The 144,179-nt window shown below is 35.9% G+C and overlaps 4 protein-coding genes and 1 long non-coding RNA gene across 18 annotated transcripts in view; all 5 read right to left on the bottom strand.

Annotated features, from left to right (window-relative positions):
* The window catches only part of ppfibp2b (PPFIA binding protein 2b), a 51,126-nt gene extending 20,579 nt beyond the window's left edge, over positions 1-30,547 (bottom strand). For 10 of the 13 annotated variants that reach the window (XM_043227545.1, XM_043227548.1, XM_043227551.1 and 7 more), the window contains exons 1-6: positions 30,438-30,547; positions 18,570-18,677; positions 15,119-15,324; positions 5,756-5,842; positions 4,312-4,425; positions 1,763-1,900 (exon numbers count right to left, since the gene is read on the bottom strand). In XM_043227545.1, the coding sequence (XP_043083480.1) occupies positions 1,763-1,900; positions 4,312-4,425; positions 5,756-5,842; positions 15,119-15,324; positions 18,570-18,633 (609 nt within the window). In that variant the 5' untranslated portion in view covers positions 18,634-18,677; positions 30,438-30,547. Of the gene's footprint in view, positions 1-1,762; positions 1,901-4,311; positions 4,426-5,755; positions 5,843-9,630; positions 9,761-15,118; positions 15,325-18,569; positions 18,678-30,437 lie in introns of those variants that run through there. The other 3 variants (XM_043227555.1, XM_043227556.1, XM_043227558.1) reach the window with 3 other exon arrangements.
* Positions 30,548-31,500: 953 nt separating this feature from the next.
* Positions 31,501-34,704, bottom strand: olfml1 (olfactomedin-like 1). The gene is made up of 3 exons (XM_043227559.1): positions 34,187-34,704; positions 33,491-33,776; positions 31,501-32,648 (listed from the first exon to the last, which is right to left on the bottom strand). Exons 1-3 carry the CDS (start codon positions 34,310-34,312, stop codon positions 31,873-31,875), a joined length of 1,188 nt encoding a protein of 395 aa, XP_043083494.1. The 5' UTR covers positions 34,313-34,704; the 3' UTR covers positions 31,501-31,872.
* A 10,136-nt stretch (positions 34,705-44,840) lies between these two features.
* On the bottom strand, positions 44,841-67,559 carry syt9b (synaptotagmin IXb). Its single transcript, XM_043227263.1, has 7 exons — positions 67,078-67,559; positions 61,205-61,568; positions 60,455-61,001; positions 49,120-49,240; positions 47,768-47,939; positions 46,955-47,084; positions 44,841-45,351 (listed from the first exon to the last, which is right to left on the bottom strand). Exons 1-7 carry the CDS (start codon positions 67,223-67,225, stop codon positions 45,280-45,282), a joined length of 1,554 nt encoding a protein of 517 aa, XP_043083198.1. The 5' UTR covers positions 67,226-67,559; the 3' UTR covers positions 44,841-45,279.
* A 13,523-nt stretch (positions 67,560-81,082) lies between these two features.
* spon1b (spondin 1b) lies at positions 81,083-138,452 on the bottom strand. 2 transcript variants are annotated; one of them, XM_043228363.1, is made up of 16 exons: positions 137,745-138,452; positions 136,287-136,393; positions 131,671-131,804; positions 127,372-127,445; positions 126,867-126,983; positions 125,987-126,135; positions 96,753-96,817; positions 94,889-95,090; positions 93,283-93,423; positions 91,474-91,549; positions 89,874-90,059; positions 86,410-86,580; positions 86,163-86,330; positions 84,908-85,072; positions 84,465-84,728; positions 81,083-82,273 (listed from the first exon to the last, which is right to left on the bottom strand). In XM_043228363.1, the coding sequence occupies exons 1-16, from the start codon at positions 137,971-137,973 to the stop codon at positions 82,110-82,112; spliced, it is 2,412 nt and encodes an 803-aa protein (XP_043084298.1). In that variant the 5' UTR covers positions 137,974-138,452; the 3' UTR covers positions 81,083-82,109. The 2 variants fall into 2 exon arrangements, with proteins under 2 accessions (XP_043084298.1, XP_043084299.1); XM_043228364.1 differs by lacking the exon at positions 89,874-90,059.
* LOC122330972 lies at positions 114,189-123,140 on the bottom strand. Its single transcript, XR_006248105.1, has 3 exons — positions 123,125-123,140; positions 114,791-115,023; positions 114,189-114,550 (listed from the first exon to the last, which is right to left on the bottom strand). It is a non-coding gene; the product is annotated as an uncharacterized LOC122330972 (long non-coding RNA).
* Positions 138,453-144,179: the final 5,727 nt, after the last annotated feature.

Genomic DNA, 144,179 nt, shown 5'->3' with positions numbered 1-144,179 from the left:
ACATATCTGTAAATCATGTTTCTGTAAGCACACTGTCAGTGTGGAAAGACTGAGTCTGTGTGATAGCCCGGCTCAAACGAATGACAAAGACAAAGAGAAATCTATCAGCTCACAGACAAACCTGTGTCCTTGGTATACCTACCTGAAATCAAAAAACTAGGAGAACCTTTTCATGAGAACTGAAAATACAGTGTTTTCTAATGACCGTTGGCTTTTTCAATGTAGACTGCACTCATAAAGACCAATTTTAAGCAGATGAAGGATTTTAAGCCGAGACAAAATTTCTATTAATATCCATGGCTTTAAATTCTCGGATTTTCCAGGTTTTCCCATGGCTCTAGGAAACCCGTCCACCTTCTGTTTTGGAAAATGCTTTGAAAAAGGAACCATTCCATTTTTAGACTGAAAACCGGAGATATAGTAATTTCAAGGAAAATAAAGCTCAAAACAGATGCTCCTTTAAAGTTTTATGGTGTCTTTCTTAGTCTCTGTTTAGTCTGTTGGCTCTGCACAGTGTGTAACACTGTGAGTCTGATAAGTAATTAGGTGTTAAGAGGCGATAAATCTACAGGATCTACATATACACACCACAACATAAACATGCCACCATGACTTCCCTGTTTCCTAGCTATGTTTCCATGCGCCGTATGGAAACATCAGATTAAATGTCAGCTCAGCTTTTGAGCCTGTTTACTGATCTTGTATTTCAATGTGATTATCTTGGTAACCACAATGTTGTGTCCAAAATCAGTTTCTCTTCTATAGAACCATATACTTTTTTTTTTTTTGCACATTTTTATTAATGTACCTCTAAATGTATTATAACAACTGCCTCTGTGTGTGTGTTTCAGTTGAATTAGAGCCAACAGGTGGACAACAAAGATACAGACACACTCAATTAAAAAGACTTAAATATCCAGTCAACAGAAATCATATAGTAAACAAATCTAAACCAATATTACTGGTAATCGGTACCAAATTGATTTAATACAATATAAAAAAGATAAATAAATAATACTCTGTACAAGCAGACACAACTTGAACATTAATTTACACACGTATTAAATAATGTATATACTGTATTGCTTAACATTTATGTAATGTTTTGTTACTAAAATAAATTTTTATTTACTTTAAATAATCTGAAAATAATTAAGAAAATGTATTAGGTGCTTAAATGCTAAAATGTAAATAAATGATAGCCACCTATATTAAAAAAAAAGATACATAATACTCTGTACAAGCACACACAACTTGAACAAGCATATACTGTATAACTTAATATTTATATAGTTTATATAATAAGTGTTTATAAGTTAATAAATTATAAAATAAGTTTTGTTGCTAAAATAAAACTTAAATTAAATTTAAATTAAAAAAATAGGAAAATTTCAATGAAGCTGAAATTAAATAAAACAATTATTAGACAAAAACTACATTCTTAAAAAAAAAAAAAAAAAAAAAAAAATGCAAAATGCAATAAATTCATTCTCCTAGACAAAAAAAAACCTTCTCGAAGTTCAAACAAAAATAACAATGAAAAATATATAAAAAATATTAAATGTATTTATTAATCATGAAAACATTGTATTGGTATTGTGTACTAGTATTGTGACATCCCTACAAGAATAGAGGAAGTAAACAGCCATAGGCTTAAATCAGTATCTTTTAGGAAACTACAATAATATGATATTAATCAAATACCGTCTCCTAACAGATGAACCCACTGCCCTGTATATGAGCTGACAGACTGATACAGTACCTCGGCTTTATGATGTTTCTGCTGTTCATCTATGTGGTTGTGTTCCTCCTCCATGCCGACTAGCTTGAGTTTCAGATAGGAAACTTCATCCATGAGTTCCAGTTTCTGTGTCTCCAGTGAGGTTCTGCTGAAGAGCTCCTAAAGCACACGCACACACGTTAGCGAACACATGGTGACACACAAACACACCCACACAGTTGTACTGTATACAGTAACAATCGCACGGCACACAGACGCTCCTCGCTGCTCCACTGGACAACTTCTCTCACAGTAACGCTTAGGCCAAAGCTAAGCGCCGCTAAATATACTCAAGCAATGAACGCTATTTTTACTTCCTGTGACTCTCTGGTGCCTGTATGTGAGAAAGTCAGGAGGGCCAAAAGAGGGAAACTTCGTTTCTCAGCATTCCTGATACTATGGGCTAAATTCAGCAGGACTCTGAGAACCTTTGCTAACAATTGTTCAAAAAAGGGTATAAATTGATAAAAAGCTGATAAAAAGCCTAAAGTTATTTTTATGATAGTATCATATGGTAAAAATGTGGTATTTCGATATTTACTATTGTGCTGAATAATTACAATATCCTAAATCAGACAAAACTACACAGCATTACAATATAGCTTCATGTAAAAAATGGTTCACCTCATGCACATTTGTTTATTAAATCAAATGCGTTCAAATTTCCCTACTAACTAAAAAGGTCAGCAGATTTCTGGTCCTATTTATGCCTCATACTTTGTCGAGAATCGCCCTCAAACACTCAGCGGATTTCAAATAACTGCACTTCCTCTTTCACCTTATGACTTCCTCTTTGCAGTTTCTGAAGCAGAGCACAAAAGACCCAATGTTTAGAAAGCTCAGATTGTGTGCTCATGTCTCTATTTTGTTTAATCTAATATTCATAATAATAATGTTCATAATAAAGATAACACATTAAAATAATGTGGTAAGACACAACAGTTGTCAATAACAAGCAGCAAAACAAGCTGTTTTGTATAGCTGAAAATAGCTAGACGCGGAAGAGATGGGACGCTAGATCCAGAGACCTGACAAAAGGCTGCGTCCGCTTTCACGGCAGGAAAAAATGTGGATATAATGTATATGGTGGCAGTGGATGAAAACCAATGAATACAACACAAAGTTTCCTAGTAGACTGATTATCTCTCGCTTTTGTGAAACACAGTGTACATGAGTCACGATCAGCCACCAACGTCACAGTCTAGAACAGACCATCAAATAGTTTTTCGGTTTCCGACCATTTTGACTCCAAGAATACTCCTTTTAGAAGACAGCTGAGGCCCCGGACCCCACCTTGAGAACCACTGAAATACATTAAGGATCACAAACATTTTCTTGAACCCCTATTAGTCCCCATTTCAAACAAAATCTCTTAAATCTCCTGCAGCTCCTTCAGAAAACCTCTAGGGGTTTGCAAACGTCCACTTAGGGGAAACCCTGGTTTAAACTATCCATAATCATAATAAATAAACGATAAAGCAGCTCTTTGCGCTGTTGGTAAGCAATACTGCACGTTTAAACATCAAGCTTCAACAAAGAACTGTGTCCACGTCTAAGCTGTGAGTTTACTTGTCCCATCAAACGGGGAGAACATGGGGGCTCTCTCTATCTCTCCATCTCTCGATATGATTGTTGGCGCAGTCGTCCTGTTTTGGAATCCTGAACACGATCCCAGGCAAAGTGGGCAGTTCTAACTAAAATAACCTTAAACTGGTATGAAACTCCAGTGGTATGTCAAGCAATTATATGATCAGACTAAATCATTTCTTAAATAAGTTTTTATTATTCTTTATGCATCTAAATAACATAACAAATATCATTATTGTGTTATAATTTGATCAGAAACTTCAAGAATTAATAAATTATTTATCAGCAGAATTCCACGAAAAAAAATGTGACGTGCAAAACACATTAATCATTTAACCTTTGGTACACATTGACTCAAATCCTTTCCGTCTCAGTAAGTCTGTATTTGTTTCAGCAGATACTAAAAAAACATTAAAATCCTCCCCACAAATAAGCATTTATTTCTGTGGTTTCACTTGGCAATGCTAAGGGAACATAGCACAAAAACAGTGCTTTAGAAATGATACTAAAGCGTTTCTCTATGCAAATCAAAGCATACAGCTACTAACATGGTTTCATTACAAATCCACCCGCTTAAGCCAGTTAATCACACAGAGAACATCCACACAAACAAACAACTAACTTTGCAGAGACATACATGGATATGAAGGTCTGAAGGTATAATTATGCAAGTAGTGGTAACCCACATTCATAAATCAAATAGACTGAAAAAATGTATCAAGTCTGAACATTTAATCTGACTCAAGTCCACACAATTAAATCTGAAAAAACACAGATTGCTCAAGTTTCAGGTGGCAAACACAAGTTTTAGAACGTGTTCACAATTCTCCAACCAAAACCATCAGGTAGAAGGTTTTTTGTTATTATTATTTTTTTTTAAATATCTCTCTTTTCTGATATCTTCCTAAAACTTGACGTAAATGACAGCAAGTATGTGATCTTACCTGTTGGAGCATTTCCTCAGTAGAAATGAGTTTGTGATGATGTTCTTCCAGGGAACTTTCCAGATCTCTGATCTTTTCTCCTTGAGCTTCCACCTGGTCAGTGAGAACACTCACCTAAAACCAACAGACAGCAGACAACGTTCACTCAGGCTAACCTGAAACCTGGCCAGTTTTTCTCTGTCGTTTCCTCCTACAGATATGCTAATGACGATTGCAACACACATGCAACTCCAAAGTCTAAACAGCAGAGGAATGTAGTCCTTCAAATGTGTACATTTGGGTTAAAAATGGCCATTCTTTAGCCCTGACACACTTCCATGCTAACATGTGAGCCTGCTTGAGTTTCAATTGTTTTGAAAGTGTCCTTTTGTTCAGCACCAACTGAAGGACTGCCAACCAGCAGGACAGGTAAAAGGAGAAGAACAACACCTTGAGGGCATTAGGAGCCAATCATATTCATTGGTGTTTTAGAGCGGAAAAAACAATCCACCAATCAGAGTGCAGGAGGGGCGGGACTTTGAAAAAGGCAACTTTTTTTGACACTTGTTGCAGATTTAGACAACCTAACTTCTTAAAGGTGAAGTGTCTAACATTTTTACTCTATAATTTCTTTCACCCTTGTTTAATGTGCATATACACCTACAAGTAAGCCTTTAATACTTGGTGAATACAAAACATTGCTAGATTTGTGTGCCAACTAATAATAATTCATACTTGTTCTTACCACAGTAATAAATGATTAAATTGTGCTGAGGAGAGGTTTCTAGTATTTTCCTAATGGTTTGTTCAATATTCGCATTGCATTATATTCACTCTAGATTACTCAAAGGATGTATTTTTCATTACTTGAGTGAATAAAAACATTAAATTCTATCATCATTTTCTATAATTGTGTCGACTATCATCCATCAAATTGTTATGTGAATTTCCCACTAAATCATCCAACATTAAATTTTATAGAGACTTGGAGATGGGTTATTTTTACCTGGGCTATAAACTGCATAGTAGCCACTCAGTAGACCACCAAGAACACACTAGCAACATTAGAAACCACCAAGCAACCATCAAGAATAACCAAGTGACCAAATAGATGCCCTGGAAACCACCTAGCAACCATCTGTAAGGCCTTAAAAATAGTTAATGGCTTTTTTCCATCATCATGGCTTTGTAAAATGTAGAGTAACATCAATCCCTAACCTGTCCACAGATTGTCCCATATATGTGATATACGACTGTCCCATAGTGCATTAGACAGGCAGTTGTGTCACCCAGGGCTGCAGCACAGCCGTGTCACGTGTCTCTCCGTTCACAGAGACACCACAGTCCCCCGGTTTGACCCTGTGAGGTTTTACAGGCATGTTGGCTAGTTGTCTTCTCATTGTGTTGACATTCTGACTATTATGCTGAGTTGAAATGCCTTGGAGGCCTGAGTGAAATATCTCACCTGGAGAACCAGAGACTCTTTGTCCCCTTCTAATCTCACCAGCCGCTCTTGATAGGTCTCATTGTTGCTTGGGCACTGGAGGTTAACCTGCGGAGACACACACGTGTGTTTTAACACAGAGAATTCTTCTGGATTGTAATTGAACTTTAACCTGCAGTGTGATCACTTGAAGTGCTTGTTTTTCCTCACAGTGATCCAAATATCCCCTTAGCGTAAGCTGTTTCAGGTTATAATCGCATTGTGGGGACATTCAGCTCAGATAGCAAAACCCGAACCACACACACGTTTTCTGGGAACAAGGTTTTTAAGCAGTACAAACTGTATTTTCTATCCCCTTTCCTACCCCTCCCCTAAATATATCCCTCACACAAAACTTTCTGCTATTTTAGATTTTAAATAAGATAATTCCTCATGTTTTTAAAGCGGTTTTCCTAACTAGCACCTAAAAAATGTCCACACAAGGTAAAATAGTACTGGTATTACTATCCTTGTGGGAATTTATTCTCAATAATGTAGGATTAATGTATAATGTAATACCAGGTACAAGCATACTCCATAACGTAATACCAGGTATGAGCACACACACACACACACACACACACAGAAACTGAAAGTCAACAGAGAGGTGTGCAAGAGGAGAAGCTAACCTGCTTGTCAACTTTTTTGAGAACTAATGGCTTGCCGCCAAAGACAAAATAAACTTTAACAAAGAGGAATATGCTTAAACCACATACGTTAAATGACATGCTGGCGCCAGACATTAACTGGCAGCTTTGACATCCCTTCAATAGAAACACAATAAAGGAGCTCATTACAAATGAATGAGGTAATTTGCATAAGGTTTAAGGGTCACAATAACAATGGGAAAAGAAACAACAGCATGTTGTGCCTCAGGGTTGAGACAGACAGACAGACAGACAGATAGACAGATAGATAGATAGATAGATAGATAGATAGATAGATAGATAGATAGATAGATAGATAGATAGATAGATAGATAGATAGATAGATAGACACAGCAACTGAGGGGGGCGGGTCTTTGCGGAAGGTCAAGGTCAAGGTTGTTTTTCAGCAAAACACAGTGTACACAGTTCAAATGAATGTATGGACAGACAAATAGTACATTTACCAATTCAGCATAACAAATTATCTGAAAAAAGATTAATGATCAAATAAATCTTTTGTCCAGTCTTCAGACTATATCAGCAGCAAGCACGTCAGTAAATACAGCATGTCGGAGTTAGCGAGATAAGACACTGTCACTTGTCAGCGCTAAGCTAGCAGAGCCACACGGATAATCTCTGCCTTTTAAAAGCTTTTGCTGTGTCCAGGGCTGTCAATTCTCACAATAAAGCTGTCTACTCAGGGTTTACAGGGCCGGCTGTCTGGAGGAGTTACAGGGTTAAGCCTGTCTAAAGGCAGCGCTCAGTCCTCACACATGAGGCTTTCACTGCATAGTAATTGCAGTCCACAGCAAGTTTTAACTCTACTTCAGCTTACTTATGTTTGGGCAAACAGGTAATGAGAAGAAAGTTTGATATCAGAAGAAAATGTGAGGAACTCAAAAGAACAGTTCAATAGTTCATTCTTCAAGTGAGTAAATATGAACATATCGTGACAAACTGTATATATCACTTCATAAATGTTATATTTCAGATTTCAATTGCCAACAAATCTTTCAAGTTCTTTAACAAGTAAACTGTGTACTTAACAGCTTTAATGAGAAACAGAACTACAATCCCATAATGCATTGCTATTGACATCATCTTATTAAAAAACTATGGATAAATATAAAACTTAATTTTTAGATGTTGATCATGTATATATTTACGTACTGGTGTTTCATGGGTGTGGTGCTATACAGTTCTTTGGATGTTGGGGACAATATACTGATTGGTGGGGATTCTCTGCAGAATTATGGGTAATGTAGTTTTTCACTGAGAATGCTACTGTTCAACATGATTATTTAGAAATATAAATAATGTGTAGTTATGCTTTTAACAAATTCATATATCCCCCAGCTTAATGGTTTCTAACTTATCATTATGCCTTTCAGTGGCACTAGCTTTAACCTGGAAACCATGTAAACATCAACTGGAACATGAATTGACACTGAACTAAAAATAACTAAACCCACAGAAAGCATGTTTGTCTCCTTATTTCAGACGTCCACCAGATGTCCTGATCTACAGCTAATTTAACCTTTATAGCAGAGTTCAAACAGTAAGATTCATGAGCACCAATTCAATTTATTACCTCACCAGAGAGATGTTTATAAGCAAGACAACCCACAGGCCCTGGAATTTCCCCCTTTTCATGTCCCACTGCCTGCTCGCAGAACTGTAAAAGCCTGAAACAACTTCAGGAGAAACTACAGTAATCATTATCACCCCACTGTCCAAGAATGTATGACAATATTAATAGTTTTACCCGTACAACTCCTCCTGAAATACGGTAATGCATTCCAGTCCTCTTCCAACCCAGCATTTTATACTGTTACACCTTGTGAAGTATAATTACTGTAATTTCTTTCTTACTTTGGAATGCAATGGCCGGTTGAGTTTTACATGCCTTCCTGAAACATTACACATTCAGCCCATCTCCGGCTTACCGCAATCCCACAATGCCTTGTAAACCACATCAACTGTGGCAAGCAAGCTTTTTAACGCCTCTTGCACTTTAAGAACAGGTGTGCACATTGATGTTTGTTCCCCCACCTTTAAATTGAATTTTACTGCCTGATTTACTACTCCAAGTATCAAGTGTTAGTCAGTGAAAGCGTTTTTTTGTTTGTGTTCAAGAGCATGAGCTCAGAATCATTGAAGCTGGACAGGATAAAAAGCGCTTTTGTACTATTGCAAATCACAAGCTCCCAGCACACATCCACACCAGCACAATACTGCTTGTCGGTTTGAACAACAACAACCAGTTTCAAACTATATCGGTCTGCTCAACCGGGTAAAAGAAACCGGGACTACTTTCACAACGCAGAATCGTCTTTCACCATCTAGGGTTATTATATGTAACTAAAACTAAACTTTAAACTAACAACAAAAATGTACATGTTCATGTAAGTTTATGCCAAACGATTTGTTGCATCCAAAATAAAGTTTTTTGTTTGCATAATATAAGTGTGTGTTCTGTATATATATTTTGAAAATACTATAATTATATTCACATAATTAATAATTTAAATAAATAAATTTAATATATAAACATAACCTATTTTATGAAGTATGTACATGCATGTGTATGTATTTATACATAGACTCAATAAACATACACTGCACTCATATATATGTAAACTGAAACATTAATTTTGGATGCAATTGTTTGCAATTAATCATTTGATGGCACTATTTTTTTTTATTAATTTTCACTTAGTTGGCAGAGATGTATTAAATAACTAAATATTAAAAACGAAATTAACATAAACATTACAAAACGAATAAAAATGCTAAAAGCTATTTAAAAAAGAAATTATACAGGATTAAAATAAACATTAAAAACTAATTCCTAATGTTAAAAGAAACTATTATAGTAACAGTAAATAATAAAATAAAACAGCACCATTTTGTGTGAAAATCTTGTCTTCATAATATTGTAATGTGGTGTAGTATATCATGGTGCTCTTTTGTTGATAGGCCAATTGTTTTGTATTTTTTTCCTAGTGGAAAACACACAGCTAAAGACCGTAAAATGATTTTAACTCAAATCCATATTCCATAATAAATTTTGCAGTATGACTGGTTGACTGTGCATGGTTCCCTTCTTACTATATACTACTCAAATGAAAGCAAAAACAAAAAAAAAGCTGAATAGAAATATCCCTGAAGTGGATAACTTACAGTAGAAAAGCAGACATTTCAGCTTACCTTTTTAAGCCAAGTGAAGTGCTTATAAATGTCAATTTCCTCCTCCATGCTGAAGGCCCATCTCGAGCCACTATAATAAAGGAGCGACTGCAGCGGCTGGCTGAGATCTGAGCTCTGGGTTTCAGTGACTCTGTCTGTCTGTTTTACAGAGTCGCCTCCTCCTTCTCCTCCTCCTTATATTGGCTGCTCAAGTCAGGAGCTCTTAACATGCTGAAGCAACTGCACAAACCTCATTTCTAAAGCCAGACGTCTGTCCAAGACCCCCTGCATCTGCCGTCCAGCCAGACACTTAGAAGTTCAATTTGTTTGTGTGTGTGTTTCACACACACATCAATCCACAACACACACTCCCTAATGTTACTTGCTGCTAAACACCATTCAACTCCTTCTTTCACGTGTGAAAGGCTCTATATTTGTAATTTCCCCCTCCCTTGCTTTCAACCTTTTTCTTTTCTCTGTGTGAGACAGCGGCTCTAATTAAGTTCCAGTGCAAGTCTGAACCGAAACACGCCAGTGTCTCTGTTTAAACACAACTAGAGACAGAGAGGGGGACATTTACAGTGACGCTGCCTTCCAGCGCTCCCCCATCTGTTTTTACTCAAGACTGCAACCCATTAGACCAAAGACCCTGTTTCCTGTGGAAGACATCCATCCATTTTAAGTGTCTTTTTACCTTTACAAGCAATCCTGCTGTCCGGTTGTCTCTTTCATGGACAAACCCAGCTGAGCGAAAGACTGTGAAGAGACTTACAAGCACAAACTGGCCTGCTTAATACTAGATAACAACTTAATAACCTTGCGATCTTGTCAGGCCTGTAGGTTAACATGCCACTATATAAGCTGCTGTAAACTATCATATAATTAACTTATTATATAGATTTCACATAAGTGAACTGGAAGTAAACTTGAAAACTGCAAAAGGACATTCCCAGAAGTCCCTTGTACATCAAAAATGATAATAATGTCAATATGTCAAAACTGTACATTAGGATGTGTTAATTTACATTTTATGATATTTAGTAAATGTTTATTGCATTTTTAAGCGCAATATAACTTAATTAAATATATGGTTAAGAATTTATATGCACCAAAATGTCTCCTCTAATACCTGAAACACTGACATATTTTTCAACCACAATTGCTTTTTACTTTTTCTTATTCCTTTACAATGATAATAATATTAGCCTATTTAGTCTACCAGGTCATACTAGTGAGCTTTAAAACGAGTACTAGTCTAAATCACAGGAAATTCCTTCAGACAGGTTTTGTAACATTTTAAATCAAAACACGATTCATTCACAAATCAGATACAGTCCGGAAGAGCTAGTGTGGACCTTTCAGTGAATGAAGAAAGTCATACAGACCACTTTTAGGTTGTGATATTTTTGTCATTTAGGAGCTTCACAGCCCCACTGAAAACAGCATCCACGCTATTCTTTATAAAAAAAATCACTTTTGTGTCTCAGAAAAAAAAATTCTACAGGTTTGTAATGACATGAGGGTGAGTACATGGTTAACTATCCACATTTTCCTTCGAAAGAGTGCAAAAAAAAATACAAAATGCATTCAGTATGGGCCTCGTGATGGTTTCCAGGCCTGCGTTTCAGCCAATACATCACACCATCCCCATTACAACCACTTCTATAGTATTCCCTCACTTTTCCTGTTTGCGTCACAGGGAGGTTTTGTGTACTACGCAGAGCAGTGAGGATACGGTCGCCATGGGGACTGTCATCAGACGCAGTCAACAATTAACACTTTGGCTATTTTCCACTGTCTTTTGGTGTATACAAATGAACTTCTACAATTCTAAGACTTGAAGAACACATATTCTTCTGAGCGAGGCTGGCTGCGTTTATGTCAGCTATCGAGCATTATTAAAGGTTCCACCCTGAGATCAAGCGCAGTCGATTGTGCCTTAACAGCGTAGCGTGCAACTTCTCCAGAGCTTTGAGAGTTCAGCTGCACCTGGCAGAGTCTCTGATCCTGACAGCTGCGGAGCTGGAGACACACCAGACACACGTGCACGCGCATACACAAACAAGAGCGGACATATTTAAATACTATCAAACAGACAAGCTTTACCCACAGACAGTTCTCAGGTCAGGTCATGAGACGAACAACCTCTCTTATCTCGTTTCTGCAGCTGTCACAAATATTCTTCACGTGCATGTAAACACGGGCCAGATACGGCATGTAAGAACAAAGCGTGGAGCGGCTCTTTAATGTGAATGGCTCACTATCGGGACTTGATCGCATTTCCTGCAATGTTTTTTACCGGCTGTAATTAGGAAGCATGAGTGTTTTTGATCCCACTGGCTGTGTTGTAGAAGAACCCTGTGGATTTTCGAGAGGCCCTTTTAAGATGCGATCACTTTAGCGAAATATCTGAGAAATTTCACATACCAAAAAAGTCCATTGCGAGTTTCTTTTACACGAAAAAGAAAATTAAAAAATGATTAATTCATCTTTTACTTATTATAATCTTTGATTTGTCTTTATTTCTTTATTCTGTTGAACACAAAAGGGGATATTTTGGAAACTGTTGGTAAACCAAACAGTTTATGGTAAGTTTGTTCAAGTCACTGGATACCAGGAACTGTTTGGTCACCAACATTTTTCTAAATATCTTCTTTTGTGAAATTTACTTGGGTTTGGAGCAACTTCATGGTGAATACATGACATTTTTGAGTTTAATAGAATAGCCACATTAAAAAATGCAGCACACAAGTCACTTTTAAATGTAGCAGCTTTCTGTTGATAAATCTCAAATTGCGTGGATTTATATTAATATGACTGGATTTTGTCCTAATAAATGAGAGAACCGAACAACAAACTATTTTTCATCCTTCGCGTCAAAAGAAGTTTGAATGTCCATTTACATGTAAATATATATAACCAAATAAACACATCAAAAACGACAGCTGTGAGTAATTAACAGAAACTGATCATATCGATGCATAAACCAGCTTTGCACTTTAGTACTCTATTCAAGTTACATTAAGTTTAACCTTTAACTTTTAGGGCCTTTAATGGTGAGCTTAGCTTTAAGTCAGATCCCTGCAAAAACATGGCCCTAGATTGATCCTTGAGCTCCGCCAACAGGTTGCTGGTGATCTCTCAAAGATTTTCTATGTTCATTGACCAAGAAATCACCACAGGCTAGTGATGAGAATCATGTGCAAGCATTTTCCATCCGGATACACAAATAAATGTCTAAATGAACCTTGTGACCGTTTTTGCCAATAACAAATACCAGCAAAACAAGAAAAGCCTATTCTGAGAGAGCAAGTATGCATGGACTGTCTGGTTACAGATCGCAAAAATAATCTAGCAGTATAAGCTGTGAGCGGAGCTGTCAGCCGCAGACTTACCCTAGAGGAGATGAAGCCGAGCTAAGGGTGACCAGATCGTTTTTAATGCAGAGCAAAACAGCAAAGAGAAAGGAGAGAGCGACTGCGTGGAGAGAGGGATATGAGGGAAGAGAGGGAGAGAGGCAGGAAGCACAGCCCTATCAATGTCTCAGAGGGGATCCAGACTCTTTTAAAAACATCCAAGCAACATACACGCATACGCACACAAACCCTGGGCCAGAAACTGCCTCTGGGACACATAAGACAAGACCCCGTATTAGGCAAGGGTCTGTACTTAAAGGTATAGTTCCCTCAAAACTGAAAATTATCCTAATCATCATTATGTGCTCATGTTGTTTCAACCCTACAAGCTGTCATTTTTTCTTTGGAATGCAAAAGGAACATTTTTTAAATAGATCTGCTTAAAAAAACAAAACCAAAAAAAACTAATTTTTAAAAAATAAAATTCAAGGTTCTTAAGTAAAAGGCTCAACTGGACGGGAAGTGAATATTAACTTATATAATGATTTCAATGTATTCTTTACACAAGAGGTAAAAATTCCTGGACTGGGAATAAGGTGCACAAGTCATTTGTTATTGTTAACTAAAACTAGCAAAATTGTTTGCCAAGACTTTTTGGTTATTACAAATTATTTGTGTACATTTATTAATGTTTTATATTATTTACTATGCATATTGATGTTATTATATTGTATTATATATATTATATATATATATATATATATATATATATATATATATATATATATATATATATATATATATATATATATATATATATATATATATATATATTATATTGTATATATATTATATATATATATATTATATGTAAAAAAAAAAAAAAAAAAAAACTAAAAAGAGAAATGTTGCCTCAGCTGCTGACTGAAATAAAGCTGAAGCACTAAAATTCTTAAGACTAAACCTGAAATAAAAATAAATTAAAGCTATATAGACATATAAAAGACAAATAAAAATATACAAATAAAAGATAACTAAAAAATATGAATGAATGCTATAACAGTAAATAATATTAAATAATATAATTTAATTTAACTTAAATTATGTTAAAATAATAACACTATATATGGAGCACTTTGTCATTTTTATTCTACTTTTGTGTTCCACTGAAGAAATAAAGTCATACAGGTTTTGTAACAAAAAAGGAGGGTGATAAAGCAATGCAGGAATTTTCACTGATGACTGAACTTTGTCTTTAAGACTCTGCACAGCTGCCTGTTGAATAATCTAACACAGGCTCTATTTGCTGCTTATAATCATGTCACCACATTGACATTAAAAAGATTTTGTTTCCAAAACATGACAAACACTGTATAAAAAAATGTTCATTTATCATCTGAGAAGCATGTTAACATCTGTATCACTGCGCGGTGTGTAAATATTTATATAAGAAAAACACAATCCAAATGCTGACTGAAAACTTAAAGATGAACCAGCTTAAACAGAGAAGCTCCAGAAACATTAAACATCAAACCTCCGTATATAATGATCGCTCACAAGTCAGTTAAAGGACACTCCACCAGTTTTGAAAGTAGGCTCAACAGTTGAGTTTTACAGTTTTTGAATCCATTCAGCCTAACTCCGGGCCTGGAGATAACACTTTTACCTGCTGCTTAACATAGATCACTGAATCTGATCGGGTCGATATGTCTAGGAATTATATTCTGGTGTAAAAATTAAGGAACTTTACTGAAATACAATGGGATATCATTATCACCTGCTGCACCCATGCTGTAAACCTTAATTATTACGCTGGAATGAAAATATAGTTCCTAGCCACATCCGCTTAGAATATCCCAGCTTTTTTCCTTCGGTCTTAGTACACGATGTAACTACAGAAGAGTCAAGACTTAAATAAAAATATCTGAACTCTTTGGTCATTTTTGAGTGAGATGTTAACGGTCTAATCAGATTCAATGATCTATGCTAAGCTACAGCTAAAAGCGCTACCGTCAGGCTCAACTCTTAAACTCTAGGAGAGGTGGAAAAAGAGTGCTCCTTTAAGAGTGAATGAGCTAAACCTGTATATTAATGGTACTATTCTATCACAAGTTCACAATGGCTTTATAGGCTTTCACTTTCGAGTGCCTCACCGATCCTTTCTCCAGCCACTCCATGAGAGCCTGCGCGGTGGTGCAGGGCAGCTGGGAGCGCAGTGAGTTTCGTCCCTCGTCCCCGGCCTGCAGCTCCAGAGCCAGCCTCAGCTCCTCAGCCAGCTGGAGAACCGGCAGCGGCCCGACGCTCACAGGAGAGCCCAGATCATACAGCCCGTTACTGAACTCCACCGCAGCCTTGGAACCTGCGCACAGAAGCATAAAACAGACAGAAGAGGTAAGACTTTGGCTTAGCGGTCATACTCTCGTATGGGCGAGACGGGTTCGAATCTGGTTCATGCATCACAGTAGCAAAAAAGGATGAGAAAAGACGCGATTTATGGAACAGCTAGGGCAAAAAGTGACTCGAGAGGAAAAGCAAACAGAAAGAGAGCAGGGGAGATGCACCATCACGCCATGTCATACATCATCACATCATATTAACCATCAGCACCCACACCACTGCAGCCACGTGTCGCCTACATCATCTGGAAGAACAGTTCCAACCGTCCCCATCTGGATGCTATGGAATCAGATGTAACAATATTACAGGAACATCTGGAACCCATTAGGATTCTATAACACTTTAAAAGTGTATGATGACATTGTTCCATTTTTAAATGCCAGAGTCAACGGGCAGAACAAAGAGACACACAGTTGACACTGGATTTGGGATTTGTAACCTTGGTTTCAGTTTTTTCTTATGCAATTGTAAGAACGTTACACGTTTTTCCATTAGTTTACTTGTCTCATATGATTTGTATCGTTTCCATATGGCCTTTCAAAGAAGACATCTGGTGTTAAGAGTAATGAGGACAATGCAAAAAAGTGTGTCTTGTGTGCATGCAAAGAATGCACGACTAATGTACATAACTGTTTATACAAATGCATAATTTGTGCATTCGGGCGCAAGTGTTTTGCTTGACTGAAGGCATGAAATGACCTCATTGGTTGCTTTAATGAAGGGGTGGGGGTGTCGTGCCAGTTACTGAGAGAAGCTGCGCATGGAAGGATACCCTAACAAAAAAAAAAAAAAAAACTAAAAGTGGAATATTTACTCTTGTTGTGCTACTTATCCCTAATCCATTAGGTTCTGAAAACTAAAATAAATAATATCAGAAATGATCTGAATAAAACAAAATCAACTAACATAGTAATGTTTATTCTAACACTGCTACTTAGCACAAAAATCCATTAGGTTTTGATCAGTCAAAATAAAAGTAAATAAAATCAAATAAATACTAAATGAAAATTATATGAAAAAAACTAACATAGTAGAATTTTTACTCTTGCTCTGCTACTTATCACAGATATCCATTATGTAAATAATAAAATAAAATACAATAAAACAGGAAATGATATAAAAGTCAAACTAACACAGTAGAATGTTTAGTCTAGCATGGCTACATATCACAAAAATCTATTAGGTTTTAATAATCCAAAACAAAATTAACTGAATAAATACTAAAAAAATTCCCCCTAACATAGTTAGTTACTCTTTCTCTGCTACTTACAAATATGTATTATGTTTAGGATAAAATAAAATAGATAAAACTGCAAATAAAAACAAACGTACAGAGTGGTATTAAAGTCTATTAATCACATATAAGGCTAAAATGAGACTGGATCATCTGGATCATCAAGATAATTGAGATGTTCCAACTCTCACCAGCAGATGGAGGCATTTCAAGAACCTTGAGCAACTTTTGTGACAACACTTCTTCATTGTCACGAGTCAGTTCACACAGCAGAACCAACACAACATGCCTGTGGTCAGCTCTCATCACACCCTCCTATTCTTAAGACACACAGACAGACACTCATTTAGAGTCTAGATCCAGGATTAGCCGCATGGTATGACATCTGATTACTAAACATAAATGGTTAATTCATAAGCAATTAATTTATAAGCCTGTGTTATATTTGAAGTCCTGAATGTGTAATATTTGGCACATGCAGCCTTCATTCGGGACAATTATAACTCATGACTTGCAGGACTACTCAGCTATTAGATCATGTGCGGTATGCAACTCAAAATGTCATATCACAGTACAAATGAATAACATCATCTTAACATATCTTAATATGTTTTAACTGTATATAATGTGATAATATTTATATATTAAATAAACATGTAGTATTTCCCTATCAAGTAGCAACTTTAAAATGTAAAAAAAAACCTGTTTGCTGTAATTAAAAAGAGATTGTTTTACACAATAAACATTTATCTTCTAATATTCAAAGAATATTTTTATTGAGAGATTTTCTAATACCTCTGAAATTCAAAGGAGTCTCTTATGCTCACCTAGGCTGCGTTTATTTGATTAGAAGTAAAAACAGTAACATTATAAAACAATTAGTACAAATTAAAATAGCTGTTTTTAATTTTAATATATTTGTACATTTTAGTGATGATTAAGTGATGAATAAGTGATGATTGTCTTCAGTGCCCTTCATAAATACGCTGAATTGGTGCTTAAGAAGCATTTCTTATTATTATAAGTGTTACAAATATTTTTCTTCAGAATTCTTTAAATGAACTGAACATTCAAAATAGCATCTATTTTAAATTAAAATATTTTGACATTAACATTATACATGTGAATTTAATGCACCTTTGTTTAATAAATGAATAATTTTTTTACCAAAAAAATTGTAACATGAGCTCTTGATTTTAGATCCCATCTTATACTGCTCTCTTGACCCCACATTAAAAGAAAGCAATTGTTTTGTTTTGCCTTAAAGATGGTAATGTGACTTTGGGTTATGTAACTGGAATAAATAGTGTTTATCACAGATTTTGTCACAGTGACTGTCTCCCTCTGGACTAGCTGAGTCCACCGTACCTTTCACTGCCTCGCTCAGACAGCAAACAGCAAGCTCCGCTCCATCCCCCAGCCTTCATTTGTTGACTGCCCACATTAAACATTTATCCTCTATTAGTTAAATCATCTTGGCAATCGCTGAGCTTGCTTAAGGGGCTACACAGCCCCCACATCCTCTCTGTTAAAAACTTCCCCTCCAAAACGGGCTGCTCTGTTACACTGTGCTGAAACAGTATTGCACACCCGGTCATTCAGTAAAGAAATCTGCAGTTATTTTAACTATTAATATATTAACGCATTCAAACTATTTGTGTGGCAAGCGCGTTTCTTTCAAAATATTCAACGCCATGTAATCCTTTTTTTTTCGGAAAAAGCTTTACACATGCAGCGTCGAGGGAATCCAATTAGTTTGCACAGATCAAGAGATACGTCGAAAAAACATTGTATAGGAGCAGAGCCTTATCTGATCGCTTCCTGAGAAGCAGCCAATCAGAAACAGACGGTCAGATTCACCTTTATGCAAGCTTTTTAACTGTTCAGCACAGAAGCAAAAAACATAATTGTGGAAGAACGCGATCCGTGCACAAGTTCACGCACAAGGCTTGAAGCAAAAACGAAAGCCTTACCCGCAATAATATCATCCATTTGTTCCAAGGCTGCTTCTAACATGTGACTTGCATCTGATGCCATGGCGCCAGCCGTCTACTGCATCTGCTGGTGAGCTTCTCGGTGACCTGCAAAAAATTACGTAATTATGCAACATAATGAATAAAAGTCACAATTACAGTTGCTGGGAAAGTGCATTTCGAAATTGAGGGTGGAGTAAAAAAAAATTAATCTTGTGTGTGAACCAATACTATGAATCTCAACTGACGGCAAGTAGCAGCTTGGCGAGTTTAAGACCGCTGCCTTCCTGTACTGTAATGTAACTTGACATTACATAAATTCCCTAACGCTAGTGTGGTTTACAGTGACAACTAAAACATGTCGTCCGCTGTGCTGTATTTAGATAATTTTGTATGTGCTTGATTGAAAGTTCTTTAAAAGGTACAGGATGAAACTGTCTTCATATTAAGAGCTAGTATTTTCCCAAGAGTTAACCCCTGACTCTCTGCTGTGACGTATCCCGAGGCGGCTTGACTTTCTCCCTGTGGAGCCTCAATGATGGAGGGAAATTTGAGAATAATTAAGCCTGTCAGGGTCAAGTTTCACCCTATTGTCGTGCCTTGTGGCATGTGTAATAGGCACATTCATACATCATATATTTAGGCGCACATAAGCTAACACAAACACATAGAGGCGGCTCTAAATTATAAAAGCCTGTTTCTGCCTCGGAGTAAATATGTGCTCGCGTTATCATTGTTCAGTAGTGAAATACAGCCATTTCCATAGGAATACACATAATGGGGAATATTACATGAGAGCGAAGTCAAGTTCGTTGCATGGATTTGCTGCGTTTTTGCACTTAATTATTTTCATGCAGGAATGTCCTAAGTGACTTAAAACGTTAGAGCACGCAAAAATGACAATTAGCCTGTTGTTTATTCACCCTCAAGCAATCCTAGGTGTATGTGACTTTCTTCTTTCAGACGATTCCAATCCGAGTTATATCAAAAACTGTTCTGTCACTTCTAAGCTCCATCATTGCAATGGGCTGCCTTTTTTTGTCCAAAATTTGTTAAGTGCACCAAAACATAACACAACACCGGTCATGAATTAGATATGCAAACCAAAGGATTTGTAAAGAAAAGAGTTAGAGGATTTCGCTAAAAGCCTGTTTAAAGACTCTTTTTCTTACAAAAAACACTACAGGAGGCCTTTATTCATGCCCCAGATCCTTGTGAGGCATGTTTTATTATGGATGCACACGCTTTATTTAATGTGTTTTAGACCGTTAAAGAGAAACACCCACATACCGCAATAAGGCTTGGAATATCAAGGATAATTTTAATATGATTCGTCATATACACCTGGCTCGAGGTGAGTAAAACATAGGCTAATTTTTATTTTTGGGCGAAATAACCAGGCGATATTGTTGTACAATTGTTGTCAATTTTAGGGCCCTATGAGACACAAGAATTCAATTTACTGTATAACAATGTGTACTGAATGTCAAAAGCAGGTCAATGCAATTTAATCAAATCACAGACTACTGACTCTGAATATAAAGCGGCAAAAATACCATTTAAACACAAATCCTGTTCTGCATGTCTCTGTGTGAATAAATGGTGCAGGCATGTGGCTTAGTTTAATACACAGATGATAAAATGATATGAAATGACACTTATTTATTCAAACCATTAAAATGAATGTAAAACAGAATTTGGTTAAAAAAATAATTTCACTGGGCTTTAAACAGCATTTTTGCTAAACTTTAAATATACTTTTGCTAAACTTTAAAGTGCCTTTTGAATATTGTAAGCGTCATAATAATAGTGGAGACTTTTACGGGTGCTTCCTCTAAAAATATAAAAATATAGTTCATTCATTTATGAATTAATCTTATAGGAGGTCAAGAATGAATGACATATTTGGGCATCACAAACACATGCCACTCGGGTGGAGGGTCACAAAAGGCAACTGTCAAGGGCTAAAGGGGGCACATCCCACAATGCTGTTCATTATGTAGCTTAATTTAGCCTCACACGACAAGAGAGCGTTGACTCTTTCCCTGCTGAAACAACAGCTCTGTAATCACAGCCCTGATAAGAGAGTGAATATAAGCCTTCAGTTAAATGACAAGAAGAGACAAGCGCAGCCTGGTGCAGTTCATTAATAGATAGCATGCTTTTTAATACAAGCAAAAATGGAAACTCCAGTACAACCTCAAGCATTGCACACACACCCAAGTTATTCGAGCAGATAAGGGTGTGTAGGCTTGTCATGTGCTATCTGCCCTAAAAAAAAAAAGAGTCACGTCTTATTTGATCACACTGATGGAGCTTTTTTATCCCTCTTCACTTATTATAAGGTGGCACAGTTTGTAGGGAACATACGCTTCTATTGTCTATCAAAGAAGTCTCACAAAACAAGCTTTGCACTCTCGCCTTACGTAGAAATTTCTGTGCAAATATACAACCCCTGAGATTAATAAGACATCACAATCATTTTTAGATGCCTGACCCACTACAGAAGACCAGGCGCTCTTATCTGACCCACAAACTCAGCAATTTCAGTGTATGCAATTAAATCAGCCTGACAAAGATAATGTTAACCACAGCATTTCTCCTGTGTCATCGGTTTCAACCTGACAAATCACTTCAAGAGTTTGCTCCCATGCATTATAACTTCTGCGGTTGGCCTGTTATTGCTCTACTGTGGACAATTTCCATTCAAACGCTCCACCTGTGTATGTTTTTCTCCATAGTGTGTTTCACTTGGGCTCAACTCAGTTAAAGCACATTTATATAAGAACGCCAAGCAAACAATGGATATCATTCAAAGTACTCGTTAAACAAATCGAGTAGAACTTGCTAGGAATTTTTCTGGCCTCCACAAAAATCCTGAAGACCGCATAAAAAGAAATGAACTGAAATTAGTTTGACACCCGGATCAGAATACGTAAACGCATGCATGTATGTATTTATGAAAATGTGTTAGGTTTATATGTTAAATATATTTATATTTTAATATAAATATAATAATTAGTAATATAAAACATAAGAATATATTAGGGCTGAACAATTATGACAAAAAATATTAATTGTCGATTATTTGTATACCGCATGCCATAGGTTTATTTTTTAAAAAATAAAAAAGCTAAACTTTGGATAATAAATATTAAAAAAGATTAATTGTCACTTTGAAAGACTACATAATTGTGGCAATCTTAATTGTAATTGTAATTATAAGTGGAATTTCTGCCCATCCAATAAGTGATTATTTTATAGAAATGTCTTATGAAATGCTAATGGATCTTTTTAATGGAACTCCTCGATCAAATCTTCCTACTGTTTGATTAACTGAAAAGCAAGTTTTGAAATGCTGGAGTCTGTTTTTCTTTCCCAGTGTCGACACATTCCAACACAAGCCCCCACCCCTCCAGAGTCAAGAGTTAGCGGGTGACTGAACGCCGATGCTATCTCAATAATGATTGGTGACATCACACGCAAGTCCCCTCTGCTTACATCCCCTGTATTTACAAAACCTTGATAAGCCGACACAAATAGAGAAACTTAAAAATGATGGGACCTTGAGTTACACAAAACATCTCTTTCTGCCCAAACCCAACAACTGCAGTCTGAATATTTCCGTTCACAATGTTTCTCCCAGAGATTGCAAGGCCATCCAAACCACAGGCTATTCGTGAGGAGACTTTAACAGGGGAAACATAGATTTAGAAGGAAGTGTTTGAGCCTGTTCCCATTCAACTGCAGCATCCCTCACTCACTAATATGTACTAGCAATAGACTCCAATAGACACTGAAGAGGAGACAAGAGTCTAGAAACTAGGGTTATTTTGATTTCAGATAGTAAGCATACTCTACCTTATTATGGGCCATTTTACAGAATTGGTGAAAACTGCTGTCCCTCAACAAAAACACATTTAAAACATTTAAGTAATTATATCGTAGAGTTTTATCAGGATTCTTCGATTATTTATTATGTTCAAAATGTAAAAATAAGAAATGTATCCCGCATTTTTCATGCCACTACCAAAACTGTGTATGTTTCAGTCCACTGGCAGAGAATAATTTTAACTAAACCCATACATTTACGATCATAGCTATAATTTGCGATTAGATAGGTCTCATCATTTTGAGGTAAATGTGTTCAAAAGTCTAAAAAAATCTGTGTGTAACTTTAAGGACCGTTACTACTAAACACCTTTTTTCTGCAATTGAACACACTTGATATTTGATGATATTTAGTTTTTATACGTATACCACTGTTCAGAACAGTGTTTACTAATCTTGGGTTCAAAGGTATCTAAAATCGTCACTGCCGTTATAGTTGTTATAGTGACAAAAAGAAACATACAATAAACAACATTTTAGTGCGGTTAAGTACAATTAGTACAATTTTCAAGTTAAAAATTCTGTAATGTGACCAAATTACAGTCGCTAGCGAATATACCGAATTAGTATACTGAATTATCACCTAAGATGTTATGATTCAATCAGTTCGATCAGTGTATATTATATTCAAACTACTGAATCCTTAACTTTAAAATAAGTATGAGAACATTTTGCTTTTTGCACAGAATAATTGCATTCAAAGCGTTTACACTAGAATATTGTTCAAAATGTAATTGTTATTGATTTACGTCTTATTAGGTCAATATAATCGTTATAATGAAATGATTATTATTATTATTTATTTATTATATAGTGACAAATTTTGGGAAAAAAATTCCACATTTTTCCAACACTGACACTGGACCAATTATGCAGAATGCCCCACATAATATAAATTCCAGATTATTATTATGTTTTATCTTTGTTTCAAGGTGAAATATGACCTGGATTTGTTTTCTCGAGGTTCGCCTAGTGAGAGTCATCAGTCTAGTGTTGTTTGCTTTACTTTGACATGTGGCATGTTTTGACAGTACTTGAGTATTTGCTCTAGATAACACTTACAAGCAGACCCTCAGAGAATCTATAGACCTTTTGGATCCAAAATCCTTTGATATACTGTGAAAGCAAACAAGCCAGCTAATTCTCTTATTGTGTTTTAACAAGCTACTGCTATTCATCACGAGATTCGAAAGCTGTCAGAGAGTGTGACCCCACGTCTGGTGCCAAAAAGCAAACTGTAGTGTTAGCGTTCTACTTAATTTACTCCAGGATGTTTAGATTAGCAAACAGAATCTACTGTGGAAAGTCCCTGTATTTTGGAGCTAAGGGCCAGTTAATGATGAACAGGCTCATCCAGGGTTATCCCTTAAAAACAGAGAAAAACTGTGACCATGAACATGTTTGGGGCTGCACTAATGAGTTTGACTAATTATTAGTAAACCTGAATAGTCAATGAGGCATCAAATATCTATTCTATATCTATATCCATATCTATTCTTTAACTGTAAATTTGCTGTATGTACAGCTTTTCAGTGCATTTACAGACGTGGACAAAATTGTTGGTACCCTTTGGTCAATGAAAGAAAAAGTCACAATGGTCACAGAAATAACTGTTATCTGACAAAAGTAATAATAAATAAAAATTCTATAAATGTTAACCAATGAAAGTCAGACATTGTTTTTCAACCATGCTTCAACAGAATTATTTAAAAAAATAAACTCACGAAACAGGCATGGACAAAAATGATGGTACCCTAGAAAACACTTTAAATAATGTGACCAAAGGGACATGTTAATTCAAGGTGTGTCCACTAATTAGCATCACAGGTGTCTACAACCTTGTAATCAGCCATTGGGCCTATATATATGGCTCCAGGTAATCACTGTGTTGTTTGGTGATATGGTGTGTACCACACTCGACATGGACCAGAGGAAGCAAAGGAAAGAGTTGTCTCAAGAGATCAGAAAGAAAATTATAGACAAGCATGTTAAAGGTAAAGGCTATAAGACCATCTCCAAGCAACTAGATGTTCCTGTGACTACAGTTGCACATATTATTCAGAAGTTTAAGATCCATGGGACTGTAGCCAACCTCCTGGACGTGGCAAGGAAAATTGATGACAAATCTAAGAGACGGATAATCCGAATGGTAACAAAAGAGCCTAGAAAGACTTCTAAAGAGATTCAAGGTGAACTTCATGCTCAAGGAACATCAGTGTCAGATCGCACCATCCGTCGTTGTTTGAGCCAAAGTGGACTACATGGGAGACGACCAAGGAGGACACCATTGTTGAAAACGAATCATAAAAAAGCAAGACTGGAATATGCCAAACTACATGTTGACAAGCCACAAAGCTTCTGGGAGAATGTCCTGTGGACAGATGAGACAAAAATCAAAGTTTTTGCCAAGGCACATCAGCTGTATGTTCACAGACGAAAAAATGAAGCATATCAAGAAAAGAACACTGTCCCTACTGTGAAACATGGAGGAGGCTCTGTTATGTTCTGGGGCTGCTTTGCTGCGTCTGGCACAGGGTGTCTTGAATCTGTGCAGGGTACAATGAAATCTCAAGACTATCAAGGAATTCTAGAGAGAAATGTACTAGCCAGTGTCAGAAAGCTTGGTCTCAGCTTGCAACAGGACAATGACCCAAAACACACCGCTAAAAACACCCAAGAATGGCTAAGAGGAAAAAATTGGACTATTGTAAAGTGGCCTTCTATGAGCCCTGACCTCAATCCTATTGAGCATCTTTGGAAGGAGCTGAAACATGCAGTCTGGAAAAGGCACCCTTCAAACCGGACACAACTGGAGCAGTTTGCTCATGAGGAGTGGGCCAAAATACCTGCTGAGAGGTGCAGAAGTCTCATTGACAGTTACAGGAAGCGTTTGATTGCAGTGATTGCCTCAAAAGGTTGCGCAACAAAATATTAAGTTAGGGGTACCATCATTTTTGTCCAGGTCTGTTTCATGAGTTTATTTTTTTTAAATAATTCTGTTGAAGCATGGTTGAAAAACAATGTCTGACTTTCATTGGTTAACATTTATAGAATTTTATTTATTATTACTTTTGTCAGATTAAAGTTATTTCTGTGACCATTGTGAGTTTTTCTTTCATTGACCAAAGGGTACCAACAATTTTGTCCACGTCTGTAAGTAATTACATTTGAGGAAAGTTGAATTATTATTACATAAAATATAATAAGATATTATTGTACAACACCGTCTGAAAGTTATAAAGTACAGTTTATATATTATACTGTTTTAAAAATGAAAAAAAAAGATTAATTAAATTGATCAAAAGTGACTGTGAATAATGTTACAAAAGATTCTTTAAAAAAGAAAAAAAAATCATAAAAATGATCGGTTTCCAATAAATAAATAAAATCACTCTTTACAACATTAATAACAATAAGAAATGTCATCAAATCAGCATGTTTGTTGGTGAAATACAGTCTTCGTGAGCATGAAAGACTTCTTTTAGTAACATTAAAAGTGTATATATAAAGTATATCAATTAAATAAATAATAAATCCACTGTGCTGAATATGCTCTTATTTGAAACCAATAAAACATGCTTTGTTTAAATTGTTATTTAATTGGCATGGAAGCCATTCCATAAGTATTTTCCATCCATGATTTTTAAAAAATTCCCACTATGTACAGTAAAAGCAAAAGCAACTGTAAGCGGCCTTGGGCAGAAATACTGCAGCGGGAGGAAGTGGCATCAGCATTAGGTGTCAGACCAATAAACCCAGCACGTCAACACAGCTTAATATGAGAACATCAAAGGCAGCAGTCCTCAAACAGCTTAACCGTCCCCACTCAGCATTAAACCATCCTGACGTGCTGACATATCGCGTGGGCCCCGCGCATCCCTTGGTTAAACACGCTACACTGGCAGAAAGGTGACCTGTGGCACGGTTCAAATGCAGCGGCTGACACAAGGCCTCATTGTTGTGGGATGTGTGTGATGGCAGACAACGAGACGGCTATTCGAGCCACGGTACCAGCAGGTTTAGGCTCCGCCGTGAGCTCTACCTTCTCGATACAGGTTACTTTTCATACATGTTGTTAAGTCATCCACAACAAACCCGGTTCAAATAACAAGGAGATAGAGTTGCAGCAACCATATGACTACACAAAAAAAAAAAGGGCGTAGATTTGTCTTGAAACAATTTTCACTTACAGTATAAATGTTTAGAAAATGTAAAAGCTTGTAGAAAAACTTTATTTTATTTTACATATATTTATGTGTTCATTTATTTTTATTTTTAGATTTATTTATTCAGTCTCTATTTAAAAAAATAGGGTTTTATATACGTTTTTTTTGTATTTATTCTTACATTTCTGTAATTAATTGCATCCAAGATAAAATCTTTGTTTACATAATATGTGCGTATACTGTGTATTTATCTATCTATCTATATATATATGTGGATGTGATTTATCACAATTTACCATTTGACAACACACACACATATACTATATATATATATATAATTTTAAACATTGTTTGACGCTTTGTATATTTACTGTGTGAAACACAATTTTTTTAATATTGAAATATTTATTTATTAAATTAAATACATTTTTGAACAATTATTTTCTTGCATTGAGTATTCCAATAATCTTCCAGAAATCATTTTTTCAGTGAACACTACAGGCGGAGTTGTGTTATCAACAAGCGGAAAACTGAGAGGAAGCTTCATCGCATTAATAAAGAAGTTTCCACATAACACTTCTACACGTATTACCATCACAGTGTCCAACGGCTCTGATGTTACACGCACGGACCGCTGTACTCAGAATGATTCATGGCTAGGTGTAGGCGGATGTAAGTTCGATTCGGGCTCAACCCCTGGCCGATCGTGAGCTCTACTCACCGGAGCGGATGCGTTGTGGCAGCTGGCTTGAATGCTGCACTCGTCCGCAGTAACAAGAGAAATGTCAGTCCTGAGCAGGTGCATTCGACTGTGGTACCAAGGCCTGCGAAAATGTCAGCGAGCCGCTCGGCACAGGAAAGCCCTGCTCGTGGGGCAAAACGTCACGGCTCTGTCCTGCAGGTCCCTGACATCAATACCGCCCAATGCATATTGCATGGGATCTCCACTGCTCTCTATCTTAGTCTGCAGAACGGCGTTCACTCAAAGTCAGATGCCAACTGCGGGCGTTCAAGAACTAGAATGGAATGGGGTTTGGTTCCTGTGTTTTGTACAAAATGTAACTTGGGTTTATCTCAACTCCTAAACCTAGAGGATGGACACATCGAAATGACGAAGAGAATTCACGTAAATGACTCAAAGAGTGACAGCTGAAGTTTAGATGCTTATTAAACTGTATTTAACTTTACGAGCCTCCAAAGGCCCTTATAATAAGAAAGCACACAGAGGATTGCAAAACATTAAAGGGATAGTTAAGATATTTTTGATTCTGAGAGCTCTATGACCCTCTATAGACAGCAAGGATCCTTACAAAGACGTTGTTAAAAGAATGTTGCTACGAGAATGCTTTTTATGAGCAAAGAAAACAAAAATAACTACTTTATTCGACAGTTCATCCTCCTATAGCAGCATTTTGGAGATGTAAACAACGTATGCTTTGGAGATGCAACGCATGTAAAGCAAAACAGTAAATATACGATGCATATGTTATTTACTTTCCAAAATGGTGCTATAAGGTGATGTGGAGACTATTGTTTTCTTTGCGCATAAGTATTGTAGCTTAGAGCGTAGAATTTTCATTTTTGGGTGAACTATCCCTTTAAACGGCATATTTGATTAAATGACAACTCATTATTTATTCATATTCATGTCATTCCAAACCTGTATGACGTTCATAATTCTGTAGAACACAACAAAAGATATTCGAAATGTACATTCTGGGTGTATTTTTATCCGTAAAATAAAGTCATTCGGGTTCAGAATTGTTTTGGTCCCTATTGACTTTCATTATATGGAAAATATGTTCTTTAAAATATCTTACTTTGCAAGTTCATACACGAAGGTCACACCGGGTGAACTATCTCTTTTGATAACAATAATAAAAAATACATTTTAAGAATGTTTTGAGAACTTTCTATTAACACTACTGAAAGAACGATTTGTTCCCCCGTTCAGTTGTGTTGATCTCAGTGAGAAAATAGCCACAATTTTCGAATTATCGTTCTGGGAATGAAACGGTTGTGGTAAAACTGGTCAGTCAGGACATGTATGTGCACCTCTACGGAAATAAGCTCACGGTAATCACACAGTAAAAGAGCCTGAGGGCTCTGTGTCTGTTCACAGCAACCCAATGCTCTCCTTCACCTGTTCTCGTAAACTACTACTCATGTTCAACCTTGCCACAACTAACGAAAATGACCAGAAATCAACTTCCCGTTTTTAATTCGCTCTGACAGGAAAACATTGAAGTGCAAAAATTCAAAGAACTGTTAATCTGTAAGCGATATTCCCTGTTCTTCCTCTTTAAATAAGTGAAGATCAGAGGGATGGAGAACAAAGTCAAAGGTCACGAAGACTGTAAAGACTTGTACATTATTTAACCTTAAAGAGCTACACATTACAACATGATCCAAACACCGTAACATCTAAAATTTCATCCGTAAGATATTAAACTCATTTCCAAATGCTTTAATCTGGCGACCGTTCTACGGTGGTGTCATCAAAGAGCAATACAATTGTTTGCTGTTTTCACAAACCAGGGGAAGCGGACAAATAAAAAAGCCTTTATCTTTTTTTTTTCTAAGCACATGATCTTCACAGACAGCTTTGTTGAACCCCACAGTCATTACCAAGTGAAATCTCCACTGCAGCACATAGTGCGGCTGCTCGCTGAGCCTACTGGGGTCAGGACCGAAGGAAGAGGCTTTACGCACTATAATAAAAAGTGGCAGTAAAACAAACGCGGACAATGAATAGTAACAGGCAGAGACAAGAACTGTAATAGGCTTCATTGCAAAACAAATAGCAGAATACTTTGAGAATATGCAGTCAGATAATGGCTCATCTGAGACAGTTCATCCTACACTGTATGACCCAGTTATCTACTGTAGATCCTTCAGGATTTGACAGAGCGATTGCATCCGAGTTTAAGTTTCTGGTCAGTGATTATTGTTCTTGGGTCATCATAGTGTAGCGTAGTGGTGTACAAAATAATAAATACAAGAAAATGTGAAATGGAAATGAATATACATGTTCACCATATTATATATTTTTACATTAGATATTAAACTTCAGCTTATTAGTATGCTATATATATATATATATATATATATATATATATATATATATATATATATATATATATTTTTTTTTTTTTTTTTTTTTTTTTGCATTAGATATTAAACTTCAGCTTATCAGTTGCTAATATATATATATATATACACACACACACACACACACACACACACACACACACACACACACACACACACGTGTGTAGGCTCCTATTTTTAAGTTCAGCAATTTTACTCTCATGGCAATATAGGCTATTTTCTATACAATTAAAGGGAAATAATTGAACAAAAATAACAGGCTGAAAAAAACTTTCTGAAGAAAATTTCAGATGCCACTTAGAGGCTTTTGCATCTTAACTCTTCACATATTCATTATCTTCCTTATGCCTATATTGTAGATTTAGCATTTAGCTATAGGCCTAATGCAATCTTTATTCATCTTATGCATATTACGCAAAATGTCAAGACAACTCTATATAACAGCCTAAACAGGACCACTCAAACGTATGATGATAATATTATTAATAACAATAATAATAAACAATACATTTGAATGATTTCATTTACATTTCTACTTACAATTATGTGTTACTACAACTAAACTTTCTTGATAGCCTTTTTCTGTATGACACTACACACGGGAAAGAGAATTTAGCAGGCTGCTGCTTCAAATTGAGAAAAAAGTTGTTGTGCACCAAGAAAGGAATGTTAACAAGACGTGTTTTTAAATTCAACTTACCTGTAGGCTAATGTAAGTAATCCCTGACTGATTTGAAACCCTCCTGTTGTCAGCCGTGGTCCCGCTCATCTGTTATCATCGAACTGCTCTGCTCCATATAATAAAGCAAAATGAGGTACGTTCGCTCTGACCAATCACCTGTCATGTGCTGCAAGAGGCGGGTCTTATCGCGCACATCTCCATAGTGTGTGCAAATAAACCCTCGTTTTAATAACGAGGAAAAAACAGTGGAACTCTTTTCATTTAGAACAAGTAGCGAGGGGTAATATTTCTAGAAGCACAAGAGCGGCAAAAGACCTTTGTTCTTTAGTTTCGCGCGTTACCGGTGAACTACAAAATAAGCGTATAAAGTAAACATTTCAAACGCGTTGTTTTGTAATGTCCCCTTTGTCTTCAAACGTGCTCTGTTATAACTAGTGACCGTATGTTCAGGTGCTGCTGGAAACGTGAGGAGAACAGCAGCGCCATCTCCTGTGCAGGTTCACAAACACAGAAAGTATGTCAGAAATATCACAATTTAAAAAAAAACATCAGGGTTACAGTTTTTTTTATATTTTTATGTTATATTTAACATTTATCAAGTACACTAATTATTTAATTCTTTCTAGAATTTAACCTAACATTATTTACCAAGTCCACCGTTTCTTTATAGCTATCAGAAATGTTCTCATTTATCTCACGATTTCATGACATATATTAATATTGCTAAAGAAGGTAACACCAGTGACAAAAATAGTACACATGGTCTTGAAATAATTGCACAAAAAACCGAAAATAAATAGTGTGTGTGTGTGTGTGTGTGTGTATATATATATATATATATATATATATATATATATATATATATATATATATATATATATATATATTGAATAAAAAATAATAATAAAAAATAAATACATTTTAAGAACTTTTCTGTCGAGTGACCCATGCACCAGTGCGCATGCGCTAAACGAGTGCGTAGCAGCGCACGTAAACTCTTACGAGCGTGTATTTTAATATAGCGTTAAATCATTTCCAAAATATGTCAGAAAAATTATTGTTACGCAAATTAAGCTTTGTATGGTATAACATTTTATTTCAAGCTACAATCCCCCTCCACTTCAGAAATACTGTAAATGTGAAAGGCAAATATGTCATGTACAATATTTCCTTTAAGGGACATATGCACTGCAGTTCGGCTATTCCTTTATTGACAGAGTAGGCCTACTGCTGTTGGACAAACATTTTTCACTGTCTCAAATCATAGAAAGAGTGCCCATATGATGCGGTTCTCTGACTGGACCGAGGAGGCCTAGAAGTCCTTTGTTTTTCAGGAAATGACTGTCTGGCACAACTACAAAGTGCCTTCCATTAAATTACAAGCAGATTATAAGTGATTGGCAAGAAGTATGAAGCACTATTCAATGTAACTACTATGTAGACCCGACCTATTCTATATCTTCTTGATTTCTAACTTATAGATGGTCTGATAACCATCATCCCAAGCATACAGCTGCTTATCCTTCGGGTGGAAACTCAAAGCGGAGTGGCTGGTGTAACGTTTCGGGAAGAAAAGCATAGGGATGCTCTCGGTGTAGATGGTGTCATGAACATCAAACAAGCATTGGATGCTGGACCTTCCACCATAGTGGGCATTGTAGACCACATATAAGGTCCCACAGATTATGAAAGCTGCTTCCGCGTCACGGCTATTGCAGCTGGTATCCCATGTGTGCTCCACTGCCAGACTACTGTGGTCCAGTTTGGTGATCACCAAATTGCCGCCAAAGTCCGGGTCCGCATGGATCGACCAGAGCCCCATTTCATCAACGGCGAGATCCAGCATAGTGTGAGGATTGAGGGAATAGGTCGGCATCCGACCGGCTCCAGGAAGCAGCAGCCGATCGGTCACCGTACGGTTGCTGAGGTGGACCTTCAGGATCTCGTTGTTGGTGTCTGCGCTGTGGTAGAACACGAAGCCGTTGTAGACCACATGGCCGGTTCCGTGCCAGGGAAAAGGAAGACGGATAACTTCAGTTTTTTTGGTGGAGTTTGGTTCGGTGAAGGTCTTCAGAGAGGGATATGCTAATACTGTACTGTTTCGGGTTCCACTGAAGAAATAAATCTTAGCAGAACCCTTCGTTGGATCCTTCATCCAGGATCCGTTGGCATCGCCTGCTTTCTTTACAATTTTTAGAGACTTGATACCCACAACTTCTGAACTGCAGTCTGGAAGAATCAAGGTCATAGAATCAAGTTTATGCAGCTAGTAATTACTGTAATTGCTTATAATGATTATACTTGTATTATTAATAATTATATATAATAAATATGTAGATTACATACGTTATGACTTCCTTATAGAGTGGCACAATAGAGTGATACCATCAATTATGAGAGAATATTATTTTGTTGTTGAATATTTATGTTGTTGTTGTTGAATTAATAATTAATACTGAATTGTATTATAATTTTAAATAGAATTTTATTATATTTAAAGATATTTATTACAATAGGAAAAATAATTTTATATTATTTAATCACTTTAATTAATTCCTGACATGGCAATGCTTTTTGTGATGGTAAACATACTTTATTATCTAATAAATAATAAATGTATAATAAATGACTATTTGAAATAATAATGTTTATTATTTAATCATTAATCAATTTAATCATAATTTAAATATATTTTAATATACCATAGTTATTCATTATAATTTAATACAGTATTTAACGTTAATATTTAATTTAATATCAAAATTAAAATTATAATGTACAATTTTTCGTAATGTACATCATAATGTTGTTATGCCTACATTTATTAAACTTGTAGCATTTAAAATATCCAATTTTGAGTTTATTAATTTATTTATACAAAAGAGCAGTAGTATACTTTCTTGTAGACATTTGAAAAATTAAACATTTAATTATTTATACAGTCTTCCTCAGGAAATTAAATCTCTTATGTAATGCACACATTAGCGCTATCACCAAAATAAGAAAAGAAAAAGACTTGAAAATGAAAGTTGCAAGGCTTAATTGAAGACAACAGACCCCTAAACATTTACCTTTGCCTTTAGGGATTACAGATTTCTTTTTTAGTTTGGCTTCTTTGACCTGGTGTTCGATCAGCGAGTCTTCAATGTCAATCTGAACGGTGTCAGGGATCTTGTTGTGCAGGTATTCCACATCTCTCTCCACTCGGTCCAAACGCATAGCAAAGGTGTCAACGTGACCTTTGACCTCGGATTTCAGCGCATTCATCTTGCTTGTTTCACCGTGTATCTCTTTGGACATGTCATACATCCTTTGACTGAAGTGCTGGAAGTCCTGCTCGCATTTGATCAGTCGTCCCTTTTCCAATAAATGCACAAAAATAATAACAAATGACTCATTAGGCATTAAAACAAAATGAACAGTAAGGTCACCGGCAAAACATCTGCTATATTAAATTTAGCTTGGAGACAAAACATGGAGAAACACGCTTTTTTGCTAACCAGCTAAACCTTGACCTCCTAATTTGGTCAAGTAGGACGCAGATCAACACCCTTGCTAGTCTTGGAGGAACGTTAGCGTTATGACGGTGTTGCATTGCTCTGATGTTATGGTTAGATTGGGGTTATGTTGTTTCAAAGAAATAAAAGAAAAAAGAAAGCATGAACAAAAACAAACACCAAAAAGAGTGGTTTAAAAAAAGTTTAGCTTTAGAACAGAACAAATGTATTTGGGCAGAAAATCTGCTATCTTAAGAAAAGTTGTCTTACCTCCAGCTGCTGAAGCTGTCTCTGAAAATATTCCATGATAAAATCAGGAGTTGTCCTTTGAGCTCGTCCCGTTCCAAGCAAAAGAAACACGGTTACCAAAGGCAAAAGCACGATGTGCATTTTCATCTTTGATCTCTTTCTGTCTGATTAGTATGCGTTTTACAATAACACTGAGAGAACTCCCTTTCTATCTAATGTCAGTCTGGTAAAATGGAGCCAGGTGGAGTCCAGAAGCAACTGGTTGTTTGTTATTCAAATCCTGGAACTGTATTCGAAGGAAGATGCTGAAAAGGCAGGTCTTCACAAGCTGTGTTTTTAGTTGTAATGAACTCCAGATGTCCTGACACGCTTTCACTCTATAAATTAACTCTGCAGATCATACGATTCGAATTACTGCATATCTACTGTATAATATACACCATACTCGTCTCTCTTCCTTTCAATTTGTCTATTAGCCTTTTTCAGAGTTCAAGTTGGAAATTTGAGAGCAGGAAACACATCAGGATACCTTCAGAAGCTTCAGGCCGTCCAAAATAACTTCAATTTTGGCACACAAACAGACATTGTCCTGCCAAACGACAATATTCTTGGAAGAATTCTCAAAGCTCAAAATACATGGACCAACTCTGTGTTTTGTCTTCAAAATACTGAATCAGTAGTATATTTAAATATATATTTTGCACCAAAACCTAAACTAATTAAAACACAGTAATTCATTAAACAAAAAATAAATATCTTAAAATATTTCTATTTTCTACCTCTCAGAGAAACTGTAATGTGATGATTCTCTTTGTCCATCAGATGGCGCCTCAATACAAAAACAATATTTTAGATTTTTTGATATTTTGATTCACTGATTTTGTTTGCAGAGACAATGAGAGCGTATTTACACACATTAGAGAGATATCCATTTACCAACATTTATAGTTTATCAGTGATTATCAGATTATTCTGCATTTTCCCTTGAATAATTCCCTTTAGACGTTTATGTGCTCCTGACACCACTGGCCCAAATTCCGCTAGTCAATTATTTAGCCTGTTATATAATAGCATAATTCAAAATTGTGTTTCATCTTAAATAGAAATCACAAAACAAGCCTTTTGCATTAACTGCAGCATCAGATCGCGTCTCCTTTACGTATGCCTCATTAATTTGCTTTGGGCGCATGTTTTTATTGTATTATTATTATTTCATTTAAACTGAAATGGGAATGAAGCAACTGTTAAAAATGAGGTTTGATTGTCGTGAGGGTACTGAGCTTGTTGTCAAAGAAAACGCGGCAAAGGGAAAGCGACAGGCTCAAATGATGTAGAAACATTTGATGTGGAAACTTTTGTGGCCTAATTCAATCACAACTTTGAAAATTCAAGGAGCTGATTTACTAAAGTAAAGCGCACTGCAAATACTTACCCCGGTTTTGTATTTACCTACACAAATTGTTATTAAAATCAGTTTAAAAATGCTTAAGCACACCTTGTCCCAAAGTACTTTCATTAATTTCAAACCAGATCCCTGAAATTATGGCAAGTAACTGACTAGGAATGAAAGTGTCTATCTCTGTAGTTGAATTTTTATGCACACATTAATGGGTAAAATTAATGCGAAAGGGTAAATCTGTTCAGAAATATCAGAAAACACACTGACAGACCCAAACATTCCTTCCACCACCAAATGAGGACAGGCCTAGTCCCCATGCAGTCTCCACAACTGAACCAACCCTCTGACACACTTCCATAATTCCCTCTCATCTTTTTTTAGGGTTTTATCCCTACCAGCTCCCAGATGTTTCAAACTACATACACAACAACACATTCACGACTTTGTCAGGAAACTTCAAAGCACTAATTTACGATTCCTGATAGATTTGCATCCTTTGTGTCAAGCGGAAAATACTGAGCAGATATAAAAAGACTGTATATATAGGGGCATGATAAAATCCCAGCTAACAAAAATATGTTCTAAAATGTTTTGTTAACATTAATGTTGTATATACTACTGTTAACATTGCTGTAATGTTTGAAATAAACTTTGAGATAAAATTGCCAGAACATTAGACAAAATTATTAGATTAAATGATTGCTTGTTAGCTGGGACATTGTATGTCATATATTGGCCACAAATAAGATGTTGTAAAATATCTATTTTTTAATAAAACCACACAACCAACGACATGCATCTGGGGGTGGGGCTTTCTGTCTTCTCAACCAATCACAGACAAGAATAGTGTTTGGAAACAGAGCCAAGCCCTACATCCCTACATACTATCCACCCTGTCTGACCTAAAAAGTACTGAACTTTTATTTTATATTAATTAATATTAATACAACACAGAATTTAGGATGAATAATATACACATTAGGACGCAGACCAAACCTCTTCGTATAGTGTGCAAAAATTACTTTAAATTGACATTTAACACCATATTCACATGACATTAAGCATCAGTTTTATGTGCACAGGTCCTTAAACAGCTTTTTTTCTTTCAGCGCTACATGTGTCTTGTCGGCTTAGTACTGTACCTTCAGGAGAAACCAGACACTGAAAATTCCTTGCTTCAATCAAGGGTTATTGCTTAGCTGGAACAACTATAACATTAGGGATCCCTCAAGGCTCTATTCTTGGACCGCTTTTATTCAGTGTTTATTGCCTTGCCACCTCCTGGGAATGTTATCAGAGCAACTCTTTGAATTTCGAAATGCTAAAAATCATATTAGAGTCATTTAGATTTCCGAACACGTGGCTGTCATTCTGTCTGAAGCTGAACACGCTATTATAAACACTGATCTCTGAGAAGGAATACGTTACTTGGCGCTAATCTGTTATTTAGCACTAATAGATTGTGCTATTGCTAGGGCTGATTTGCTTTGCTGTTTGCGTTTACTGACCTTGGCGTCAATGTCTTCTGTTTGATGTTTTCTTAGACTAGTCTAGAAAGTCTTTGTTTTGGTGATCGCACTTGTTTAGCCTTGCAGTGTTTATTAAACATGCTTCGAGAACAGAGAACCGAACGTCTTTCTTCTTGTGCTGAAGAAAAATCACCATTGAAATGTTGCACCTTGGGGCTTGGGAAAGCAAGCAGTCTATTTATTCCACTTTAATGTATACAAGGATTTGAATATTCATGTGGTTTACTAACGTGTGTTGTGTACAAATACCATATTGGGGAAAAATTCATTGGGGTCCAAAAGTCTGATGCCACTAATTTAAAATATATATATATATATATATATATATATATATATATATATATATATATATATATATATATATAAAAAATACAAAAATGCTAAATAATGTAGTATATATCTTAGTGAGTTGGATCACCCTGACATCTGGTGGTATTCCCATACTAATATATTATGCACCATCACATACTCTAAGTGCTTCGGTGGTCTCGCTGAAACTTGATCTGTGTTATGCTGATGGATATGAAAGATAGAGACACTCTTACAGACGTCTGACAGGAGGAAAAAACTGAACGCACACTGATGTTACTTGTGCTGACATATCCTGGTTGATCATCATCATTTTATTTGAATTGTTCTGACACACTTTATTTATAATCATTTGCGTGCGTTAGAACCTAGATTGGACATCAAGAGGCAACCCAAAAGCAAGGCGACCCGAAATGGAAACCAGCGATGAAAATGGAAATTCAGTGCTCAAAATAGAACAGAAAATCAACTTATTAACAATAAATAAAAAAAAAATGGGCACAATTCACTTTCATATGCTTTTATTTATTTATTATTATTGTTGGGGGTTCCATATACTATGATTATAGTTAAAATTATTACGATATCTGGGAGTTGGAGTATTGAGTAGTAACCAATGCAAATAGCAAAGACACATCCAAAGAGTGTCATAAAATAAAATAAAATAAAATTGTGACCCAATTAAAGGACATAAATAAATGTAAAAAAAAAAAATGTAAAAAAAAATATTTTCTAATTGTTATTTTCACAAGCTGTGAATAGTTAGTCATTACAACTTTTGCTGGTAATTTTCAAATGGTATTTTATGTTTGTGTCTACAGAAGTGAATCTTCAATATAATTGTTGTGCATTTTATGCTCATTTTACTGCAAATGTAATTGCGTTTAGTTGATTATGGGAAAAGCTGGTCACCTTACCCGATAATTTACTCCATGAAGGCACATCATGAAACTTCTACCATCTACGTTTGCAACAATATATTTAGAGAGAATCCTTTTCATATCCCTGTAACGTGCATGATTATATTAAACATCTGCGCAAACCCATTTTTGAGACATGGCCCGCCAATTAAAAACCACTCGTGTAGAGATTGCGCCTGATGTAAGTGCTTAAAAGTGAGCTGTAATCCTAAAGTATCTCATTAGGGTTCAGTTATGTTCACCTGTGGGTTTTTATGTGCATTAAAGTGTGTTAGCATAAATGTTTGTGCATGTGAAATAAAGTGATACAGCGATACAGCGGTATAGGACAGAGGCTTAATTGTTTTGTGCAGAAATTGTGTGCTTAGCTGCCAATAACAACCCATTATTGGGCAACTGCGAGAGCATGGAATCCCCTTGATGATTACACTTGATAGATGATCAGTCCTTCGCAGGGCTTTTCAAATAAGTGATGCGTGCTAACCGTGCAGCCCTAATATTCCACAATCCCCCTGGGTTGCATATCAGGGACATGTAAGCATAGCATGGCTCACCTAATTGGCTTCCATTTAAGGCTGGAGGTGCACAATTCACCTTTGAACTGTAATGAGAGAGGAGATATAGATTTTGAGGATCATAAAGAGGATGAGATTTCAGATAACATTGCAGATTGACTGCATTGACTACGATTAATGTAGTAGTGATGCAGTTGATGTAGTTAATACCGTGGTTTCTGTTTTGCAGCTAAATATGCCCGTGGTCACATACTGTACAGAATAGACTGCTCGGCTAAACGAAGCGTTAATAACAGTTCCAATGGACCACTGTAACGTGCACCTGATGTCACTGATGTTTAAATGGAAAACCCAATAAACTAGCTTACTGGCTTCTACATATGTTTGTGTAACCTATAATCTGATTCAGACAGCACTTCGGCAAGCGCTCTCTTTAGTATGCACATATTAGCCGAGAAAATCACACATTGCCATATCCTATTCTGCTTAATTGAACGTGACCCTCGTTATCACTCCCACTCTCAAGTTTAATTTAAAGGTCTAAAAGGAAGGATTGAGGTGATTAACCAAATCATCCACGGATATGTCATGCAGGTGTGTGGGGGTTGTAATAGCGTGGCAATCGTGACATTACGCCATGCCTGAAGAATTTCACAGAAAACAGCACCAGTCGTCTTTTTAAACTACGATCGAGTATGAACAATTGATCCCAAATACAAAATCCAGGCTCTTATTTTAAGGGGATACTTTTCAGTCAATGGTACACTGTCAGAAATAAAGGTACCAAAGCTGTCATTGGGGCTGTGCCTTTTTCACTTTTGTACCTATTAGGTTCAAATATGTACACTTTAAATACTAATATGTACCTTTAACAAACCAAAATGAATCCTTTTGGTACAAACATGCATCTTTTCAAAAGGTACCATCCCGGGTGACAGCTTTTGTATCTTTATTTTCTGAGAGCGTACTGTATGATATTGTTAAAGCCTACATTATATAACTTTTTACTTCTTCTAATAATCATGTTAATCAGTAATCAGAAAAACTACATCAGGCCTGCCCATGATTCTAAACAAATCTGCACCAATCAAAGAACTGCAACAAGCTAAATCTGTCAAATGTAAACCATTTCTATAGACAGCCTTTCTGTTTCACTGAAAATCTAAGCAAAAATAAGTGTGACATTGTCAAATAAATATCTCAATATCATCATTTTTTAAATCTTCAGATACCTCTATATCCTGTAGCAGATGTTGTTGCAAAAGAAAAGTCATTAGTTACTGAGCACACTGGCGTTATATAACACTGCTCTGAATAAAACCAGTGACAGATGAATGCAAATATAGAACGACTCCCCAAATTGTATTTGAACAGCTGTGTAGGTGGAGAATAATCAGAAAATATGAATGTTTCTCTCCCACTCAATATTGTTCGGTATAGTTCATTGGTTTATTATAGATGCTAATTTAACCGATTTACCACTTAGCAACAGAGGCTAAGAACAGTGTGAATCACCTCGGTGAAAAGTTTTTTCAGTGTGTGATTAATGCTTGCGTAGATTATAAGCGAATGTCTCATCAATGGTTTTACTCTGCTGATGAATGAACAGCGTTGTTCTCAATAGGAATTCACTTTTTTCATGTACCATGGTACCGTACCAGAGAAAAAAAACATTTAAAGGTATAGGGGTCACTAGGGTCAATTAAAAAAAAACGAAAAAAGAATTATTACTTTTATTCAGCAAGGATGCATTAAAATGTTTAGTAAATGCATTTATAATGTTACAAAATATTTGTATTTCAAATAAATGCAATTCTTTTAAACTCGAGCAATTCTCACAAAAATAGCAACAATGTTTTCAGCACTGATGTCATGATGTCAACATTTCTTATTTTTATAGAAAGCAATAAAACATTTTGAGCAGCAAATCAGAATGATTTCTGAAGGATCATGTGACACTGAAGACTGGAGGAATGACGCTGAAATTTTAGCTTTGCATCAAATTATTACATTTTACTTTAATATATATTCAAATTAAAAACATTTTTATTATACTTGTTTTTGCTGCATTTTAGATTAAATAAATACAACCTATAAGAGCAAACCTTTTTCAAATAAATAAAAATGTATGTGTATTAGTGCTACAAATTTATAACAATACTTTAAACATAATATACTAGTAATATATAACATAAAATATAAATTATATAAATATCCAAAATATTTACTGTATGTCAATGTCTCTTTATATATACATAAATATACACAGTACACACGTGGATGCACAAAATAAATATATTTGTTTGACAGCACGAATAAATCTAATAGTTTTTATTTATATTTGAAATAACTTATTTAGATTATAGGTTTTTTTTATATATATATTCGTGCTTTTTTTTATTGCAGCTTTATTTGATTTATTTATTTTGTGGTTGTAGTAAATAAAACCAACTCTGAGTAAAACTTACAGCATCTTACTACTCTTCAGATCCACCTTACTAAGGCCCTAAAGGGCTCTCCATTAACACTCCATCAATCGGATATCATTGATTAAGGTAGTCTGATTACAGCCCCATTACCGGAACCAGTAAATGAGCATAATTAGATTTTAAGACTTAAGCGAATTAAGAGAAAAGGTGCAGCGAGATAGGAGACGGAGCTGGACAGGACCATAATTCCCATGATGCCTGCGCTACTAAAGCTCCCTGCCGTCTGGTGACAGATCGGCCGCACTGAATGATCTGAGAGCGCGGAGCTCGCCTCAGTTTTGCACATCACAGAGATCAGTCTGTTAAATAATTCATAACGCAGGCAGTAATTAGGAAGCGGTGGGGCCCACAGAACACAGCGGTTACTGGAAACACTTCCCTCTTCACCCTTGACACTTCCTCTATCCCTGAGTGCCAGCTCCTTGATTAGCAACGTGAGCCATTAGCACGTCTTGCCATCGTACGATTTCAGGTCGCATTAGGTAAACATCGATGGGTCTAACGGTGGAGGAGGTCTAGCTGCGGTCAATTTACAAAACTAATGCTCCTAATAACATCTTAAACACCCTGCTGCTGGTGAGAGCGGGCAATGGGACAAAACTGGAATCAAAGATAGCCTGCTAGAAGATGCATTTCTTTCATAATCGACATAGTTTTGTGGTCATGACGTGAGTTTTTTTTGCTACTTTTAGACCAAAGATATTATTAGCTGTGCTTGCTAAGCTAATACGCTAATGCTTTATAACCTAAGTGTTACCTAAGTTAGATTTGTGTGTGCATTTGTGTGTGTGAGTGAGAGAGAGAGAGAGAAAATGAAGCATTAATAATCCAAATATCAATGTATATTTAAGCTATGCTTGTTTAACTGATATACTTGAAGGCTAAATATAAAATAATTTATGTTACTTGGCTAATAATGATATTATATTAACATATATATAAAAAAAATAAGTTTGCCTAGCTGATAAATAATTAGGCCAAGTATCATTTCATTATTTATTTAAATATAAACACTAATGTAAATATGTACAAACAATTACAAATACGTAAAGGGCCAAATAAAATTTACTTTGTTAATCTTAATATAAATATGAACAAATATTTAACAATTATGTTGTTTCAATGTAAGAATTTAACTTAATTTTTGCTGCAAAACATTTACTGATATTGGAATAAAAATTATATTTTGATATTGCGACAACCCTATGTTTTTTCAAACTCAATTTCAAGTAAATTATTCATATTTCTCCTAGATAAAAATGCATTTTGTGTTTTGAACAGATTATTTAAATATGCCCAGTACAGTACAATTTTCCTGGTAATTGGTATTTGCTGAAATTTTGATATTGTGACAAAATTCAGTGTTCAGGTTTAAGTAAATGACTTATATTTTCGTCATAATAATCATTTTACTTCATAGGTTTTATAACTGCATTTCAGACACCAGTATGCACTTCATTCTTATCAGTTACCGCTGGAAGCCTTCTTGAATCTTCCTGAATGAAGTTCTACGTGTGTCTTTGGCAATCAGCTCTCACTACCAGCTGTCAGTAATTGTGATCTCCACCTGCCAACTGGCAGGAGCATCTTTTCTATCATCAGTCCTCGCCCGCTGACTCCGGTAAAAAGCACAGTATGACAAGCATCATTTTAAAAGTTTAGACCCCTCGCACCGATGCGAACCCAGGTCTCTCCACACGACAGGAAGCCTTAGTGCAGCAGGACACTGATTAAAGAACCATCAATCATCTTTTCTTGCAGATTGCAATTTCTTTCGCTTTTGTCAGAGACCTCAGTATAGGATCTTTCACCCTCGACTGATTTCAGGACAGATGGGCATCAGTCATGTGTGGTCAGGGCCTGATGACACCATCTAAAAAGAGCGATGGCGAGAAGGTGAATCATGAGAGCAAGAATTACAGTAAAAGCCCAGCTTCATATCTGTGATTGCTTTCATTGCTTTGCTCGTTCAAGAAAGAAAAACATTAGTTTCGAAATGTGAAATTTTACTCCATTTTTACAGTAAGGCTGATGATACACTGGCCTACTTTAGGAAATGTTGCCGTAAACGGGGCCAGACACAGGGCTGATTGAAATTATCTACATTTTTTACCCATTCTTAATTGTGAAGTGCCCAAACAACATTGCTCAACAGCTGTCACTGGGGCTGTACCTTTTCAAAAGGTATACTTTTGTATTAGATTCAAATGTGTACACTTTAAGTACTAATAAGTACCTTTAAGGGTACCAAAATGGTCCCTTAAGGTACAATCATGTACCTTCTTAAAAGGTACCTCCCGAGCTTTTGTACCTTTATTTCTGTGTGCAGCGTATGGCTTTTTTAGCAATACTCTGCATACACACATTAGATAAATTGGACAATTTGATAATGTTCTGATGCATCAGGTTGTTTTATTGTAATGGTCTCAAAAATAAAGGTACAAAAGCTGTCACTGGGGGGTACCTTAAAGGTACATATTACTGCTTAAAGTGTACATGTTTACAGAAGTAACAGCAGTGACAGCTTTTGTACCTTTATTTCTGGGTATTCTCTGTAAAACCAGATTCAATGGGACAAACTTAAAGAAAATTTAAATGTAAAAAATGAAAGTAAATTGAATAAATATCCTAAAGAATGCAAAAAGCACATTTAAACATCTGGAGAAAAAAAAATAAATAAAAAAAAGTTTTGGGTCAGTACTATTTTTTCTTTTTAAGAAATGTATATATTTTTTATTGAGTTTATTTTTAGTCAAAAGTAACAGTAAAGACATTCATAATGTTACAAAAGACTATTTCAAACAAATACTTCCGTGTTAATTATTTGAACAGGTAAAACTAAACAAACTTTTCAATGTTAATAATTATAACAAATGTTTCTTGAACACCAACTCAAAAAATTCAGCCTTGCCATTGTTAGGGGTGGGCGATGTTAACAAAATCTTACACCACGATATGAGAAATTTAATTTCACGGTTGCAATATATATTACAATATAGCTATTTTTTAAAATAAGAAATGCTACATACAGTGTACAAAGTAATCAAATATATAAAAACACTGCATATTCTTCACCGTGTAAATTAAATACACATTTCTTATTAAAGTTACAAACGTGATTTAGTCAAGAGCAGTGAGAGATCTTCTCTCTTGTTTGATTAACATAACTGACAGACAGCAGGAATATTAGACTACTGTCTCTTGCCAGGATCCAATTTACATACAAGTGTGTGCATTTATCTGCCAAAGGCCTATAAATTGGCAAAAATAGCTTGATGGTTCAATACTTTGCGTTCTACGAGCCCCGTCTTTACCCCCCTCTAAAATAAGTTTTCTTTTGTTACCATGTGTCCATCCCAAAATGAGTTTTTCTGTATTTCCGAATAAATGCAGCTCTGATCAAAAATCGCGATCTCAAACTTCTGAACGCTTATTATTTTTTGAATGATCAAGGTTTCTGTTTCTTTCCGGTATTCGGTTAGGTCAGAAATCACGACTCGAGTCTTGTCACGCATTTCTTGTATATTTTTTTATACAGTAAGACTTTACAATAAAATACCACAAAATAGACCCCATGCACTACACCTCAAACAATATTAGTGTATTACAATGTGTTACACAGATACGTAAAACATGACACTGTCAAAAATACTTACCTCTCAACTAAAGTTTTCAACGAAAGCGGAACAATGTTCAAGGCTCGTTTTATAATAACCAAATACTGCTCACACACGCTCACTTCACATGCAGTGGACCTGACACTCTTCTTCTATCCAGGAAACCTTACGGCTAAGGAGTCCTGGGTGTTTACTGCATTGAGTGTGTGTGCACACATTTAAAGTGACCTTTAACAGAACCCAGTTATTTTTCTCTCTCTCGCTCCTTGCTTTTCATTAAAGTTGTGAATTGGACCATGCCAGGGTGTCTCCATGACTGAAATTTGACGGCATCCATTACGGGGAAGGAGGTGTCCTCAGGGAATTGCAGGAGCCTTGGCTCCCGCCGGCCGTGCTCTGACCAACCCACTGCCAGAGAGAAACATCAGGGTTAGCTGAGATCAGACGCTGAAAATCATATTTAAAGCGCACACGTAATACACATCGTGGGAGGAAGCCAAATTGAATTTCGTGACACCGAAGGGCCCGAGCGCTGCAATGTCATCGCGAGTGTACGGTCCTCTTAGCGCCCGTTTTTGCCTCCGAATCTCTGATTTTGCTAAAATGCCATATATATGCTGACCCGCGTCTTCCGAGATGCGATTTTCGTACTTGTTTATGCGAGTTGTGCCGAGGATATAGAGGTTTTGGCTTCCCGTTTTGTTTAATGTTATGGCGGCTCGGGGAGCTTAACATGGTTGAGGAGGACAGGGATTGTGAATTATTGAAGATGTGTAGTCTGTGCTCCGGAGAGGTCAAAGATTTGCAAACAAGATTTCAGAGCAGTAATGTGTGAAAAGCCTTTAAAAAAAATGGAAAGGAGATGATGAAAATGAGTGTTAGGCTAAAAAAGAGCCTTTATGGGGCTCCTCAAAGGGACTGGAGGTAAACACAAACTAACCATTGCACTGGACTTTTCTACAAAAAATTATTATCTGAAAGAACTTTTGTTTCCTCAGCGAACTTTCATAGGTTTGGCTCTAATATCTTCTGCAATGCCGTTTTGCATGATGTAATAAAGGCAGCATATGATGTGAAATCAAATTTTATGTAAACATACTGAACCTTTAAGAACTAAACATCTTAAAAATAAAACAAAACAAAAATATCTGAAATAAAGCTGCAAGATGGCAGTAAGTCAAATGCAGTAGAGCACAGTGTTATTATAGTACATAATTGTAAAGGTAAATATGAAACTAAACTAAAATAAGAATACAATAATAAATGATGTTTTAATTACAAGGTTTGGGAGGAGCACGATTAGAAAATCTGATTATATATACGGGTGAATACCTATTTGTTGTTTAACTCTTTCCAAACAGACTAAATATATAATAAAATACTATTATTAAAAAGGTAAATGTATTAATAAATTGATCATAATAAATAAATAATAAAAGCAAATAAAATAATAAAGATAAAAAGAAATTAAATAAAATAGCAAATAAATGAAAATAAAATATAAACAAATAAAATGGTAGTTAAAACAATATCAAAATATTTCATACAAAATAATGAATATATAATAAAAATGATTATTATTTAATAAATAAACTGATAATTAGTAATAATAAAAATAGTAAATAGTAAATAAAATATAAACAAATGAAACAAATAATAAATAAACACAAAAATAAAATAAGCAAATGTAATATCACCAACAGACATTTTATGTCTTTCCAGCTCTATCTTTCCCATTGCTATGCATGAGGACATTTCATCACATTGTGGCTTTTTTCCCAAAAGATGGCATTGTGCCTTTTAGCTTGCAAAATGGATGTGTCTATTAACATTTGAATACGCCTTTTATTATTTATATTATCTGGAAAAATACACAAAACAAACATCCCTGGATGCAAGAGTAAACTTAAACCCCGATTCAGAAGATCTCAAAACATCAGCAAATGTAATGAACAGGCTGTTAGAAAAAAAACTAGATTCTTGTTCTGTTCAACGTTAATCTCGACATTACCTCCACAAGCGGATGCCAGCGGGCGATGGGTTTGCGTGGGTACGTGAGCATCTCGTTCCAGTGATCCCGTCCCAAACTCTGAGCTCGGTTTCCCACGTGACACACGCCAATAACCTCATTGTGACCTACGCTGTGAACGAGGAGAGCATATCCAAGCTTAACATGCGGCGGCTGAAGCGTGTCACACCTCTTTTCCAACTTTAAAGTGAAAAATATGATGACTTTTTGCGATATATTTTTATACCCCTTTCCCTCTATGCGTCTAGGCCTCTCTATCTCCATGCGTTCTCTATTCATTTGTTTGTGCAGCGGCGACGACACACTCGGCTCGTACTTCTCAAACAGGACAGTGATCTAAATCTGATATGAATCTCTGGCTGCATTGGGAATATACAGCTCAGGCTGTTCCTCAGATCACCCACCAGCACTAAGAATAAACTTCTATAGTCTCTGAGCACTGTGCTTGGCAAAAATTAAAAGCATATTTAATTGAAATGAGACTCTTTTTCAGTTCAAATTTGACAGCGAGCGCTCACTAGCTCCCTCCATGCTGCTAGCTGTACGTTTGGATTAGCTCTGCTAAAACTGAAGGGCTAGCAATAGCGTTGAGGTAGCGACTTTGAAAAGACAGCCTTATCTAGCAAGACCAAGCTGGTTTATGCTGGTTTGGACGCCTGCTGCTTCTACATGTCGGTCTTTTCATCAAGCTAGTGCAATATAGCTAGCTATGTTAGCAGATGTACAGTAAACGTGACCATGATATTATACTACGACGTGAGTGATGTCGCTAGTTTTAAGTTGAAAGCTACTTACCGGTCATAGTCCATTACTGCTATTAAAAGACTAATTTGGTCGATGTTCTCAGGAGGAACATCAAAAACAATGGCTTCATTGTAGACAGGATTGAGAGTGTTCCTTTTTGTTGATGTTTTCCTTTTCTTCAGCCTCCGGCCGTCACACATTAGAGAAACCTTTACATAAGGATCTTGAAGACAGAAAAACACATAAATAGCACATTAAGAACGAAATAAAAAAATGGCTTTTTTTATCTATATTTTTTTCTGCTATGAAATTACTCAAAAATAAATAATTACACAATTGTTCAAATCTATAAATAATTAAACAAATAAAGAAAAATGTATGCATTTAATTATTTAATATACTTTTTTCAGGGATACAGATGTCAACATGTAAATAAATAATAAAAAAATAAATCACAAGTATGATTCCATTGTTACTGGAAGAGAGAAATTAATAATTCATAAATTAATTAATTAATGATAATACATTTATTTATGTATTTAACCATTTTTTTAAATATATTCCAACATTTATTTAATTACTTATTAATTACTTTTTATTAATTTGGCCCTCCATATGAAACCGGGTTCAAAAACGATGCTGAATTACAGAATCTGAACATAATAAAGGGTATAAAAACTGACAGATATGTATGAAGTTATATAGATAGATTTTATACAATGTTATATTTAATAAAAATACATGTAAATATAATATTGCAAAATCTTAAATTATATGGTATTTAAGTTATTATCTTAATTATTTAATTTAAATATTTATATAAAAACTATATATATATATATATATATATATATATATATGTATATTACATTATGTACATTATTATGCACGTTATATATAAATTTATATCTTTTATAGTGTTTCTGAATGTAAAAAATCCTTGTAATCTTATCTTTCAATGTACTTTCTGCTATAATTAAAATTATTTCAAAACAGAAAAGTAACTTCATCTTCAAACTTATTTATACATATTTATTCTATATTTATTTTACTATTATATACATTTTTTTATATTCATTTTATTTTATTTTGATGCACCAGGGCCGCTGTAAATGCTCTTAACAGCTCTTCCTTTCAGCCTGATCTGACTGTACTCCTAATGTGTTACTTGCGGTCAGATGAACTGCACAAGAAATTCTGGATTTTGCCCAACCCCACTTAGCAACTACTTGCGTATGTAAAAATCTCCTGCCACATTCTCAAGTGTTTGGTCGATTAAATCGATGCTCTTTTAGAGAGCCCAGGGCGCCCTATGTTTTAACATGTCATGATGACACCAAAAAAAAATCATTACCGCTGAGACAATAAGTCATTTAGAGGTGAGGACGACGGGGGGAGCCTACCAGAAGCTCCTGTGATGTCCATGGCTTTGAGATTTCTGGCTTTAATTATCGTTATAGTCAGTCGGCCGGCAGTTGGCAAGTAACAAAGAGAAAACATCAGATCTCCCAGATCCACATTATCCTAGAAGAGAAACACAAAAACAGGATACATTAACTTAAAGAGTCATATCGTAAAAGCTGATTTACCAAGCCTTCCCTGAGCTTCTTCTCATTATAACAATATCTTCAATACATTTATTCCTTCATTCATAACAGTGTGCAGTATCATATAAACAAATGCGTTCAAATTGTTCATTTAAAGTGTTAAACCGCAGCGTTTTATATTTATGTTTCGAAATGTCTTCATACAGAAAACTGATGTATTGCTATATGAATGTGTCACACTGTAATTCAGGTTGGCTATTGAAGAGTTTGACCCCTCAGCAAACACTGCAGCTCATTACACATGCAACGACAGCCCGTTCTTATTTAAAGGTCAGAAAAAGGGAAGAAAACAGTCACGTACTGCTAAATTGCCAGAAATATTATAAATTGATAAGAAAAGGGGAAACGGCTGCTCGTTTACCAAATTAAACGCATTATTGCGGTTGTCTAACGTATCGTAAGCACTCAATGCAGATTTATGGGAAGAGAAAAGAGTTTCACCTCAAGGGAATCCTGTTTTTGCACTTTGCTATCCACTTCTAACAGCGAGCAGAAACCTGATGTCTAATTATCACTTCTGAAAATAGATGCAATTTGCACTTTTTTTTTTTTTGGAAACGTTCGTACAGCAAACTAAAAATGCAATCCATAATTAACATCTCATCATAATGAGCCTCAGTGTATTGGGAGCCAACAAAGCATTAGCTATCGCTTTAATGGTGATCTTGTCACATACACACCATTTCAATTTATGATAATGACTGCTTTTTTCGAATACGATAGAAGTATAACAGCGCTAACTAGCTGATGGCACCAGAGGAACACACACATTTCAAGTCTTTTACAAAATGATGCACTGCTTTATGGTTTTGAAAAAAATCTCTAATGCGCACCAAGGCTGAATTTATTTGATAAAAATATAGTAATATTCAGAAATATTATCACCATATAAAATAAAAGTTTTCTATTTTAATATACTTCCTTATGTAATTTATTCCTCTGATGCAAAGCTGAATTTTCAGCATCAGTACTGCCGTCTTGCAATTGCTGCTCAATTATTAATAATAGTTTTGATTTTGATCAGTGTTTTTCCGTTTAATATTTTTGTGGAAAATAACTGTACATTTTTAGAATTCTTTAAATAGAACAGCAATTGAAACAGAAATATTTTGTAACATCATAAATGTCTTTACTGTCCCTTTTTAAAAACAATTGTTCCTTGTGTTTATTTTATTACTTGTTGCTGTTTTTATAAAAATATTTTCAACATTGATAGTAATAAGATAAAAAGGCAAGCTTTTCCATCACAAGGTTAAAAACACTGTAAATATATTCAAATAGAAAAAGGTATTTTAAAATATACATATTTTATAATATTATTGTTTAGCTGTATTTTTATCAAATAAATTAAGACTTGATGAGCATAAGAGACTTCTTTAAAAAACACAAAGCATTTAATTTAATCCTTTCAAATGATTAATTGTATATATATATATATATATATATATATATATATATATATATATATATATATATATATATATATATATATAATATATATATATAAACATAATATTTTAAATGTATACATGTGTGTTATTATATATACATAATAACATATTCACAGTCCGCACATATATATTATGTAAAAAATATATATTATGTAAACTTAAAAAAAAAAAAAAAATTATAAAGCAGTAATTACACACTTTTTTGCCAGCAGTAGGCCTACTTTAAAAAAAACAAAAAACTATATATATAAAATTGACGATATAGACTAACAGACTGTTTGGACAATCCCTCTAAAGCAGTGGTTCCCAACCGGTGTGCCGCGGCACTAAGGGGTGCCGTGAGATCTTTTAAAGGGTGCCGCCAAAATTTCGGGGAAAAAATTCCAAGGGTGCCTCAAACAAGAAAAGGTTGGGAACCACTGCTCTAAAGCACGGAGGGTTAAATGCATCAACCCCGATGTGATCTTGGTAACTATGTAGTTTGTGGGTCACCCGTAGTCAACTGTTATGCATACACACAGCTCTGTGGTTCATCTTGGAGCATTAATGCAATGACACAACAGAATGGAAGAGAAGATGATGGCCATACATTAGTAATGAATCAAAGTGTGTGCTGAACCCAAATGGGCCTTTAATGCATGGCAGCCGAGCACTGGCCGATCCCACAGATGCCAGAACTTTCACGTGCTGTCAATTATTAACTGATCTATGTTAATGGACACGCTCTGCACCGGGATCAGAGGACTGTGTAGTGTTGCTGAGAGCATGTTAGAACTTTTAGCATTACTTAGCCTCCCATATCTTTCTCCCCCCGCGGACATTAGATCTGGAAACTGCACGAGGCCCATCAGTTGGCATTACAGAAAAAAGTATTACACACATTATCAAAAGCTTGGGGTAAATAAGTTTTTATATACTTTTATTACGTAAGGATGCATTAAGCTGATCAAAACTTTCTATTCATCAAAGAATCCCAGAAAAAGGCATCACTTTTCCACTGAAAAATTAAGCAGAACAACTGTTTTCAACATTTATTACAATTTTAAATGTTTTTTATATATTCTAATTATTTCTGGAAAGTCATGTAAGACTGAAAATTCAGCTTTGCATCCCAAGAATTAAATTACTTTTAAAATATTTTAGAATAGAAAAAAGTTATTTGGAATGTTAGCAATATTTCCCATTACTGTTATTACTGTATTCAATAAATGCAGCCTTGGTGAGTGTCTTGAATCCGGTTCATCACCCTTCTATCGACTCTTACACCACACAAACTGTTACACATCACCCTGTACTACATATCCCATGTTTCATTGCACTGGTTGCACACAGCTGTAACCACTCTCTCACCTGAAAGAATTCACACACAGTATTTAACATGCACAACCTAACATAAATGAACTATCTTTTAAAGTTTTTTTCTGGTGCCAGACAGCCTTAAAGGCCCCGATACACTTCAAACAAACTTCTTTTTCATTCTTTGTTTGAGGGCAAAAAGACGTTTCCGAACACTGCAATGGTAGCTCAAATGTGTTCAGGAGTCAAAATGAACTCCCCAAAAAGTTTTACATTTTGTTTATATTTAAGAAACAATATCAAAATCAAAAAAATGGATGTGGGAGTGAAAGCGGGTCATCGGCAGACACCAGGACTAAGGATAAGGATAAGGCAGCCTTAAAGAAACACTCCACTTTTTTTGGAAAAAGGCTCATTCTCCAACTCCCACAGAGTTTGAGTCTTTGGTCATTTTTGAACAAGACTCTGCTACTGGTCTAATTTGTTTCAATAATCTATATTAAGCTAAAAGTGTTAATGCCAGACCTACAGATCGGCTGAATGCATTCAAAAACTGCAAAACTCAGTTTATTATCTCTGGGGGAGTTAACGAGACTATTTGCACAAAAAAGGGGAGTGTTAATGTGAAGAAAATGTTTTGTGGAATATATTTATTCCATACTAAGTATACTTTTTGACATCTCACTTCAGACTTAATCTTACAACTAAATTTTATCTGGAGTATTTCTATTGCATAATGCACATTCTTTATATTATGCCTAAAATGTTTTTAATGCCACTATTTATGAACGTTGATCTGTGTATAATATCAGTCTTTAAAAGCGAGATGTTTAAGGTGTACCTGACCTATAGTTGCATTACTTCCTCCATCAAATATGCTTCAGTAGTTGGGCTTCAGCTCTTCTTCCTTACAGTTAGTTGCTCCAATTAGTGCTGAATAAAAAGTGCAATTATAGGGTATTTTTATTAAGTACATAAAAATGTAAATGTAAATATACAGTAGCAGACAACTAAACCTTGACTCTACCTAAACACCTGAGACTTGACTTGGACCTCAAAGCCTTGAAACTTAGACTTCATCTAAATAGGTCCACACTTGACTCGGATTCATCTTGAAATGCTGGAGACTTGTTTTAACGATGCTAAAAGAAGCAAATGGCTGATTTAGTGAATGTGTGTGCATACCAGTCATGGACTTCCTGTCTTTCTCGAAGCGATTGTAAAGGAAACTGCATGAGTGGTCAGCACACCTCATTGGGCTTCTAAGGCTTCCTGACACATCTAATCATCTGTGATTGTGTGTATTTGAGGAGCTCAGAGGGCCTGTTAAGATAGATCAGTCCCATCCTGAGCAGTTCAGAGCCCTCGGGCTCCTCGCACAGTGGGAGGCTCCATCTATTACGGAGAAGCAGAAAGGTCAAAGAAACAAGAGGCAGAGATAGGCTCATTATCTGGCCAGGTCGCAGCGCTGCGTCCGCTCCTGAAGGCTGTGCTGAGAGTCGTGTTCATTAATGCTCTACGGGGATGAACTGGAAATGCTCTGTGTTTTCTTGCCTCACAGAACTCAAATCCACTTTCCCCAGTTCTCCATCACCTTTAATTGCCGTTTCAATGCAGGAGAAATGATTCAAAAACCCCGTTCAAACCCAGTTTAGCATTGAGTAAAAAGTCCAGATGTACTTCTTTGTTTCCAAATGTTCCAATACAGTTTTAAACACTTTCCTAACACCATTGGCATATTTAAAGGGAACATTTTTAAATGAAACTTGTGCCATTATTTACTCAATCTCACGTTATTCCAAACACATTATTACATATTCGCAAAAAATAGGTTCTTTATTAGCATCCAAGGTTCCACAAAGAACCCTTTCATTCTACAAAAGGTTCTTTAGATTAAAATTTTCTTCACCACTTTCTTTTGGAAAAAAGGCTCATTCTCCTATTCCCTCAGAGACAATAAATTGAGTTTTACAGTTTCTGAATCCATTCAGTCGATCTCCTGGTCTGGCGATATCACTTTTAGCATAGCTTAGCATAGATCATTGAATCCAATTAGACCAGTAGCATTGCAGTCAAAAATGACCAAAGAGTTGCAATATTTTTCCAATTTAAAACTGGACACTTTTGTAGTTATATCGTTGCGGTTTTCTAGGGTGATATGACTCGGAACTATATTCTCATTTCGGCATAATAACGAAGGCGGTTTAATGCTGTAACATGACCGCAACAGGAGCAGTGATTATTATGCCGGAATGAGAGTATAGTTCCTAGTCATATTAGCCTAGAAAATCACAACTTTTCATATATATATATATATATATATATATATATATATATATATATATATATATATATATTTTTATTTATTTGGTTCCTACTTTTTTTATAAAATGTATTATTTTGTTTTCCTCAGAAAAAAAATACACTACTCAAAAGGTTTGGGTCGGTAATTAAAAAAATATATATTTTCATTTAATTCTAATTCAGCAAGAACACAATTAGTATTTTCAATGGAATGAAACTGAAGAATTTTGCATTTTAGCAATACTGATCTGCAGTTCTGCTTTTAAAAATGGCAAATTTATTTGAATTATATTTCTTCTCATATTGGATGGCATCCTAGTAACATCAAAGTATGCAGAAAGATCAATAAATGTAATGGCCTGTGGGCTTGATGTAATGTAGGCAGTTTGTGTTTGTTGTTCTTTGCACATAATAATTAGCATCTAGGAAAGGGAGTGTGGGTAAGGGAGCAAGGTAATGTTTCCTCTTGTTGCCTGTGTCTCATCTATAAGAAGCACAACATTTATTAACAGAGAGGTAAGAGAGGTTGACTCTTGTTGCAAATTAAATCCTAAATTGGATTCTTCTCATCAAGCCAAATCCTGGTTGCTTCATTATAATGACGAATGCTTTGTGTTTTAAAGCAAGCAGCTCACAAAATGAAGAAATAAAAAGCTAGAGGCTTTTGTTTAAAGGATTAATTCACTAAAAAGCCATCATTTACCCACTCCCATGTTCTTTTTAAACCTGCGTCTTTGTTGAAGACATGAAACATGAAAATTTGAAATGTTTATGCTGCTATTTTTCCTTATGAGATTAAAAGTATCATAACAGAGATAAACTATAGTACTTTGTGTAGCAAAAAGGACGGAGGTCTTTACAGAAAATTCTTGAGATTTCATGTGCAATTTGTACTTATGTTCAAAACATGTTCATACAACCATTCTAACTTATATGTAAATCAAGTGGGGAAAAAAATCGACTTATATAATATATACTCATATTGAATATGCACCCATCTTAACATTTTATGCAATGTTGCTTCTCAATTAATTATTACTATCATTATATCATTGTATCATTATATAAGCTACACGAATATATATATATATATATATATATATATATATATATATATATATATATATATATATATATATATATATATATAACTAATGTAAAACATCTTCTCTAAAAAAAAAACGACACTTCTCAAGACTAGGATTTTTAGATATTTTAAATGGACAGTAGACTTTAAAATTGAAGTTGAAATTGGTTACAGTAGAGTTATTGCCGTGAAATGATGATATCTTATTTTGAAGCACAAAATAAACAGACAACAACAAAAACCCTCTGAATAAGGTGAGTAAATAAAATGTTCATTTATATGCAGTCCATATAATGAAATAGAAACTCATTGATTTGTTGTAGCCAAACAATAAAAGTATCTCTCAATTAAATACCCAAATATGACTGTGAATCAAATTTCATCTTTGTATGATTTCTTTCCTTGACCTCCGTTATTAAGGGCATGGTGAAGTGGGAGGGATTTGGTGGGAAGAGGCGGATCAAAGCATCCAAACAGCTCTTGATGCGCTGACCACACCCTCTTTTTGTCTGCGAGAGACATTAAGTGTTGGACCTCGTGAATCCAATTCCTCTCAGGCGAAGTAATTGAATTATGCCCTTCCATCTGTAGACTATAGGATAACAGACGCCTCTGCTCTCATAAGCACTTAAATCAAGTCAGCGGTAGAATTATGGTCACTTGCGCACTGTGAATGAAATTATAGTGCAGTTGTAAAGAGGGTGAATATGGTCCGGAGAAAGTCTATCTAGTGTGATTGTCCATCTCCAGTCCCACCCACCCCCATTCGTTCAAGGGCCTATTAGCAGGCAGAAGAAAGACAGAGAGCGTAATGAAAACATTGATGAAAATCTGGCCAGTGTAAAGAGGCGTGTGAGCATTTGCTTTCTATTTTGTGACCAGACCACAGATAGCCTTGTATTCATAGCACTGGCACAAAACATTAATTTGGTAACACTTTATTTTGCGGTTATACCTATTTGTTGCTTATTAGCATGCACACTACAGATATTAGCTATTTATTAGTGCTAATTGAGCATATAATAATGCATTATTCTACACGATATTATTCTACATGCCTAATCCGACCCAATACCTAAACTTTACAACTACCTTACTTAATATTAATAAGCAGCAAACTAAGAATTTATTGAGGGAAAAGTCATAGTTAATAGTTTACAAGTGTTACCTATTCTTAAGTGTTACCATTAGTTTTATTTATAAATTAAACTATAAAGTCTTTTCACAACTTGTTTCTTGTAATTGTGTCTCTACATCTGACATTTCAAAACGTCTGCTGAAAGACTCCTGTCTTTCATGTCTAGGTATTAAAAAAAAAAATGACACACGTGAAAATTAAAGCTTTGCTTTGCAATAAATCCCTCCACCTGGGTATGGGATTATGAAGAGTACAATTGCATTACATTTACTTTAAAGGCTTTTTTTTTTTTTTTTTTTTTTTTTTTAAGTTTCCATGGGTTCGGTACTATTCATTCTTTTTTTTTTTTTACATTCAGCAAGGATGCAATAAATGTTAAAAAACTAAAAAAATCTATTTCAAATGACTTTTGGTCTTTTGAAATTTCTATAAGGATAGTTCACTTAAAATTTTAATTACCCCATGATTTACTTACCCTCAAACTATCCTTCAGTATTCTTTAAGATGAATCCAATCAGAGTTAGGAAACAGGGTTTTCCAAGCTTTATAATGCCAGTAAATGGGGGTTAAGTTTTCGAAGTCCAAAAAAGTGCATCCATTCATCATAGAAATGGCTCTGGGAGATTGATCAAGGCCTTTAGAAGCCATACTTCAGGTTGAGTAAATTATGGGGTAATTTTAATTTTTGGGTGAACTAACCCTAAAAAAAGAAGCAGACTGTTTTAAACATTGTAACTAATAAGAAATGTTTCTTGGGCAACAAATCAGTACATCTGAATGATTTCTGAATAAGCCACTTTTTAAAATATATCAAAGTATTACCGTATTCTACTGTGCTTTTATCAAATAAAAACAAAAAACTATGCCACTCGAGCCTCACCATGTGACACTAGGACACACATGTACACAGTGTGAAATGTCACAATCGTTCCCGCTCTCACCTCAGTGAGTGAATGCCAAGAAAAAAGCTGGATTAAAGCCTGCATACCTCTGTTTCAAGTTTACAAAAAGTGTCATTCCAGTCATAATACAAGGTAAATGTCTCATGGTTAGAGGTGAATCCTGACAGGAGATTCAATAGCACTAAATCCTGCTGATCGACCTTTTACTCTTCCGGATTAGAGACGCCTCAATCTTTCTCTCTCCAGCTGGGTGGAATGGATTGGCCTTTTCGTACATTAACTAGCTTGTGTTTTATTTATAGGCTGAGCCAAATTACACCTTGAACAGATCTGAGCAAACATAATCATTCATTCAGATTGGAATGCAAATTACACAAGCTCAAAAAAACAGAAAGGTTAAGGTTGCTTTTTTTTTTTTTTTTTGATATTTGGAAAGTTGTATTCGTATGTCATGATCGTGTATGGTGGATTGTATTTCATTTCAATCTAAGACCGGCTGTGCTGCTGGAACTCTCATGCATTTTTAACAAGTTGCTCAGAAAGTAATACAGAGAGTTAGTATGAAGGTAGAGAGCACTCTGACATCTGTGCTTCCCTGATCAATGCTCATCGACTGCCAATTATATCCTGATACAATCACATCAAGATGGCAGAAGATACAGATATATAATAATCCATATGACTCCAGACCATCAAATGATGTCTTGTGTATTGCAGAAACAAAACCATCGTTGATGTGTTTTATCTTTAAACTGTCGCTTCAGGCCAAAAAAGTTTATAATCAATAATGACGCTCTGCTAGTTTTTTGCTGGTAAAAATGGTTTGAAGTTGCCTTAAAGATGCAGACCCACAATCGCTTCACAATTTGTTAATTAATAGACTGGAGTTGTGTTGTGGATTATTGTGGCGTTTTTATGAACTGTTTGGGCTCTCATTCTGACGGCACCCGTTTGCTGTAAAGAATCCCCTGGTGAGCAAGTGATGTAATGCTACATTTCTGCAAATCTGTTCTGATAAAGAACTCACCAACCATGTTTTTTTTTCTTCGAAAAATATACTCACAGTATAGTATCACATTAGTTATGATATATAATCAAGCCTCCAAAAATGATTAATGCATGGATGGCACGCGTGGATTGTGCTTCTCCAAGCTGGTGATCCCTAGAGGTATGGCCCACTTATATGCACCGAAACAGCCTGTGACGCTTGCTACTACTTCAAGCTAACCTCTAGATCCAGTGAAATTTGCCGGTTTGAGCTTTTTCCAGGAAAAAAACCCACTGCATTAAAATAATATACACAAACTTGTCAATGTTTAATGGCATGGAAAATGTTCGATACTGTATACGCTCAATTGCTAACCGTCCCATATACTAACATTTTTTGCCAAATTGAAAGATGCAGCTTGTCATGCATTTTAGCGTCTTACACCCAAACAATGCATACACATCATCTTTAAACGACAGATTCGGTTTCAAAACTAATTGTAAAAAGAAAATAATTATGTGAATTTCATTAGAGTCACCGGCCAAACAGGAGTCAAATGGCTTTCAAATAATCATGAGAGTGAGCAAATGACATGTTTAATTTTAGCTTGAGCACTGCATGTCATGAATGGAAAGCCTGCACACAAAACCCTCCCGTGTTTCATTCTTGGCTGAGGGCATTTACTCCCAGACAGCTGGCACAAGTCCACCTGTGAGACGGATCAATTTCCCCCATCAGACATCTATCCTGCGCTCTCCCGTTTAAAACAATAAACCTAAAACCGCCGTATTTTCATGTCAGAGCAAGCTCTCCAGCTATTTCAAATATAGGTCACCCCTACTTGGGCCATGTGTGATTATGAAATATTCACGCTTCTCAAAGTATATTTTTATGTTGCTACCTCTGAAGCATGAAAGTGATCGGAGGAGAGAAAAAAAACATGCTCAAATATTTTCACTTGTTCTTTCTTTAACTGCTTTTACTTTACAGAGCGGGCACATGGGTCTAATAATCATTTGTAGTGTTAAAAAGAACTGTTAACACCACCGTAATCTAGCCAAAGTACAGAGTAGTGTTCGAACTGGAGAATCTGTTAGGATGGATGTCAGGGATATTAACACATTCTGACACATTTGTGTGAAGCGCAATCTGATCTCTGAGAAATAAACTTGAAAAAGTATGTACTATACAGGTAACAAAAATATTAGACCTGTCAATTGAATATTACCTGAAACTACTTTATTATGCAATTATGCAAGCCCTTAAAGATATAGTTCACCCAAATATTATAATTGCCATTAATTACTCACCCTTAAGTCATTCAAAACCCCAAGACCTTTGTTCATCGTCGAAAGACAAATTAGGATACTTTTGATGAAACACAAGAGTATTTGTCCAAGTGGCATCAGTGGTGCAACAGTAATGTTTTAAAGCTATTAATGGATTAAACAAAGAGAAAGTTCAAGGAACAGCATTTATTGCATCCTTGATTAATATCTAAATGATCAAAATGATAGATCCCCCCATTGATTTCACTAATTACAAACATTTTCCAAAAAAGCTAATAAATACAAACAGAATATATATATATATAACAATTATTTTAATGATCGAAAATAAAGAGAAACACATACAGTTCTTGTGTTGGCTTTAATATATACTGACACTATCATCAGTGTACAGATTCCCCACATAGATTTCCAATAGCAGTCTCCTGTACCTAGATAAAACCATCTTGAGCCATGCTCTCAAAGCCCCCACAGTGTTGCAACACTTCACGCAGCAGCTAATACAACCTACACCTAAATCAAACCTGAAATCCTTATGGTCATGAATTTGCCTTGCTTTCCTCTCATGAATTTAGCTATCTGAAGATTCTGCTATTGTCAACATTGTTTGAGAGGACTGAGCCCATAAAATGTTACGCTGAAAAAACAAGTTCAGCAAATACCAGAGCAGACTTACCGCACTAACATAAAGGATATCCCTGCAGAGCTTGGTTTCCTGCGGAAAGTCGGGTAGATCCAAGAAGTTGTCCACCACCACTTGACCGATAACGTCATGGCGCGAGAAGCGGTCGAAGTCGTAGACGCTAAAATGGAGCTTGCGCGTGGGAAGCTCAGCGTATGCCACAGGAAAAAGGAAAACCTCATCAAAGATGGGGTTCAAAGTCTTGCGATGCACCTTGGTCTGATGCTTGGTTTTGCGGTCTGGCAACAGGTAGATCTTCACGTAGGGGTCGGACGTTCCCGTAAAGTCCTTGGCAGGTAGATCTTGGGCTTTGTGGATCTTCACGATGAGCTGCTCCAAGTCACAGTCGTATTTGATGATGAAGTGCAAGCGGCCGCAGCTGTCTGCTCGTCTGCAGTCGTCCGCGTCCACCGACCGCTGTTTGTAGAGCTCAGGCTTGATGCGGCCCAAACCTGGACCCGTTAAAGACTCCTGTCTCTGGAACTGGGCCAAGTTGAAATCAGGGTTGGAGACGTTCATCTGTCTCCGGATGGAGTTGTGCCTGCAACGAGAACAAAGGGGGCGGACGTCTGTTGGTTTCATATGCTAGACATCATCTGAATAACGAGACTGAGAAGAACTTTAATTAAAGCTGAAGGTCACCGAGGCCCACACTGTCTGACAAATGCCAGCTGAGAATTGCTAAATGAATATCAATGGTGGGTGAGTGATTACGCCTGATGAAGTCAGGAAAACATGACTCACCTGACAGATGAGGTCGGTTCGGTGACTTGTCGCTGTACCCGAGCTATGTGGATGTGGTTGAGCTCCTTGGCTTTAGTTTGGGCCTCCAGGTGGATGTCCGGGGATGTGTGGCTGATCTTCATGGCCGACTCCTGCAGCACCGTTGGCGCATTGGGATCCTTCTCGAAGTCTTCGCTGTATTCCCGCTCCAGGCCCTCCACCTCTGTCAGGACCGGCTGCTGCTCGCCCTGCTGGTCCTTTAGGCCGGGCAAGAAGCGATCTCGCCATGGCACCCAAAATATCTTCCATGACACGAACAGGGAAACGGCAAACAGCGCCAGGCCACATGTGGTCACCAAGAGGGACAGCAGGCTCACAGACACATCTGGAGCAATAACCAAGAGAGAAAGTCGGTCACTGGATGGCGTTCAAAACTGTGAAGATATTTATAGAATAAAAGGGCTGTAAACAGCATTTTTTTTAAATATCACACTTAAAATAACCCTCCTGGTTGCAGCTGAAAAAACCTAAATGTTAATAAAGTTAGCAAAGCAGATCAAGAGATGGAGAACGGTTATCAGAAAATTAGCCAATCAGAAACCATTCCAATTATATGAAAATTGAGGCAAGACTAAGAAATAATTTGATTAATGATTCTTTCTAGCCACTTAATGATATAAACATTATTTATGTCTCATTTTATTGGATGCACACATTGGAGCTCCAATTTGTTGGCTGCACATGTCATTGAGGTTGGCAAATAACTACAAAAATGTATAAAAAATTATAAAAAATATTTATTCCTGGTAAAGTTTATATTTTAATTTTGAAGAATTCTGAAGAATCAAACAGTCCCCACTAAACTCCATAGTAGGGGGAAAAAAATACTATGGAAGTCAATGAGGATCATTCAACTTTTCGAATTCCAGCATTCTTCAAAATATCTTCTTGTGCGTTCAACATAAGAAAAAAAAACTCATACAGGTTTGGAATGACATAAGAGTCAGTAAATGATGACAGAATTTTCATTTTTAAGGTGAGCTATTTTCTTTAATGGAAAAGATGTCATCACTGCAGTGTGCAATTATATTAAACGGATAATTGTGCTATGGTGTGGCTAATATAGTTATCATTCTTGGTGTGAATGAGCCTATACTTTTACACTAATTAACATAAATGTAATTAAAAGAATCATTAGGAGAAATTGAATGAATGGATTAGTCTGCAAAGTTAGCCAATATACTGTATATATTCTATGCAGTTTATAAGTTTTTGTTTGGTCAGGCATTACAAATGGCAACCCCTGGGATTCTAGGTGGACTTAATTCAACAAGCCTCCTATAATTAACGCTTTAAAGACATCCGTTACAAGACATTTAATAATTTCTATTCCTTCAAAAATGAAATCTGAAAACTTATATACTAAACACTATATTTTACGATCCAGATATTGAGATATTTTAAAGAGGACATCTCTAATATCTGGGTTGGATGCACAGTAGATGCTACATTTAAGATTCACTCAGACTTTCTATGTATCTTTCTTTCCTCTTTCTTTTTCTCTCTCTCTCTCAAACCCTTGAGACGGTTTCTCTGAATTAGGACACCCAGGAAGAGATGCTTTTAGTGTGGACTGAATGAATCCCTGTCAGACTGCCCTGCCTTTTGCTTGCTTTTCTGTCCACTCTGATCTTTTCTCCCTACACAGGGGAAAGAAAATGCATACATTCGGACTGCAGGTTATCTATCGCACCTGAGGCAGACATAGGGTGTCTTTAAAGCGATAGTTCAGTTAAAAAAATTGATGCAATTTTCTCATAATTTACTCGCACATATGCTATTCTGAACCTGTGTGACTTTCTTCCTGTCTAGAGCACAGAAGGAGATGTTAGGTGGGATATTAATGCAGCTTTTGCATGTAACAAAGCAATCAGGGCCAACAACTTCCAAAATGACAAAAAAATAAAAGCATTATAAAACCTGTGGTTACTATTCACTTTCATAAGAGCAGTGTAAACATTCTACTAAACATCTCATTTGTGTCTTTCATAAGAAAATTATTAAATAATGAAGTGGAGGGAATATTATTTTAAAACATCAGTAGCCCAAGCTTTAAAATGAACTCAACCTAAATTATTTGAGGTTTTCTATTAAACATCTTGGGTCTTTGTGTTTTTATAATAATGATGAAATATACTTCCCAGTAAATCATGAGAGGATGGCATTGCACTATGTATTAATATATATTAAGTGCTGGCCTCTTCTGAAATTTCTGTCTTATAAAAGCTAGAGTCATTTGACAAAAGGCTTCTCTCTCTCTCTCTCCTGCAGGTTTCATACTGAGAAATCATAAATTGAGTTGATTAATAATTTCTTCCTTTTTGTAATGCTGTCAAGGTGTAATCAGTATTGTTAGCATTCAACACTGTTCCATAGACTTTAATAGACTGAGTGGGATTTCAATGAGACAGTAAATTAACCATGGGCTGCGAAACTATGTGCATGACATCCAGCACACGTTGAATTAAACAATATTCCTTCTGTGTTAAACATTTTATGAAAAGTAATTGTAAAATGTTAAAAAAAGTACAAAGTTTTACCCCAAGTCCAGATAAATAAAAGATAATAAAATAAGATGTGCGCTTTAAAAAAAAGACATTCTCTACAGTCCTTAAGGTTAAGGTACGGACATACAATATGAATAAATGATGCAACAGGGAACATGCTCTGCTTAGCAGCCTCACTGGGACACATATTCGGTCCAATGATATTTCATGCATATTGTTTCAGTGTAGACTCAATAGGTAAACTAAATAGGACACCAAGCTTAACTCTGAACTAACATAATGATGATCATGCAATGTAGATTTCCAAGCATCATAAATATTAGGGTAAGAGTTACTGGCTGAGATGATGAAACGGTAAAGGGCAAGTTATATCGTGTCAAAAGTGATAATAAAATTTACTTGAATAAGATAAAGAAACTTTTGTGGAAAAAAAGTATGTGACTAGCAGGTGAGCAGCTAATAGCTAATTTGAAATGAATCAAGTGTGGGAGACTGGGACTAATTGACTAATTGTTTTGATAGCTTTTCATATATTTGATAGCTGCTCATATATAAAAAAAATTTATAAAAAAAAGAAATCGTAGCATTTAAGCTAACAACTGTAGCCCCACCTTACAGTTAAAAGAGCCAATAATACTTTTATTAACATTTATTAGTCAAGTTAAAGTTCCAATTAAAATTAAAAGGTACACAGGCATCTTGTGTTTGTTTACTACTGAATGCGCATTAGCCTGACTAGCTTGAGAAATGTGTTTTTATGTGTAATGTGAGCTAAAGAAACAGTTAGTATTTATGACAGTTATCAGACATCATTCCCGATTTCAATATCTATTAAAACGCAAGAAACATTCCTTTCAGCTCTTTCTCCTTTCAAAGAGTTGCACTTGTGTAACTGGAATGTCCAAAATGGCCGCCGAGTGAACTAGACTGAACTAAGGAAGTTTGCTTTAAAAGGAGTTAAATACAATTACGCTTGTTCACTCAATGTGGATATTTCTTTGTTTGAAACCATTAACAGCAAGCATTCAGAAAGATCAGTGCATCTCTATGGAAACATCTTCATGTTGCATCTGTGTTGGTTACAAATATGGAAACTAAAGATTGCGTCTCATGGTTTCAAAACGATTCTACAATCCCACAAGACACTAAACTCATTTCTAAGCTCCGACATCACATTATTCACTTATCCAGCACAAGATTAATGACACTGGCTTAAAGCGAATTTGTTTACCATCACTCTCCAAAAAAGAAAAACAGATTGCATTCTCTTTACTCCTAGTCTTTTTTGTCCTTTGAGCGAAGATGAACTCACTTTTACATTTGAAACAGAGAAACATGAGCCCTCCAGCTGAGGTGAGCACACCCGAATGCCTCCAAGAAAGGTCGGGAGAAGGCCAGAGAAGTCAAGACATTGGATTGAAGGTGTCAAGTGGATTAGAGCCAGATCTTCCTGACAAATTGCCTCTCCTATTCTAATTTGCATGTTCATTTTATGCTACATTCCCACATTGTTATGCATCTTTTTAAGCAGGTATCTGTTCGAGCATCAGCAGGTGTGACATAAATCTGGACACGTGTGGGTATTTGTTCACATGTGAACACAAAACACATTTAATCACGCACCATACTTATTATGTAGGTAGTTCGAAAGACCGTATTTACCCGGCTCAACCTCTCATGACGTCTATTTTTGTTTCTGCTTCTGTAATTCCAGGTGGCAGACCGCAGACGCTAGCAGCTCTTAGCCAATCAGAACGAAGCCGGGAGGTTTGCGAATTTGACGGCAAGACAGAAAGTTTTTTCCTCCGCAGGGAAGAAAAGTGCTTATAGGTCGACCAATCGATGACTTCTATGACAGTCCAGACGTCAAAGACGGCAGAAACTATAGCTATGTATAAATATGACTCGCATAATAGTACACAACCTTCACAGTCAATAGCCCTTCACCGGCACATATTACCTGCAAAGCTCATGGACGTGTCACAAACTTGCCCGTGTGAGAATGAAATGCTGTCTGAACCACGAGTTACACAAATACATGTCAATATGTGTCCACACCATGTTGTCTGAACTGTCTATCCATTACAGTGATGTGTTATTAACCTCTCAAAGTGCCGGGTTCCCTTGGGTTCCATTACAGAAGACTTTCCTCCATACAGGCACTTTACAGCGACGCATGTGAATTCCCATCAGGTTAAGAGTATATTTACCGGGTTCCTCTGAACTCTGCTATTCCCTTTCATTAAATTCTTGTACAATCCATCTTGAGGGACCGAATTACTAGTATGAATCATTCTCCCATGGGGACTGAAGGCCTCGTGTTAACGGATGTCAATGCTGGGTAATCGCAAAGGAGAAAGTGTACAGAGTAACAGGGTGGGGTGGAATCCTAATGGCTTCCTTTCGACTGCTCTGTGTCTCCGAGGATGAAGACGACAGCGTCTGAAGGGAGGCTATGATCTATGAATGAAGGTTCAGTGAAGCTAATGTTTAGTTAAGACCGTATACTTCATACTGAATCAAGCAATGCTCTATTTCTGTCATCGTTGACAGGTTGTTTTGGGGATTCACAAGTTTCCTGTGAAGCCTTCTAGGAACGTTGAACGTCTGTATTATCATTTTATGCTTAATTTAACTTCTGAATGCATAAATCAACAAAAAATGGTTATTAATGTTCCTGCGAGAATATCAGTGCTAAAATTACACTCCTTCTGATATGCTGCAGAATCAAATCTAAATGAATGTAGGCTGCATTTTCAAATGCTAAAATTCAGGACAGCTCTAAATAGGTCATTAATATTGGACTGTGGATCGATCTATCTATCTATCTATCTATCATCTTTTTTTCCAGAATTCACAGCATACCATATTTATTTAAAAATAGCTTTATTTACTTTGAATGTGCATTCAAGAAAAAAAATAACTGAATATAATAAAATATTTAGGGTGGAAAATCTAGTAACTGCTAACCTGAATAAAACGTGGACAGCAGTAGTTTAACGTCAGCGTTAATATTAATAAATAGGCTAACGTTACTGTTTGTTTTAGATAATTTATTGGGTGTGGTTACTTTAATAACAACAAACTCCATCAGTGCTAGCTGCTAATTAGCCGAACGCATAAATAAAATAGCTTATTTTATATAATGAAATTTGCTTCTGATAACTTTTTAGCGAGTAAAAAATAGTTGAAAGTGCCACGACAACAAGTTTAAGGCTCGTACAGTTTAAGAGCAGCTAAACGCGACCGTTCGAATGCGATCTGATCAGTCATACACAAAACACGAACAAAGCTTCATTTGAAGACAGGAGTGAAACAGTTTCTCACCGGAGTCCGAATATCTCGGTCTCCCGAGATCGCGAAAATAGTAGGTGAAATCCAGGCAGTTTTTATCTTGCACCTCTCCTCTCGAGCACAGATCGGACAGAAGCTCCAGCGCCTTTCCACAAATCTCATCCTCTCTGTCTGCAGGCATTTCCCACCAGCATCCTTCTGAATGAAGACTCCTATAACGCCTATCGAGACACTGCTGACCGCCACTTCCAGCTTCTGACAGCGCTCTTCATGCTCGCCCAGCGCAATCCCATAAGGAAAGTTGAATTGAACAGAGTCCAGCGGTGTTCAGATCAAGCCCACAAGTTTGCACGCACGTGAACGGCTCCACTGGTTGAATTCACTCAGCTGGGCTACACCCGAATAAAACACCGAGTGTCGGTGCTGAATTGCATCTTCATGAATGAAAAGCTGCTGGCTGGCTCGCATCTCCCTCAGTACAAGCCTTCTGGGATCCCTTGTCTTCTGCCAATCTAAACCTGCTCCTCCCACACCAGCTTTGCTCTTCTCCACACCAGACTTCTATTACAGGATCATTTGGCTACTAAATCCCACTTGTGCTCCATAAATCCATAATAATTCAAGTTGGAGAGGAATCGCAGCATGAGAAAACAGAAATTACAAATCTGCCAAGATGGTTTCAGAGAGCAACTTTTTGTTAAACAGAATCAGCAGCTGCAAATATAGCCTGGGCTACAAAAAACACAAACAGGAGGTTTTTGTGCTAGACATTGGGTTGTCCTTGTGGACAATTTATGATTAAAGATAAATAATTGTACAGCTTGATGTAAAAAAAAAAATAATAAAAAAAAATTATATATATATATATATATATATATATATATATATATATATATATATATATATATATATAGCTATTTTAATTTGTGAAAAATGTAGCATTTTAACTTATTGAGTTAATATTACGAACGTTTTAAATTTAATTTAGATAAATAGATAGATAGATAGATAGATAGATAGACATGTGACTAGGCCTAATTCTTTTGACTGAAAAGAACCGGTTCAAAGGAGTCATTTTGTTCAGGCATCAGATTGTGCATTAAATGAACCCAACCAATATTAATACTATAATATTAATACATAAACTCAATATAGATAAAAATATTAGTAATCTATTAATGTCAACCCTTCTTTATATAACTATAATAAAAAACAACAACTGTGAATAGAACAAAAAAATAATTGAATAGGTTTTGAGAAGGATGAATGAACTGTTATAACATTTTCTGTTATGTAAACCACCATTGTTCGGCTTAAACACGTTCAACGCACTTTGTGTTGTCTGCGCATTAACTACAAGAGACGTCTGACAAAGATAATCCCAGTTTCTTGATGGATTATATAACGGTATCGTCAGCAGAACGTATCCGATATCATTTTCCAATACCAACAGTCCTGTAATGGAATAAAAGGGGCTTCTCTCGCTCCAAGTACAAAGACTCTGGCATCCAGAGCTCTATCACGCTCCAAGACAACATCAGAAGACTTAAGTGGATTCTGTCCTCGCCCTTCCCTTCCTCCGGACCCATCCGTAGCGGCTAATAGACTCAAACTCCACACAGTCTCTCCTTGTGTTCTGACATAAACAATTAACCAATGTGACGAGACATCATACAAAGACTGAAGTCAAAGCTAAGACAAGCGCAGACTGTCCCACATTCAAAGATAAAGGGCTAATGAGATGTAAAGATTCCTCACCCCGGCTTTCCCTTTTGCCCCCCTCTCTCTCTCTCTCTCTCTCTCTCTCTCTCTCTCTCTCTTCTTGCTCCTATCTATGGCGGTGTTGTGCCACATCTTGTGTTTTAATTAGCTCTCACACTTTGCAAGTGCCAGCCATTCTCCACAGAGTCAACAGACAGAGCTGTTCTCTGTGATAATGTAGGTTCTGTGTTTCCTGTTGGATTATTCATACGGGACTAATCTAGAGACCGGTCGCGTCTCTCTACAGATGTTCAGTCGCTTTGAAAGAAAGCAGTCAGTTTTGAGGCGAGGCTAAGTACGGCTGGCCTTCTTTTACCTTTATGGCTAGTTTATGGGCTCTGTTTTGTCTTTATAGAAGAAAATGGGATCGTTTGCTTGGTAGAGCTGATGTTTAAAGAAATTTAAAATGTCTTTAGGGATGGATTTTATGAGATACGAATCTCAGGGCACCAGACTGAAAACGTGAGCCATCTAGGAGCCAAATGACATTTTGTTCAATAAAAGAAGATTGTTCGGAAGCACTTTAGCTCACTGAGTGCAGTTTATTTACCTTTTAACTACGGTCACTGCTGTGCCCTGTAATAAAAGGATGTTTTAGTATATGTACTATGACAATTTGCGCTATAAAAACTAGGATGTCGATCTTCTGTAGCTTATTTAGAAGAAACTGTCACTTCTGATTTTGATTATATTGTGCCCTATCAGTGCCACTCCGTCATGTCAACCTTACAAGTCCAAAAGCCTCTATTCCATTCAGCATAGTGATGAAAAAATAATCCCGTTTTAAATACTTTGATGTTTTTAGAATAGATTTTTTAATTTGTATATGGTTTCATTTTAAACAAATAGTCAAATGAAATAGACTAATTTGATTGTCTGAAACACCGCGGTTCATCGGATGTAATTAAAAAGATGACTTGCTTAATGGCTGATGGGTTTAAGATGTTCATTAACAGACTGAATCATTAGGGACAAAATGGCGTAAAAGAGTCATTTCTTTGCGATTCAGACATCAGAGATTTTTGAAGAAGAAAAAGTCATAGAAATTTTGAGAAATGCACTGCGATTATGGTCTATGTACTCAGCCATAGAGTGTATCATTATATTTTCTCATTAGTAATTAGATTCTGATAGCCCCGCCCCCTTCACAACGTAATTAAAGCTGTGACTGCTGAGTGTATGAAGTTTTTATTTTTTTCAGTTATTTAAGTGTACTTTTTCTTTTTGAAATTTTTAGTGTGAATGCACTGCTTGCCCTACCAAACATCATAGGATAGCGTAGAAGTGCACGGGACAAACCTAAAAAGTTGCTATTATTTTAATTCTGTCAAAAGAATCTGAGAGTCAAAACTGCGAAATGTAAATGGAAAATTCAGACAAAAGGTCTGAATCGCATGACGTAAAAAGTCAGAAATGCAAGATAAAACTCAGAATTGTAAGATTTATAACTCAGAATTGCAATCTCGCAAATGCAGTTTTTTCACACAATTGTGTGAAAACCATTGATGAAATTCCATGTAAACTGGATATTTACACAAACACACACACACAGAATTAGTATTTGTTCTGTATGGGGACTCTGTATAGGTGTAATGGTTTTTATACGGTACAAACTGTATTTTCTAAAGGAAATTACTGGCATTTTTAGATAAAAACCAAAAAACACCATTTAGTATTCAAATTGTAATACCTCTGTCATACCCATGTCATTAAACAAATTTCTGTCCCCATAAACCACACACAAACACACACACACACACACACACACACACACACACACACACACACACACACAGACAATGTTCCCTACACTCTAGATTTTAAATTAGAGATGCAAAAATATTATTGCGTTTCATTTGTGACCATTTTAATCACAGTTCTGAGCCCGTCTGATGGTGTTTTTTCCAGACGGTAATATTAAAAACCAGCGCACACTGCCTGGATTTGTTAACGAGCAGTTTTGGAAGCGCCGTCTGGAGACATGCTTAAAAAGCTTGTAAAGATCAAGTCGATTTCTTCAGCCTGAGTCAGAACTACAAACACTACTTAACACATTTAGATCTGACAAAAACTATTCTGAGCTGTGAGCTTAAACAGCAGCAGGCTCCTCCCTTAACCGTCAACAGCACGAAGCAATACCAGACGCGGGGTCCTGGGAGGTTCAAAGTCTCTAATGTTGGACATGTTGATGCCAGCGGCCATCACGTATTTTTCAAGTGTGTTATATGCTGGCTGAAGCAAAAAGAAAGCTCACAGCCATGCCGTATCTGTATATTATACTGCGGCTCGATCAGATTGGCTTTCATTGAAGAACGTTCAGAAAGAGCTTTGACAGAGCACACTTACGTAACCAGGAACACTCTACTTGTTTGAAGAGTGTTCTGACAGCTACACAGAACATCACCTTGACCATTACATGGATAAATCTTGATACGCTGATGAGCACAATGAAATGCTGTCACATCCTTTTTTTTGTTGCGCTGTATGATTTCATATTTCAATCTAACATTCATAAAGTTGTCAAAATGGATTGTTACAATGGTGATGGATTTTGTTTGCAATTTGTTTAGCACAATAAGCTTTAAAAATTCATGTCTGGGTGTATGATCGTATATGATCGTGCGTAATTCATGTTATGTAACAAAACAGCACTCTGAACAGCATTATATTAGAATTATTTATATACTGTGCTAATGTTTTGCATTTGCTTTATTTTACTGTTTGCCTTATTTATATTTAATGTTTATATATATATATATATATATATATATATATATATATTTTTTTTTTTTTTTTTTTTTTTTCTTTAAACACTACTACTAATTTTTGTTTCAAGTTAATTATTTCAGTGCTTTAAACTTAGTATATCAACTTAATTGTTTAGTAAATATTCTAAACTTTTTTTAAATTCATATTATAATATTTGCATCAATTTCTGAGAAGGTTGAGTTAAAGGAATAGTTCACTTAAAAATAAAAATGATTGTATAATTTACTCGCACCCAAGCCATCCCAGGTGTATATGACTTTCTTCTTTTAGATGAACAGTTCTCTTCTAAGCTTGGTAATGGATAGTGGCCATTGCTTTAAAGCTCTATAAATCACATGTATCCATTGTAGAACTAACCAAATGCCTCTGGGGGGTTAAGACATGTCTTCTAGAGCAGTTTGATGGGTTTTTGCAACAAAAAAAATCTATTTTTAAAACTGTAAACTCAAATTCATTTATATTTATATAAAAACCTATCTATCTATCTATCTATCTATCTATCTATCTATCTATCTATCTCCCAAACATCTATTATCTATCTATCTACAGTGCAAGTTGAAGCGTTTATGTTTATGTAATCAGACAGCAATCCAATCAAAATGCATGAAGTGACTGAGTGTAAACACCCACTTAAAGTTCAATCAAAGCCAGTCATTAGTACTGTCCATTCCCACACTCCCCGTCAGCAAATCTCTGTATTGGACAATGTCCTGTGAACTCCGAGCTGCTGCTTTCTCACACACAGAGCACTGTGGGATATATCTGATGAAGTCTGCAGTGTTTGCTGTGTGCTACAGTCACATTCATTCCTTTGGTATAGCATTCAGTCACTGGCAAATAGTGAGAGAGATCTTGCTCTACATATAAATAACCTATAGTTCTGAGTTTAGCATGCGCATGGCAATGTTGTGTGTTTTTCTTGGAGGAGGCTTGCAACTGCTAATACATCCACTGCATTAAGATGTTTTTACAGTATTTGTGGTTACTGTTCCAACTACTACATACTGGCCATATATGCTTATTTATTTTGTATTCAACCCAAAACATTTCTTTTTTTTAAAAAAAAAACGACATTTTACTTCTTTCACAAAGTTCTACAACAACTCTTGATTTGTATTTTCAGGTAGAAAAGCTTTGACATATATGACTCTGATTGAGTCAAAGCACTGAGTGGTGCTGCTTTGATCTCCATGCACTTGATCATCTTTCATAACCCAGTATGTCCAAATGGAATTTATGATGTAATTCAGATTTCTTTGAGATTGCATTTGCCCCTCTCTCAGCAGCGCCACGAGCACAAGCGCAGCAGGCTTAAGAACAATGTGTGAATTTACCACACCGTATCCCATCAATCCACTGCAATAAATAATATGCTTAGTCTGTCATATCAGTACTCAAGTGAGCCATTGCACAACAATTACAGGAGTATCAGCTCAGCTGGAATTGTAGTTTTTTTTTTAAGATATAGTTCACTCAAAAATGAAAAAGCTGTCCAAACCTGCCTGAAACACCAAAGTAGTTTAGCAGAAAAATGTCCAACTGCATTCCTACAGCGAGATGAATGGCCAAAATGTGTTAATTTTAGATTATTTTATAGCTTATATGTTTATATTTTTAGTTTTTGATTAAAGTTGTAAACATTTTGCGCTTTTATCATTTTTTGATTAGCTTTAGATAGTTTTAAAAATGTTTGGCTTTATTTTTATTTCAGCTATTTATTCAGGTTTTTATTTAATCTTTATTTTAGTCGACAAAACATTTGAAACAGCTTTAGCTAACAATAAGAACACCGTCAAACTTCAAAAATTACATTGAAGTGTCAAACGCTAAAAATAATAGAAAATAAAAAAAAGACACAATTACAATTTAAAAAGTATTTGACTCATATCTTTACAGTCCGGTTCTTCTGAAATCATATAACGTTCTGAGAGAAGAAAGACATTCTATTCTGATTTATGGTGTTATTCATTGAAAAATCACCATTCACTTTAAGTAGTAAATTATCAAACCTCCCTTTATTTTGTGTGAACTGTGCCTTTAAGGTTCTTCCAGGGGGGCACAGTTATCAGATTCAAAGCAGGTACAAATCAATCTTTATCTTGGTCAAAAGTACTTTTAAATGAACAACAGGAGCCGTACTTTTCCCCAGAATGCCAGCGGGCTCCTTGTTTATCATCACTAAAATCCAAGGTGCCTGACTGTCACATGATTATGGCCTTTGGCTTGAAACTCGCCACACTGTTTCTCATTACAGTCCAGCCCCCCTAAGAACAAATAAAGACGGTAACAAAGAGTCTGTATATTCCGCCTCTCGATAAATCACACGTCAAACAAGGCATCTGCCCTTCTAACAGCGACTCGATCGGGTCAGGTTGGCTCTTTCTGCTATCACCGACCGATATCATCATGTCGCAGAGACGCTGACACATTACATCATGTAGGGCGCATGTCCACGATGATCGCTTGACCATGTGTACAACAGAATAAAAACTTTGAAAGGCCATGTCCCATAAGAGGTCAATGTGGCGCTTTTGCACTCTGTTACTATGGCAACAGCCCCTCTGCCGAAGGAGCCGTTAGTGTCATCCGTAATGAGGTTAAAAAATAAATAATGGCTGCTGAAGTCTGTCAGAGCAGCTGGGTTCGCTCAGGTGGGAGGCTGTGTCCACTGCAATATGACATAATACGAGCTTTCGTGAGAGTGCATTTGTTAATGGTTTATTTTCAAAATAAAAAAATGCTAAAACAGTCCGGCACGCATCGCTGTGGCGTTTTAATATTTCCAGGAATATTTATAAGGAATAAACGATCTAACGTTCACGAAATGTTACCGTTTCTAAAAATGGCGTGACTATTAAAAGATGCATTCACGATGTACCTGTGGCTGCAGTTCTTTACAGGAGATTTCTATGGCAACTCATTAAATGTGCTGCCTTGATTCCTCGAAAACACCCCCTCTTTAATTGTGTGCCCTAAAATATCAAGTCAAGTCATTTTTCAAACTGATGCTGTTACCTTTTAAAATGTCACCTCAGCATCAGTACTGTGGCATATGTTGGCATTTGCGAAATCTCTCAAGGATGCGAAATACAATGCATGCTATTTTTGGTTATTCTGTTACGGCTTAGTCAACAAAAGTGAGTGAAGACAGAATAATTGACAAAGCTACTGGGTGATGATTCCGCTCATTTAAAAATCACGTTTGATAATGCGGTCTGAACAAAAATGTGGCTCCAAGAAGAAAATAGGCAGATGGACTGGGTCATTTCATCTCCAAATATTCCCAAACAAATCCATCTTGTTGCATTTGTGCTGCGGACTGAAGCGCATTATTATTAAAGTTCAGCCTTGAGTTCACCTTACTCTAAATTCTCTCGGTCCATCACGGAACTTCCACAAAAACCCTAAAGTGGGAGTTTTGTGGCATTTCATCCATTTCTATTATAGCTTTGCAGGGTTTCTGCGAAGACATTTTGGGACAAAGTTAAGAAAATGGAAGGGAATACAAATCTCCGAAAGGAAATGTCTAGGGAGCAAACAATGAGCAAACTTAAACATCTGAAAAAGCTGTTTCCTACGGAACTCCATTAATTAATTAATTTCTCAAAAACAACGAATAAAAAATAGCTGAAGGCTCAAACAGCTCTATATGGAGATAACTTTTAATGTATCTTCTGATCACACAAAAAAAAAAAAAAAATGGGATAGGCCTATTCAGTATTTTCATATTAGTTTCCAGTGCAAATGTCAAGAAACGCTTGAGAAGCAAAATAATGTAAGTTAAAGTGATAGTTTAGTGCTCACTCTCACATAGTTACGAAGACCCTTGTTTAACACAAATTAAGATATTTTTGACCGGACCAAGGCAGCTACTATGTTCAAGGCCCAGAAAGGTAGAAAGGACATCGTTAAAATAGTCCACGTGACATCAGTGGTTTAACCGTAATGTTACAAAACTACAGGAATACTTTTTTGTGTGAAAAAATGTGCTAGCATTCACCTGAATGTTGACAAAATTCACATTCAGCAGATAAATTCAAATATAGAGTTTTAGAGGCTATTTGTATCATTCTCCAAGCGCTTTTTTGGAAACACTTAATGCAAGGCAGTGAAACACAGGCTGTGTTGTATGCGATGGAAACAATGCAAATGAAATGAAATGCACCACAGTGGTACGCAAAAAAAAAAGACACTTCATCTTCTGGGAAAATATATGAAAACGACTCATTCTGCACAAGATACATTTTGTCCAATCAAATTCACAACATGTTTTCTAGCTAAAGGGACCGGATCCTGTATATACTGTATGTCTGACTCCAGTCCAAACTAAAGTCCTGTGTTTTTAAACAATGACATGTATATGACAGCTTAGCAGTAAATGTGAATCTTGAGTGACTGGTGGTGGCGACGCTCAGTGGGATTTGATATAATGGAGTACAAAGACATGCTAGAAAAAGTCAACACATGAATAAAAGATGCCTTAACTATGGTGGCATTCACAAGGAAGAGCAGCAGGAAGACTTGACTGTCCCCCGCCTCCCCGAACACTTACTTATTAAACTTTAATAGAGGTCAATACCATACAGTGACCTGTAAAAACACAAAGAAGTGCCACTGTTAGAAATGCATGCATATACATGCACAGTTAAACACGGGCTCGGTGTGTATGCTGTACATGGACATATACAGATACACAAACAAACCTCCAGGATAGTTTTTTTTTTGACACCGAACACTACGGTGTAAAAAATGTATTTAATCTTTAAAGGGTAAAAGCTTGTAAAAACAGACAAACTGATATTTACAGAATTCTTGCATTATTATGGTGGTTGTCGGTACGTTAAAGATAAAAACAGATTTTAATAGCAGTGTCCGTTGTTGATTTTACTGGTTTGCATTCAACTTTTCTTGTTCATAAATTACAGTTTTATACTGTAAAAGTTACAGTTTTGAACTGTAAATGTATATATTTTTTTACTAAATTACTCTAGCAGCTGCCAAATGTTTTAACAGTTTACAGAAATCTAGAGAAAAAAAAACCACTTAATAATAAACACGATGAGAACTGAACAGGACTAAAATGAATAGAACAGAACAAAGAATGCTAATATTGAGAAATGCTCAATGCTCAGATGTGTTTCATTCATTGTATAGCTCTTACCTGTACAGTGTGCATTAAGGCTCGGTTTGAAGCAATTATTCACAGCAATAAAGACATTATAGCCGTTCTCTTTTGAGCCGTGTGTAATAATTATTCAGGCCTTGATGTTCTGTGCTCCTCTGTACTGTGCGTCTATGATCAAGGATGCAATTGAAGCCACTGCAATCCTACTGAGAATCATAAAAACGTAAAAATCACCAGCCATGTGGGAGGCACATTATAAGCGTATGCATTTGAATAAACAAATAAACACAAAGAGTTACGGTCCTCCTGAAGTGAGAATATCTCCCTCTGCTTCCTTGTTCCAAAAATAAATGTTCTCCTCTGTGCTCGACTCAAAGGCCAGCAGCTGCTTGAGTGAAAAAACAGCTGAGTCCTGCACCAGCAAACATGTCTCGCCATGTCTGGACATGACATCGATTTTTCTGCATTTCTTATCAGATTTGTAAAGACTGAAACCTTCAAGAGCACCAGCGAGAGTTCTAAGGACAAGATACAACAATGAAGGTTAACTGACTTATAAATCGAACAGAAGAACTCAGGAGACCACAGAATTCATACTGTATAAAAATGTTAGATGCGGCTGGATCAGGTTCGGATCTTTTTAATGAACGACTCAATATGATTAACAAAGAACAATAAAAGAAGTTGTAATTAGTGACATTACGTTAGACTAAAATTGTATTTAGGAGTTAAAATGTGACATCTGAAGCGTTTGCGCAATTTAGTGAAATTTTGCCAACAAAAAGGTCCATTGCTGTATGTATGGACATGCATGAAGCACTGCTCATACAGAAATCACTTTCAAACCAAGTAGTTTTGTAGGTGAATTTGTTTGGGAATTCGTGTCAAATAGTTTTCATTGAAATTACCCAAACACAAGTATTCCTAAAACTATGCAAATCTGCCATTCATAAATGTGATTACACTTTAAAGGAATAGTTGACCCAAAAATTACAATTTGCTGAAAATGCACTCAGATTCAGGCCATCTTTATCAGATTTGAAGAAATATAGCATCACTTGCTCACCACTGGATCATCTATAGTGAATGGGTGCCAGCAGAACGAGAATCCAAACATATCCATAATCCAGAAATCATCAATAAACATCTTGTGAAGGGAAAGCAGCGTGTTTGTAATGAGTCCATCATCAAGAGATGTTTTTAAATTCAAACTGTTGTTTCCAGCCAAACTCGCTCCGAGTCATCCATAATATTGCTTTATTTCTTCAAGTCTTTTTGTGAAAATCAGCAGAGACATATGCACAGCTCAAACAATGGTTATAAGTGAAAACAGTTCTAAACAAATATGTTTGATGAATAGCATCTTTTTAACTGAAAGAAGCAATATTATGGACTGTTTAAAGTTAAAACATCTTAATTAAAAAAAAATGTATACGCAAACAAACAGCTTATCAATTACTTTAGTGCCAATACTCTCAAACTATTTTCTTACTAAAAGTATTTGATTGCATTATATTTATTACTTATATATAAATACACACATACATATAGTATATATTTTGAAAACATTTACATTTATACCATCATATATATATATATATATATATATATATATATATATATATATATATATATATATAATAATTTTTTTCTTAAATATACACGTCTTTGTATTTGTATATACATAACAAATATACAGTGCACATACATATATTATGTAAACCAAAACTTTGTGATTCATCACGATTGTTTGACAGCACTACTTAAAAGTAAATAAGTAATAAACAAATAAAAATTCTTAAAGGACCATTTGCAGAATCATCAGCGGTTGCAGTGTGCTAAAGAGAAATGAATCCTGTTATGATTCATTTAAAAAAAAAGTGCTTATGTGCTTCACAATGCTTGGTTGTTACTGAGTCATCAGCTTACTGACTCACTGAACAAACAAGGACATGACTCTGAATGACGTGCTAGGTAATATTAGGAATAGAATATATATTTTTAATGAAACGTCAGTCTGCGTATGTAAGGTGTTCCAGATTATACTGGTAGCCCAGTCATCGCTCTTCATGTTCCTGTTGTAGTTCTCAAAAGAAACTAAAACCGCCTGAGCCTGAATGTTTTTCTGGCCACTTTCATCACAGGTAATGGGGCAAACATTCACTGACGGTGTGTGCAGCAAACAAAGAAAAATCAACCTGAACACGCAATATCTAAACGTATAGAAGAAGACGCAATCCATGTATTTTCCTTTCTCGCTTAGGGCTGTTTGTGGCACCATTCTGACTTGCTTATGAGAGCAGAATTGCGTTCTGTTGTTCTCAAGAGATTGAACGGCCTTCTGTCCAAAGCCTGAAAATTAACATTTCAAATGTTCTTTCTGTGAAACGCATTGTGACATTTGAAAACCCGCAATACTAATTTTGCTATTCTTCATTCCTTGCGATTGAGCATTCAATTCGCGAAAGGCTCCAGGAAACATCTTTTATGTACATATAGATGCGCATGTTTTCTAAAAATGCGTTTTGTGGATTACCAAACATCTCAACACCTTGCACCCTGCACATTACTCTCTGTTTCTCGGTCTTTCCACAGTACGACCAGCATGCTCCCATGGTTTCCATCATTTTATAATAACGTCAAGGCTCTGCCCACCTGCACCCCCCACAGACCTATATACTGTTATACTCACCCACATTTTATTCCCCCACACATCCAGGCTCCAGCAACCCGCCGACGGTAACGTGCTCTTCAAACTAAGGGTCGCGACCTCTGGAAAATCTTCAGGCAAAGCTAAACGTAGGGGAGGCATCTCTGAAAAGAAAGCAATTACACTGAACACCATGCAATAGCATTTGAACACAACAACACTGTCAGGAAGCCTGAACTAAGTGACTCACTAGAGTGTAAAAATGCATAAAGTATTCAGTTTTTAATTGTACACACGCGTACACACACCCTTATTCAGAACAGGTTACTCTTAACATGGCATTTCTATTTTGTGAACATGCAGTTTTCAATTACCGAACAAAAGAGTCACGAGTCGGTTCTTTTGAGCGGATCTTATTTATTTATTATTGCTTCGGTTGCCTTTATTTGTATGTCGCTTTGGATAAAAGCGTCTGCTAAACGACTAAAATATAAATGTATCCCACATGCAGACAGCAACAGCCCGATTCCGCATCGAATGATGAGTCGGTTCTTTTGAACGAATCTAAATTACACTACAGCATACTAGTGAAGTCCGACGTCCACGTAAATAACTCTTCAAGAGCCGATTCTTCTTGCACTGAATCAAGCACATATTACTGAAAACTCGTTGTACAGCACATTTTGACTTCAGATTAAGTTGAACGAATTGACTCATTACATTAACCAATTAATTGTACGCTGTTGTTTAACTTCTCATCAACTAAGATTTAGTTGCTGCTGTTTTCGTCCCACAATCTTGTTGAAAACAAACTATAATTTTAAAGTAGCTTACAGATGAGTCGGTCCAACTGTTGCACGTCACGTAGCCTCATTAATATTCATAAGCCAAACTTTAGGAGTCTTAAATCCACTGCCCGTGTTTCATGTGTGAGAAATATTAAGGCTTCAACGCGCGTTACCATGACTACCGAGCTGCTGCGTTTGGCCCAGTTTAATTAATTTCAGCACTAGCCGAGACATGATGCGTTCTAACAATAAACCGCTCACTTCTTGTTTAGCAAGAGAGGAAAATCTCCTGTGTTTAAAGTATAAAGCCCCCGGGCCGTTTACCCCACGCCTGTCAAGCTAAATCACCGTAGGAGTTTCATAAAATGTTTAAAAGTCACGCGGTGTAAGGTTCAAACCTAAATAAATGTATTACACCGCGTAAGAGCTCAGCACTTAAGCTCGACACTTGTGCTTTTACCAAAGTGTAACAGGCTACAGCACACCACTAGATATGACACATTCTCGCTTGATACAACTATCTCAGGCAGTCATCCGTGACTAAAATCAATTCTAGACCAATTAAAATATCAGAACGAGATATTTCTCAAAGCCAAAAGCTAAGACAATATATACAATACATGCGTTCATTCATCTACGGAACCACAAAAAAGTATTACGACAGACTCAGTCGCCTTTCGTGGCTGTATATGAAGATATAATGAAGTTGAAAGACACCGTTTTGGCTGACCTATAACACGTTTTCGTCGTGCAGCCCCATTTGTCGAGAAGTTGGATTGTAAAATAACGAACTGTGGCGCTTATAACGTGATTACGTAGTGCAACTTTAGTCTCTGTCTCCCTCTAGTGGTTAGACAGAGAAACTGTTCTAGATCAGGAGAGAATATCAAAAGCAAAACTGTGCAAATGTCATATATATATATGCGTAATAAGCAATCCAAAACGTTTAATCACACAATTTTTTATTGTAAAGATTTATTCCAAAATAGCAGAATATTGCAGAAGAAGGGATGAGTGAAAAGAAAAAAGGGAGAGAGAGAGCGACATAGAAAAAGAAAATCCACACTTGACTTTGGCAAGACTTTTTTGAAGCTAAATATATCAAAATTCCACAATAAAAGTAAGAAAAAGTCTAATTTAAATGCCTTCTTTCCCTACAGATGAGTTAATATTTCACATTAGCCTCTTATACATCTAATAACGCAATAAAAAGTCACAATCTATTTTCAACTCCAAGTTAATATATCACGATTTATAAAATAAATCCAAAAAAGAAGGTCGAATGGTTATGTTTGCCTGTGCTTTTTAGTTCGGAAATGCAATGTTAAGACTATCCATATTCCGGCCAATGCATCAAGCCTTTATTAGACTGGATTTCCTGAAAATTTCGAGGAAAAAAAGTCCTCTGTCCTCACAAAACACTTGCTGTCCGAATCAATTGGGCATTGATCGTGGGTGACCCACCTTGATATCGCTCAATAGAGGCAGCCTCGGATTAGAAACTGTCTGCGGATCCCACATCACAGCCTGCTTTCCTTCACAAACCAGTACAGGATTGCGTCTAAAATCTTTATGGGATGTTTTGCTTACAGGAAATGCTACGTATATCTGACCGCCGACCTTTACCCAAAAGGAACGTGGCTGTGCATAACAAATAAAAGAAAAAATGTCATTAAAAAAAGAAGTGCACGCTGATGTTTTAGTGAAGGTGGTACTGAAAAGTGTCGGTTATACATTGATACAGTATATACGCCCGCTAAGAAGGCATCTAAAACTAATCACGGATAACAGGCCTGGTCCACGTGTGTGTTACTCTAAAACCCTACAAGCTGGAACACACACCCCTCGCCAGTCCTGCTTCAGGAAACCTTAGGTTAAAACTACGCTGCTTTGCCCTATTCAGCCTCTTTAAGGGCTGATTCAGTGTGTGTTGGGGTGCGTGTGTGTGTATTACAGTGATAGAGAGTCACTTTTAGCACGGGTGCACATTGCACGCGCGGATCTCCTTCTTGTTTTTGCAGTTGTTGGGCTGTGAGGATTTGCCTTTCTTCTTCATGTTCATCACACGCTCCTGAACCCCCCCGCCGCACGGATTGGTACACTCCGTCCAGCTGGACCACGGGCGAATCGGACAGGCTGTTGGAAGAGAGTAAGACAAAATCAAGGGGGGTTTCTGGCTTTGAAATAGCTCCCAAATGCATCGACAACTCTTGGAGAGTTTAGCGCCAAAAAGGAGTATCACCAGTATCCTCCACAGATGATGGGGACAGTTAAAGGTGACGAGAGTGTGTGTGTTTGTGTGTGTTAGGAATAAACTGCAAGACTAGAGAGACTCCTCCACTACAATGAGTCTGGGGCGTCCTGTACATCACCATCTGTAGCCGTGCTGGATAACTTCATCATTTGCTAACAATACAGTGTGTGTGTGTGCGTGTGTGTGTGCGTGTGTGTGTGTGTGTGTGTGTGTGTATAAGAGATGCTCCGGCTCTGGCAGAGCTTTAAAAGATGGGATGTATTGATCGATTCACGTAGAGCAATACAGAAGATTTACAGGGAGCTTAGGAGAACAATTTGATCAATAACAAAAATATTAGCTCTTCCAAAACAGCAAGCTGCTTTGTTGTTTACAAGAAAGATTTTTTGCCTTGTTTGGGGTCAGTAAGATTGAAAGAGTCTAAAGCCTATATTTTTATGATTATGATCATAAGTGACTGTAAAGACATTTGATAAAGTTGAGAAATTGATGTAATGATGCTGAATTGGGATAAAGGAATTACAGGAATACACTTTTATTTATATATTTTTATAAATAAATATATATATATATATATTTTTTAAAATATAATCAAATAAATAACAGATATTTTAAATTGTAATAATATTTCACTATAGTATAGTTTTTACTGATTTTTCATTAAATAAATGCAGTCTTGGTGAGTCTTTTTCCTTTTTTTTTAAATTGTACTGACCTCAAATATTTGAACACTAATCTAGATGGCACGAATTATCAGCCTAAAAGCATTAGTAAGCCTACAAATTTTAAAATACACACACAATACATAAAACAGTACATTTTAAATTTCGTAAATTTTTTGGGGGGGGTTTTTGACCCTATTATGATACACTGAAAAAAAATATATTCATTGTTTACTATATTTTTTTAAGGTAAGCGGCTGCAATCAATTTATTTTAGCAACATTTAAATAAACACATTTTTCTTTAAAAGACAGTCAACTAAATTAGTTTATTAAAAAAAACTGATTGCAACCACTTACCTTAAAAAATGTAGTAAATTCTGCCTTTTTCTATAATTCCACAGATCATTTATTATCATGGGGACGGGATTGGCAAAGGTCCATGAACCAGGATTCATGGAGCAATGGCGTGATATATCAGCACACTGCACACAAGGCTATTGGCACTGACGTACATTTTTAATTTCACAGAACAATTTTTATAAATTTAAGACCCTGCACCAATGCATTTTGGGATTGCCTCCATAAATAATGCATTCAAATGAATGCTTTAGAATTTGATCAAAAAGTATCTAAAAAACAGCTCTGTTTGTTCTCTGATTAGATTGTGAAAAAAAACTATCGTTTCACATCATCTTTAACATAAATATATATATATATATATATATCCATCACATATTTCAACTGTACTGTACTTCACTGTAAAAACTTTTACGTTGCACAGAGAAACTTAGCGAAAGCTTTCGAGTTTTGCCAGCCACTTCGCAATCAGTTTCATCCCCGAAAGCAACATTTCTTGAGAGATCCCAGAAGTTTTGCAAATGGAAAATGAAAAGTATTAAAACTATAATTACATTTTTTTCTCATCACCATGTCTCTTTCGGAGCTCCGTACAGCTTACTCCAGTAATTATGTGCAATAATTACAAGAGCGAAGTGCTGTGCTGAAGTCTCTTTTGAGAGCAAACTTTGAAGGTTTCGCAAACACTCTCAGGAGAATGCATCACAAGACAACTTGTGAGCGAACACAACGTTTTTTCCCTCCCATTTCGTATTTTCTCCATCACCATGTCCCTTTAGGAGCTTTGCACCAAGGTGAAATCAGCTTTTAAAAAGTTTTAAAGAGACTATTAAAGTTCTTACATATTGATGATCGAAAGATTCTCTGGAATACCTGCCTCTGACAAAATCATGCAAAGTAAAACCGGTACCAGTCGACGTTAACTTCAATTTGACTTTAAAGTAAGATTTAGCTGCACAAACGATGTGCAATTAACATAAATCCTGCTTCCAGGAAGGATCTGTTGACTGAGAGCTAAACTTGCAATAAGTAAATACTAAATAATTCTGGACCTGAGCTCTCCTCTGCCACAGACTCCCTGCTCGGTTTTGCTCTCCTCCTGTCGGAAGCCTCCTGTCTCTTCCTCTTTTCGTTTGCACGGGAGCTTTTTGTGCACTTGCGGACCTTGCATTTCTTCCTCTGGACCGTCTCGGGACAGGGCACGCCTCCGAACTGAGGTTCTAGCTTGACCATTCGCGAGCGAATCATGTGACCCTTCCCACAGGACTTATTGCAGTCGGACCAGGCCGACCACTCCGACAGCATGCAGTCCGTGGCTGGAGGAGGAATGGAGGGAAAAAAAAGGGAAGCATTTCATTCATACGTGTATTTCTTTGAATTTGGGGAATTAAATATCACAAAACCTCGTCTTCAGTCGGTAAATCTCATACGAGTTAGTCTAGTATTTACACGAAAAAGTCTTTGGTATGAATAAGTGTGTGTGTGTGTTACTCACGGCATTGAGGAAACATGCACGTTTCAACCTGCTCGAGCTCATCCGGACACAGGCTGGGCTCTACGGGTGTCTTCAGCATGCGCTGACGGGAACGCATGCCCACACCGCAAGTAACGCTGCAGTCTCCCCAGTCTGACCACGGAGACAGCATACACACTACTGCGTCTACACACACACGAGTACACACCAGTTACTACCGCTCATAGACTCAAGGCGTACTAAATTAGAGGTTCACAGTATCTGGTGCATACTATATTTGTACATAATCCACATAATCTAGCGCATACTAGTTTTAGTACTTGTATTGAAAGTAGTAGTCATTTAAGTAGTCAAAAAGGCGTTAAATATTACCTATAAATATTTTATAGTCAAACAAACTATTTTTTTAATATTTTCAAAAGAAACAATATTCAGACCAAAACTTTGCATATATTCATATGCTCATATTTACTTTATAAAGCAAATAAATAAATAAATAAATGTTGCTATCATGCAAACTGGCATGGGACTTCTCATCAGTCTTCAGTCATATTTAAATGATTTAAAAATGCATCTTCCGTTGTGATGATGATGATTATTATTATTACTGATGTTATTGCTGTTGGTAAATTATAATACATTAACATCAAATGTACATTAATCCTAATTGTGCAGAATTTATTGAATATAATAAATAAGGACTCATATTTGATCTATTTATACACATGTTTATTTTATTAAATAAATAAATAAAATGCTATCATACATACTGGTTTTCCTATCCACTAGATTAAAAAAACGCCTCAATATAGATACAGTTTCTAAATATTTACATATTTTGTGATTATGTATCGTATTTGAATGGTTAACTTAATAACTGTTTAATTTAAAACATGTACAAATACATTACAAATTTGAAAGCTGTTTAGCATAAATAAAGGTGATATTATGTGACTACATACTACTTTACAAAGCATTTATAAACTGCTTTATCATCTTTAAAACAAATGCCGGGGCCAAATTAAGCACTGGCTTAGCAATGACTAGCCACACAATCCTACAAAAGTGCGAACCAGAAGGCTCGGTTTAAATAAGAGTTTACGAACGGCTGGTCCAGCCCGGGGCAAGTGACAAGCAGGTCTAATTAGAAATCGACTAGCAGCAAAGAGGAATTCTGGTAATGAATCAAGCCTGGTGAAGCAGGGCATCTCGTCTGGCCCATGAGAGGGTGTTGGATTGAACTGACTGAATTGACATTTCGTGGCGTCATACTCACTGCACTCAGGCATCATGCACTTCTCTGACTCCACCAGCTGCGCTCGACAGGGCGAGCCATCTGAGGCCTCCATCTTCATCATTCGCTCTCTCCTCCTCATCCCCACTCCACAGCTCACACTGCAGGGCTCCCACTCGGCCCACTCGGTCACCACACAGCTGCTGGGGGCTGAAACACAGACGATTATGTGTCTAATGTTACTTTGGGACAGTTATTTGACTAAAAACACGCACAGTGTATAACTTACAGCAGTCTTCGTTGACCACACACTTCTCTGTCTCCTCGGTTGGTAGTGTGCAGCTGGATCCGTCCTCTGGGAACTGCTTGACGTATCTCTCTCTGGACCTCATGCCCATTCCACACGAGGAGCTGCACGGAGACCAGCTGATCCACTCTGACATCATACATGTGGACGCCTCTAGGGAGCAGAACACAGTCATATGCTAATGAGGTACTGTTATTTACAAAGCTTTCCTAAAAGTATCTGGTGATGAGTGAATGGATGCATTTGACTACAATTATATTTCTCATGAAAAAGCACTCTAAAGATTTATGCTTAAATTCTTGAAATTTGTTTTGTGGACAAAGAAAATTGTGTCTAAGATTACAGAATATATTAATGTGGTAAGTTTGCAACAGGCTAATTAACATAAATACTTGTATGTACATTATTTTTTATAAAACAAAATACAATATCATCAATAACATAATTAGCATCAAAACAGCTGCTGCATTGAACAGCTTACAAATAATATTTAATGTGTAAAATAATAATAATAATGATGATAATAAATCCAATTTATGTGACAAGTAGTTTATTTTTATATTATGATTTTTTAGCATATTTTGCATAGTTTAATTATTTATTTATTTATGATAGTAACAATAATAATATTAAACTCTGCACATAATATTTAATTAATTAATAATAATAATAGTAATAATAATAAACTATATTGTCAGAATTTGTTATAATGAGCATCAAATGTAATATTAAATGTGTAGACATAATTATTATTATTATTATTATTATTATTATTATATAAAAAGAAGAAACAAGCTTATTAACTATTATGTAATATTCAATAATAATTTATTTATTTTATTTGTACAGTTATTATATATAGTATGTTTGCCATAGGCTTATGATCTATATAGTAAAAAAATATTTTAACAATGATTATTATTACTACTGTAAGTTAGGCAATATTATAATGAATATAATTTTTATAATTACATTTGTAGAATTTAATAATAATAATAATAAGAAGAAGAAAAAAAGAAGAAGAATATTGAACTGTATAACTTGGCACAGAATTAGTTTACTGTCATTATTAGTACTATTATCAAATTCTAAAGGAAATAAAACGTGATAATAGATAAGTACACTTTTTATTAATATTGATAATAATTAGACAATATTATAATAATTGAAAAATAATAAAAATGAATATATATATATATATATATATATATATATATATATTATTATATACTTTTATTATTATATTATTATTAACTTCAAATTTTATAATTTATAACTCTTTTATGTGTTGCATTATTGTTATACTTATTCATAAAGTAGTTTATTATACATTTTCAATGTGTTTTACTTTTACTTGAGTTCTGCGTCTTACTTGTGTCTGGCCATGCATTAAAAACAGCCTCTTGTGATGAATTACTTTATTATGATAAAGAAAACAGGTATAAGAAGATATTCGCTCTTCGCTATATACAAGCAGTTCAATGCAGTGACCCGTTCCCATAATCCTCTGTCTTTATGTATGACAGACTGTAAGATTACAATCCCCCATCTATCCTTTTTCAACTCTGCCATGCTCTACACAGTTCATCTTTCATATCTTCCACCTTTCTCCCCTTATAAAGTGCTGACAGATGTGATCAAATTGACCGATCCGGCCCTGCTTTATCTCACCTCAGCCGTTCCAATTATCTCTAAGGCAGAGCTTGTAAATAGATTTGTTATCAGACGGGATGGATGAACTTGGGCCGACACTCTATAGATTTGTCTCCAGTGCAGAATTGCAGACCCCATTTGGGACCAGCAGCGAGCACTACCTAATAAAGCAGAACTAAGTGAATCATTAATAAGAGCTGTAAATAAACGTGGCCCTGATGGGCCCCCCAGAGGCCCCAGTGTCGGCCTGTCAACGGGATGGTGGATTATCAATCAATGCAGGCCCTTAACGGCCCATTAATTAAAAACAAAAGAGAGTCTACGCGAAGCGCTGCAGGTTCTATTAATCAATAGAAACAGCCGCCTTCAACATCTTTAAAAGCCTCACATCAGAGCTGACAGAATGAAGACGTGATGTGGAGAAACAGACGGATCAGAGGATGGAGAGGTACACATGAGGCAGACGGATGGGCTGATGGAGATTCGCTGACAGATAGAGAAAAAAAAAAAGAGATTGTCACCAGACGCCACGTGGAGAGGAAGACCGAACGACAGACAGGAAATGTCACAGACGCTGTACAATTTTGTCTAGGAATTTTCATTTTTCTTAGTGATATTGAGATGTCAGCTGCAATATGTTTAAGCATCTCATATATTTATTGCTTTGGTTTCGCTAACAAGAACAAGACAAATTCAAACGAAAACAGCAAAAAACTATCTCGCTGAATAAAAAAATGCCTTTGTTTCCTAGTTAATTGTACAGTTTTGCACAACTAAAAAGTGCTGCCAATATAAATTATTATTTAAAGGTATTCATGTGCATATTTAGAACTTTTTAGTACTTGTTTTTTAAAATATAATTTTAATAATATTAATGATTTTTTAATATGCAGTATTTACATATAATAATATTTTACATTCTATCAAAATACAATGTGTAGAATATTTTTAATTTGTAAAATGACAATATTTTTTATTTAACAGTATCTTATGCTAGAATATTGTGAAAATGTGAGCATTTTTGAAAAATGTTAAAATACCATTATGACCATAAAATATCGTTCTAGCCACAGTGCTTCTTTAAATGCTGTCTTTATTTCTGTGGAAATAAAAATCAACCTGTTTCTGTCACACTGGTGAATAATGAATAATAGTAAATATTTAAAACCCACAGCACACGGGGACTATATTATTCACTTAATTAAATGACAGCTTTTTGCGGTCGCAGAAGGCGAAACAGCGATTGTGAATTGATTGCGCAGACATACAGATCTAAGTAAAGACAGCCAACCACTCAAATAAGAAAACATTATTTGCAGTTTAACTTACAAAGATTTTACACTCCGACCAAAACAGCCAACCTACCAAAGTGCAAATGTCGTATTGATTCTTTTAAACGATAAACCACAATATATAGTTTATGGTTATGGTTTATAGCGTCTACCTCTCCAACGAGGAAATCAATACCCTGGTCTGCTCGAGCAGATTGCAGGCATAAAACTCCACAGCAGCAGTTTGAGGTCGGCTAAGGTTTGCGTAACCTTGAAAACAGAGACTTTGCATTTCTCTACATTTCCCGCACTAACAAGGCTATCAATTAATTACCTGCTCCACTCAGCGTTTCATGCATGCTTTTCTGTACAACATTTTTATTCCTTCTCCCTCCATTTTTCACCCCTTACTCCATGCACCTTCCTTCCTGGCACGCTCTGAGATAGTGATCCCCTAAATCCGTCAGCCTCAAAGGGTTTTATATGCGCTGGAGAGCTGGAGACCAGCGTTATCTAGCTCACCCTCCTCGCTGCAGCCCGGCCCCATGCAGGGCTCAAAGTCTTGGGTATGCAGGCAGGGCACGTTGGGGTCCAGCTGTGCTTTTAGCATCCTCTGCCTCATCCGTCGACCCTTATCACAGGTGGAGGAGCTACAGGCTGACCACGGAGACCAGTTTGAGTAGATGCACGTCTCTGGAGTGCTGTCAGCTGTGGGAATGTGAGTGGATTGACTCATTAGAGGACATAGCATGGTTCGTGAAAAGCGGCGGCACTTATAAAGCTTTCCTTAAAGGAATAGTACACCGAATAATTTCAATTTGATGAAAATGTACCTGTCAGTTCAAGATGTAATTGCTCCTCAGAACAGATATGGAAATATTTAGCATTACGACACTTGCTCAATCGTGGATCCTCAGCAGTAAATATCGGAATAACAACTTTATTTAACAATTCGCTTGCATAACTAGCATAACATTCTCGTCACTGCAACGATTCACTGCTTCACTGCTGGCACATGGAGTATTCTGAGGCTGTCTTTCATACTTTTCTGAGCCTTGACAGTCACAAGCCTCCCGGTTTTCATACAAAATATCTTAAATTGTGTTTCAAAACAAGGTATGGAATGACATGGGGGTAAGTGATTTTGATATTTGGGTGGAGTATCCCTTTAACCCCATGTAGGGAATTTATATATAACTTTGATATATCTTTATCTATTTTTAGGTGAAATATTCCTTTAATTTCATACTGCTGCTAGACAGAATCATGCATTACGTTAATATCTACCAACATATTCATTTAGAAAAGTTTTGGACTGTTTTCGCTTATAAATTGTGCTTGATCAGGGCACATTTATCTCCCAATTCAGATGAGATGATAATTTGAACACAAAAATATGGATAGAAGACTTGTATTTTAGTCAAAAGCATCAAATTTATCAAGAAAATGCAGCCATAATTCAACAAGAGATGAACTGGAGTCACATTATGGATTATCGGACTCATCAGCTGTTTGGACTATCTACGTATCTACTGGTGAGCAACTGAATATTAAATTTCCCCAAACCTATTCTGATGTAGAAACAAGCTCATCTACAACTTGACCTGAGGGTCATTACATATTTAGCAAAATTTCATTTTCATAGAATTTTTTGTTTTCATAAAAACAAATCTTTTTGTCCCTTTTTTTTTTATTCCTCTCTGTGGCTGGGTGCTGCTATCAAAACATTTCCTGACCAGCCTGACGGCAACACTGGTTGAGTTCAGAGCAGGACTAATAGCTGCTAGCAGCATAGAAATGACACTCTTTAGCTTTAAAAGAAGCGAAGCTCTTGTTCATTCCAGTCCCTGTCTTTCCACTCCTGAACCTCACAAGAAACTGGAGGGAAACCACGGGTAATTATCTGGCAGAGTGCATTAGCCAACAAACATAATTGAAGTGCACCATGGTAAAGCATATTGTTCTTCTTCATCTTCCTGTTGTTTGACTTAACTGTGACAGAAGGGACATTGAGAGGTTTACTCTAAGATACCTGCAGGCTGCCTTGTTCATTAAACTGTCCGGTGGCTATGTTTTTAAATGAGGTGCTACAAATTGGATAAGATAGCGTAGCTATACGCACCTTCCTCCTTCTCCTCCTGAGCAATATCAGCGACGATATCGTCTATGGTGTCGGGCACGGTATTGCACTGCTCTCCCTGCAGATTGGGAGAACATGGATCAACATCACAGCCCCTGATAAGATCCACCATTTGCCATCTGATCACTATCACGCTAAGCCCCGTGCAATATATAAAAAAAATAAATAAAAAAAGATTCTCAGAGGGCAGATGATTGTAAACTAGCTGGCTCAAGGCAATCCCACGCTTTACCCCACTCAAAAGCCTAGAGATGAGATTCTTCCCAGCTGTGAGATAGAGATGAAACATCTGGTGTGGAATATTAAGAGTTCTGGTTCATGTCGATAAGTTCCCGAATGGATTATTTTGGAACGGAATCCTCCAAACACTGTCATTTGAAGGATAACAGACGTGTTATGAGTGTTGCAGAGTTCTCATGACTGTTTGCTTTGACATATTTTTGTAATTGCTTTAGTTTGTTTAGCAAATCGGCTTTTATGACTCAGCAATTCCGGGTCAGTAGCTATATTAAACAACACAGCTGTTCATGAATACTATATATATATATATTTAAAAAAACTGTTCCATTTTGGAAGAGAACAGGAAACCAACAATAATAAATTTCCAAAAACACATGCTCAAAGGACAATATACTTATAAATAAGTTATATATATATATATATATATATATATATATATATATATCAAAAAAATAAATAAAAAAGTCAACAAAAATAAATAATTATAATTTATCACAGCATTATATTATACAAGATGGATATTAATCTGAAGATTTGCTAAAGGTTACATTTGGTATTAAATTATTAGTGTTTATTAGTGATTATAGATTTATATAAGGAAAGGCACGCTTATTTATACACAGTGGTAATTAATAGTGCTTTACAAAGGAAGTTAGTAAATTACTATTGTAAAAGTGTATTTGGTTAATTAAGTCAAATTTAGATGATGACAAAGGTATTTAAAATGAAAAATAGGTAAAAAAAACCCTCCAATATCCAATATACATACACATATAATACTGTGTATGTATATTGTATAAATATCACAATTTAAAATAATTTTAAAATATTTTTTTATGAATAGAACGACAGAGAAGATATGTATACAGTGCCTTTTAAATATATTTATACCCTTAATCTTTTTCAAATTTTGTTATGTTTCTTGACTTGTGTTTAACTGCTTTAAATTACTTTTCCCCACATGAATCTAGACTAAAAGAAAAACAGTACTGTCCCACCTTTGTTATTATTAAATTATTAAAAATAAAAAGCTGAAATAAGTACACTGCATAAGTATTCATACCCTTAACTAAATATTTACCTGAAGCACCTTTACAGTCTCAAGTCTTTTTTTTGCTTGATGGGCAAGCTTTGAATATTATCTTTTGCCAGTTATCTTTTGAATCCCCCATCTAAAAGAGGTGAACTTAGTTTAGATGGGGTTTCTCCAGAAATATTTGATTGTGTTCACTCAAGGACATTGACAGAGTTGTCTATAAGCCACTCCTGCTGTATGTTCAGGGTCATTGTCATGTTGGGAGGGTGAACGTTCTGCACAGTCTGAGCAGAGAGTATTGTTTCTTACAGTCTGAGGGTCATTTATGTGCTTTTTGCTCATTTTCATAAATGTTCGCTGTGGAGAAGATTGAGTAAAGCAGCATATATATATACATCACAAACTTTGATGAAACATTTGATGCAGTTCTGTAACTGTAAATGATTGTAAACAGATGTAACTTCTATAATTACAAAAACAAAGAAACAAAAAAACCAAACAGCTTTTAAAATCACCTTTCTTGCAATTCTCTCCATGACCACTCTGGCGAGGGGCATGATGGGGCCACCAGAAGGGTCATAAAAGGGGCTCTGTGGGTGATCCAAACTGGTAAGGGGTCGAATCCGCTCCTGGGGATTGCTGGGTTTGTTGGGAGACTTGGATAGACATAAGATACGGAGGATAATAGGATAGAGAGGAGAGGAGGGAAAAAGAAAAACAGGTAGAGTTTGTGACTTTTGCATGCCATCTGCCTGGGCCTCCCACCTTTCATCTCCATATGCATCATTCATTGACTCTGTAATATTCCCTTTATGAGTGATTTATGGCCTTGTTTCCTGCCTCTGCACTTTGAGTCACCTGACAGTTACTTGCGTTCCACTCCGACGCCTTTAGAGCAACGCTGCAAAACAAAGACCAACTGCTGCTCCAACTGCTCGGTTAAGCTTCAAGAGTTCAACCTCTGAAGCTGAATTCTCATTTCTTTCAGGGAAGAACTCAGGACGGTTTCATACCAGCAGGGGGCAGCATGTGAAGTCTTGGTTCTGGTGATGTTGCAAAGACTTAATACTGTTTGCCCAGAACAGCTCTTGAGTAAATATGAAGACGTTATTGACACTAGAAGCAACAGGACACAGTGAGGAAACTGGTTTATTTGCTCTCTTTTTTCCTCTATACATTTATCTAGTGCAGCCTTGGATTTGTATATTGCTAACCAATTTTAAGTAAGCTTAAAATATGAGACAATCTGAAAGCACTATGAAATGAAAGTAGTTTTCACTTTGTTAAAAAAAATTATTTTATTTCCACATAAAACCTTCAGGGCATAACAAAATATTATTGCATTACCTTGTAATTATTGCTGCCAAAGTTAATGGGTTTAAATGCCATTAAAGCTTTTATTTCATTTGACATTATGACTTTCATTCTGTTCTGAGTGGTTTCTGGAAAATTGATCAGAAACTTGCTGATTAGAACTAATCAGAGTGCAGACAAAAATGTCTCCATCAGAGCTTCCATATAAAGATAAATAAATAAAATACCCACATTAGAATTTATTTATAGTAAAACTGAGGTATCCTTGTTTATCTGCATAGAAATTTAATCAATAAAGTTGAACTAGTGAAACCACAAGTTATTAATACATGCTTAGTTTTATTTTATTTTTATATTTCAGTTTTTCCAACATAAAAAATATTTTGTATTTTTTTATCAACAATTTATCAACATTTTTATCCATTTCATTATTACTCTTGTTATTGAATGTTTCAATACTTTTTAGCTATTTTATCTTTTTTTTTTTTTTAATATTTTAATAATAATAATAATAACAAGAATGTTTTTTTACAACAAAAATAACTGGTTTTTATTATTATTGTGATTAAATGGTTGAATATTATATTTTATTATATTGTATTAATAAATGGATGAATACCGATTAGTATTTTATGTTTCAATATTGGTCATTTGTACTGAGTTCTGTGTTTTGCTAAACACACACACACACACACACACACACACACACACACATATATATGTATGATCTATGTTTCTTCATATATGGAGGCTCTCACAGTACTGTATCTTCTAATGTAACAACGTCATCAGTCTTTGAAAGCTGACCTCGTAAGTGACCCCGTTGTCAGTACCGGCGTCCCACGGCACCAGATCCTTCACCAGTCTCTGGACCCAGCCACAATCCCTGGTGCACAGGTCCTCCCCAGACAACCCTACGTTCCAGTCGGGACTGGGGCCCAGCATAGTCAAGAACGACATCAGATGACGGGCTCGATCCACCGAGAACTCCGCCGAGGGGGCGGCACGCCTGAGAATAGACACGAGAAGAGGTGAAAAATAAAGTTGTTTCCGAGAAAAGGCGATGCACAAACATGTCTGTGTCATGCATTATATGCTACGGCATAATTTGCAGGAATCCATGCAGATGGTAATTAATCAAACTAATTGCCCTGATAACAAACCATCACCAAAGCAACTGTTGCCATTTGAGCGGAGCAGGCTGCATGTTTGAAGATGTTACTTGGATCTATTGATTAACACATATTAAATATTCATCATGAAACCGGCACCTTATGACTTGCACAGCCCACACTTGAGAGCAGAAGAAAGAGGAAGAGAGAGAGCCGTGCAGATGAAAATTCAACTCAAGTTTTTAAATCAAAACCAAAGATATGCAAAATATGGACACAGAAAAAAAATTAAATAAAATAGAATAGTAATAAAACTGAATAAAATAAAAATGTAATAAAATAAAATTAAATAAATATGATTAAATAAACAAATTAACATGTAAATTAAACACATTTTTTAAATAAAATTATTTTTGGTAACTAAAATTAGTTCAAAATGCAATTGTATATAGTCACTACGATGTTGCAACTGCCTATAAAAGCTACTTTGCTAATCTAACTTCATGTTAGTCATACGTAATACGTTTCACAACCAAAATGCTTTAAAAAGGGTTATGGGATACCATAGCGTGCCTTATTGGTGGAAAGTGCCTTGTATGTTTGACTTATGGTTGGAAATAATTAGCGTCTGCCATTGCCGTTACCTCTTCATGGGGTAAATTGGTTGTGGTAATTGACAGTCTGATGTTAAAATAGGTCAAGAGAATGTCCTGATGTATTGGAGCTGGAGGGAGGCCATTAACCTCAATCGCGAAAGCACCGCAGGGGAAATGCTACTCTCATCAAAAAACGGAAGCCTTCGCTAAACAAAACCGCACATAAAATATTAACCGCCTCGTTAGTGAAAGGGAAAGAAACATCTACATACCCAGCAGGTGCTAAAGGAGTTTTCATGAAGCAGGCCTTGGTGTTGAAAAATACTCATCCAAGAAGCAAGACCATGGAGACATTTGGATTATTACATTTCTTTTTATTTGAGGCTGCATTTATTTGATCAAAAATCTAATTATTTTAATACGGTAAAAAAGCATGATTGTGAAATATTATTTTAATTTAAAATAACCTTTTTTTGAAAATTTTAATATATTTTAGAATGTAATTTTCTGCATCATTAGTCTTTAGTGCCACATGATCCACCAGGAATCATCTAATATGTACTCAAGAAACATTTTTAAATATTATTAATATACACAGTAATACATTTTCTTTTTTTTTTTATTTAAAGTTCAAAAAATACAAATTTCATTACTTTTCTGGATGTATTACTTTTTCTGGACACTGTTTTGGTTTTTCATATATATATATATATATATATATATATATATATATATATATATATATATATATACATACTGTATAACATCATAAAGCACCTTCTGTATATGGAGGTTCCTTGCCTCTATTAAAATTGTACACTTTAAGTCACTCTTGGTTTGGTATTGTGTCTCATAGAATAATACAATGTCATTTATTTATATTAAGAGTGGCTATACTGTCAAACCCCTTTTTGGCGGCTGCTGTCTGAATGTACAAAAAGTACAAAAGTGATATAAACTTACACATTAAGAGGCTGCCAGGCGGGCCACTGGGCTTTGGTTTTGATAACTGTCATAACATCGTCACCCTGAGAGAGACAGACGGAGAGAAACAGACAGAAAAAGAGAATGTGAATTTTTAGTGCATTCTATATATAGAACGTTCGAGTGCTCTGAAACAAAACAGCATGGATTTTGTGTTCTACTTTCTTCGATTTGTCTATCTTTCCAGCACTACAAAAAGAAAAGTTTCTATTCCATGCTTTATTTCTCTCCCTAAACCTCTGACACTATTATATTCATGACAAGACTTCACTTCAGGTTGTGTGCTTAAGATTTCTGCTATTGTTTGGTGCATTGATCCATCTGTTGTTGTGATACCTAGACTCAAGGGAAAAGACACCGCTCTATAACAATACTTTATTGAGAACCACAAAAAACAGCTACAATGAAACCACATTAGTAAGGAACAGGCACAAAGAAAGTAAGAGAGTGTGATTGAGACAAAAGCAACAGACAGAGATCGACAGGCACAGAAAGAGCAAGAAAGGCAATCCCTGTACATATTCATCAGGGGATGCTGGGAGCTTGTGTGGCTGCGATTGCCAGAATAAAAGCTCAAAGAAGCGTCTGACGATCTGTTCCAACATTCAGACAGGATCCTGAAGGTTCGCGTTACCGCTGACAGTTTCAGGTGTAACACTGAAGCATAATGGGGCTTCAAAATGTAAAGCTCTGTCTGATAATGTACTGCACACTGAGGCATTGTAGTTTGCAATTAAACAGAATAGTATGCATGTTTTCCTTTTTGTCCCAAAGTGACCAGTACATTTGAAGGCATCTTTATTTTCTCTTTTTGTTTTTTTAAGAGAGAGAGAGAGAGAGAGAGAGAGAGAGAGAGAGAGAGAGAGAGAGAGAGATGTAGATTTCTTTGTTGTAGATTAGGAAAAAACTATCCAAACAATGTATCCTTATACTGCATTCTTGCTATCTGGAGAATATACGAAACAAATGCTATCATCATTTTATTGACAGTGAATACAGGGTGCTAACAGGAAATGATGAATTCAAATTCATACCCACATTTCCCATAACAGCACCACAGCTCAAAGAGCTTGAAACACAACATAATTGGTTTTGGTCATTAAAATGAATGGATTATAATAGTACTTTCCTACAAAGAATTTGAATATCAACAGATATTGTAAAAACCATGACACGGTTGTAGGTTTTCAAACACTCAAAAAGTTTTTAGGTGGGACAGGCTTTTAAGGGCATACCAAAATGTATTTTGATGCTTTCATCCAAAGTAATATATATATATATATATATATATATATATATATATATATATATATATATATATATATATATATGTTTTATCTATGCATTCTTTGGGAATCAAACCTGTGACCTTGGTATTGTTGATTATGTTGTTTTCTGGATTCAAACTCATATCACCTATATGAGCACCACAGCTCAAAGTGTTTAACACTAGCTAAAAATAAATATAACTCTTTGACAGCCTTGTGAGCCAGAGTTCGCAAACTGACGTGAGGCGAAGTAGAAAATTAAATCTTAAAAAAAAAATTAGACAGCAAAAATCTTGTGTCAGTGTTAAAGGAATAGTTCACTCAAGGTTGGTAATGCTTGGGAGAGTGGCCATTTGGGTTATAATTTTAAAACTATAATTATTTTTGTTACAAAAACAATGATCTGCTTATACCCGATTTACAGAGATTCAAAATAATGGCCACTATCCCCCCGCATTACCAAGCTTGGAAGAGCCAGGAAAAAGTTTTCAAAAACTATTCCTTTAAGAACAAAAACTAACATTGGAAAATACTTGAAATAATAAATAATATACTTTAAAAAGTATTTAAAAAAAACGTGTAACGCTGCTTTTGGAACTAACTCAAATTAGATCTTTATTTAAATAAAAATAAAATAAATATATACAAATATTAATAAAAAATAAAAATGCTCATAACAAAACAATAAATAAAAAATATAGCCTAGCTCTAACTCAAAACATCAGTTAAAATAATCAAAATACAATAAAAGTAAATAAATAATACAAAATTAACATTACCTTGTGCAGGTTCATTTTTTTGTACTTTTGTGGAGATCCACATGTATTTTCTCTTCTGGAGCTTATAAAGTCCAAGATATTATATTTAAAAAACGAAATAAATAAATGGAATTGTATATATTCATTATAAACATCTGCAAAGTCAGTTCTGCATACAGACTCCGGTTTGGTCAGGCAATAAAACAACCTGTGAAGGTCTTTTGAGACCCCTGACTTAACCTCAATCTACAGGCAGCAAGTGACCCATCATTACAAATGCACACACAAAAACGCTTCCACCAGATCAATGAAAGTGAGACTAAATTAACATGCGGATGGCACATGCTCTTTTGATGCAGAGCAGAGGGAGGAAAGCACACCATCAAACAGATGCACAGAGTCAGTTTGTACATTCCTAATGGCCTGCGTGAAATACATTAATGCAAAGACCAATACAAAACACCATAAAAATTCTATATAAAATGCTCGCTGGAGTTTGCGAGTTTAAAAACTGCCATCAGATTAGGTCAAGTGCACTAAAAGTAAATTCGCTGTTACTGCATTCATCCTCGGAAATAGCACACACAGGTCACTCGGGTCAACAAAGACATATAGTTGTGCATTCAACTTCTATATTTATCGACACACTAACTGGTTCAACAATGGACCCACTTTGCAACAGAAATTCAATAACAGCTGCTATCAGACAAAGAACTGCAGAAGTAAGATAGTTATAAGACTCGGTTATGGCGTTGGTGGCATTTTCGCAAGAAATACACAGCTGCCTCGGAGTAATTAAGCAATTAATCTGCTAATTGGCCAAATTGATGAATATGTTTCAAAGAGGCAGATGGTGGCGCACATGCTTGAGGATATTAATTTACGGTCCACCACTCTGAAAGTTGGATCCTCGCATTCGAAAGAAGTATACTGCCTCAAATGGGCCAAATGGACTTCACTTCTGCTTATTCGGAGGATTTATCAAGTGTACTTAGGTTGACAACATGGGAGCGAAATCTCAAAGTAAATCGCCAAACCGCTGAACCAAGAAACAAAGCGGTCCAGTGCTCTGAACATGAACATCGATTGTGGTGCAAAATAATAATAATACATCAGTGCCAAACCGTGGACCAGAAACTAAGTTCTCCTGAAGCTTTTTGACCTCCTTGAGGGTTTTTAAGGAGGGATGTACTTGAGAAGCTTCAAGAAAACAGAAAGACATTTTGTTCATGGCTGACTGGCGATTTTTAACCTTCGAGAGAGTCTGCAGCTCCCTGAAGGATCCTGTCTCCAGCTCAACTTTTATCACCTTGAGGCAAGTGCACTTTTTTGTTTTGTGGCCGCAAACTTATTCTCAATTCTTAGGGCCGCTCGCTCGCATTTTACATACAGGTCACACGCAGTGGCCTGGTGTTTGTTTTGTGGATGCAGATATCCTGTGTATCGTGGTATGAATGCTAATGACAATATTTATTTACAGTGTGTAAAGGGACAGGTCATCCAAAATGTGGTCATTTACTCATCCTCATGCCCTTCTAAACCTCTAAGACCTCTTTTGTCAAATAGATTTAAGTAGATATTTTGAAGAACTGTAGCTGTTTTTATGCATAGAGTGAAAGTGAATGGGGTCCAAAACAACACTTGAGACAATTTTCAAAATATTCTTTGGTGATCAACAGTAGAAAGTCAGTCATGCAGGTTTGGCACAACAAAAGGGTGAGTACAAAATTACAGAATTTATGTTTTCTTTTTTTTTTTTTGGTCAATTATTGTGTTGAGGTAATTGTAATTTGGTAAAATTCTTAAGATTTTGGGCTATTTTGCATCATTAATTTAACAGTTTTTTTCAGACTAGCTGAAAGAAAATATTCACATTTAAGAGTTAATTTTATTATGCTTTACCCATTTGCGTTTTTAGATTTTAATTACAACATATTTCTTTAAAACTCAACTTCTGTATTATTATTATTTTTACAAAAGACTTTGTTTATATAAAATTGACCTGATTTGCCCATAATGGTTTGTCTAAATTTATAATAAAATATGTGATTTATTGAGTGTTAAAACACAGATTTCCTCTTTAAAAACTCTTTTTATAGGCAAATGAGGTATTGTCTAATTTATTATGAAATTAATTTTCATACATGTACAGAACTTTTCTGGACATTTATGCAAATTTAACAATAAAAAATAGAAATACAAAACAACTAACTTAATTTGCATGTGAATTATGCAAATAAATTGGCATACAACAAATTTCTCAGAAATTGCTAGTAATTCACAAAACTGCAAGCAATATTGAATGAAACTAGTGCTGTCAAACACATATATATTTATATAATTGATAAATGTATTTTATATATTTTTTAATATATGCATGCATTTAAATATTCATAAGAAATATACATAGTGCACACACATATATTATTAAAATCACAACATTAAAATCACATTTTTTATTGTCATGTTTTTATTGTGTTTTATAGCGTTTGTTTTTAACATGAATCAAAAGAACCCAACTTTTATTTTAGTGCAAAAACTCTTTGTATCTTTTACTCTATTCACCTGTAGTTCTTGCCTTATATTTCTCAGGACGTTATACAAGAAGGACAACTGTTGACTTTCACTTGCAAGCAATGAATTTGCTTGTGGGCCATCCTCGCTGTGCAGCAAATGAGAACTGTGTCACTCCGGGTCCCTGGCTGCTGTTTCTGAAAACGGGTTTTTACACTTCACAGACCGTCGCCCCAAACTGACCCCGACCAAATTGCCGGAGGGATGGAGCGAGACAGAAGAGGAGAGGAACAAAGGATGAGAGGTAGAGGAGTGTGACTGCTGAGAAGCCAAAGGGTCTCAGAGGGTTCTTGGAGAAATGCCTCGGGGAAGGTCATATACACCTTTCCATTTCTGCAGGCTTCAAAAGAGACTGATATAAGCACCTGGGCTGAGTGACTGGGCATGCAGCTCACATATTACCAACGGCTGATGCTGGATGACCAGCCATGGAGAAAGATGCTTTTTGGCCCCATAATGGTGTAGTTGGTGGACGGAGAAACAAAAAAGCAAAATATACTTTAAAAACTATGTTCTTGAAATTGTGCTCTTTTAATGCATGTTAGTTTTATATGTAGTGGAAAACCATTTCAATAAAAGCATTACATTTAATGTCGCTAAAATGTCGAGGTGTAACCATCCAGTAAAAAAACCCCATCAACATACAAATAAATACAACATACAAATAAATCTAATCAAATGATAATGATGAATGATGATGATTCCATGTATTTTTTTATTTACAAGTTATAAATTCATGCACTTAATCTAAAATGTAAATTTAAAAAAATATTAAAAATAAAATAAAGAGAGTTGTAATATGGCATTTTAAAGCATAAACCTTACTGATTTTTTCCCAAATGTATATGATATTTCATTTATTTATTTATTTTTTGGAATAATCCTTATAATCTCATTAACGTTTCCATTCACTAATGAGGCTTTTTCTTTATAGTATCAAGCATTTTTAATCATCAAACGCAAATTTAAATTCAGAAATGAAAATCACATTCATCATTGAAGACGTATTCAAGTCATTGTGTCTATGAATTGTATAGGTATTATCCTATATAATGATTTCAGAAGTTATATTTTTACATTCATAAATTAAAATTTTGTTCACTTGTTCAGTTATGTGAATTCAAGTCAAGTGTATTTTATGTATGAATCAGATTTTTATTATGTTATATTATGACTCCTAAAATATCAAAAGTAATGAAAATTTCTCAGTTAAAATTATGTTCATTATGAAAATGTGAATACAATAAATTTTGAATGCATGAAAAAAATTATAATAATAAATATGAGAGTAATGTCATTAACCAACCCACCATGGGACTAACCGAACCACGCTAACCAGCCAAACCTTGACCTCTTCTCTACTACACACACACACACACACACACACACACACACACACACACAGAGAGCTGAGAGCAGATAGAGAGTGACAAAGGAAAAATATAGAGTTTTCTGGAAGTGCCACTCATTTGGCAAACAGCAATTACCAGCCACCCAGAGCCTGGCAAGCGTGTACTGAAGTTCTCCTCTGAATCGCTTTTTCCAATCTACACCGCTTCTTTCAGAGTCATTGCTACTTATCACCCAATAACCTCCTTTCAGAATAATCCTTCAACAGTCCAAGTACATTACTGGCCCTTTTGTGTTGCCTTTAAGTTCTGAATCATCAGTGATCTTGACCTTGTCCGGACCATTGTGGCCTGCTCTGCCCATGACCGCAATTCCCGCAGGACGTGTCCATCAGCTGCTGGCGAAACGAGCGCGGTGCGGTGGAAGTAATTGAGTTGTGCTCCGAGAGGTGTCAGTCAGAGCTAACAACTCAGAGTCACACTTTGCAAGGCTCTTGCGCATTTTATTTTCATATCATCCAAAATCTGTTTTCAGCCTCGGAATTTTAAAGTGTTGCTTTGAACGTGTCAGTTTAAAGTGTCCCTATTATTCCTTTTCAAATATTGACTTTCCTGCAGCGTGTGACGTAGCTGTGTGTGAATGTAAAAGATCTGCAAAGAGCATGATAAAAATGTAATTTTCTACAAAAAGAAAGAATCAACGTTAAAATGCGTAAACGAGTAGTTGTTAATTCAAGTCCAACTTTTGTCACTTCACGGGGTATACACATTTGCATAATGCACAACTATGTTCTATGTTGGCCGGCTGCGAACAACTTGACCTGCCCTCAAACATGTAATTTTACTGACGACTGCTTCTCTAAACTCTGGCAGTCCTTCATGGGATTTACAAAATGCTTGCGCTTGAACGATGGATCAATAGCAAGTTTATATGGACCTATTGGCTGAATCTTAATCTGTAAGAAAGCATTTAAAGTAAGGGGCATGTTGTTTCCGACACATGTCAGTCACAACAGACTGGATCATCTGACCAATCAGAGCAGAGTTGGCTCACAGAAAAGATGGTTTTAGAGAGATTGAATCTTTTTCAAATTTGCTTTGAAAGAATCGTTTTGACAGTCACTGAAAAAAAAAAAGTTCAATTAAAATGCATATTTTTGAAAAATTGACTTTTTTTGACCTTATATGCATGTAAACCTATTGTAAGAGACATAAGAGGGTACTTTGACAAAAAAAATCATTTTACTCCAAGTTGCTGTGCCCATCAGGTTTGAATTTTACAGTCTTTTTGTTTGAAAGCCTTATTCAAACCAAGAACGATAAAGATAACTACATTAAAATCCAAATTGGACAATAAAGACCTGTTTATTATGAGAGAACATTGTAGTTTTGTCATCTGTTGTTTTAAATATGAAACATTTATCTTTAGAGTTATTGTCCATGGTGAACTGTTCCATTTGTGAACTGGCAGTAGCTGTTTCCAACCCACTATTTTTGTTCGATTTTGTTCTCTTTGGCTTGTTTGATTGAAACGGTGCGTTATTCGCAAATGTTTTTATGCAATACTTCAGCTTACGCCAATGTTTTCGATGAAAATATAGCTATTAACTCCAGTGACAGTTATTAAAAGTGTAAAAAAACTAAAACTATAACTAATAACATTAGCAACGCAATACAATACAAACTCAAACTAAAAGACTGTAACTTAAAAAAAACAACAAAAAATGGAATACTTCATTTAATTGGAATCAGTCTAAAAAAGGATTTTCCTACAGTCTGGCACTGTTAAAATGCATGAATTATTGTTTGCTGTGTTTCGGGCACACATTATTTTTAATTGGCAACGCTCAATAAGAAGTCTCAGTAAATCCCTATAGGCTATTGTTCACTAATTCACAATCCTCAGTATAGATCTGCTGAAAGGTGCGTGATTTCACAATAACGCAAAGAAGTCCACCGTTCTTTCAAGTCCATTACACAAAGGCTCACTTAATCGGCAAGCAGATCTGGAATTGTTTAAAAGCAGAGAAAAGTTTAATGAGAATGCTATTCTCTGTAACTTTGCTGGTTAATGACTTATGCGACTTTCAAAATGGAGATAAGGAAAAATCGATTGCACTGTAAGAAACACTAAAAATAAAGACAGACTCATGATTAATCGAGCACTGCGCAGCATACAGTAATTTCAAACTATAAAACTACATAGACTTTTGTCTAAAAATCCGATATATCTTGTAAACTGTAGAACTTTCTGCGTGACAACTTGCCCCGGTCCCCTGCACAACCGTCTCATGGTTCACAGATCAAACCCACTTTTCAACATTCCGTTTTAATGGAGCCATGTATCGCCGATGTGAAGTTCTGCATAAAAACATAACAAAAGCGAAAGATAATTTTCATACAGGTGAAGACACAATTAATAATTCTGACATGAAAGGGATGCCAAGCAACACACCAACGATTCAGATCAAACGAGCGAAAACAAAGCTCGATCGTCCCTTTTTATCAGGCTCAAGATTGCAACATCAAAAGAGCTCATAATTTCATCCAGGGTTGGGAGGCTTTTGTTGCGGCGTTTACAGTGAGAGAAGGGTTGACGGTGTTTATGGTAATATTGTTAAAACGCAAGAGGGAACTGAGCTAATAATAACTAACTGGATCCCCATCCAGGCTTTAATGTAATCCCGGGAAGTGCAAGACAGGAGAAAATGAGATAACATTCAGTCTCTCTCTCTTTCTCTCTCTCTCTCTCTCTCTCTCTCTTTTTCTCCCTTGCTCGACCTTTCTCACAATGTATAGGGCTGCCTTATGGATTTTTGTCAATCCTATAGTACGTCTAAAATAAGAAAACAGGACATTTATATAACAAAGATTTAATTTTTGTTTCTTTTTAAATTCTCATTTTCTCTATAATAACCTTTCATTCTGGCCGAAGGGTTGTTTTGGTCCAAAGTCTCCATATAAAATTCTCTGTCGTTTATTGTGTCATTCTGATGAAGGAGAGAGGTGAGGCCAACAGCCGGCAGGCATCAGGAAAATGTCACAACTCGGCGGCATTCATAATGTCTATCCCACATAGAAACTTTTTTTTACTTTTCTACAACTTTTTAATGTACTGTTTAAGTTTCAAATGACCTCTCATGAAATTCATGAGATTCAGAATTCATTCAAACATCATTTTTGCCCTTATAGAAGTGTGTACTTTGGTAAAAATGGAGACTAAAATCATTATGTGTTTCACCAATGGTTCTTCTGAACTGGGTATTGAATTATGAGTTATTTAAAGCCCCATTAGAAACATTTTCTTCAAATAAAAACGAGAAAATGAAAGGTCTTAAATGGAGCTTCATAAGATCCTCTGCAGTAAATGGGTGCCATCAGAATTCAAATTGTTGATAAAAACATCACATTAATCAACAAGAACTCCATAAATTAATATCTTTAAAGCAAAAAGATGTATTTGTAGTAAAGCTGTAAATAGTGCAAATATAAATATAAACATTTTGTTCTGAAATTAAATCGCAATTAGTCTCACCTAACATTTATATTTTTAAATATAATTTTGCAATAAATTCACATGTAATATTTAAATTAACGTACAAACAACAAAGACAGTGTATTTGTTTAGATGCATCTTTTAGGCAAGTATCACTTGTTCTGATGATAAAACAAACTATTCTACATCTCGGATCAAGTACATTTTTACGCACATTTAAATTTTTGAGTGAACTATTCCTTTAAAAACGTTTGTAATATATAATAGTAAAAAAAATATTTACCTCTCTTAACTAAACAACTAATTTCTCATCTCAGAAAATCAAATGGTCAACTACGCCATCCACAATCATAGTTTAAAACCTGTATTGTTTTTATATTTCTGTAAAGAAATTTGAGAAACATCTAAGACCAAGTTAATACTTTAACTGACATTGTCACACAACTCCATCAAGTCTCCTAAACTTTGAAAGAGCAGTAAAATCATCTTCCGAGTACTCACTGAAAGCTACCACTCTACCAGATAATTCATGCCAGAAACTGCTTCGCTAAGCTTCATTGATCAATGGTTTTGGCCATAAGTGCACAGAGATATGACTGTCCACACTCAAAATTCTCTCTCACTCCTGCAGGCAAAGGAAAAAATTTAAAAGATCACTCTATAAAAGTTGTACATTTATATAGATTGTAAAGGTAATTCATTTCAGTAATTTAATAAATACTGTCAAATATTTAAAACATGAAAAACTTTAAAAGTTGCCCTTGACAAATTATGTTGACATCATGGCAGTGTCTTTTTATTCTATTGAATCTTTTATTACTTTAAAATGAGGGAAATTGGTTTTAATTAATTTATACATTGATTATTTTACGTTCATGTTGCTACACAAGGCACACAAATGGCACATAACTTGTAGAATAAAATATAAGTTCAAATTAATTTCAGATTCCATTTGTATTCAAGAATTCAAGTATTCAAGAATCGAAACAATCTTTTCAGGACCCTTCAGCTTAATTATGATAGTCTATGATGTTGGTTTACACTTGTTGCGGTGAATGAATTTCAACAGATGTGTAATTAAACAAAACACAGATGCTAATATGTTTAGGAGCTGAATAAAGCTTTAATTGGCTCTGAAAAGCCACATCCATTATCATCGGTCCTTCCAATTACACCTTATAATTCGAACCCTGCATGCCAGCATGTATCACTTGATTTCCAGCCGTTGTTCCTACACTCATTAGCTCTTGGACTTAAACTCTATCCAATTAGACAAACAAATTTGGAATAACTGCAGATGTTGCCATGTAGCTTAGCAACATGAGCCTTGGTTCTCAATTGGGCATCGTAATGACGAGTCCAGATGGCAAAAATTCAGAGAATGATCTGTTACTAATTGGACAGCTGCCACCTTAAAATCTATAGACTTTTAAAAGTCACCAATTTCTGGTTGGCGCATTTATGCACAGGTCACCGTGTTATGCAACATAATTGGTCTATTAGGCTTAGAGACATATTCCAGGCTTATGCTATCGTATTGTGGTTTACAGCCATCTAAAAGTCTGTTTTGACAGAAAGATGTATTGCAACAAGCTTTATTTGACAAATCCATTATGGCCAAAGTGTATCCGTCAATGTTGGTTGCTATACCAACACGCCGAAGTGCAACCACCAATAAGGAGATGGAAGAAAATGAGTTGACTTTTCCCTGCCCTGTGCTCTGTAATTAGTTTCCGACCTCCCGCCAGCACAGGGAATAGACCTATTTGGCAGGGAAATAGACCTGCTGACCTCAGCAGGCTTGAAGACTTACGACAAAGTTCCTCCGAAGGACTTTTGGCACATCTGCAATATGAGAACACGCTGGAGTTCATGTTATCTTGATTTGGACATGAGTGGCGCACGACCTGGTCAAAGTGATGAATAATAACAAATTGCGACAAAATTGCTTGTTTGTTCACGAGCTTTCTAAATAAATCCTGTGACACAGAGAAATTAATTTTATATCCTGTTCTGAGTGATCATTCATTTTAATGGATCGCTAAAATTAGTCTCCTTACTAACATTGTACAGAGCTTTAAAGGTAACATATCATGAAAATCTGGCTTTTCCAGGCTTTTCCTTTAATCGGATTCCCAGTGCATCTTCCAAACAAAGAAATGAAAAAAAGAGTAATCCAGTAACTTTGGGGAACAAAAGCTCATTTGCATTTAAAGAAACAGCCATGAAAAACAGTGTTTCTGCTTCAAATCAAAAAATCATATAATAAATGATCTGTAGGGTATTTTGAGCTGAAACTTCACAGGCACACTCTGGAGATACCAGACTTATATTATTATTATTTTGTAAAAAGAGGTCTCCTATATTCATTATTCATATCCATTATTTTTACAGCACAACATTGAACCTTTCAATTAATTTAGCATTTAACGTGCCCTTATTGTGGGTTATGAAAGATTCATATTTAGGTTTTGGGAGTCCCCAACAACAGCTTGACATGCATCAAGGCCAAAAATTACTTTCATTTTCTGCATTTATTTTTATAATGTTTGCTCAAAGTCTCCCAAATGATTCACTCAACAATTAATTTTTCCAAACCCCTCCTTTGTGTGATGCTAATCTGCGTTTGTGACTCATGTGAATGATTCAGAGTCGACTCTTTCTTTTAAGACAATACCTTAATACAAGGAGCACTTTTATTCCCTTAGAGCTGTTTCACACTGCGTGAAAGGTCATTTTTAAAAGTGCATAAAATGGGCACTTTAAAACTTTCTTTACTTCCTATTTGAATTCATGCAGTATCCACTTGGGAGGCTAGCTGGGAGAATACAGCTGGCATGTCGAACTCAAGCTAAACGCATTAGCAGCACATTCAGACGTGATACTTTGTAGCTCTATGGCACCCAGGCTCTATACAGATGCAAATAACCTTTCCTCTATGTTGTGCACTACCCAAGCCATCTCTCTGTAATTATCTTGTCTTCCACACATTACGCATCCAAACGCTGCTAATAGGAAGTGACACGTGAGGTAACCGAGTCAAGCAATTAAGATGGAGGATTAATGAAAACCTCAGTGAACCCCTATGCCACGCAAAAAATGTCATTCAAAAGTTGAGGACAATGACACCCGACAGTGAGAGATTTTACTTCTTGAAAGCATTGGGTAAACAAAAGAATGAGAGAAAACAAAAATAATGGATCAAATTTCAAGGCACAAATTCAGTTGCTGTTCATTTTGTTGACTACAAACTAAATAACCAAGACTAAAAACTAAAAAGTTTTGGACTGAATCTAGACTGCTTTGTTAGCAGTTTTCTCTGAAGCAGAGCGTACAAGACCATATTTTGACTGAATTACATCTTTCCACAGAAGTACATTCAAGCTAAAGTTTCAAAAAGCTATTTAATAAAGATACATATTATCTTTTTACGTGCATGAGATTAGATGAAACTGTTACATTTAATGAGATCATTTGTCTGGCACAAAAACAAAAACAAGAAATGAGAGCTAAAATGAACTCATGAGCATAAAATACAATTTACAAAAGTATAAAAAAAACAATTTATATAAGACGCTCTAAATATATTATATATATATATATATATATATATATATATATATATATATATATATATATATAAATGCTTCAAAACTGAATATACATTGTTAAAATTAATCAGTGAATCATTAATCTAATTAAATTTAATTTTATTATTTAATTTAATTTAATTTGGTTTAAATTAATTTCTACAAACAACATTATTGACTGAGAAAATGGATTTGGACTGAATCTGAACATGACTTTAACACCATTTATTAACTGAATTTGAGCATCATTGAGCCAAACCAGTTGGTTCAAAGAAATGTTCTACAAAACATTATTTTTCCATTATTACAAATATGTATTCATTATGCTTTTAATGCTGTTTTATATATATATATATATATATATATATATATATATATATATATATATATAAACAGAAGCAAAACACAACAGCTACATTTTGCTTTAAAAACGTACAATTTAAAATGAGTCGATGAATTACTTATTTGTTTAGTGAACTATTCATCGAAACAAACTGTTCAAACAAGTTCAGCGATTTGTCAAGCAATTTTTTCAAACAAGAAGCTGTGTACTGTAGCATGTTACTGGCATCTTTATGTATTTCGTTACTCCACAGCAATATATAAATCCAAGATAAAGAGCAGGTATGCTAAACAGAGACAAGGCATCATAAAGACGTCAGTTGGGAGACTGTTTATGCCGTGCACGGAGGATAAGAGCGATAAGATATCACTTCCTATACGTGCTAGAGCAGCAGCGACTACCAGTTAATCTGCTTTGACGTGAAGAAGCCATAACGGTCTCCATCATGCTTATAAGCGCAGACGGGATAACGTACATCTACCTCAGGCTAGATTAACCCGGATGGGAATACATTCTCTTGGATTCGGAGGCTCCGAAGCTTACAGTCAAGAACGTGAAAAAGAAAACATCTACTACAAGCACGAAGCATTGTGCAGGAGAAACAGCAGAAGTCACAGGTAAACAATCGTCGGATTTCATATCCTGAAGCCCCGCAGACCTTTATTTTCTGTGAGTGTTTTTGTATCTTGTTTTGTAATTAGTTTCTCTTGTATGAGAGCAGTCCGATACCTCCCACTTTAAAAACTCAGCCATGCTTTACGTTCAATAAAATGATTAAACAAAAATGAAAAGAAAAGCTATACTGGGAGAAAAAAAAAAAAAAAAAAAGCAGTGTTTAATCATTTTGTTTTTCAAATGCCATGCCACAGAGCCCCCGAGCGAAAAGTTCAGACATAATTGCTAATTCATATGGCCGACATGATATTGATTGCATACGTGTTGGACCAGAGGGCAATTCATTTGGAGTTTTGTCACATCTAACAAACAACAGGTGTGTGGTGTTGGGTTTTGGTGAGCTGTTGTCATTTGGGGGTTGAGGTAAAGGTTATTAAAATAAACGTTTAACACTGGGATGCATTTTTATGAATGGCCCTAAGGGCTACGTGATGCATATTCATTGTTTTAATCTCGTTAAGGAAGCAATCCCTCGACGTGTAATGAGCATGCAGATCAGATATCTAATCGTGCGGCTTATCGCTAGCTGTTCGGAGGCAATTCTTCATTGTCAGGCCGGTGAATATCCCACAGATTAGCTGCAGGCTAGTTAGTGTGATGTTCAGTTTGGCTAAATAAAATATAAACGTAGCCCTCAGTTATGTGACATGGTCAGAGACGTATTGCAAACATATTCAGCTTTTATTTCTGTGGTCATCAGAAAGGGGGAGATAAAATAAAAAGCAGAAATCTAAAATAAAAATTTCATATCAAGTCTCAAGTGCATTTCTTAAATAAGAATATAAATATTAAAAAAACTCATTAATTCCTTGCTTTTTGTTAAACAAATAACATTTAATTTATAATTTAAATTCTTATATGATTTATAAAAACTGTCATATCGGTCAACACATTTTTAAAAATGAAAACATTACAAAATGTTTTAAGTCTAAAGTTTATACATTTGGTTGTATATATATATATTTACATATCAAATATATATATATATATTAATCACAATTAATTACTTCCAAAATAAAGGTTTTTGTTCAAATAATATATGTGTTTGTATATATCTGTATACATTTATTATGTATTTATACATTTAACAAAAATATGCTAAGTTTATATATTAAATATTTATATATAAATTATATGAATATAAATATATACCTGTAAATGTTTGCTAAATATATACTATAATATATGCTATAATATTAATTTATATAATGTCAGTTATCATATAATATATAATAACAAAAAAGTCACAATCCATTTAAGAAAATAAAAGTCTTATGAAGGCTCATCTATTGTTAGAAATAATATAGAAATATATACTTATAATAAAAAAGTTATATCTTTTAAGTCTTTGGATAAACTTATATGATTTTTCTCACATTTTCTGACAATATCACTGTTAAAAAACCCTTGAGATTGCAATCAGTGAGAATAGAACTATTACAGCTACATTATTTGCAATAATGCATGATTAATTTAAATGCATTATCTTGGAAATAGCAACCTTTCATTTTGAATTATTTCTACTTGCATAAGTAAAATCACTTACTTCACCAAACCATCACAAAGATTAATTTTGCACCGCACTTTTTTTCCAACAAAGGCAATTTTTGACTTGAAAATCGGCACTTTGTTTGTAATTGCATCACCTTCTAATTCGTACGTGGGATTCAGTCATTTAACCTTAGCTACCTGCTTTGGTAATTGCCACTTATGTAACCCCAACTTTCTTTTCTCAAAGTCACTTTGGAAGGAAACCGTCTGCCGAGAGTAAACCCCTTCATGTCCAGTAATGTGCTTCTATACCACTCCACAGGCTTGAGCTCAACATTTTTCACAAGAGCCAATTAGCATAAATTACTATGTAAATACATTAATTATTCCTGGAGTAAATTAATAAGGAAAGTGACAACCCATTGTTGCTTCTCTAGCAGAACTGTCAATTGGCTTCTTAGAGTTTCCTTACTGTCACTGTCATTATCTCCAAATGATTCGTCTCATCTGGATCATTGCTCAAGTACTTATTTCATGAATATGGATGATTTAAAACTTGATCTCTGACACCTATTTGAATATGCACACCATCAGACATTTTGATTGGGTTTAAAAAGATAATTCACCCAAAAATGAAAATTCTTGCTCAACTCTGAATGTTGGCGCCAAATAATTTTAATTCAATATCATTTCCAAAATAATCTTTTTTTGTGTGTTCAACAGTCTTGCAATTTTGGAATGACACGAATGTGAATAAGCGATGACAAAAATGTCATTTTTGGGTGAACTGTCCCTTTAATTAACAACAAAAAAGTATATTCAACTATTCGTTTTCAAATTGACAATCCAGTGGAAAAGTTAAAAATAACTAATCTGCTTGAATGACACACGGCATAATTAATGAAACCCGACTCACATAAATCAGCCGACGTCTGTTCACAAAGCAGCCTAATGAGTACAGAGCTGAGAGAGAGTGATCTAAGATCCGTCAAACCCTGCAGCTCAGGAGAACAGATCTGACAACAGGCCCACCAGTGGACGGTGATGATATCTGTCTGATCCTGACCACAAAGACAACCCCAGGAATACACACGTGCAAACAAATACGCTCCATACTGTCATGCCCGGAGGTGCTTCATTAACACCTGTGCAAAGCAGAGCGAAAAGATGAAAAACATCTCCCTTCAAAAATTCTGTCTATATTTAGATGTATCAGTGGCTAGCTAAAATATACCCAAAAATAAATCTGAAATGCATTTATTTTGTGCTAAGTATACTATAAATATATTTAGATGTTTGTGTGCTAAATATTAAAGAAACCCTGCAATTGTACTTGTAGTATAGAGGTATATTAATTTAGTACTTAATACGCTTTCATTGTAGTAGTGCTTAAGATATACTGAAGTATGTTTGATTGAGGTAAAGTGGAACTATTTTGCAAGTATACTTCAGGTACACTTCTTGCATTATACATACAATCCTCATCAACATCATGCAACACCCACCCGAAAATTAGTACTTTTATTCAGTGAGGATGCATTCAATTTATCAAAAGTGACAGTGATGATATTTAGAATGTTACATAAGGTTCCTATTTTCTATTTCAAGTGTTATGAATTCCATAAAATATACTGATAATGATATAAAATCGTCTTGTGCAGCAAATCAGTGTATTAGAATGATTTCTGAAGGATCGTGCGATAAAGAAAATTAAGCATTTACCTCACAGGAATAAATTATATTTAAGCATACATTACAATAAAAACAGCTACTTTAAATTTAAATAATATTTCACAATTTTCTGCTGTATATGTGTTCAAATAAATGCAGGTGAGTAGGTAAAAATCTTATTTTTTAAACTGAAACCAGTTGTATTCGTATTTTGTGATTCCATTAAGCAAAATCACTTCAAAAAGCCATAACTGTATAAAAATATGGATCAGTTAATGGAGGAGGCATTTAGGGTAAAAGTAATGTTCTTATTAAAAGGAAGCAGTTGGTTGTTATGTACATGTTTCCACCCCAGCATCTGGCACGGCTCAGAAACTGAAGACGCAGCACAACTGAAGTGCCATCACTACCTTAAAGACATTTGACACCTCGGAGAAAGTCTGTTTCTTTGACGTGCAGCTTTCATCCCTCATGTTTTTCAAGACCGACTGAAAAAAGAGCTGCGATGGACCTGCTGACCCGACAGATGTGGCTCCAAACCAAACAGCTCAGTCCCCAAAACCTGGATTTAAAACAGAATCCAGCAATTGATCTAGACATTTCAGGAAACATTTCAGTTTGAGCAACGGACTTCATTTGGACGAATCATTTCACATTTTTATTTAGACTGTCACACTTGATTTAGTGTTAATGCACCGTTTCATTCTTGAAACCGAAGTGATAGTGAATGCTAAAATGTCTTCTCCAGTTATTTCATTTGCAGAATTTTTTCTAGTATTGTAACTTTTTAACTCAAAAATACCTAGGTCCTTTCCTTCCATTACTTTCAGAGAAGAATCCAGTGAGGCATGTTTCAAAACCGTCCAAATGAAAGACCTTTGCAATCTCCTCTGTCCATATCTTCCCTTTTCACAGAGTTGAAGTCTGTCTTCCACCACCTGTCACTCTCCCCTCATTCGTCTCGAAGCTCTACAGCCAATCATCTCTGAGTCTGACAGGACCGCAGAGGGACTATTATGGGCAGGGATGGGAGTTCTGCTGGGAGGCAAACAGTGATCTGTAATGGTCGATACAGTTTAAACTAACAAGAACAAAAGATCTTTTTTTGCTTCTTAAGATACGGCACTATAGAAGTATGTTTTTTGGGACCAATACCGGAGAGATGACAAAAATATCAATATATGGTTTGGGTGTGTATTTATATTAATAAAATACATATACACAGAACACACACAGACACATATATTATTTATGTGTGTGTATATATATATATATATATATATATATATATATATATATATATATATATATATATATATATATATATATATATAAAAAAAAAAGAGAGATATAGAGATATTTTCATATATATTTTATAGCTTTATAAAACTAAACTAACTGCAATAAACACACACACAACTAACAAACTACCATTAATAAAATAAATTACCTATTTATTGTACATTTCTTTTACGAAGACAAGATATTGCCTTTTTATAATATGCAACAATAAATCATGCAAAGAAACAGTTATGATTATACAGCTGACTCTGTTCACCCACGGCATTTAATATTTTGACTATTACTATACAAGTCTATCTGTCTTCAGAATAAATACTATCAAAATCAAAAATGTTAGCCAGGGACCTCTGGTTGAGTTGACATGGAATGACACAGTTAATAAAAGCTATAAAAACACCTACAGTAAGCGCCTTTTAAATATTAAATTCTGAAAAAAAAAATGCCATGACCAAGAAGCTTAATTTTCCCACATCTGCTTAAAATGCAGGAATGACGCGAGCGTGTAACAGGTGTGTCGACCTGTCATCAATCACAAACACAGTCCATTCAAACAAGCATCAGCTCTTCAGACACGCACCCTAGAATCGTAACAGCTCTCTTTTTTTAATCTTTCGCTGTCTTGGCTGGCCTTTTGAGTATGCAGGCTTCTCAGCTGTCAGTCAGCTTTGGCCTTGTCAGTTTGTTTTGTGCACTGTCTGACCTCCCTCTGAATGATATGTGTTCTTTCAGGCCTCCCAGAGCGTTAGCACAGAGCCGCGCAAACCAAATTACGGAAGATTACTGTCAGTCGGCCCATTCCCGCCGAGGTCTCATTTACATAGGGAAAACAAGGCAGGGAAAAAGGGCCATTATTGAAAACGGATTTATGAGGGATCCCTCATGAATTAAAGAAAGTGCATCGCATAATGTGGCTTTATTGTGTTTTGTCCAAGTGCCGGGTTATGAAGACTGTACCGACTTAGAGGGAGTCGAGGGACCTGGACGTACCCTCTGAATCTCAATATGGGAACGCTAGCCATTCTTTTACATTCTTTGGATGCTGGAATGGAGAGTCTAGTTCTTGTTCCTCTGGAGAATGAACATTGTGAAACACCATGTGTGTCCACTGAATCTTGAAATATCGCCAGCCTGTCTTTTATGTACATCTATACGCCACTGCTATGGTTCTCGGCATGCTAATTTCTGTAGGAACAATAGGGTTATATTTCGGTCATTCGCTGCGGCTCTATTTGACCCTTTATATTACACTATAAATATCTGGTGTGCATAAAACATTTGAAATACAAAGGCAATAATATGCATGGCTTTTTAGAGTTGAACATATTCTATAATGTCAATAAATGTAACAATTTAAATGCAATAATTACAACTTCAAATGTAATTAAATGTCATTTAAATGTAATGTGATTGTAACTGTATTGTTTATACTTTATTTAATTGATTATCAATTAAGATATTTACAAAAACCATAATCTAAGATGAAGAGTTAGGTTACACCTTATTTTAAGGTGTCATTGTTACAAAGTAATTATACTTTTAAGCACTGAGGTATAATAGTTATCTAAAAGTACTATATTTTTAGGGTTATGATTAGGATTACTTGCATGTAAGTAACAAGAACACCCTAAAATAAAGTGTTACCAAGATTTATATGCAAATTGTTCTATTTATTTACATAACATATTTAAATATTCAATATTATGTTTCAATTTTCTGTAAGAAGTGCATTACATGGAGAGAAAGGTGCACTATCTTAAAATAACTGACATTATGACAAATATTCACGATATAAATACATTATAATATACCTTAAACTGTCCTGGTATGAATTATGACATGAATCACTTCTCACTCATTTTGAGCTGAAATACAAAGTCATTCTGATACTACAAGACAAGAACTTGCTCAGTGTGAAAGCACAATCTACTACTGCAACCACATTAATAACAAATGAATAGGATTATTTAACCTCAAAAATATGCATTAATCAAACTCTCTTGCTATACTTTTTGGTTTGACATTACATAAGTATGTATTAATAGAAAATGCATTTCTTGTATTCCAGAAAGTTGAAAGCTTTGGAATAGTAAACAAAAATATATTTTTTTCAATAAAATTGGCTTAGAATGTCTTTTCCCCCCCCTCAGCATGGTAAGAGCTGTAGCCCAATTTTAAATGTCTATTTTTCAATTCAAGTAGTCAAAGAAAGGCTGTAGGCTTTGAAGGGTTGTATGGTAGCTAAGATTCCCTTTAAAGTCCGTTGCTTCAGAGATGGAAAAAAATGAGAGCACATCCTGTAACATGTCAGATGTGAGTGCTTAGCGTTTGCTTTTTTCGCTTGACAGACTTGGGAGACTTGGGGCCGAATGGTTCGCAGCAATTTCCTCTGAAACGCAGAAGTGGGGTTCAGACAAAAGTGAAGGAGGACATGGTAGGCGGTCCTGCCTCATCTCACACAAAGAGGTCTAGCAGGCTTCTAATGGAGCGCCCCAAAAAATCCATCCATCCATCCATCCATCCATCCATCTACTGTTTCCACTGTAAACCCCTCTCGAAAAGAGGCTCTAGAAACCCTTGTCATTAGTCGCTTGCCATTTCTATCGCTTCTTATTATAGTTGAAGATTGGACCTAATTATCACCTGGTAATAATGAACTGGAATCAGTCTCTCTATCTATATCACACAATCATCTTTCATTCTCTTTCCCGTTCATTCTCTAATTTACACGGGAAATTAGTAAAGTCAAATTTCATCTGTACATGTAGCCACCAGGAGCGGCTCAAGTGATAATCTTTTCCTGAGTTGCAGCAAGGTATCACATCGCTGTCAAAGAAAGCACAGCTCCATATCCATGTAATACACCCAATCAGCATCGCTCCATTGACCTCTACATCCAGACTGTGTCACTGCTAATTATATATCCACAGACCTCTCTATTACCACAAAATGCTTCAGAGGTCTGACAATATAAAAGAATAAATGTTATTTTTCTATGTTTTGGCAAAGCATTACATCTCCTCAAACGAAGTCTCACATAGTAAAGTATGCATTGGTTCATTCGATTAAAAATATTTTAATGATTTGTATGTAGTGCTACGGTGTAATTAATTTTTTGTAAATCATCTTATTTGTATGTAAATTAAGCGGTTATTGTGTGATTATTTAAAATAAGCTCTGAAGAATCATTAAAATATTAAAATGATTAAACACTGTATGATTAACTCATTAAAATACATTTATTTTCAAAAAAACAGAAACTCATAGAATGTTTGCAAGCACTCAAGCAATGAACATTAAAGAGGATTAGGGGATAGTTCACCTTAAACTTCAATTCTGCCATTAATTACTCATCCTCATTTCATTCCAAATCCGTAAGACCATTGTTCATCTTTGGAACACAAATTAAGATATTTTCTATTAAATTGAAGAGCTTTCTGACCCTGCATAGACATCAACGCAAATTACATGTTCAAGGCCCATAAATGTAGTAAGGACATTGCAGTAAGAATACTCATTGAGCGCAAAGAAAACAAAAACTAACTTAATTCATATTTTTGATCAAATCAGTTGAGTAAATGATTCAATGACTCCCTCATAAAGACACTTGATTCATTCAAATGAATCGGCTGAATGACTGATTCAATCTCATTAATAAAGACACTTCCTGGAGTAAGAAATGAAACATAAAAGCACGCAAAATGTACTTTCTCTGTAGTTGAACTACTTAAACCTTAAGCAGCTTAAACTTACAGCCTGGAAAAACAGTACCTCAGAAGCTTCCCCAACACTGGTAGGTGTTTTCAGGGAGGTTGTTGTTGGGGATGTGCATTGGAGGTTCTCAGGATTAGAAGAGGAGCTTTGGAAACACCTGGGGGTGCTTGGGAGACGCGACTGCCAACCCTAAGCTCCGACACAGAGCTTTGTATGGAGCTCTTAGGCTTTGAGTCCCTGCTATCACAGCAAAGTCCACCCCAGATGTTTCACATTCCGCCATGATCCCAAGGATTACTGAAACACATGACCTGAGCACCTTTGGACCGCGGTGCTTACGCAGGTTGCCACACACACACCGAAGTAGAAATGACAGAATGATAGAAGTTGTGTGCACATCAATAGAGGGTTCATTTTGTGCTTGCACAGCCAAAGTCCCAACTTAAGGCTCCTAAACCCTCAGAACACTAGGGTTATAAAACGAAGGGGGTGTGCATTAGTAGCCTACTTATGAAAACAAAGCTTTGACGTCAAAGTCTAGAGGACGTTTTGGAGAAATTCCAAATGATAGAATGTTTGGCCCCATAGCTTTTTATACTGTGAGAACCGGGTCCCTTATGCTGTGACTTATTCATGTGTTTGGTGAGATTCCCTTTAGCTACTACAAACTTCAATTCTTCTTCCTGGGCTAGATGCAAAAAACAACATGACAGATAGAAACAAACTGTAGTCCTACTCCTCCAGTTGATTCCTAAACACACATTAAAGCACTTTACGTTGTTTACAGAAAGCCTTGAAACAATTTGCTGGACCGCTGTTCTTTTTGTACATCAGTAATGCTTGCTGGAACCACCGCCAGAAGAAGCATTAGCTTTGTTTTTCATACGCTGATGTCTCAGAGCGGCATCCAAAGCAAAGCTGACAGGCAACCTGAAACCTGCCAGTCTGATGAAACAAGACAATTGTTCTCGGTTAAAGAACTGAAACATCTTTCTAAACAGTATGACCGTTTGCAGGGCCTCGTAGCTCTGAAACGGACAATGGGACCAGCGAGCAGAAGTTTTGGGATGGTGTGGAAGAATCCTATGGATGCCATCCAAAGCCCCCCAAGCTCAGCCTGTGAGAATTAGGCTTTAGGAATATTGTCATTGCAGCTCGAGTCGCAAATGGTCACAAAACTCTTTATTTTCCCTTTGGTGCTTTTTATTCTAAAGTGGTCTTTCGTTGGATCTGGCAAGACATATCCAAGAGAGGAGTGAGAAGTTAAATCAAACAGATAGGCGAGAATGAGTTTGTCTACTCTAAATATAGTTTCCATGGGGACTGACTTCATCTTTAATTGCTGGTTTGAACAGCGAAATGGTAGAAATTTGTTGTTTTGTTGATGACCTGCACTGCTAATGAGGAACTCTGAGGGTTTCTGTGCTAGAAACTTATCTCAGGCTAACACAATGTGCATACATTCAAATTCAAAATTGCTGTCATTAACACTTTCAAAAGAATGCAAATCAGTTGCAATTCTTTTCTGGGGAACTCAGGAAGAAAAAAATATAGTATCTTTATTAGGAATTAGCATCAAATCAATTAAGTTGAAGCCGAAGGGTGTACAGTTTTTCAGTGTCAAAATTAACTCTCCTATGTTAGCTTGATCCTATGTAGTGAAAAACATTTAGTAAAATGTGTTTTCAGTACATGTATTTGATGCTAAGTATATAACAAATCCATTTACATATTTAAGCACTTAATAAAAAATACCATGCAATTGTAATTTTGTATTAACGCACTTTAATTGTGCAGAAGTAATGCTGAAATGCAACTAAACATATACTTAAGTGTGCATAATGCACAAGCATTAACAAATATAGTTTCATTATAATTTTTATATCATAAGTCTTAAGTGATAAGTCATAAGTGTTAATAGATTTGAACACTTGGTATAAATTAAATGTACAACTTTTTAAAAGGAAATGCAACCTTGGTAAGCATAAGAGGCTTCTTTCAAACACATTTCACAAATGGCACAGAAATCCCACATTTTAGCTTTAAATGATATTAAAAATTGCTCATTGCTCATTTCACAACTAGAATACAGTATTTTGGCAGCATCACTGTATATCACAGGGAAATAGACCGAAAACCGGTCATGACAGTAGACGCTTCACAGCCTCAGCTGACAATTAACACATTTTAAAAGAAAGAAGCACTTCATGTTTAATGGTTCAACAAAAACTAAACATCAAATTCATATCAATGCTGCAATGTTTAATTAACGCATACAGACACTAATTAACAGAGCCTGCTAAGAGGCACAAGCAAACACCCACCTATACGACACAAAGTTTCTCACAGCGTATTTAGCATGTAAATAGAGACTTCCATACTGTTAGCACAAATGGATATTTCGCAGTTATGTACATCTTAGTGCTCATAAAGCATTAAGCATCCCGTCCTCTTCGGGGAATGCTTAATTCTAACGCACAATTCATTCACTTTGCCATTTGCCTCACACTGTGCTTTTGATAGATTGTGGGATAAATATATCATCTCCAAAATGAGATGATAATAAGATTCATAATGACATAACAGCTAAGTTGGGACAACAAACGCTAAGAAATTGCCTCCAAACCTCCCGTTTCCCATCGTCTGAGATCTTCCAAAGCTTGAAAACAGTCTGACTTTCCTAGAGTCGGTTTTATGACACTCTGTAATCACGACATCCACCTCATTAACTAAGTGAAGCATGTTATAATGCTATTCCAAATTTTTATTCCAAATTGAACGTGTCTGTGAAAATGTGGACAGTAAGCTCAAGGTCAAAATTCACCAGGGGACTCTGGGAGAAACGAAAATTACATATTTTAATCATCATAAAAAAAAGACGGGGGAAAAAGATGATTTGAATTCTGTGGCCTGGCAATAATAAAAAAAAAAAAAAAAAAAAAGACTAGAAAAAGATTACATCTCTGTCCACGAGCCAGCTACAGGAAAGAAAATTACCAACCTTTTGACTTTGTAGCGCTACCGTACTTCAGTTTTAAAGGGAGAGCCATTGAACAAGCAGTTGTAAACAAGATAATAGTATAATTTATCAGTAAAGTGATATTTCTGGCTTAATGCAAAGCTATTTGGTTTTAGCCTATTATAAGCATTAGCTCATTATAGGATTATTTCCCCCCTTATTTTAAGGTCAGGTTTGAAATTCCAATGAAAAACTGAGGAAAGTGAGCTGGTCTATACTTACAAAAGAACGCTTTTCTGCAATGTTGTTGAATACGTATTACTGACTCCTGTCTATTGTCGCAGTTTGGCATTCAAGAAGAGACTGCAGCAGCGTGATCTACGGCTGAAATATTTATCCGCATGGCTCTTTTCTACTGAAAATGTCCTGCGATTGCTTTCCCGAAAGCGATGTGCCTAATGGTGAAATGATGCCTGCCAAAAATGACAGTAAATGACTGTGATGGTTTTTGGAGAAAGCTTTGATGACTGATTTTACAGTAGCGCTGCAGTGTTTCTGGAAGCTGCTTCCTCGAGGCGAATAGCAGGGAAAATTGTGCGCTGAAGAAGTCTGAAATACAATTTCATGCTAAAAGCTTTAAAATGATCATATATATTGTAATACAAATGTAAACGTGCTAAAGGAAAAGTGCATCCAAAAATGAAAAATGCCTATAATGTTCTTTTCCTTTCTGTAAAATTGTGAATGGCAACCAGGGGCTATGAACACAATGTATCATAAAAGCATCATAAAATACATCTATACGACTTACTACACTGCAAGGCAGTTTGTATGATACTTTTATGAGGATTTTAGAGCTTGACAGCCTCTTGTCACTATTTATTTTCATTGTATCAAAAATAACAGCATGAACATTGTGCTAAACACCTCAAATCATCACTGAAAACAAAAAATGTAAGGTTTAGATTAACATGAGGGTTAGTGAATGATGGCAGAATTCATTTACCCGAGTGAACTATTTCTTTCAAATCAAACAAGCACGGTGCACATCAAATCTTCGGAGATCATTGAATGATCCCCTGAAGTTAATTTGCTAAAAGCTGGAAAAAAAAAAAAACTGCCACAAAGCAAATCAGTTCAAAGGGTCCCTGCAGACAGATTCACCTTTACTGGGGTTACAAAGCGTCCGCACCACCTCAAAAGATGAATGAGCATGTCAGGTAAAATCAACCAACAGTATCAGAACGGAGACCAAGCATGTGGAAAAAGCCCTGAAAGCACAAAAGAGCTGTAAAATAAATGGACAAGATAGAAGAAAACAAAATCAATTCTGGGATGACAGACAGTTGACAGCTTCAAAAAAGGAATAATAAAGAGCAGCTCTATTGGCCGGTGGCTTTGTCTACTGCACTTCTGTATTGTGTCTATGTGTCTTTGTAATTTTAATATTGATTTTTCATTGTTAAACTTGTTTACTTGTGAATTTTCTGCTTTGTAGGAAGAACTGTGTAGACAGGACTTTTAATGTACTTGTTTGCAATGCCAAACGAAACAAATGTTGACAGCACGAAAGTGCCTGTAGCACAGATCAATAAATAATTGTGGGCAAATTTGTCAGCCATGCCCCAAGACAATGAACAAAATTCTAAGACCTTCTAGGAATACTGTAAATGAAAGATTAAATCTGATGAGACGTCTTATGATCCAGTACTTTTTCATTTTGATACCGCAATGAATAGAATTAGTCTTGATTTAGCAAAACATCATATGCTGTATACACACATTTTATATATGATATAATTCCTTACACAATTAAAGAATAAATTTTTATTTAAATGATTGATTTCTGACAAATACATTATTACTATATTTTTAACGAGCAACTAAATGTTGACCTAGGCAGCTCTTAAAGTGACAGCAGTCAGTATTGCTGCAGCCTGTCACTCATGCTAATTAAACAACAAAAGAGAGGACATTTCTCACTGCTCTTGACTAAACCACTTCTGTAACTTTGATACAAAGAAAAATACCTATATATTAAATTGACAGGGTAAAGAATATGCAGTGTTTTTGTACATTTGATTGCCTTTTATAGGGCTGGGCGATATGGCAAAAGGTTTGACTGATTCTCAATTTTTTAAGTTTTTTCTTAACTAGGCAACTTAAAGTGACCATTTCTTTATTAAACCTTAACTCTAGCTAAAGGAAATTCTATTCCAAGTGCACCACAAATTAAGTACAATATAAATATAAATATTCTGTAAAAGTAATGAACAACAGCTTTCAGCTGTTCACTACAGTGCAAACATAAAATATCAGACATACACTAGTTCTTCACGGGGTTTTCATGCGGTTTCAATTCAATCACGTGCACAGACGTGCAATTCTTTTCTCTTTACTGTTATCACTGGCATACTGTCAAAGTGTTTAATTCTAAAGTTTGGTAACATTTCTATTCATAACATTACATTTGAATAAATCGAAATGAATAAACTTTATACAAGGCATTTCTCATTTATTTTTTTCTATTGTTTATTGGCCCATTGCTAGTAATTAGTTTCTCATTCTCATTTAATAACTGACTGTTCACTTGTCTTCAGTGAGCTTGAGTGTTTTTTTATTATTATTATTATTATTATTATTTAATCTAGTATTTTTATGGTGAATTTTTTGTGACAAGAATTATGAAATTAATTATTTGTAATATGTAGATGTAAACATTTTATGTGTGTATTACATGTGTATATTATATCGCTAGGATTATACAACCAACACTTAATTAGAAATCAATTAGCAAAATAAAAAAATTAACAAAAATGCGTGGGTGAAGACATAATGACTCTGTGACCATCAATCTGAGATGTGTCAAGAAGTGCACTGCAAATCCACCTACAGTGCATTGTGTGAAAGACAAATGGGAACATGTAGGGTATGAACCTTTCCCAGGTGACCTTTAAAATCCTCATGGAGGCAGCCGGTGTTAACGCTGAATTATACTGCACACACCTTCCTACAAAGCTGCTGAATGACCTTCCGTCTCAGACTGCATGCGATTGTTAACGTGTCTTTCAAGAGTCGGAAATTAACATTAAATTACAGCAATGTGAAGATTGGCTGATACTGACTAATGTGTTTAATTAAGATGCTAGGCAGAACCCTCCGTTAACTGATCAACCTTTGACATGTTATTTCCGATGCCGTGTGTGCGCGGGGAACTTCAGAAACATAAAATGAGTGCCAAGCAACTTTTGATGGAGTGAAAGCAATAAGTAAGCTAATGGAATTTGATTTGATTTTGCGGGTGCTGACAAAACTTTAAATCAATTATTATAGATGAAAAAACTTCTATGATAAAGGGTATTGCTTCTAGTACTGGGGATTTTGATTCATCCCATTCACCAATATGATTCATTCTTTCTGTAATTTTTATCATTAGGCTGAGACAAATGGCTTTTCTTCTATTGTGAGTCAATGAATCAACCATTTAATCACAGAGTCATTCACAACCAAAACGAGTCTTGTTATGGCTTATTAAACTCTGTGTCAGCTAAAAGATAAAAAAATAGCTTTTAAGCACATTAAGGTCTTTCTCAACCAAAGACAATAAAGCAGACTGATTTGTTTTCCTCCATTTTGTCACCTAGAGCCTATGTTTATCAAGCGACCAAAGCAGTCACGCACTTCCAAGGAAGATTTTCAGTGTCAGAGGAAGAGAAAGAGAAATGATTTGTTCAAAAACACTGACTCGGTTACTTAAACTATTCGTTCAGATTCGTCCCTTTCGGCTAGTCTTAAAACAATCCTAAACAAACAGCGAATTGAAAAAGCATCAGAAATGCAACGAGCCTAATCCTGGCCGACGCGAAACATTTAAATTCAATCTCTTTCGGATAAACAGCTGCTAATCCCACTGAAAGCACAACTCGGCTTGAAAGTCGAGCAATTACTTCAGCATTAGCTTTCATGTTGAACTTCATCTGTCTGATCCGGATATCTCATCTCGTCGCACTTAGCCAGAAGGCCTACCTTTTGTCGAATCTCCTCCTCCATTTTGACGGGTGATCCATACTCAGCCACCTGCTTGACTCCTTCACTGGCGAAACCTCCGTACTCCCATAACACATAGCTCCTCGAGTGAGACGCGCCAATGAGAGCCGACCAATGATTAGCACGTCCTTTGGGACAGAAACAACAGCGGTGAAACAAATAAGGGATTTTTCGAGCTGCAGCTTCATATAAAGCTAAATCGCCCCAGTTAATTGCACTACTAAAGTAAGTTGTTCTCTAGAGTGTATCTTCATACATCTAAGCTTCTACTCTTGTCTCTCTTTAAAGAACCTACAGCATACATCAACGTCTGTTTCCACAGACCTATTAACTAGCAGCAGTGCGTTTTGTGGCAACATCCGCCTTGCTTCTCTTATCTCACAAAGTATCGCAGCCCAGGCTGTAGTCTTGTTGCTTGCCAGACAGTAAATAACAGATTGGATCATTGCTGCCACACACATAGGTAACGAACCAGCTCTCCTGCTGACTGCTATATTAGCAAACCAGCCCTGAGAGCTAAAGCTGCAGGAAAAAGATATTGCTGCCCACCTCAGGCCATGTTACAACTTCTTCTGCAAGAAAGTGTCTTTTCTAATCAGAGTGGCATTAAAGCATATCAAGAATGTGTTTTCATTGCTTTTTAAAACCTAATTGTAGTACCTGACACACACACACACGCACACACACACACACACACACACACACACACACATATATGTGTGTGTGTGTCATGATAGAGAGAGTATATATAAAGAGTTTTACATAAAGATATTGCATGATTTTAAACACATGTATCAAACTTAAAAAGGATATGGAAAATGCATGTAATATATCAAATGTCTTAAGGGTTTGTTCTTACTTGGGTAGTCTTTGGGATGGATCTTCTCGGACCAGTTTCCATAGAAAGTGACTCTATACTTGGCAGTTCCACAAGCACAGCACTCTTGAACAGGTTTTTCAGTCGTCGCAACTGGATCTGCAATCCACAACGATCAGAAGATTATAGTTATTTGTCTTCAATTGCATTGTGTCCATTATTTCCATTTTACGTCCTTATTTCCATCCAACTGCTGAGAATGTGTTTCTCCTTTTATTGTCACATAACAATGCACATGTGCATTTAACCTCCTCCTTCCACACACACTCTAGCCTATTCAAACATTAAACATACAAAAACTTGATGTGGCATGCATAAACACAACCACTTACAAGGCATATATTTTATTCAGAAACATTAAAGGCAGATGACAGGGAAGGAGGTTTGTTCACTGAGCATGACAGGAATAAACAAAAAAAAAACTGATTCTGTAGATGTAAAAATGCTATCAGAGGGATGTGCATGAGAAATACAGCTTTAAAATTACCTTTCTCACAGAGTCTTTTGGTAAGTGAGCCCTCATCTTGAAAGAAAATGATTCTTCGCTGCACAACGCTGGCCCTGTAATGAAGACATTACAATGTTCATCCAACTTTTTCTGCCTTTTATCTGCCTTTTAGATATAGTTCTGAGAAAGTGCGCTTTTACATTTGCTGTACCACCATTATCGCATTCAAAATTGTATTGTAGTGGGAACAGACGATGCATCTTTTTAACAAAGGCTTCAATGCATAATGCTGCATTTGCATAATGCTACTATCCGAGAGCATATTTCAATGACTCCAGTCAGCGTCCTGAATGCTTTAAACTGTTCGGCTTTTAGAATGAAGCCGTATAGAGACATCAACCGATGCCAATATGTTTAGCAGGCGTTGGAGAAAAAGCTAATGTATTCAAGAGTGCCATCTATGTTCAGGGGGGCGGTGGAGGTTTGAATCTCTTTTAAACCTGCCGCTGATGGAGTACCCCAGAGACCTAGCCACACTCTGCTTTCATCGACCCATGCGATATATCAATGGAGAGCCCCGCTACTGTCCTACTAGAGCCCATTGCCGTTGCTGTCAGTCAAGGATGTGGCTTGCAGTTGGTCTGACCATAACGCTATGCCCTCCTGAGAAAAATCCTACATGTTTTATGTGGGTGGCTTACAAGAGAATCTGGTGCTGGCCTTATCAAAATGTGAAGGTGTTTGCAATATGACACATTTTTGGCTCATCTGTGCTTTGCAAAGTGCATTTTGAGAAACTGAGTAGCACCCTATTTGACACAGAAAAGATCCTTGAATGCTGTATCTATTCATGGAGAATTCATGGCCCTTTCACACAATGCAAGCAAAACAAAACAAATTGACACTCAAAGGTAATATAAAGTAAATAAAGTGGGATCGAATCATGAGATGTATTTGTATTATTAAATTACTGCCGAGAAGCGCACTGTGAAAATGTCTGATTGCCGTTTTCTCTTCAAGGTCCTTTCACAACAAACGCTGTGCGGAAACAGCGTGAGCTGCTGTTAATTTTATTCTAAGTTAGTAGCAATTCTACAGGTGTACTTGTACTTCTTCAGTATCATAAATTTAATTACTGCAGGTTTGAATGAAATTTATTTACATTTACATTACATTTAGACATTTAGCAGATGCTTTTATCCAAAGGGACTTAGAAATGAGGAAAATAGAAGCAAAACCAATAGAGGAGGAATAATATGTGCTGTGACAATTCTCGGTAAGAGAAAATAGTACATAATACAACAATAAAACAAAGCCAATATTAACATTAAAAAGTATATAAATATGAATCCAATAATTAATTAAAATTAAATTAAAATATGTATATTTTAGTGTCTCTTAATTTGCTAAATTAAGAAATTAATTATTGCTAAAAATATTTATTAGTAGTAATTAAGTGCATAATAATGCTCCAGCAAAATACCTAAACATTGATATATATATATATATAATATATATATATATATATATATATATATATATATATATATATCTTTGTTATGTCAAAATACATAAAGCAGCATGGAAACATGACCTGTGGGAGTTTTTAGTGAGTAATCAACTTGAGGAAATGTAAAATAAATCCCTGCATCTGTGGCCAATATTTACAGAGCTTTAAAGACTGACGATCCTTCATCAAAATGATCACGATCCCTAAAACCAGCTTGAGACATCCCTAATAGTTATATGACAAATCACAGCTTATGCCTGTATTCCAAAGGGTATATGAATATATGTTCATTTGGTGCAAAAGTGACGTGACTTGTAGAAAAGGTGTACAGGTTACATGAAAGGACCTTAACAGTGGCCAACAAAGTATAACTGCTCAAGACTTGATCCATTCTTCTTAAAACTTCTTAAGACGTCTCCTCTGTTGGTATTTGGTCTTGATCGTCTCATCTGAGCACCTGAAAGCCATTTATCTCCAGAGTCCCAAAGCTTGTCAACAAAACCATCACGTTTACCGCATCTTATCTGCCTTCCACAGCTTGATGGCACCAGAGAATCAAAGGAAACAAAATCCAGATCAAAACTTCCTTCCAATCCCTGGACTGTTTGACATTTCACTAGAAAAGTGCTGGAGGGATTCCAGATGTAATTGCACTTTTATTTGATGTTCATTGAGCACCGTTGCCAGTTGTGTTTGGGAGCCTGAGCGCTGGCATTCGGCCCGGTGCTACAAGGTGCAATGTCTCCACGGTTCTGACACGCCAAGGCGAAGTGACAGCAGATCCAACGCGTTGGCACAGCAGATGCTTTCCTGAAAATGTTATTGGAAAAAAAACAGACATCCTTGCCCTAATAAGACAGATGGATAAATTAAAAGCTACAATAATAATTCCTCAAGTTCGCAGATGGACGGAGACGAGATCTGGGTAGGTGATATGGGTTCTGAGTGAGGTGGAGGAGAGATTGCTATCCATTTTAAAAAGTAAAAAAAAAAAGAAAAGTACAGGGTGTCAGAGACAGAACAACAGGGATGAATGAGTAAGATGATAAAGAACAGGAGAGAATGGCAAATGGTGAGAAAATGAGGAGAAAATATATTTTGTCTCCTCATTTGATGAAAATAAAAAGAGCTTAGTAAAGCTTTTATTTTTTAAAAATACATTTAATCATCGTTATTGAATGTTCAGTTGAATACAGTCACACGGTTGTCTTTTACTGACCTCATCATCGTCTCATTTTAGTCAAGGGACAAAAGCTTGACAACTAACATTCTTCACCATAGTTTTCGTTAACAAAATGAACACTAGTACAAAATTTTAATTAGCCAACCAATTTTCTAAAATGTCAAAAAGTTCATAAAGTCATTGTAAAAGTAAAATTGCTTACTCCAAATCTGCATTCACATAATGCCAAGTAGATACTACACTTTATTTCAAACTTATTTCACAATCATTAAAAATTTTTAATTTTGAAGTGTCCATGCACACTTCAGTCTCTCGCAACAGTAGTGGGTCAGCCAGTTTCTAATTTTACAGATGCTGTTTACTATATAGTCTTAAAGTAGGCATATTTGGACACAGTACAGGTCTTCTGAAGAGACACAACTGCATGACCAAACTTGACACGCAAGAACACCTCAAAGTGCTTACAGGACATGCAAAAACAAACCCTATCAGTTCTTGCGAAATCACTTGCGTGATGCACAAGAACAAATCTCATCGGTTCTTGTGGAACCTCAAAAGTGTGATATTGTGTGATATGTGAGAACAAACTTCACTGGTTTTTGCATGTCAAACAATCACATCTGAGGAACATTTGCAATATTTGAAGCTCTTTAAGGGCACAGGTGATTGGATCAAAAAAAGTTCAGACTACATGAGCAAAACTGGCAGGATTCAAATGGCATCCTTCCCATTAAAGTGAATGAGAATGCTAACATAGAGCTTTCTCCTGGTATTCCAGACCTCACTGGTTCACAACAAGTGTAAACAGGCCAACAGATTGGCATTCAGAGGCTTTCAGAAAGTGAGAGTTGCTGGAAAGCGAGTTTTGAGGGTAGGCACCCATAATGTGGAAAAATGCACATACGCATCGCAGCGTGTCCAACTGGAGCGAAAAGAGAGACTTTCAGATGTCTTTAATGCATCAAACACACTTAAAGTTGTTTATAACCTCAAAAGGAGTGGGAGAAAGAGAGATAAAGATACAAAGACAGCATGAAAACATGAGGGGGTGGAGTGGAAAAACTGACACCAAAACACCGACAGATAATTCAGATTTTGTTTGGTTGAAAACCGCTGTTGTATGCTTGTGCTGTATGTAAAGGAAAATGAAGTGGGAGGATGTTGTTTGGATTTTTAAAATATCCAAACAAGAATATTTCAAAGTTTCTTAATCATCTTTGATTCGCAGCCTCCAAGAGATGATGGGAACACTCAAGGGCGATTTCAACGGCTTAAGATTAATATACAATAACAGCCCAACATCAATCAATCATAATCACATCTTCTATCGATGGTCCTAAATACATTTTTGTTTACTCAGCTTCAAATATCATTGAAAAAGACTGTTCTGTTTTCCTTTTTCAATACTTTCCCAGAAGGTGACTGATAAAACGCTGACTAAATGAGACAAGTGCTCAGACACAGCATTGTATTCTAGACACTAAACTTAGTGTAGAGCCCCAGACTGTTCTGTTTGCTTTTATTATTTATTCAATAATCTATCAGCACCACAGATCTTCATATTTTTAGCCTAAATCCCTGGATTCCCATTCAATTATTGCTATCCAAGACCATAGTAAAAATGAAAAGTAATACGATAACTCACTTAAGGGTGATACAACCGCTGCCAGAAGGTGGCGCTGTCCAGAACACCTGTATCCTTGTGCGTCTTCTGGGAATGCTCTCTGTGACGGCCGGAGGGCAGCTGGTCATGAACTGTGTGTCACTTTCATCAATGAGCTGTGGAACAGAGAGTATTGTTACATTATTTAATCTTTTTAAGAGAAGTTTCTCATGCTGCATTTATTTGATCAAAAAAAAACAATAAAAACGGTAATATTGTGCTGTATTATGTTTATTATAGTGCTGCTAAATATTTAGTGGAAACGATTTAGCTTTTTTAAAATAATTATTTGAGGAAAAGAAAGACAAGTGTTAATTCGAAATAGAAATCTTTTGTTAACATACAAAACATTTGACATTTTTTTTCAAATCTGCATAAATAACTACCATTTAACCACCTATGTACTATTTAAAGAACTTCAGATATTATATTTTTTAGTTTACTATAATATATTTTATTATATTGTATTCTATTTTTATGTCTTTTATTAAGTTATACAAACTGTGGTCACTATAAAATGTCATTTCATGTAAAATATTTATATGAAAAACATGCCAGAATAAGACCATACACATTTGAAACATCACAAGAATGAGTGAATGATTTTCATTTTTAGGAGAGCCTTGAAAATAACATAAAACCGAATGACATACAAAATTCCAAGAATCTGATTAATTTAATTTTTCTTTTAGCCCAATTACGCAACAGTTTCCAACCAAACAGTAAACTAGTACCGTAAATGAGCTCACTGATGTACTTTAGAATCAAATTTCATTTGGTGGGCCAAGATGACTAACTGTACATGACAGCTCTTTCAACATCTTTCAGTAGAGAGGACAAATATTTGTAACTTACGGTTCTGTGCTACTTAAACCAAAAGTTCACGTTAACCCATGAGGCAACATTTTGACAGGATTTTTTTTGGGAACAAGAAATAACTGAGACAAATGCGTTTCTGTAATCCACGCACATAAATTGGCTTTTTAGAATGTTGATTAAATGTCTGATTATAATAATGCTCTTCTTCATCATTTGGTCATCATTTGATTAATTACTGTTTCCATAATAACTAAAAATGTAATTTAAATCTCCATTTTTAATAGCATTGTTTAATCACTTGCTTTCCTCAGGCGGTAATATTGCAAAGTTAATTGCACCAATCAAATAGCACTGAGCTTTATGAAAAAAACGGTGATATAAAAGCATAATTTAAAAAAGAATGGTAGCGTGTTTATGTTAAAATTAATGACAGCAAATGTAAACACTCATGGTTTGGTTGAATGGGAATTTGGGTGCTCGGCAAATAAGATTCAGGTTATTGCACATACACACACACACACAAACACATATATATATATATATATATATATATATATATATATATATAATTAGGACTGTCAAATGATCAAATGCAATTAATCACATCTAAAAAGGAAAAAAGAAAAAAATGTTTATATATGTGTGTGTATTGTATATATATTATGTATATGGGTCAAAGACCATAAAAAATAGACAAAGTGTAATACCGCTTTCAATTGTTGATGTTTTTTTCCCCCAAAATTAAAAGGTTTTCTGTTTAAATTAATCTTAAATGATTTACTAAATTCACCCACTAAAATATCATTCAGTGTAGCAATCCTGTCAGGCATAGAACGAAAATCTATTTATGACACGTTAAAAGATGAATTACTTTCACCCCAAATACTAAGAATTTTTTGATTTTACAATTTGAATCCTTAAAAGTAGACGCTTTACTTACTTTTTAATGCACTTTCGTGAACTTCTTCTAATGCAGAAATCTCGACGTCTTTGACCCATATATAAATACACACGCATACAGTATGTAAAAAACGTACATGTGATATAAATCCTAGATATGCATTACTGATATTGTTTGTAAAATCGCATTGTCCAAGTGATGGAAAAATTCCAGTGGGGATGGAGGAGTACAATTTTGTTTGCAAGTTTCAAAACCAAATCGCTGCCAAAGTCCATCGAAGAGTAAAATCCATGCGCGTGGTGCATTAAGTTCTTCCTCCCTCTTTCTCACTCTCTCTCGTTCTCTCCATTTCCACTTCCCACTCTTTCACACACACACATACAGTCATGCAAACCCCAAAGCTGCGCACAGTATCCTCTGGTTCTGCCCTTCTTTTCTGCAAAGCAAGTAAAAGCTGCGATTTTGGCATCTTTGAGCGCACCCTTGTTCAGACTAAAAACAAAACGGTGAACCGGAAATTTCTGAATTGATAGGGAAACTAGGCTAAACTTTGTAAAGATATGCTTGAGATATGCTGTGCAACAGTCGCTCTCCAAGTGTTTATTTTAAAAGAGGCCATGCGGGCCGAGCAGCCCGGTGCATTGTTTCCTGGGTAAAAAAAGGGCTGTAAGTGGCTGCCTTAAAAATGCCGTGAACCATCTGGGAGAAAGCTGTACAAAACAGAGGAGAGGAGAGGCGTGTTTGTTTTAATTGTGGCTCCTGGCGAGGCTGTGTGGCCTTGCTCCTGAGGGACAGCGAAAGCCGTTTTCTGTTTGCTCACTTAAACTCTCCCTCTTTCAGTTTGTCTCTCTCACACGCACAAAACTCAGTGGCTTGAGTGAATAACCGCGTCTCCTGAAGGAATTGGGGATGTTTCATCTTGAAGGGGTTCCTTGGAGAGATTAAGTGAAACGAGTGGCGAGATGTCGCGATGTTTATTTCAGCCATTCTGGTTTGGCCCGAGAGTTGTTTGTCAATTCTTGCTAGCATAAGAAGTGCAGCAGCTTTGTATATGAACTGTCATGATGACTGATGAATATGAATATTTTGAAAGGCACGGTAAACAGACACGGGTAGCAAACAACTCGGAATGAGGTTATGTCTGCAAACTTTTCTGAGTGTATCAAAACGTAATGCAGAAAACATCTAGATAGGTTTTATTTTGCAGATAATGCGGGTCACGGTCGGGGTCACTGATCAAATTACTGAGCTAAACTTCTCAGAGATTTAAAGCTTCACGTAGCAAATGTGTTTGCTATCATTTTCAATGGGCAAAAATTACATTACACAAGAGCAACCTAATAAATGGGTCAAGCTCCCTGCTAAACTTGGGCTTGTAAAAATAGATTTCCATGTTATAAATTGTGTCATTATACTACAGGGGACATGTTAATGGTTCTCTCAGACATTATAATCACACAATATATTGTATATATAAATAATATAAAAAAAAAAGTATAAAATAAAAAAATAAATGAGATCCTGATCTATTCCATTTAAAAACACCAATCTAATCAAAAAACTAAAGGGTATTTCTGGGATTTTAATTCAACTTATATATATATATATATATATATATATATATATATATATATATATATATATATATATATATATATGTGTGTGTGTGTGTGTGTGTGTGTGTGTATATATACATATACACACACACACATATATATATGCATGTGTATTTACATAATACATATACACAGTAAATACATAAATATGTACTAACAATTTCTGAAATGCACTTTTTAGAGTCAACACCCTAGAAAATTTCTGAAACCAGAATTAAAATTTCATTTCCATTTCTAAAAACTCACTCACACTTGTGTTTCGAACTACAATTTAAAAAGAGTTTATTTTCAACACCTCAGATATAATTTTTCATCCCTGCTCCTTAAACGTTTCAAACAAACCACAGCTTTTTATTGTTGTCTCTTGTCCTTTTGCAGTTGCCTTTACAGTGCTTTTTTTCGTTCCTTCAATTTAGTTTGTCAAGACGAGAATCCCCAGTTAAAGACCTCAACAGAGGACGTCTGCTAACATCCGCCAGGCAATCTGAGCGCTGAAAAACACAGCGGTAAGGAGTGCTGAGCGGCAGCCACAGCTAATGAGATCTGGGGGGAGAGATGCCGCGCTAACAGCCTTCCTGCTTCAGTCTGGGAAGCACTGCGGCTTGATGTGGAGAGCACTAAATGATAGGGGTCCTGTCTTTCAGAAAGGACACGGCTCTGAGACGGTCAGTGCGTTACCAATGAGGAGCAGCATGTCTTAGAGTACTTCACACAGCTCTGCTCGCTGGAAAAAGATGGATCCGAAATCCTTAAAACACTTAACCCTCTGATGCTGACATCCACAACAGCTACTTTTATCAAATCGGGGTGATTCCCTTTGACCTTTAGTTATAATTCCATAGCTTTCCTCGCTATATGTTAATGTTTTTTTTTTTTTTCTTTTTTACTTATGACAACCTAATCCAACAATGAATAATGAATTCCCTCTCTCTAGGCCTATATATAATATAGTATACAGTATCTATTTATATATTAGCTCTTTTTGTTTTGATTTTTTGATCTGGCCAATAAAAGTGTTGCTGCACCACATTAGAACCATCATTTTGGACCACAAAAAAAGGTATGACCACGTTCTTGTTTTTTTTTCCTTGACGCGCCAAAGGGTTAAACATTTTTCTTCATAAAACAAACCACATATAAATACGAACGTACAGACACAACCTGACATAAACTGCAAATCACTTTGCAGAGACTGCAATTAGACTGTCATCTGTGACTGCCATAGTTCAAGGCAGTTATACAGGGTCATTGCAATCCCTCACCTTGAAAGTGCCGGCGTAATCGTCAGGAGTGACGCCCTCTCTTCCTTCCTTCAGAGCAATGAGGGTAAAGCCACGAAAGTAAGATGGGCTGGAGGCATACAAACTCACTGGATAGAAAGAGAGAGAAGGAGAACAAAATATAGGTCAGAGGTACCAGAAATGAGCTTAACGGTAGGTCAGATCTCAACAGTGTGCCAGGGCAAGTCGCAAACTGCTCTCGCATTTGGCACATACGTTTGCGTGTAAGCGTGTGGGTTGTGCAAGGGCTTTTCACATGGAGCGCTGAATACATATGCGTGTACAAACACGCCGGGCATAACACCCTCGTAAAAAGGCATCTGCAGCTTAATGAAGCCCACTTACATGAATCCAAATTGCTGCGAATATCAGGTTATGGTGCGTTTTGACATTACAATGGTCCTGACAGGTAAATTATCATGTAAACATTCAAGTACAACCCAACCCGTGAAGAAAAAAAAAAAAAATCACAGTTGTTCTAGCGTTTTTGATCTGATTCTTATGTGCATAGGCGGGGATGGTTAGTAACAGTTTGTAACAGTTTAACCGGTTAGCAATGACCATTATTCTTCCAAAGTGACAGTAAAAGCAGTTTGAAAACATGGATTTAAAGGACAAAAAAACGTATAATTTCACATTATTATGACTGAAAACCCAATTATAATGGACTATAAATTGCAGAACTGGTTTCTTCTGAATATCTGACAATATTAAATCTGCATTTATATACATGTGTGTGGAAGGACCGAGTAGACATGGAAGTTGTAACACACATTTTTCCTTGAAAAAAGGGAATATACAAGTACGGAATACATTTGCAACACTCGTCAAAAGTTGTTCGCTTACAGTTTGATATATCTCTATATTTGTTATTCAGTGTTCTTGTTAATGAGAACTATATAGTCTGAATGCAAATGTTTTAAGTGAGATAACAATCATGAACGTGATTATCATAATAATTCATGCCCAACATGGCCATTTCCATTAATGTTACAGTACGGCAGAGCTGCTACAGCACTCTTTTGACACTATTTTACACTGTTAAGTTATACATAGTAAATTTAACCTACTTTTTTTATATTCTAGCAGACAAATATGCGAATGTTGTATGTAAATTTGAGGTATCCAACCAATCCAGAGCAAAATGTGCTAGCCTACTAATCTCCCAGTGTCCATAATTCAAATGTCCCCTTTGGTAAAAGGTTTCAGTGCATACAAAATATACATTTTTCGAAATTATTCACAAAAACTCTACATATTCACCATATAAAAGCTTTTTAGCGGGCTATCTTAGCGCCAACCTGGATTACCTGTAGAAGATGCGCCAAAAACGCCGCTTTACGCACCAATGTTTACAAACTCCGCACATGTTGTTTTTGCTCACGCGTGCACTAAATGCCTCTTAAATTGTTCGAAAAGCAACGTTGCGTGACCTCTAACCTCTGTAAGTGCTCCCGGGTTGGTAAGTTTCTGGGTCTCCTTCAACTCTGAGGCGAAACTCGCTCTGTCCGTCTCTCCGAGCGCCCCGCGTCTGCGACTGCAAGATCCGGCAGAAACCCCCCTCGGACCTCGAATGTCTCTCTGCGGTATCTCTTCTGAACGCATCCGTGTGGACGAAAAGCACATTTAAGAAAACTAACAGCACAATCATTTCGTCTTTGTCCATCATCGCCCCTTCTTCGCCTGTCCAAACACAAGTTTGCGGTCTAGTACAAGCGAGAAAACGCAGTAAAAGAACTGGAAAAGACGGTCAAAACAAACAGAAGCGCAAATCGACCAAACTTGTCTATTTCGGGGTCCACGCGCGAACGAAATAGAGAAACGACGCCGTATCCATTCCCGCCGAGGTGATGTGGAGATAGCGGAGCGTTGATAGTCCCGTGCCCGCGGAGCGCGAGATTGATTTAAGGCGAGCGCGGAGACAGAAGACTCAGATGTTGACTTTACTCAAAAGGATATTCACACTGACAAATACCTACACGGTCTCCTTGATAACCGAGCTCAGACTTAAAGAGAATAGACTCAGACTTTAAACAAAACCTAGACATAGACGCTTGACATTCTTGGTGAGACGCTCTGAGGAGAAAGAGAGCTCGCGAATGTTTGAACAGCCGCGAGCTGCAGCAGCAGGAGAAAAGAATCACAGGGGGCTGCGCACTGAGGAGACATGGAGGATGATTTTGGGAACTCCTCCGTCTGTTGTGCTTGTTTATGCAAGGGAATTGAGGGCTCATGTTTTTGATATCAGGAATTAACTGCCTTTTTATTCCTGGCCCAGCAGTCTTTTAAAGCATGATTTTCTCCAACAAAATACACGATAATCAAGCAGTGTCGTTGTCACACTGTGTTTGTGTTCTAAATATCTGTATTCAGTCAACCCGAAGTTCAGTACTACAACATAAACACAACGTACAACAGTTTTATAAAAGTAATTATTATAGGGTAACTTATTTTTTTTCAATCAAAATACAAACTGAAACCAGGAGTGGATCAGCAAATTCAGTGGAAGGGAGGGATTTCTCCTCCGCTAAAAGAGTTTTGTAATCACGCTCCACTTCTGCTCCATTTCGGGATTTGCATTTCACAGTAGTGAAACCTGCTCCCAACGACCGAGAAAACACCGATTTTGCGACTTCCAAAAGTCATTTAACTAATTTTGCAAATATGAAAATAGTATGTTTTTTAATTTCTCTTTAAATGGACATCCAAGTGAACTCTTGGGAATATTTTGCTGTCATAAACAGAATATTGTAGCGTTACATTTCTAAACGTATTTAGGCTGCTTAAATCAGCACGGATCATGCATTGATGTTGAATGGAAAAATATATGCTGTAATGGCAGTCCAAGCTTGAAATTACTGATGTGGATTCATAAATCACAAAATGATTTTTAAATCATTTTGTGCCCCCCTTAAACACGTGTTGAGCCCCCCTAGCCCTGGTTAAGAATCACTGATCTACAAGAATAACTTTTGAACATCTGCATACTCTGCATATTTGTCTGATCAGAGAGAAGTTAGAGAAGCACACCAGCAGATGTCATTAACGCATCCTGACTGACTGCACTAATGCCCACTGGAAATATGCCATAGTAATGAAAATGATTTCCCATTCCCTCATCAGTTTACAAATGCGGTTATTGAAATCTGTACAAAAGTGTCAGCAAAAATACACACTCCTTCATCAATTTCTGATATCCTAATATCAAATGGTTCATTAAAAGCCTTTATTCATATATATATATATATATATATATATTATATATATATATATATATATATATATATATATATATATATATATATATATATATATATATATATATATATTTTTTTTTTTTTTTTTTTTTTTTCCCCTAAAATGGTTGCTGGTTTTAAAATGAGTTTTCCAGATATATATACATTATGTAATTTAATTATTTCTTACTGAACTGAGAATAGGATTCTTCTATAATCGTTTTTGGTTTGTTGGCAGGCCATCTATAGATATATTCAGGACCAAACAGCATGCTTCACCAAAAGGTCAAACCAAAGCAGTCACTTTCTGACAATACAAAGGCCAAACTTACCCATAAATGTCTATAGAGGACAACCTTCCAGGCTGTTAGTTTGGCACCTCACACATTCACTAACCTGTGTGTGATCTTGTCACCCGACCTATTGATCTGCCTGGGGTTGCGACAACTCAAGGGGCTGTGAAATATGGCAGAAGATTTGTTTGGCTGTATTGCCCCAGTAAGCTTGGGGCTTGAGTGAGAGAAACACACCAGCAGCATTTGAGCTTGTTAATGCTTCAATTCATCTTTGGCACAGGTTGCACAACTCTAGAAAGAGATGAGAAAAGAAAGTTTAGACAGGGTAGACGGAGGGGGAATAGCAAGAGGACTGACTGTTTTATTCCAGGAACTTTCAGTTTCGTCCAGTTTTTTCACCCATGGAATCCAGTGACATTAAGTTCAGAAGTATATATTTAAGAGTCAGTTAAATATAGAGGAAGTAGTGAAACACTTCAGCTCAACCAGATAAATCATATACTTTGTTTGCGGTCTGACTGATCGCTGGCAAGGCTATTTAAATATGCTAGTCTTCTTAAAGGGATACCGTTTGCTCAAAGAATGAACATTATTGTTCATGTTGTTCTAAACTTGTACAATTAATTTTTGGAAAAAAAGAAAGAAAAGATTTTGATATTTTAATTATATAAACATATATTAGAACAGCATTAAAAATTCATAAAAGTTGTTTTCACGCCAAGTCGAGCTATATGGTAGCTCTGCATAAAATAACAGTATATACTGTACTACATTGTTTTTATTCTTATAAATGTACATATATGTGAACTATATTCACACATTCGTATGGAAAAGAGCAGTATAATTTTTTACATATTTACAAAATATCTCATTTTGTATTCCCCACACAAAAATAAAAGCATGCTGCTTTAGAAAGACCTAAGGGTGAACATTTTTGGGTGTACTGTCCCTTTAAGCAACTATCGCAGTATGAAACTGCTTTGCGTCCAGATGTCATTTTGGTAACACTGACTTGAGTCAAACCTATCGGTGATTAAGCCAGATGGCAATTTAATGTCTCACGGAGACAGCTTTTACTACTTAAGGAAATGGTTGAGGTTGCCAGGAAGCTCACTTTTAAGTGCTGAAAAAGTTCCATGACAGTCCTGATATCCAACGAGGTCATTGAGTACATTGGCATATATCATATGAAGTTTCTGTTTATCCTAAAAAAACATCACAATGAATTTTAAAGCTGCAATACTGATAGAAAATTCACTTTGGACACATACGGCACATTGAAATGCTGTTTAAAAGCTCAGGTGTGAAACACCTCTCATGTATATGTTAATCACACGCTGTGTCAGCAGACTTTAAGACAGCTGGAGACCGGGGCAGGAGTGGACCTGCAGAGCTAAAAGCCACTCTGCGCTTTTCAAGTAAAGTGTTTTAGTCAGTTCTCAGCATTATGAATAACACATCATAAGGCTGTGGTGCTTGTTGATCCCAAATGATGCAGACCCAGGAGAAGTGTTTGATTGACAGCTATCTCGAAAGTCATGAAAAGGTTTGTGATTCTGTATTTTGATGCTTACTTTTAAGTAAAAGAAACGTGCAGTTTTTAATACATTTAGGGGTCAAACACAATGGGCCCTATCATACACCTTTCGGTGCAGCGAAAGTGTGTTTGGTAGTTTCAGTCCGGCGCATTCATTTGAACCGATTTGTGCGCCCATTGGTGTGCTGGTCTAAAAAAGAGGTGTGTTCGCTCGCATTGGGGGCGCGTTGCTATTTTGAGGAACAGAAAATAGACTGCGCTATAGTCCAACTCAAACCTGGTCTAAAGTCAAAGTTTAGAGTTAATGGCACAGTATTTTTTTTTGTTATTTAAAGAGCATGTTAGTAGAAAATGCACCTCTGGGTGGGCCCAGAGCGTGCATTGACACACAGGGATGCGCAGCAGCACACAGGCCAAATATTAAATGCCGGTCCCAGTCTTTATGGGGCCCTAAGCAGAATTTTATTTGGGGGACTCTCAGTGCCACCAATATGACTGGTTATTGTCAAAGTTTTCTTATTCACACAAATCTAACCCACGATCAGCTTTGTTTGTTGTAATGTTGTTTACATCATTCTATTGTTTGCCTGGTACGTTTTTACTCTCCGTTACTCTTACAAGTGTGGTCAGGTGTTTATTTGAACGTAACATTCAAAGTGGCATACTTAATATGGTGTGCTGAAAAACAGCCAAATAAACCAGCAGACAATGCTAATTAACTGAGGTCTGGTCTGATCGGGGGTGTTTCCCAAAAGCAATGGAAATAACAAGAATGATCATAGTTAGCTAATGATGGTTTTAAGAAACGTACCCCTGCCACAAAACCCCCATGTTGATTTTTGTCCCCCCTCCACCCCAAAATGCAATTGGTTTAACCATTTGATGCTCTGCTCTTTGGCTGGTGCTGAGCCAGAGAAGGACGAGTCAAAAAAAAAAGGAAATAAAATATGTACCGATTATTTAATTATTTAATTTTGTGCTTTCATTTAATTACCATTCCCACTGACATAATATATCACAAATTAAATAAATAATATGTCAAGGCTACTACTGGTGGCCACCAGAGGGGCCCTAAGCAGCCACTTAGTTTGCTTATGCCTCGGGCCAGCTCTGTGTATGGGCTACATACATACAATAATATAATGATGGACAGCCAATACATGTATCAGAATTAGCTTTGTGCACAAGCAGATCTGTTTCCTCTCCGGAGATGCGTTCAGTATCAAATTTAAAATTGCAATTGTAAGAAATAGTTTAATTGCTGGAAAATGCAGTTGAGAAAGTCCCAAATACAAGATAAAGTTGCATTTGTGGAAAAGTGTACATTTAAAAAAAAGTAATTAAAAAAGTTGCAATTACGGATATAAGAGATATACAATTTTTTTTACTGTAGTAATAGAGTAAAAATAAAAGTTTTGCTCTAAAGCAGAAATATGTTTGCATTGTCCACTGCAAGATGGATAAATCTGACCAGATTTAACCAGCTCATTGTCTTTAATGACACTCAATGTTACTCAGCAAGTGAGGTACATGGGCAGGCTTTTATTAGCTTTAATATCAGAAGTTTTGCACTAGATGAGGGTAGTTATGTCCACACAGAGCATTGTGCTTGGCCATTATGCAGGCAAGCGCAGTGGCCTGTTGTCCTGAAGTGATAAATGTTCAAATCACTGGCGGCTAATGTACTGTGCTGGGGACTTTTTCTCTTAGTAGCATTCTAATTGACTGAGAGGCAAGTGATGCAAAGAAAGTCCATATGCCCATTTCCCCTGAAACACCCTCCATCCTCGAACCCTCTCTTGATAATTAGTAGGCGTAGTTATGAAGAACGACCATGAGGTCTGCGTTTTCTCTTACCTCAGTTGGCATATAGTATGGGTGATGGTTTTAGACTTTCATTGTAGCTGATTTACAAGGTGTTTGGTACTTTCTGGCTCGAAATGTAAAGCCTGCCTTTACCCCTTTGATAAAGCCTTCATCTGGGAAAAGGCACAGATATAGTTCGGACAACTGGAACACATTTAAACACAGATTACTGGAGCAGCTTTCTTAACCTGGAGACAATATTTGTGTTAAATAAAATAAACAGAAGAGTCTTGTCTTCTACAGTAATCATATTGACTTATTCTGCTTGCCCTTTCAACGTCTTTCCAAAGGGAAACACTGAAACTGCTTTTAAAGTAGCATTTCCTTTTGTCAGGATTCCAAATAAGAATAGCAAAGCGTAAGTGTAATAAGTTTATCAAAGGACAGGCCTGTTTAGTTTTCATAATGGTTTCAATTACAATTTTCCAATGACTCATACTGACTATTAACCACTTTGGTCTATGCAGACATTATTTGAAATAATTTTTACAATTAAGAAAAACAACGCGCCACCAATTGCCAAAGTATAGTTACCAGTAACTGTTGGCCAGAGAGCAAATTTGGGGATAGTTAGAGTCATCACATTCTAAATACATTGACATTACAATGGACTTGGTCCCACCTTTGCAGCTATAACAGCTTCCAAGATGTTGTAGCGTTTCTGTGGGAGTTTTTTGCCCATTCATCCAGTAAAGCATTTGTGAGGTCAGACCCCGATGTTGGACAAGAAGTCCTGGCTCGCAATCTCCGTTCCAGTTCATCCTAAAGGTGTTGGATGGGGTTGAGGTCAGGGATCTGTGTGGACCAGTTCTTTCATACCGAACTCATCCAACCATGTCTTCATGGGCCTGGCTTCGTGCTTTGGGGCACATTTGTGCTGGAATAGAAAAATGTTCCCACAAAGTTAGAAGCATTGCAATGCCCAAAATGTCTTGGCATG

Source organism: Puntigrus tetrazona, chromosome 25, assembly GCF_018831695.1.
Source record: "Puntigrus tetrazona isolate hp1 chromosome 25, ASM1883169v1, whole genome shotgun sequence".
Taxonomy (NCBI): Eukaryota; Metazoa; Chordata; class Actinopteri; order Cypriniformes; family Cyprinidae; genus Puntigrus; species Puntigrus tetrazona.
This window is presented reverse-complemented; position numbering and strand designations above follow the sequence as displayed.

Excerpts from the sequence above, each read along its gene's own strand:
- olfml1 (XM_043227559.1), bottom strand. The coding sequence starts at position 34,312 with ATGAAAATGCACATCGTGCTTTTGCCTTTGGTAACCGTGTTTCTTTTG. Across the intron at positions 33,777-34,186 it reads GACAGCTTCAGCAGCTGGAG|GGACGACTGATCAAATGCGA; the intron begins GTAAGACAACTT and ends TTATTGGAAAAG. Across the intron at positions 32,649-33,490 it reads TGTAATCCCTAAAGGCAAAG|ACTGCAGTTCAGAAGTTGTG; the intron begins GTAAATGTTTAG and ends TGATTCTTCCAG.
- syt9b (XM_043227263.1), bottom strand. The coding sequence starts at position 67,225 with ATGCCTGCAGACAGAGAGGATGAGATTTGTGGAAAGGCGCTGGAGCTT. Across the intron at positions 49,241-60,454 it reads ATATCCTTTATGTTAGTGCG|GATAATGTGGATCTGGGAGA; the intron begins GTAAGTCTGCTC and ends TTTCTCTTCTAG. Across the intron at positions 47,085-47,767 it reads GCAGTAATGGACTATGACCG|CGTAGGTCACAATGAGGTTA; the intron begins GTAAGTAGCTTT and ends CCTCGTTCACAG.
- spon1b (XM_043228363.1), bottom strand. The coding sequence starts at position 137,973 with ATGATGGACAAAGACGAAATGATTGTGCTGTTAGTTTTCTTAAATGTG. Across the intron at positions 136,394-137,744 it reads ACCCGGGAGCACTTACAGAG|TGAGTTTGTATGCCTCCAGC; the intron begins GTTAGAGGTCAC and ends CTTTCTATCCAG. Across the intron at positions 95,091-96,752 it reads GCCTGGCAGCCTCTTAATGT|GCGTGCCGCCCCCTCGGCGG; the intron begins GTAAGTTTATAT and ends GTCTATTCTCAG.